Source organism: Salvelinus fontinalis, chromosome 31 (assembly GCF_029448725.1).
Source record: "Salvelinus fontinalis isolate EN_2023a chromosome 31, ASM2944872v1, whole genome shotgun sequence".
NCBI classification, from domain to species: Eukaryota; Metazoa; Chordata; class Actinopteri; order Salmoniformes; family Salmonidae; genus Salvelinus; species Salvelinus fontinalis.
This window is the reverse complement of record NC_074695.1, coordinates 38846834-38990609: the sequence shown is the minus strand read 5'-3', so window position 1 is coordinate 38990609 and position 143776 is coordinate 38846834. Positions and strand designations below refer to the sequence as shown.

The 143776-nt window shown below is 42.2% G+C and overlaps 7 protein-coding genes across 12 annotated transcripts in view; 4 read left to right on the top strand and 3 right to left on the bottom strand.

Moving 5' to 3' along the window:
- The first annotated feature begins 8243 nt into the window (after positions 1 to 8243).
- si:dkeyp-110g5.4 (uncharacterized protein LOC561637 homolog) lies at positions 8244 to 15227 on the top strand. Of its 3 annotated transcripts, none has more exons than XM_055892585.1 (4): positions 8244 to 8378; positions 10110 to 10733; positions 10963 to 11145; positions 11577 to 15227. In XM_055892585.1, exons 2-4 carry the CDS (start codon positions 10137 to 10139, stop codon positions 12204 to 12206), a joined length of 1410 nt encoding a protein of 469 aa, XP_055748560.1. In that variant the 5' UTR covers positions 8244 to 8378; positions 10110 to 10136; the 3' UTR covers positions 12207 to 15227. The 3 variants fall into 3 exon arrangements, with proteins under 3 accessions (XP_055748560.1, XP_055748561.1, XP_055748562.1); XM_055892587.1 differs by having other exon boundaries at positions 8245 to 8290; XM_055892586.1 differs by having other exon boundaries at positions 8244 to 10733.
- Positions 15228 to 16215: 988 nt separating this feature from the next.
- igf3 (insulin-like growth factor 3) lies at positions 16216 to 26655 on the top strand. The gene is made up of 4 exons (XM_055892588.1): positions 16216 to 16435; positions 18010 to 18154; positions 23069 to 23256; positions 24301 to 26655. The coding sequence occupies exons 1-4, from the start codon at positions 16379 to 16381 to the stop codon at positions 24553 to 24555; spliced, it is 645 nt and encodes a 214-aa protein (XP_055748563.1). The 5' UTR covers positions 16216 to 16378; the 3' UTR covers positions 24556 to 26655.
- An 18692-nt stretch (positions 26656 to 45347) lies between these two features.
- Positions 45348 to 78508, top strand: LOC129830206 (DENN domain-containing protein 2D-like). Of its 2 annotated transcripts, XM_055892579.1 has the most exons (17): positions 45348 to 45712; positions 49382 to 49454; positions 49771 to 49857; positions 49987 to 50091; positions 62735 to 62794; positions 63380 to 63478; positions 70250 to 70425; positions 70951 to 71063; positions 71191 to 71260; positions 71365 to 71442; positions 72508 to 72648; positions 74156 to 74304; positions 75279 to 75450; positions 76755 to 76805; positions 76985 to 77066; positions 77723 to 77971; positions 78153 to 78508. In XM_055892579.1, exons 2-17 carry the CDS (start codon positions 49397 to 49399, stop codon positions 78218 to 78220), a joined length of 1758 nt encoding a protein of 585 aa, XP_055748554.1. In that variant the 5' UTR covers positions 45348 to 45712; positions 49382 to 49396; the 3' UTR covers positions 78221 to 78508. The 2 variants fall into 2 exon arrangements, with proteins under 2 accessions (XP_055748554.1, XP_055748555.1); XM_055892580.1 differs by lacking the exons at positions 45348 to 45712; positions 49382 to 49454; positions 49771 to 49857; positions 49987 to 50091 and adding an exon at positions 56261 to 56483.
- Positions 78509 to 78620: 112 nt separating this feature from the next.
- Positions 78621 to 83672, bottom strand: LOC129830208 (DNA damage-regulated autophagy modulator protein 2). Of its 2 annotated transcripts, none has more exons than XM_055892583.1 (8): positions 83111 to 83672; positions 82668 to 82842; positions 82177 to 82244; positions 80958 to 81100; positions 80390 to 80567; positions 79950 to 80032; positions 79465 to 79557; positions 78621 to 79218 (listed from the first exon to the last, which is right to left on the bottom strand). In XM_055892583.1, the coding sequence occupies exons 2-8, from the start codon at positions 82796 to 82798 to the stop codon at positions 79096 to 79098; spliced, it is 819 nt and encodes a 272-aa protein (XP_055748558.1). In that variant the 5' UTR covers positions 82799 to 82842; positions 83111 to 83672; the 3' UTR covers positions 78621 to 79095. The 2 variants fall into 2 exon arrangements, with proteins under 2 accessions (XP_055748558.1, XP_055748557.1); XM_055892582.1 differs by having other exon boundaries at positions 82668 to 82803.
- A 101-nt stretch (positions 83673 to 83773) lies between these two features.
- LOC129830207 (choline/ethanolaminephosphotransferase 1-like) lies at positions 83774 to 109333 on the bottom strand. The gene is made up of 9 exons (XM_055892581.1): positions 109046 to 109333; positions 107902 to 108435; positions 95858 to 96005; positions 95010 to 95151; positions 92979 to 93063; positions 92394 to 92525; positions 91757 to 91915; positions 91215 to 91340; positions 83774 to 86837 (listed from the first exon to the last, which is right to left on the bottom strand). The coding sequence occupies exons 2-9, from the start codon at positions 108319 to 108321 to the stop codon at positions 86661 to 86663; spliced, it is 1389 nt and encodes a 462-aa protein (XP_055748556.1). The 5' UTR covers positions 108322 to 108435; positions 109046 to 109333; the 3' UTR covers positions 83774 to 86660.
- Positions 109334 to 121360: 12027 nt separating this feature from the next.
- On the top strand, positions 121361 to 137480 carry LOC129830203 (serine/threonine-protein kinase 38-like). 2 transcript variants are annotated; one of them, XM_055892573.1, is made up of 13 exons: positions 121361 to 121508; positions 125982 to 126118; positions 127599 to 127650; positions 128969 to 129091; positions 129196 to 129279; positions 129417 to 129540; positions 129890 to 130044; positions 130282 to 130393; positions 132003 to 132064; positions 132213 to 132330; positions 133449 to 133668; positions 134704 to 134798; positions 135134 to 137480. In XM_055892573.1, the coding sequence occupies exons 2-13, from the start codon at positions 125988 to 125990 to the stop codon at positions 135271 to 135273; spliced, it is 1416 nt and encodes a 471-aa protein (XP_055748548.1). In that variant the 5' UTR covers positions 121361 to 121508; positions 125982 to 125987; the 3' UTR covers positions 135274 to 137480. The 2 variants fall into 2 exon arrangements, with proteins under 2 accessions (XP_055748548.1, XP_055748547.1); XM_055892572.1 differs by having other exon boundaries at positions 121430 to 121508; positions 130282 to 130384.
- A 4815-nt stretch (positions 137481 to 142295) lies between these two features.
- Positions 142296 to 143776, bottom strand: part of LOC129830204 (BTB/POZ domain-containing protein KCTD20-like) — a 6541-nt gene continuing 5060 nt past the window's right edge. The window contains exons 5-7 of the mRNA XM_055892574.1: positions 143765 to 143776; positions 143350 to 143460; positions 142296 to 143254 (exon numbers count right to left, since the gene is read on the bottom strand). The exon at positions 143765 to 143776 is cut by the window's right edge and continues 186 nt beyond it. Coding sequence (XP_055748549.1) covers positions 142944 to 143254; positions 143350 to 143460; positions 143765 to 143776 — 434 coding nt within the window. The 3' untranslated portion in view covers positions 142296 to 142943. The remainder of the gene's footprint in view (positions 143255 to 143349; positions 143461 to 143764) is intronic.

Below are 143776 nucleotides of genomic sequence, written 5' to 3'. Positions count from 1 at the left end.
AATAATCCCACTGCAGCCCCCTGTACCCTCCATCCAAGAAAAGCCTTTCATGACCTAAGACTCGCACTCTTACTAATCAAATGTATTTATATAGCCCTTATATCAGCTGATATCTCAAAGTGGTGTACAGAAACTAGCTTTGACTTTGCTGATAGCTATGAGTAAAAATGTACTTACTGTGATTATGTGGTTGTCCCAACTAGCTATTTTAAGATGAATGCACTAATTGTAAGTCGTTTTGGATAAGGGCATCTGCTAAATGACTAAAATGTGTAGGCCTGGACTCAAGGGAACATGGAACAGAAGAATTACTATTTGGAGAATTACTTGGAGAATTACTATTTTATTGAAGTTTTCTACATTTAGACTCAAGGGCTGTTTTGAAAGACTTGAGTATATTGTACAGAACCTGGTGCACATAGATATTCTGAAAATCCTCAGTTTAACATAAAATACTTTTTTGCTTTATATTTGTTTTGTATTAAATAACATGTTTACATGTTATTACAAATGCATTATTTAGTTGAATATATCCAACGATTTTGTGCAATGGGACTTGTATAATGACAACTTAGTATAAAATCTGTGTATTTGGCTTTTTGTAATGACTGCATTTGTAAGAACTTGTGCACTATCAAAATAATGTACAGAGCTTGCTAAAATGAAATAAGTGATACACCCAAGTGTAGGGCTAGAGTAGACTATACCAAATATGTTTTATAACTAACCCAAGATAGACAACAGCCTGTCACAATGGACAAAACAAGCAGAGGTGGGCAGAGCCAAGCACGAGCTAGCGAGAGCCTAACTACAAGTATTTGCATATTTTCGTTAGGGAACGCCTACAATGCAGTAACTCAATACGCCCTTGTACTCCTTCTAAACAATGCTTTTTTGAAACATTGGCAAAGGGTAAAGTCTACAAAACTACGTCCACTCTGTTTATAACAGATTCTAGTTTTGAAAACAAAACTTTATTGAGGTCAAATGTTTCATCGATAAGAAAAGTAGATTCTCGGCCAGAATCCATTTCGCTCCATCACGCCGGCCACGGGGCTTCTCACCTCCATATTTGATAGTGTATGGAAACTCCAACCGGATACTTAGCATTTATTCATCTGGTGAAATATCTGTCTCGTGACTATACTGTACATTTTCACTGGCTCTGAAAACAGCCCTCCTAGTGGACACAGGAAGTTACCGCCACAGTGACTGCAGTGAAAAGTCAGTAATACACCCACACCCTTTAACAATAACCCTTAACCTTTTACATTTCAACCAATTGAAAGGGGGAGGGGGGGGGGGTAGTTAAACAGTGTTTTTCTAAATTTTTACAAATAAATGAAAAGCTGAAATGTCTTGAGTCAATAAGTATTCAACCCCTTTGTTATGGCAAGCCTAAATAAGTTCAGGAGTAAACATTTGCTTAACATAAGTTGCAAGGACTCAGTCTGTGTGAATAATAGTTTTTAACATGATTTTTGAATGACTACCTCATCTCTACCCCACACATAAAATTGTCTGTAAGGTCCCTCAGTCGAACAGTGAATTACAAACACAGATTCAACCACAAAGACCAGGAAAGAAAACGGTGGTTTGATTCATTCTGAAAATTGCCACATTCAGTTCTTTAACCCATGGTAATGTTGGAAGGTTAGTGTACATATAATTATAATAGGGAGAATAGTGTACAATAGTAGGCTACACCCTCGTCTATTGCCTGCACTAACCATGGAACTGTGTGATGACAGCCAAGTATTGCGCCATGCGTCTCTTTAAAACTGTTATGGCTTGGTCTGCTACTCCATAACGATTTAATTAGCCTACATTTTTATATTATCAACAGTTACTAATGATCCTCAGCAACAACCACATGGCCCTGACAGCATTTACAGAGGAAGCAAATAAATGTAAATTAAACAATGTCATTTAATGGAATGATAATGTAGGCTATACCAACCCGAAGGGAATCAACACTAAATTGGCAGTTGAATATGTGTGGTTATTAGGCCTACTGAAGGTCGAAACTGATAGTGGCTAATATTTAACATGATAGAAATAGGAAACAAAGAAAGCCGGGGTAGCCTATAATTAAGTCATTCGAGAGGGCCCATCCCTGCATGTTAAAAGGCTGTACAATTTAATTTCTGCATAATGGCACATTATTTCTTAAACTTTACTGTGGGAAAGTTGATATGTTGATATGCTTCATTTTGCTGCCAAAAGACTGGTTTCACATTTGTCTCCGGCTATTATGAGGTAAAGTACAGTATATCTAGAACAAGAGTCATTTATATTTACAATTTCCTTATCCAAACGGATTACTCATTTACCTAGCTCTTATCAATAGCTCTTATTAAGTTGGAAATTACAGTGCATTGAGAATGGTGTTATTTCTACCGAAAAAAATGAAGTAGGTGCTTTTTCCACTTGGAACCGGTAGGTGCACAAGACCTTATTCATGGTTTCCTGATGTGTAAAGGTGGTGGACTTATTAGGGAATTAAGTCGAGGACAGAATACCATTTGTCTGTAGCAGTGGAGGCTCCTCAGAAGAGGAAAGGGAGAAATATCCTCCTCAGTAAATTTCAGGAAGAAAAAAAAGAGTGAAAAATTAAAAAAGTTATAATTTTTAGATAAAACTATAGTAAATATATTCACGTCACCAAATAATTGATTAAAACACACTGCATCAGATAATTTATATTGTACTGAAAGCATAAGCTACAGCTAGCTAGCACTGCAGTGCATAAAATGTGAGTAGTTGAGAGAGAAAGACAATAGTTGAACGGTTTTGAACAAAGTCAGTTCTTTAAAAATAATGGAGAAGCCAGAGAGATTTTTTTTCTTTACTTGCACTTGCAGCTAGCTAGTTTAGCCTACTCAAACATTCAGCTCAAACAGAGGGATGCTATGTTAGCTAGCTGGCTATGGCTATCCAACACTGGAACTCTTCCAATTCAAGGTAAGCTTAATTTATTGCTACCGTGGCCTGCCAATATAACTGCTAAACTGTTTGCTGACTGTACACTGTACTGTATGATTGTAGCAGGTTTACTAACGTGTTAGTTCTAGTAGCTATGTTGACTAGCTATGATGTTAGTTAATATGGTGACAATGATGTAGTCTGTGTGTAGCGGTTATGATATGAAGGTTTGGCTTGTAAAGGTTTTTTTGCCTGGTCACAGATAGCTCATGTGCTGTGGACTTAAGTCCACACGTGAAGGGAAAAGGTGAGAGGAGAAGAGCGCGTAGATGCGAGAAGGAATTCTACAACAAGTAAAATGATCATGCTGTTTGTATGTGACTGCTATGAAAGTTTATTTTTTATTTAACTAGCCAAGTCAGTTAAGAACAAATTCTTATTTACAATGACGGCCTACCAAAAGGCAAAAGGCCTCCTGCGGGGATGGGGGCTGGGATTCAAATAATAAATATAGGACAAAGCATACATCACGACATGAGAGACAACACTACATAAAGAGAGACCTAAGAAAACAACATAGCATGGCAGCAACACATGACAACACAGCATGGTAGCAACACAACATGACAACTACATGGTAACAACACAACATGGCAGCAGCACAAAACAGGGTACAAACATTATTGGGCACAGAACAGCCCAAAGGGCAAGAAGGTAGAGACAACAATACATCACGTAAAGCAGCCACAACTGTCAGTAAGAGTGTCCATGATTGAGTCTTTGAATGAAGAGATTGAGATAAAATTGTCCAGTTTGAGTGTTTATTGCAGCTCGTTCCAGCTGCTAGCTGCAGCGAACTGAAAAGACTAGCAACCCAGGGATGTGTGTGCTTTGGGGACCTTTAACAGAATGTGACTGGCAGAACAAGTGTTGTATGTGGAGGATGAGGGCTGCAGTAGATATCTCAGATGGGGGGAGTGAGGCCTTAAGAGAGTTTTATAAATAAGCGTCAACCAGTGGGTCTTGCGACGAGTATACAGAGATGACCAGTTTACAGAAGAGTATAGAGTGCAGTGATGTGTCCTATAAGGAGCATTGGTGGCAAATCTGATGGCCGAATGGTAAAGAACATCTAGCCATTCGAGAGCACCCTTACCTAGCAATCTATAAACTACGTCTCCATAATCTACCATGGGTAGGGTGGTCATCTGTATCAGGGTAAGTTTGGCAGCTGGGGTGAAAGGAGTGATTACGATAGAGGAAACCAAGTCTAGATTTAACTTTGGCCTGCAGCTTTGATATGTGCTGAGAGAAGGACAGTTTACCGTCTAGCCATACTCCCAAGTACTTGTATGAGGTGACTACCTCAAGCTGTAAACCCTCAGAGGTAGTAATCACACCTATTGGGGGAGGGGCATTCTTCTTACCAAACCATATTACCTTTGTTTTGGAGGTGTTCAGAACAAGGTTAAGGGCAGAGAAAGCTTGTTGGACACTAAGAAAGCTTTGTTGTAGAGTGGTTAACACAACATCCAGGGAGAGGCCAGCTGAGTATAAGACTGTATCATCTGCATATAAATAGATGAGAGAGCTTCCTACTGCCTGAGCCATGTTTCTGATGTAAAATGAGAAGAGCATGGGGCCTAGGATCAAGCCTTGGGGTACACCCTTGGTGACAGGCAGTGGCTGAGACAGCAGATTTTCTGACTTTATACACTGCACATTTTGAGAGAGGTAGTTAGCAAGCCAGGCTAAAGGCCCCTCAGAGACACAAATAATCCTTAGCAGGCCCACAAGAATGGAATGGTCTACCATATCAAAAGCTTTGGCCAAGTCAATAAAAATAGCAGCACAACATTGCTTGGAATCAAGAGCAACGGTGACATCATTGAGGACCTTTAAGGTTGCAGTGACACATCCATAACCTGAGCAGAAACCAGATAGCATACCAGAGAGAATACTATAGACATCAAGAAAGTCAGACAGTTGATTATTGACAAGTTTTTCCAACACTTTTGATAAATAGGGCAAAATAGAAATAGGCCTATAACAGTTAGGATCAGCTTGATCTCCCCCTTTAAATAACGGACGAACCGTGGCTGCCTTCCAAGTAATGGGAACCTTCCCCAGAGAGGAGAGACAGGTTGAAAAGGTCAGAGATACACTTGGTGATTATAGGGGCAGCAACATTAAAGAAGAAAGGGTCTAAACCATCTGACCGAGATGTTTTTTGGGGGTCAAGTTTAAGGAGCTCCTTTAGCACCTCGGACTCAGTGACCGCCTGCAGGGAGAAACCTTGTAGCGGGACAGGGGAAAAATATGGAGGAGCATCAGGGCTAGTTGCATTAGAAGGGGTGGGAGATGAAAACATATTGGACGGGCAAGGAGGCATGGCTGAGTTAAATAGGAATCCTGACTTAATTTTTGTGGTGATTAAAAAGCTCAGCCATGTGCTTCGTGTCAGTAACAACCACATCATCAACTTTAAGGGACATGGGCAGCTGTGAGGAGGGTTTATTCTCCAGGTCTTTAACCGTTTTCCAGAACTTCTTGGGGTTGCTACAAGTGAAATGTGTTTGCATGTGATCAGGTGTTGGAATTCATTCCGCCGATTCTGTTAAACATTTTCTTAAATGGAACGAAACTGGGATAAAACTACCTGAATTGGTCCAATAGAAACTCTCGTTTTTAACTGGTGGACTAATGATTACACCCTAGATCAGCTAACTGCAGGCAAAAGTGTGCAAGGCAGTATTGAATGTGTCACTGTCACCTTGATTACTGTAATTTTTCCTCGACCTACATTGTAAACTTTAATTTATAGGCTAGGTTGTAGCAACCTCATGATAGGTATCGGGAAAATTTGAGTATCATGTAGTAGCCTAAACCTATCGCAGTTACATTGAGCTGGGTGAATGAATATGGAATATGAACGACAGTTATGCAATATGCTAAAATAGAAATGAGGCCATGCTCATAAAAAAATAATTGGCGTCCCTCATCTTAAACGTCACTGATCAGTGAGTTTTAGGCTTTTCTTTTAGGATATTTACAGAAAAAGAAGTCCTGGATGCTTTGCTAGCAATAGACAACAAGAAATCCACAGGGGCCGACCAATTGCATCCTGGTCTGCTTAAGTGTGCAGCGCCCATCATTGTTGGCTCAATAATTCATATATTTTATTTAACATTGTTATCAGGAAATAATCCAACATTAGGGAAATAGGCTTTTGTGGTGCCACTCCATAAAGGTGGGGATAGTAGTGATCTTATCACCCCATTTCAAGACTTCCTTGTGTAGCTAAGATTCTTGAATCCTTGGTAAATGTACAGCTTTGCTCTTTTTTTATCTGAGAAATGTATTTGGAATATAAATCAATCAGGGTTTAAGCCTGGGCATAGTATTATTACAACAACCACTTTAGTTGTTTATGAGCTTGTCAATGCTTTAGACACTAAAATAAAATGTGCTGCTTTGTTTGAGTACATGTCAAAAGCGTTTGATACTGTTGATCATGCTATTTTATTGAATAAGTTGTCCTCGATAGGCCTGAGCTCTGAGCCTGTTCTTGGTTTCATGATTATCTTAGTAACAGAACTCAGGCTATCGTGATGGATGGAGTTAAATCTGAATTTCTTGAAGTGCATAAAGGTGTACCAATGAGGTCGATTTTGGGACCTGTTCTCGTCCCTATTTATATAACCACCATTGGTCAATCAGTAAAAAATTGTGAACTTCATCTAAATGTGGATGATCCTATTATGTATGCTATTTCCCCGACTGTTGATCTCGCTGTGCCAAAACTACAGTCAAATTTTATAGCTATACTACTGGTAAAAAGTTTTAGTCTTTATTTTCACTATTTTCTACATTGTAGAAAAATGGTGAAGACATCAAAACTATGAAATAACACATATGGAATCATGTAGTAACCAAAAAAGTATTAGACAAATCAAAATATATTTTATATTTGAGATTCTTCAAAGTAGCCACCCTTTGCCTTGATGCCAGCTTTGCACACTCTTGGCATTCTCTCAACCAGCTTCATGAGTAATGCTTTTCCAACAGTCTTGAAGGAGTTCTCACATGTGCTGAGCACTTTTATTAAAAATAAAAAACTGAAATATTACATTTACATAATTATTCAGACCCTTTGCTCAGTACTTTGAAGCACCTTCGGCAGTGATTACAGCCTTGAGTCTTCTTGTGGATGATGCTACAAGCTTGGCACACCTGTATTTGGGGAGTTTCTCCCATTCTTCTCTGCAGATCCTCTCAAGCTCTGGCATGTTGGATGGGGAGCATTGCTGCACGGCTATTTTCGGGCCTCTCAAGAGATGTTCAATCGGGTTCAAGTCCGGGCTCTGGTGGGCCACTCAAGGACATTCAGAGACTTGTCCCGAAGCCACCCCTGCGTTGTCTTGACTGTGTGCACCAGACTGAGGTCCTGAGCGCTCTAGAGCAGGTTTTCATCAAGGATCTCTCTGTAGTTCGCTCCGTTCATCTTTCCCTCGACCCTGACTAGTCTCCCAGTCCCTGCCGCTGAAAAACATCCCCACAGCATGATGCTGCCACCACCATGCTTCACCGTAGGGATGGTGCCAGGGTTCCTTCAGATGTGACGCTTGGCATTCAGGCCAAAGAGTTCAATTTTCATCAGACCAGAGAATCTTGTTACTCGTGGTCTGAGAGTCTTTAGGTGCCTTTTAGCAAACTCCAAGCAAGCTGTCATGTGCTTTTTACTGAGGAGTGGCTTCCGCCCACATGCAGGAATTGCGGGCCACAATTGCACCTTCTCTGCTGGCATCCCTTGTATTTAATGCTATGGACAGCAACAATGTCATACTCTTTTTGACCAGACAGCATCAGATAGATACACCACACATACTGAGACAGAGGGGTGCTGTTTCGCTCGCTTGGATGCTTTCTCCAGTGAGATACATTCAGCCTCTTGCAAATTGAAGAAACATTCTGAAACACAGAGAGACTAAAGCAAACATTTTTTTGGGAAGCCTGGCTTCTTCCCTTGGCATCCATGAATACACACCACTGATAATTAATATACTGTAGGCCTACAGTTTGCCATACAATGTGTGACTATTTTTTTAAGACCTTTAAAAAACGTGACCCGGAAGTGATTCTTTACTGAGCTAGTTTCACACAGGTTTGTTTGTAACGATTTGATTTATACAGTTCGATATACACAATATATCATTCACTGTGCACATTTTTCATAATTTTCGCCGTAATTGTTCATTTACAAAGTACACAGGACGGGACTCTGAAGGAGTGCAAAAATCTGTGACCCGGAAGTACATCGTTACCCTTGCCTGTGTGACAGCGTTAGCTGCTGGAAACATTTTAGGTACCTCTTGTTCGTTTTTTAAAGTTTAGTCAGGCTTCTGCTTAGCTAACCATTTGATTTGTTTTTATCGGGTCCACGCTAAGCTCAGGTAATATGCAAAACAACGATAAACTACTGGCTATTTTATTGTCACCTAGCTAACTACTGTAGTTAGCAGGTGCGTCGCATTATAAATAGTTTGCATAACTAACAGTTAGCTACGTAATGAGTCAACTAGCTACAGCTGAGCTGGCTGTAGTGCATCAACTATCAAGTTGTTTTTTTTCGTGTACATTTATGCCACGTTCACATGCTAGTCTGAACTAGGAAACTCGGAAATGTCCGACTACTAATTAGTGTGAACGCGGCATATTAATTGACGCGCTTTCTCTAAACATTAACACGCATCGCTTATTGTAAGTTTTTGGAAACATACGGAACGTGTCTTTCATATCAGCGAGAAATCATTTTCAAAAAACAAAAGGTTACATTTACTACACCTTTTTATAGGGTTAGTGTTCACACATGGCCATATCTCCATGTTACATCGCATGTTTACATAAAAAAAATAGGCAGCCAACCTGTGCTAATTAGTTATCTGACGTGCCCCTGAACCCCTGTGTGTAAACATAACTGGTGAGAAAGTGTAGTTCGTCAGTTGGAGGCACACAGTATGTAGATCTGTGCAAAACTGCTACAGGAAGTGTAGCTCTCAAACTCTAGGCGGCAATCTGCCTTCTCTCTACAGTTTTCAGTCATTAACTTCGCCCACGATTACTGTGTGAACTACAATCCCGACTCTAATGTTTTATAAAAAGTCAATAATCATCGCTGTGATTCGTCTTTCGAAACATATGGCACTTTCATCAGCGAGAAAGAATCCTTCAAATAAAAAAGTTACTTACTCTAGCAGTTTTACATAGTCGAGGTACAGCTTCATCAATATAACTGGTGCCCCCTGCATACCTACAGAATATGCATACCCTGCATACATACCTATATATAGCCTCGCTGTTGTTATTTTATTGCTGCTCTTTAATTGTTTGTTACTTTTATTTTTCTTTAGGTATTTTTCTTAACGATGTTGTTGGTTAAGGGCTTGTAAGTAAGCATTTCACTGTAAGGTCTACTACACCTGTTGTATTCGGCGCATCTGACAAATTACATTTGATTTGTAGGTGCCTCCATCTGACTAAACTACACTTTCTTTACACTTCCCGAGTTACACTTACATTCAGTTGTTTGGAGCATGCTAATTAGCACAGGTGGACCCCTTGTCTTCCGTAAACAAGTTCTGGAACATGGAGATATGGCCATGTAGGAACACTAACCCTATCAAGGCGTGTATCAATTTAAACTTTTGTTAAAAAATATATTTCTTGCTGATATGAAAGAAAAGGTCCTTATACTTCCCGAAACTGTAGTTTTTGTGTCTTTTACATTTGGTTTTGTACACCAACTTCAAACAGCTGAAAATACAATATTTGTTGTTAATGAGAATATATTTCACAGTGGTTTAATAGTACAATGATTGCTTGTTTTGTCACATATACTGAAATTAGGCAGACTTAGAATTTTAGCGACCATGAAATGGAGGAGCGGTTTCTGTATGTTGCACCTTTAATGGTAAAGTCAATCTCAAGAACTAGCCAGAAATATGCATACCATCAAATAGTGGATCATAAAACATAAACAATGGAGCAAATCCCTTGATTACATTTTCACTTGGCTACTACAGGTTATAATATTTGCACCTATTTCAGTCCAAGTTGAGCACTGCCAATAACTGTATGCAATGTTCTACTATATGCGGCATAAGTGTAAACCATCTTTGCTATAGCTTTCAGCCAGCTGTAGACGTGGAAAGATGCAGGGCATAGACATCCTGGAGAACTTTGAGATCTACATCCCGAAAGAGGCAGAGGTGAAAATCACCTCTATTCAGACTCTGCCAACCTCCATCTTGAGAAGGATGGGGGTGCCCCACTCTCAGGGTGAGAGTGCAAAGAGAGGGTCCTCGCCTTTGGCCATGTGGATCTCGCCAGTGGTCATCCGAGAGAGAGGCTGTTCACCGACCAGCCCCACAGTGGACACTGCCAAGATTAACCTGGCCTCACTGGTGACCACAGAACCCAAGGCAGCTCAGGGTCCCTTCTTGATGCCATTCGTCTCCTCCAGCGGCACGGCCTTCAATGTCCTCAGGGAGTTCTTGCCCTCCAGACAGAACTTCCAGCAGGGTACTGCCACCCAGATTGAACCCATCCCCCATGGCCTGCCCTCTGTCCCCCACCAGGATGCCATCATCATCCACAAGGGGAGGATCTTCCTGTCAATCAAGAAAGCAAAGACTGTCAGAGGAAAGAGGCAGCACAGCCCTGACCTGGATAACTCGTTGTCTTCCGAGGCCCCTCAGACCACACAGCGAAAACTGATGTTCCTCTCACCTGCCAAGAAGAGCCAGAAGGTAAGGCCCTGTCATCTCCTGCTATCCTTACTGTTGCTCCCTCCTGACTGTACCCCATGCTCTTGAGAAATGTCTGTTTATGTATGTTAATATGAGACTAGAAACTGTTTGTGATATCAACATGATCAACTTGCTTGAAACTAGACGTCCTTGTGAGGTGTATATTTTTACAGAAAGCTGAATTCCTGTATTTTGACCTCTTTCCCACCCCCTTGTCTTACCACCTCAGTTCTGCCCCGCATCTCCAAAGCCGTCTCCTAAAAAGCCCCAGGGGAAGTGGGCATTGCTGCAGAGGTTCGGCCTGACCCACCAAGTCCAGGTGAAGTTGTCCAGAATCCCCCAGGGGGACATTGCGCCACAGCAGACTGCCGAACAGGGTCACTCAGCGGAAGAGGATCCTAACACAGAGCAAGTGGGTACTATTGTCTCAGCTGTGCCATAGCATGTCAATACCAGATGTGTATGTGATATGAATCTCCTTGGCACTGCATTATTTATTTTGCTGATCAATTAATAACTTGGCAAATAAATAATTAGAAAATGGACAACCTATTTCCACCTTGTGGTATGTGTGCTGTAGTTAATAAAGGCTAGGTTGAGATGAATATATGCTGATAATAAACCTCAAAGGTAGTCAGTCACTTATCAGCTATTTAGCTATTTTTGTTGTTGCTTTTTTAGCCTGTTAGTAAAGTTTCCAGGGAGCTGTCCTTTAACACACATGTACAATTATACAATTCTCACACCTCTCATAGAGAACAATAAAACTGGTCTAAGTCAAACATCTTAATCCTGTCTCTACCTATTATTATTATTATTAATTTATTTTTTCCCCCACCATAGGATCAAGTCATACGGAAGTTATTGAACGCCAACAGGTTGTTAAAGGAGACACCTGGCAGATGTCCTGAACAGGAGATGGAGTTGGTGACTCAAGAGGAAGACAAGCCTTTGAATGAGGAGACCCAAGAATCATTATCAAAGACAGCAAATCGGCACCCTTGCTCAAGCGAAGGCTTTCAGGGCAGAGGTGGGATTACCAGTGAGACAGATGATGATGCTCAGGAGGAGGAGGAGCCTGAGGAAGAGGGATGTCACAATTTGGGTAGTGTCAAACAACGACGAGTTGAAGACAAAGGTAAGAGTGGGGCAGAGGGCCAAGCCACCAATGGGGATGAGTCTGAGGTGGAAGATCTCTCTGTTACGGCTGTTGCTTTGAGTGACAGCTCACCTCCACCAGAGGCCCTGAATGCAGACCAAAGCAGTGATACGGTTATGCAAGTTGACTTCGCGGGGGACAGTGTTCAGAGTTGGACGGCGGAGTGCCCAATCATACCCGCTCTAGCCCCCACCCCCAAAGAGCACCATGGTTTTGACTTTGAGCATTCGGCCCGTGAGGAGAGGATCAACCGTATCAGGGCCAAACTGAGAGAGAGAGAGGCTGCCCTCAACAACCTACGCTCTCCAAGTTGACTGTCTCCAAAGTGGGAAACAGTTATTTCTAAGGGCCCTCACAGGTGTTGAATGGCATGAACGATTATTCCACACACTTTCATTTAAGCGCTGCTAGAACATCCATTGTGTAACTGGTAAAGTATTATTATTATTTGAATTTTTTTTGGAACCAATAAACTTCTCCACTCCTTATCTTTCAAGACCTGTGATCCATCATCTTATGATGGGCAAAAAAAAATTACGTTAGAAATAACTCAAATCTAAATTCTATAATTTTATTAGAAAATTCAGAAGGACTTTTTACTTTTCGTTTGATTATATCTGATGTGAAAACAGCGTTTGTTTGATCAAACTTGCCCAGATATCGAATTTGAAGATTAGTTATTAGAGTTGCAGTTATTCTTTTAGGGCACGATTCAGACTTTTTTTTACACATTTTGATTTTGCGCACTTCTCAGTTGTTGGTGTTCAGAATTGATGGGCTTTGCAGGTGTGGCTCCCTTGCTCTCACTGAATAAATATAATTAAAATACTGAAAACCCTCCCACTTGCTGGCCAACAGATTTTCTTGTTGAAGATTCATTTAAATACTGTGTACCTTTTTAAAGCTACAATATGTACATTTTTGACCAGACCAAATTCTCATAGAAATTTGTTTTATAGATCTGTCATTCTCATTGAAAGTAAGTCTAAAAAGCAGTTCTATGTGCGCCATTTCTATGCTTCCCGTTCGTAAGTTTAGATTTAGCGTCTTTCGGTTTTGTACACCAGATTCTGACAGCTGGTTTAGATGGTACAATAATTCTCTACACCAAACATTGCTTGTTTTGTCACAATCTGAAATAAGGCAAACTTCGAATTTTAGCAACCAGAAAATGGCAGAGCAGTTTCTGAATATTGCACCTTTAATTCAAATTTTCTCGACATACTCATTAGAATATATTGAGAGAACGAGATCAGAATAGGGATCAATGAAAGACACATACTGCGTTGTCTTGTCTGTGTTTTTTAGGATTGTTGTGCTGTTGGAAGGGGAACCTTTGCCACAGTGTGAGGTCCTGAGCGCTCTTTAGCAGGTTTTCATCAATGTTCTTTCTGTACTTTGCTCTGTTCATCTTTCACTTGATCCTGACTAGTCTCCCAGTTCCTGCCACTGAAAAACATCCCCACATCATGATGCTGCCACCACCATTCTGCACAGTAGGGATGGTGCCAGGTTTCCTCCAGACGTGACGCTTGGCATTCAGACTAAATAGTTCAAGCTTGGTTTCATCAAACCAGAGAATCTTGTTTCTCATGGTTTGAGACTCTTCAGGTGCTTTTTGGCAAACTCCAAGCGGGCTGTCATGTGCTTTTTTTACTGAGGTGTGGCTTCCGTTGGGCCACTCTACCATAAAGGCCTGATTGGTCGAGAGCTGTATAGATGGCTCTCCTTCTGGAAGGCTCTTCCCATCTCCACAGAGGAACTCTGGAGCTCTGTCAGTGACCATCGGGTTCTTGGTCACCAACCTGAGCAAGGCCCTTCTCCCCCGATTGCTCAGTTTGGCCAGGCGACCAACTCTACGAAGAGTCTTGGTGGTTCCAAACTTCTTCCATTTAAGAATGATGGAGGTCCCCTTCAATGTTGCAGACATTTTTTGATATCCTTCCCCAGATCTGTGCCTTGACACGATCCTGTCTCGGAGCTCTACGGAAAATTCCTTTGACTTCATGGCTTGGTTTTTGCTCTGAAATGCACTGTCAACGGTGGGACCTTTATAAAGACAGGTGTGTACCTTTCCAAATCCAACTTACCACAGGTGGACTCCAATCAAGTTATAGAAACATCTCAGGGATGATCAATGAGCACAATTTCAAATCTCATAGCAAAGGGTCTGCAAAGTGATAGTTATGTATGTAGGTATTACTGACAGTGGCTAATATTTAATCCAATAACAATTGTCAAAACAAACAACTGAAAAGTCAGGGCATATAATTGAAACATTCTAGAGTGCATAAATCATCTCGGTAGGTTCGGAGTTACTGTCAATGTGCACAGGTTACCATAGGCTACAGCCTCGGCTTGAATCTCCAAATTTCAGCCCCTCAAATGATGAAGCCATAGTCCTACAATTACAATTCTGAATAACATCACTGCTGTTTATACTTCATTGTGGAAATACCTAACAAGTTGACATGCTTTTCAGTTTGCTGAAATATGACTGGTTTCACATTTTGTCTCCAGTGATCATAAGGTAAAATGTATTTAAGCAATTAAATCATATTTACAGTCCCCTTATCCAAATTGATTACTCATTTCCCTAGCTCTTATCAATGTATAAATGACAGTGCTTGGAGATTGGTGTTATTTTTATTGGGGGGGGGGAATAATTAGCTTTTCCACTTAGAACTGACAGGTTGCTCGACCATCACAGTTTCCTCTTGAGTCAAGGTTGTGGAATTATGAGGGAATTCAGTCAAGTTCAGAATACAGCGTACCTGTAAGTCACACCTCCACCTCACCTTAATTTCTTTGATCTCCACATCAAATGCTTACCTTAGCTGGCACTGGCATTTCCCCTAGCACAAGTTCAAGGTCAGAATACGCATAGAGAGAAGTGCCTAAAAACTGAATAAAGTTCCATTCAAGCGTGTGTAACTCGGGTCTGAATTCTCCCTTTAGAAAAACAATTAGTTATTTTTTATTTTTTTTACATTTTGAACATTGTCACTCACTTGTGTTAAAAGTACAAGTTGTATCCTATTCTCCCCCCAGTTGGAACAGTATTTATACTGCGGGTTGAATATTTTTTGTTTTCAAGATGTTTGTTAGATGATACTACATAAGTTATTACTAGATGCTGAAAATGAGTCCCTCAAGTTGTTACATTTATAAGTGGAGGAATCATTCAGGAAGCACAACACCCAGGTCGCCACCTGTGGCAGCAAAGTCTTACTGTGATCGACTAGTCAATGGGAAGTTTGAGTTCTGCCAAATAACTTTTGTTTTGTGTCGTCTCATAACATCGACCTTGTGCAATAAAGCAACCAATGTTTGTACGAAGGCATTTTGTTATTTTTTTGGTTTTGTGTATCACACACGATCTGCATTTCCTCACCAGTAACATCTCTCCTGAACGCCACGTGCTATGTGTTCACTCTTACTCCCAGACAGTGTGCTGTAATGACGAACATACAGTGTTGTCAGTTTACTATTTGGACGGTTGCCCATAAGGGCTATGGGTCGAAAGTCATGACAGCAGTCAATGGGGTCGTAATTTTTTGGGCTGTTGTGTGACGGAGAATATCCCTGGAACTTCTCAGGAACCACATTTATATGTGACAATCCTCTGAGTTGCACAGTTTGACAGTAAAAAAGAAGACCTGGTTCGACTCAAATGATAGCAGTGGTGAACATACAATGTAATGTAAGTCCATCTCCTTCTCTTGTAACACCAAATTAGGGCCTTGAGGCCAGCCGCTTCTATTGGGCTTTTAATCAGCAAATTTAGACTTGGGATACCAGGGTCATGTTCGGTATGGCCCACTGAATCAAACTATTCTGTCTGGCAATGGGAAAATAGAACTTTAGGTAGTACCTCGTTTTCAAAGCATTTTCTCCTACTGAACATGGCCAGATGTGTGGACTCTGGCCAAGTAACTAATAGAGTAAAATAAGACACGGGCTGGATTCAATCCATATCGCCAAAGATCTGCATTAAAATGTGAAGGTAATTAACGATGTGGCGTGAATGCAGTCTCCGCGACCATGGGAACATTGCCTTTTTAAAAGTGGATAGTGGATCTTCAGCGCTGCAAATTGAATAGAGCCATCCCTTAGTGTCTTATACTTTTCTCTAATCAATCATAGTGTGCAAAGTAAAGGCTTACCTTGGCCTATACAGTGTAACAGTCATTGTAAGTACTGGAGGTCATCCTAGGTTACAGTATTTTACAACCTGCAAAACCTTTTCAATTACCCTGGTCCCAGATTTGATCTGATCTTGTTTGGCATGACAATGAGAGGCAGGAAGTTGGCATGATAGTACTTTTGATTTGTACACGGTCCAATAGATTACAGCCTTTCTCTTTCGGCCAGGGAGGATGCCTAGAATGGAGGGAGGGAGCTACTGGTCCTTCCCCCTCTGCTTGTGAGTATAAGACTGCAGCCCCAAGGCCTTACTGCCTCCACGCCTGGACAGACAGACAAGATGCACTCCTCTGAGCCCTCACTACACTGGTCGTCTGCCAGAGGATGCACACTGAAGGTATGTACGGTCACCCAGGACAACATTGAACTAATTCTGGAACAATGGTTATTGACATTTATTTGTACTGTGAAGTTTTACCAGGTTTCAGGAGGTTGGATTTGGAGATAGTCTATTGAGCATGCTTTAGTCCAGGAATAGATTTATGCTAATCTGTCCGGGAAACCTTCCCAAAGTAGAAGTTGCATCAAGCTATTGGTCCCTAGTGACCCAATTTTCTTTACAGATATTGAGAACAGTTTTTAGTTTACAAACAACAGTGTAATATGCATGCTCTTATGTGGAGTTGTGGCTTTGCAGAAATTGAAATGTGATATTTTCACTGCATAGCATTTAAATATCCACCTACATGGTGGCAAATTTAGGGATGCACAGTTTAGCAAGTTCACATGATGCATCTTTGGCTGTGTGGGATGCAGTGAAATGTTATCTACCCAGTGCTTTTGAGGCTGCAAAGTGTTGTATTTGTCTGAATGTCATGAGCTGGAGGCCCTTCACCTCCAGCTCATGACATTCCTATCGGCAGACTGCACCATAGAAATATAATATATTTATGTTCTGCACTGCAACTCTCATTTGCCCAGTGGGTTCATTCAGTTGTTGTATTGCAATAATATAACCTGCATGGACAATTTTGACATCAGTGCAGCTCAAAATTAGTAGGTGCTTCTTGTCACCCTTAATAATGTACTTTCTATGAGCGTTGTATACACTTCATTATGATGCCATATCTAATCTACATGCATATTTGCTGCTTTTTCTGCAAGGAAGAACTTGGTATTGAAGGAGCAATTATGTCCTCAGTTGTAAAGCATCAGTGGATTGGATACAATGTCTACTTTTGGGTCCTTTAGATGTACATGTGAATGAAGTGTACAGGTGTAATGTAGGCCTCAGTAGAAATGGAGCATTCTCCTTTCTACGGTATCTTTCTAGAGGGGAGGGCAGAGTAGCCTTGCCAGAGTGACAGAAAGAGCGTGGGAGGAGGTGGTTGTATTTTAAGGCTGCTATCATCCATAATTCTATCCTAGCTGAATTATGAATCTTTATTTTGTAACTCGCTGTACTAAAACAAGCATCAAGGTTAATACGGGGTAACCGCTATGTGCTCTTTGCTTGATAAGGATTTTTTGTTGTTGTAATGTTTGTTGCCCTGCGTTGGTTTGTAATAGCTGTTTTGATAGTGTGCATGGAGACTCTCCCCCTACTTTATGTTGGGTTGAATGTCTTTGTCTTGAATATTTATGATGATGAGTTTCCTTGCTTATCAACTAAATAATAGTCTATAATTACTGACTGCCAAGTGTTAAGCTTTATTACAGTGAAACTTATAAACAGCAAATAAATTATTATTTTTAGGTTTTATGCCAACTTTTGTTTGCCACAATTGTTGTGGAAATGTATGATTTAAGCCTTCGCTAAAACATGTTTTATCGTCAACTCAATAGAGCCTAATGTTTTTGTATGTGTTAATGTGCTGGTGTTAATAATGTAGTGGCAGCTTGGACAAGACCGTTGTGCTCAGTCAGATGAGTGGTGCTAGATATTGATGATTAAAGTGTATTCTTTCTTAGGTGCTATGTTGGCGGAGCGTTGGTGTGCTGTACTCCATCTTGTGCCTTGCAGCTCTACCAGACCATGCAGAGTCAAGAGCACGCTGTGGATCTGAACTTGTTGCCCACCTAGAGTTTGTGTGCGGAGACCGTGGATTTTACAGAGGTAAGGTTCCCTGTTGTCACCTTTTGTCCTGCTACTTGCCATTTAATGTCCCGCTGTTTAGATAGATGCTCCCTCTTTCTGTCAGAGAAACACCACATGGTCACTGAATCCCACTGCTGACACCAGTGTTACAACTCAATGTTCAATGCTCAGAAGAAAACGTATACTGGGACATTTCTTACAGGCAAATAGCCATTCATTTGAAGGGGGAAAAAGAATCCCATGCTGAGACTTTAGCAGTATGACCAGACATACTATCCATAAGCCCTCTCACCTAATCACCTTTACCCTTATTCCACCAAGGCCACTTTCACAGCCTGATATCATGTTTCTTTCTCATCCAACAAGATGACAGAGTGCTTAGAAGAACATTTTGCCAACATTAGAGCGATAGCCGTAGCTATAACAATAAATAATACAACTGATTATGTGCAATTTTATGTAAAGGGAGTGTATTAAACAGGGGAAAAAGCATAGAGAACTGCAGTAGGGGAGCGTGGGGTAAGTTGAGCCAAAAGGGTAAGTTGAGCCATGCTGGTTTCTAGGAAACCATACACAAAATGTATCATTTGACCAAATATTTAGGAAGGCGTCATCATTTTATGTAGTCTCTGAAGGAAGAAACCACATGGAAAATGTGGTAAGCAAGTTGGGTCCAAAAAACATATTTTTATCAAGTCAAATTAATTGACTTGCTTGTATCTACACCAAAGTAGATAATTTTAAGATTGTTCTATACATCAAACGGGGTCTCTAAGCTTCAATATGAGGTCCTACACCTAGCAAGAAAGTGCATCATTCTACTGTATACTGAACAAAAATTTCAAAGAGTTTGCCGAGTTAGTTCATAAGGAAATCAGTCAATTTAAAGTCATATGGATTTCACATCACTGGGCAGGGTGCAGCCATGGGTGGGCCTGGGAAGGCATTAGCCCACCACTTGGGAGCCAGGCTCAGCCAGGCCCTGCCAATCAGAATGAGTTTTTCTTTATTGCAGACAGAAATACTCTTCAGCACCCCCCCACTCCCCTCAGACAATCCCGCAGGTGAAGAAGCTGGATGTGGATGTCCTGGGCTGGCATGGTTACACGTGGTCTGTGGTTGTGATGCCGGTTGGACGTACTGCCAAATTTTCTAAAACGATGGAGGCTGCTTATAATAGATGATAAATTAACACTTAATTCTCTGGCAACAGCTCTGGTGGATATTCCTGCAGTCAGCATGCCAATTGTATGCTCCCTCAACTTGAGACATCTGTGGCGTTGTGACAACTGCACATTTTAGTGGCCTATTATTGTCCCCATGTGTAATGATCATGCTGTGATATGCCACACCTGTCAGATGGATAGATTTATCTTGAAAAACGATAAAATGCTCACTAACAGGGATGTAAACAAATTTGTGCTCAACATTTTAGAGAAATAAGCTGTTGGTGCGTACGGAAAATGTCTTATATTTTAGGTCATTTCTTCTATTCATTTTTGTCTCACATGATCTGTTCAGCTTTCCTGTGTCCTGCTCCCAGAGATTAACCGAGTGCTATTTACCAAGCATGGGTTGATTCACTCACATGTGAGGCCCATCCTATTGAAGTTTGAACTAGCCCTGATGTCACTATTTAGACTTTGAGATCAGGGTTGCCAGGTATAGCTGAAATATCTAGTCCAATGACGTCTGAAAACCCGCACACAAGGCCTGAAAACAAGCCCCCAAAAAATGTTTGCAGCAATAGTTGCCACATTTATCCAATAAACCCTTTTTCCATAATGTTATAGAGCGAATTAAGGAATTATGTAATTTTTAACGCCATAGGCTAAGAAAAAAAAAAATGTTCCGATCAAAATAACAATTCTTGCGAGTTTAATGTTGCAAGAAAACATAAATAACCTAATTAAACTCTCCAGATAAATTGACATCCATTGATAGAAAATTAACTTGTTTTGACTGCAATGATTAAGCAATAGGATTTGTAGGACATAACCCTTAGTCGTGGTATATTGGCCATATGCAACAAAGAACAGCCCTTAGCTGTGGTATATTGGCCCCTGAGTTGCCTTATTGCTATTATAAACTGGCTACCAATGTAATTAGAACAGTAACAAGTATGTAATTATAAACTGGGTGGTTCGAGCCTTAAATGCTGATTGGCTGACAGCCGTGGTATATCAGACCGTATACCACGGGTTTGACAAACATTTATTTTTACTGCTTATAAATACAATTACATACAAAAACATACTTTTTACTGTTCTAATTACGTTAGTAACGAGTACATTTTCTTTATGATTTTGTCAAATATATAAAGTATAGATGGCCAAAAAAAACTACTTACAGTTTTTTTTTTTTTATTTTTTTTTTTTTATTTAACCTTTATTTAACCAGGTAGGCAAATTGAGAACACGTTCTCATTTACAATTGCGACCTGGCCAAGATAAAGCAAAGCAGTTCGACACATACAACAACACATAGTTACACATGGAGTAAAAACAAACATATAGTCAATAATACAGTGAAAAAAAAATAAGTCTATATACAATGTGAGCAAGTGAGGTGAGATAAGGGAGGTGAAGGCAAACAGATATATGTATAAATAAATAAAATATAAAAAGGCCATGGAGGCGAAGTGAGTACAACACAGCAAGTAAAATAAAAACTAAAAAACACTGGAATGGTTGGTTTGCATTGGAAGAAAGTGCAAAGTAGAGACAGAAATAATGGGGTGCAAAGGAGCAAAATAAATTAATAAATTAATAAATAAATACAGTTGAAGTCGGAAGATTACATACACCTTAGCCAAATACATTTAAACTATTTTTCACAATTTCTGACATTTAATCCTAGTAAAAAATTCCCTGTCTTAGGTCAGTTAGGATCACCACTTTATTTTAAGAATGTGAAATGTCAGAATAATAGTTGAGAGTGATTTATTTGTCACATTCCCAGTGGGTCAGAAGTTTACATACACTCAATTAGTATTTAGTAGCATTGCCTTTTAAATTGCTTAACTTGGGTCAAACGTTTCGGGTAGCCTTCCACAAGCTTCCCAAAATAAGTTGGGGGAATTTTGGCCCATTCCTCCTGACAGAGCTGGTGTAACTGAGTCAGGTTTGTAGGCCTCCTTGCTCAACACGCATTTTCAGTTCTGCCCACAAATGTTCTATAGGATTGAGGTCAGGGCTTTGTGATGGCCACTGCAATACCTTGACTTTGTTGTCCTTGAGCCATTTTGCCACAACTTTGGAAGTATGCTTGGGGTCATTGTCCATTTGGAAGACCCATTTGCGACCAAGCTTTAACTTCCTGACTGATGTCTTGAGATGTTGCTTCAATATATCCACATCATTTTCCTGCCTCATGATGCCATCTTATTTTGTGAAGTGCACTAGTCCCTCATGCAGCAAAGCACCACCACAACATGATGCTGCCACCCCCGTGCTTCACGGTTGGGATGGTGTTCTTCGGCTTGCAAGCCTCCCCCTTTTTCCTCCAAACATTGCGATGGTTATTATGGCCAAACAGTTCTATTTTTGTTTCATTTCTCCAAAAAGTACGATCTTTGTCCCCATGTGCAGTTGCAAACCGTTGTCTGGCTTTTTTATGTCGGTTTTGGAGCAGTGGTTTCTTCCTTGCTGAGCGGCCTTTCAGGTTATGTCGATATAGGACTCGTTTTACTGTGGATATAGATACTTTTGTACGTGTTTCACCCAGCATCTTCACAAGGTCCTTTGCTGTTGTTCTGGGATTGATTTGCACTTTTCGCACCAAAGTCCGTTCATCTCTAGGAAACAGAACGCATCTCCTTCCTGAGCGGTATAACGGCTGCGTGGTCCCATGATGTTTATTTGTGTACTATTGTTTGTACAGATCAACGTGGTACATTCAGGCGTTTGGAAATTGCTCCCAAGGATGAACTAGACTTGTGGAGGTCTACAATTTTTTTTCTGAGGTCTTGGCTGATTTCTTTTGATTTTCCCATGATGTCAAGCGAAGAGGTGCTGACTTTAAAGGTAGGCCTTGAAATACATCCACAGGTACACCTCCAAATGACTCAAATGATGTCAATTAGCTTATCAGAAGTTTCTAAAGCCATTACATAATAATTTTCTGGAATTTTCTAAGCTGTTTAAAGGCACAGTCAACTTAGTGTATGTAAACTTCTGACCCACTGGAATTGTGATACAGTGAATTATACGTTAAATAATCTGTCAAACAATTGTTGGAAAAATTACTTGTCATGCTCAAAGTAGATGTCCTAACCGACTTGCTAAAACTATAGTTTGTTAAAACAAGAAATTTGTGGAGTGGTTGAAAAACGAGTTTTGATGACTCCAACCCAAGTGTATGTAAACTTCTGACTTCAACTGTAAGCACTTTTAAAAATATTTGTACTGAAGTACTTCATGCTACTGCTATTGGTCAATGGAGTTAGTACTTCATATGATTAAGACCATTCATATTGCATGCTACATATTTCAAGTGCACTCAAACATATATTTATCTTATGTCTTTGGGAGCTAATGTTAGTTCCTCTTAACACACTGACAGCAGATCACGATTTCATGTTAGGCTGTGTTTAAATTTTAGATAGAAGCAGGCCATTGGCTGCCTTCATCACGAGGGGTATATACGGGAGTTCTGATTGGTTCCAAGTTTAGCAGTTTGCACATTTGCCTGAGCAGACAGTTGAAATATACTTTTTCTGGGGAAATTTGCAAGAGTTGAACGTGCCAAAAAACTTAAAGTAATTATTATAATATTTAATTGTCATGTACAAAACAACAGCTGCTCCCTCGACGTATATTGATCAACTTCCTGATTTTTCAGCTTCAGCCCACCACCTGCTAGATGTGTATGCAACTCTTCAAGACAGTGCAGTGTTTCACGATCTGATCCAAATACTTTCTCTTGTTACAGCACCGACCGGACTTCGGTCCACCCGAGGGAATGGTCCTCGCCTCAGAGGGAATGGGACTCGGATGAGAGGGAAGGGAATTGTGGAGCAGTGTTGCTTAAAGGCCTGCGACCTGCAGCATTTGGAGAGCTACTGCGCAAAGCCAAAGCGGAGCCGACGACACGCTCCCCTCACGCCTCAGCAAGTTATGGTAAGAGACCTCACTTGGGTATCAACCAGTGGCGGATTTAGGTATAGGCGGCATCTTGTCCGGGGCAAAAAAGTAGTAATGGTCATTTGCGCGATCGGTTTTCTATCGCTCATTTGCACATCACGCCAATGATATCATGTCACCGTGTGGGACTGTGGGTCAATTAACCTTGTCGGAGTGGGTGCCCTGATTCTAGTTTGTGAGCTAGGCAGGCTACTGCCTGAAAGGTCTCCCACTCAGAAGTACGAGATGGAGAGGGGGGCGGGGGTAGGTTGACCTCAGGTCTCCCCACTGGAAGACCGAGGTAGAGGAAGCGGTGGAATCTATCAAATTGCACAAGTCTTACTTTGTACAGTACTAATGCAATTAGTAAATCAGTCACACTACGAAATGCTACTAAATAAACCACAATTCATTCATAATACTGTGAATATATAGTTTCACATACATATTGTTTACTTTTTTGTTGTTGTGCGAAATCGTTATAAATGAAAAATATAAAACCAGTCTGCACACCACCAAGGTGAATTGGTTTAGTCTTGACTCTTGGTTGACAGTGTTTGGGGGATGGGTATTGTATTGATGCTCCAGTGCCAAATCATCACAAATTTGTTTCTATTTGTCTTTGTTACTACTTTTTGATATTTATGAGTGTTATTTTTGTATCGATTTTTATTTGTGGTGTTCCAAATGTCTGAATAAAAAGGAGTTAGTGCAGAATGGTGCTCTTTTTCTTGGCAGGGTTTGCTGAAGGGGGGGGGGGGTTGCCCAGGGTGCCATACAAGCTAGAACCGCCAATGGTATCATTCCCTTAGAAATGTTAAAAGTCAACCTCATTCTAAAGCTCTTACTTGGAAAGCCTTGGAATTGGTGTTTGAAAAGTTGAACACATCCAACCATCCGTCTAGCACATCCATAAAGTTGAACACATGCACACACATACTAGAGGGGACAGCACATCCACAGGGTGTGGCTACTATTTGAAACCAGTAGCTCCCTCAATCTTGAATGTAAAACAACCTGTATTTACTTTGTCATTTCTAGGAGGAGCAATTTCAGACTGTTTTTCGGAGGAGAATAATGAACCACTGGAAACTTGAGTCAAGTCATCATGAAAAGAGGCAGACCCACAGTGTGCATCATCAAAATACTGTGCATTATGGAAACCGGAGACCTCAAAGGGTTAGTGCTAAGGGGAACACAGCAAAAACACCAGACAAGGATTCCCTCAGACTCAAGAAATCCCTTCAAAGCAGCAGCAACAACAACACGGCCATTGTGATCTTTGACCTTTTTTGAGTCCAGCATTTCAAGAAACTAAGATGAACAGTCTGAACTGGGCACAAAATATCTCAGATCTTTTTATTCTTGGCTGTGAGACTGACAAGTCAATCCAGTACACCCAATGCACTTTAAAACACTAGGCAGAGGAACTGAGAAAAATGATCTAGTTCTGCTTTGTCATGTTATAAATTAAACATTGATATTTTGGATATATAATAAATTATGCGTAAGTTGCAGGACTTGTCCTGGGATTGTTCTGTACCCCTGATATTCTTTAGCAGCATGCCAAATAGTGTACATTTGTTTCAATTCTTCTTGCACTCTAACAATAGCACAATTATGTGAATGCATTATAAGTAAAGGGGAAGAAGTTATAAAAAATAATTTACATTCCATAAGTAGAAGGTATTTACAATAAAATTGTGGTATCATACCTAGAATAATTCAACCCAATCGGTAATTACAGTGTATATAGTTCCTTATAAAAGAAGCAAGTAATTCACAGGTTATTGTAATGACAATTTCACCATGTAAGCCAAATAGCCCCATAACATCAAAGATCCACCACCATATTTGACAGTAGGTATAGGGTTATTTTATGCTCATTGATTCTCATACATGTCAAACCCACCACTGGTGTGTGTGGCCAAATAGCTCTATTTTCACATCATACAACAAATGTAAACGCCTGGAGCATGCTAAACGGCACTTGGATTGGAACCAGTGCTTTGGTCAGATGACATGAAAATAGTGGTGGGTTTATCGTCGAAATGAGAGCACATGAGCAGAAATTTGCCCCATACCTACTGTCAAATATGTTGGTGGATCTTTGATGTTTTGGGGCTATTTTGCTTGCACTGGTCCTGGGGCTCAACGGTATCATGAACTTTACCCAGGACATTTTTGCCAAAAACTTGGTTGCCTCTGCCAGGAGGCTGAAACTTGGCTGCAAATGGATCTTCCAGCAAGACCATGACCCCGAGCACACATCAAAATCCACAGAGAAATGGTTAATTGGCTGCAAAATCAACATTTTACAATGGCCATCTCATTCTCTGGACTTGAAACCAGTTGAAAATGTGTGGTTTGGATTGAAGAGGGTAGTCTATAAGCACAGATGAATATCAAGGATCTGGAAGGATTCTGTATGGAGGAATGGTCCAAGATCCCTCCCAATGTGTTCTCCAATCTCAAACATTTTAGATGAGGCTCAGTGTCGTTATCCTCGCAAGGTGCGGTATTGAAAACGGGTGTCAATTTTTACCCCAAACTTTGAGAAAAATAAGTATTACTTTTTAAACAAAGTCTTTCTCTGAACAATTGTATTATAAAATTATGTAAATGTACAATATACAGTAGCTCAGTATTTAAATTATTTATTTTATACAATAATTTTTGCTCATCTTTTAAGGGTGTCAATCATTTCAGACCCCACTATATATCATAAATTAAAGCACCACCATTATATTTCATATTCATATGACTTATTTTGTATTGATAACTTCACTTAATACTAGTATCACCACAAGCACTGCAAATAGCAGCACTGGGTTCCAATTTAAACAGCATCAGTACACTTGATTTGCATTTTACCTGTATTTTGTCTCACCATGTCTTTCTTTGAATATGAATCGTATGTGCCTTATGTACAGGCCCCTTCTGTGACTTGATGACTTACTATAATTATTTACTGTTGCCATGCCTCAGGCCAGAGCTAATGTTTATGAATGGAGACAATCTTTTTTTAAACTATTTATTACAATGTATCTGCTTTAAAGCCAAAGTGTTTATTGGATGAATGAAGAGAACCATTATGCTGCTATGTATTTGAATGCTTGTTTTTTTTGTTACTTCTTTTACACCCCTTTTTCGCCCCAATTCCGTGGTATCCAATTGGTAGTCAGTCTTGTCTCATCGCTGCAACTCCCGTACGGACTCGGGAGAGGTGAAGGTCGAGAGCCGTGCGTCCTCCGAAACAACCCGTCCAAGTCCCATTTGAGTGCTTCACGTATACAAAAAGTGTAGATTGCAATTTGTTCAACGCTTCTTGTTTTGTACATTGACTACGTTGTAAGTGTTCATAATATTTGATATAATACAATGTATGCCACCATATTTTTGTATTTGTGTCTTGTCATTTAAATCCTATTTGGTATAATTTGCCATAGGCTAGTACAATTCACAAGTTGCCACAATAACTACATTCATTATTAATCTTTCCATTACCTTCCTCCTGTCTGAAGGCTGCGCAGGGCAGCAAACTGTAATTTGCTACAGTCAAGAGCCCGACCCCCAGTAGAACTCCATTGTGCCATAAACAACTCCAAATGATACTTTGAGTCAATTAGAATATAATCTCTGCAAGAAGCATCAATAATGGTGTCGAGTGGAATGTAGAGTAAATGTCCAAAACAGGTTTCTAAGGATCACAGGCCACCACACAGACAAGGTTTAAATGTTTATAGAGTTTTTTACTTAAAATCTCAGAAGTACACAATCACAAACCAAAATCAAAGGTCTGTGCTGCTGGAGGAGTGTCCAGGATGGCCACAGCCAACTCCCGTCGGTTGCTCGTCTGCCGCTGGTTAGTTTCACTGTTGGTAGTTTGGCAGTCGCTCCCTGTCATCTGTTTTCATCAAGCGTCTATGGGACCCAGCTCATGGCCTGGTCCATGGCAGGGGGGAGAGGAAAACATGCATGACAAGGGAGCCATTCTGAACAGATGTATTCGACCACACTCACACGTTTGGTCCCCCTCTGGCTGCAAGGTCATTGGCGGCTGGGTGTGACATGGTCCCAGTGAAGTTTGTGGCGCACCTTTCATACTCTTCGTGTGGTTTTCTGGCCGATCCTCTACTTTTCTCACTGCCTCAACATAAAACACTTTTTGCACTGCTTTCAGCCTGGAAACTTCAACCGGTCTCACTCACACAGGACATTTCTGGTCCCCAGCAGCATGGTCAATTGAAACACTTTCCCCACTGAAACTACACACTCTTTTGTCCCATGCCCTCCTACACACTTCTCACACCTCAGAATCTCCCTCTAACATACTGCTGCAACAAAATCGGAAACTTGGCACCTGAAACACCATGGTGGGTTCGGTTACCACAGGATAACTTGTATTTATTTAACCATTATTTAACTAGGCAAGTCAGTTAAGAACAAATTCTTATTCACAGTGACGACCTACACAACTTCTATACCATAGCATGACTTTATCTGGCAAATACTCTGCATCAAAACTCAGAAAGACAGACCAGGTCAGTCTCAAGGCCCCCACCAGGTCTGCATTGAACCAAACGGCATGCATCAGACACAGAATCCTCAACTTCAGTCAATCCACCTCAGCGCCACCCCAGTTATCACTCCTTTCAGCGGCGCTATGCTCTGGAGAGCAGAACACAGCTCTCATCCCGAGTCACGTAGCGCCTTCTCCCTCTGGGCAGCATACACACAAAAAAGGTAATAAACACAAGTCCACTTCTGGATACTTTGCCCAAATTGACAGAACCAAAATCCTTCTTCACCCAGCCCAATACCACAAATGGATCACCAAAAGACATGGATCCACTTTCTCCACAAATCATACTCCCACTGGGCCAGAGTCATCTCGGGCATTTTCCTGATAATTGGGGTGAGGCTCGGAAGCCTTCACCTCACCTGTTGGCGGAGGTTCTTCTATATCTTCATTTCTGTCAGGTTAAATTTGAGAGTTCACTGTCCGTCAACTGCTCAGGGTTTTCAGGAGCGGAACATGTAATTATCTCTCCTGTACTTGACTCAAAGAAATCGAGAAAATACTCGAGAAAATACTCAGCTTGTATTTCACAGATTAACCTTTGAACCTTGCACCCTTCTTTCTGCCTTGTGTCATCTCACCATTTTGCCCACTGACACCTCCTCCAGCAGCAGCCCCAGAACTGGAAGTTAGTTGATCAGGCCCAGGTGTTGCAGGCCTCCAAGGAGACCAGCCAAGGGGGAGGAGTCTACAATAAATCAATTAGAAAGTTCATAAGGAGGGACTAACACAGCAAACCACTGACACAGCAAACCAAACCAATTCATGCAAATTAGAATAAGGCATGCAAACTATGTTAAATAAAAGGTCACTGCAAACTCAAAATACTGACTGTCCAAACAGTAAGTTACAAGTGACCAAATCGGATGTGTGTGTTCAGACAGCAGTCATTTGCCGACATGTCTACGCTAGTTGTCATAGTAACGACGGGTGTGCACAGTGGTGTTGGCTGATTGGTGGTTGTGTTCCTCAGCAGTTATGTAGCAAGTTAAGGTGACAACATTGCCTGCCATGGTCATTTCCCAGTTGCTTTGAATGTTAAAAATCATAGTATAAGTACACTTTTAAAGCCTCAAAGGATAAGATGATCCAATTTTCAAAAACAAGTCATTTTTGGCTAGCCACATCTAGCTAGGCAACTAGCTAGCTAGGCACTGTAGCTGTTTAACTTTCGAGCACATTCACACAATTGTTCGTAAACAATTAACAAGCTAGTTAGCTACCACAAGTTCTTGTCAAAGCTGTCAACAGAGTAGCTATCAAGCAACAAGATGTGACAAATAGTCTAAAAAACACTTGAGGGCAAATAAATCAGACTGTACCATCTGAAGGGGGTTTGAATGTGGTTTGAAATGTGGCTTAAAATATCTGATTCCAAGTGCTGTTTGGTGTTCAGACTGCAAGAAAAAGAACAGATTCGAATCAGATATGCAAAACATAGGATTTGAGTCACTACGCCAGGGTGAACAAGGCTTTAGCTGCCCTTGAGCTGGGAAGGTTTAGGGTTTACCCTGATAATTTTCCATAAAAAATAGGGTGCTATCTGGGGTTTCACATATGAATAAGCGAATCACTAGGTCCTCTCCCTCCCTCCCTCCCTCCCTCCCTCCCTCCCTCCCTCGCTCCCTCCCTCCCTCCCACAGAAAAATTGGTTGATCACTGGTGGCAAAAAGAGAGCCAGAGGAAGAGGATGCAGAGCGGAATGACACAAATGTGTCACGTAGTGTAACTGTCTCTAAAGGTTTTGGTGCTATCTGCTTCATGGCAGTCCATTGTGGCAAATCTGGTCAAATTTGATGGCAGTGGGAAATTGACCTAAAATGAGGCAGAGATGGTTTAACTTAGATGCTTACAGCAGTCCAAAAGGGATCCATGTACACTTGAATAGATCAAATGTCACAACAATTTTTATTTATTTGACCTTTATTTACCTAGGCAAGTCAGTTAAGAACAAATTCTTATTTTCAATGACGGCCTAGGAACACTGGGTTAACTGCCTTGTTCAGGGGCAGAACGACAGATTTTTACCTTGTCAGCTCGAGGATTCAATCTGGCAACCTTTCGGTTACTAGTCCAACGCTCCAACCACTAGGCTACCTGCCGCCCCACTAAACAATGGCAGGGGCTGTGTCCAATATCGGTCTTGCCTACTACTTACTAAAACTACATACTGTACTAATAGTACTACATACTATTTAGAACATACTATTTAGTAAGAACGTATGCAGTATGCATAGCTACAGGAAGGGGTTGGGAGGTTTTTTATTTTTTGCATGCTCTACAGATGGTTATATCAGTCCCCTAATGCAGGACTAGTAAAGGCCCAGTGCACTACATTTGTGAAGAAAAAATATTTTTAAATTATATTATTTTCTTTTCACAGATTTTTCAAGGGGTGCTGCAACACCCCTACTTCCCGCGAATATGGAAGTATGCAACAAATAACAACATACTACTCATCCATACTGAGAAGGCGTCATCCAATACACAATCCGGCTTGTTCCTCGCCATTCATACATTTTTGTAGAGCTCGTCCCCTATTCTTATTAACAGCTGTTGTCAAACACACGTGAGTGTGACAAGACAATTCTCTTCCTCAATACTGTGCAGCGAATCCTACTGGATGAAAAGCCTAAATCAGAGGATGCATGTCAGCACCAGATATAAACAGGGCTTATAAGACCTCTGCAGCATGCTGGGTAGCATTGCGGCCCTTTCTCCTCAGGAGGTTGTTGGTAATCTCAGTTGTTTCTGAGTTTCGGTTAGGAGTGCAAAGGGCAGTGAAGCTTTTCTCTAAGAATTTATGGTGCTTCTATGAGATGCACCTACTGTGGAGAGTGGATTTTCTGCAGGATATTAGTAGGATTTTATGGGAATATTGTATGGGCTGGAGGGCAACATATTGCACCTTAAAAGGCTGAAAGCAACAGCAGCAGCCTGCAAAATACTTGGTTTATTTCAGAACTGCAGGTGCAGAGCAAGTTGAAATTATATGTTAAACACGTTCAATTCAACAGTGTTTAATTTATTGTTGAGCACCCAAGTATAGCATCCTTCTTTTACATAATTGTGACTACTGCATTTCACACGCTGTCGCCAACGCAAACGTAAACTGTCTGTAGTCTCACATAATATTCACTGAATCCCCCTCTCCTCACGCCGACAAGACACATCAACAAGACTGGTCCAAACCAGACTTCACCCTTTCATTCAGTTTGATACATCCATTTTCCAGCACAAGGAGATGGAACTGGCCTTTTAAATTTAGCGACTGAGTAACAGCTGCTCAGGCACCTGATAACCGCCTAAGTAAGGAGCCTGTTTCCCTGCGCCTGCCTGCGTCATTAGGCTATTCCAGATAGGGCCGTTCACTCCCCTATTTCACTTCGGTCCTCTTCTCTGATAATGCCCACAGTTATATTTGATCTCCATAGCCAGGAATGAACCCAGGTTCCCAGGGCAAAAATAAGAAGGGAAAGTGTGCACTGTCACCGACAGCTACATAGTAATAACTCTCGCTCAGTAACCTGTTGCACAACAGACAGTTGAGTTTTGCCAAGCTCAGCAAATCTAAGATCTGACATTTAGCAGTGAGGCAGAGTTTGTGAGACAGTGGGCTTGTGCAATGGAATAAGTCAGTGCATGTCTTTGATGGTGACATACAGTGCCTTGCAAAAGTATTCATCGTCCTTGGTGTTTTTCCTATTTTGTTGCATTACAACCTGTAATTTAAATTGATTTTTATTTGGATTTCATGTAATGAACATACACAAAATATTCCAAATTGGTGAAGTGAAATGAAAAAAAATTACTTGTTTCAAAAAAAAAAAAACTGAAGTGGTGCGTGCATGTGTATTCAGCCCCTTTGCTATGAAGCCCCTAAATAAGATCTAGTGCAACCAATTACCTTCAGAGGTCACATAATTAGTTAAATAATGTCCACCTGTGTGCAATCTAAGTGTCACATGATCTCAGTATATATACACCTGTTCTGAAAGGCCCCAGAGTCTGCAACACCACTAAGCAAGGGGCATCACCAAGCAAGCGGCACCGTGAAGACCAAGGAGCTCTCCAAACAGGTCAGGGACACAGTTGTGGAGAAGTACAGATCAGGGTTGAGTTATAAATCAATACCCTAAACTTTGAACATCCCACGGAGTACCATTAAATCCATTATTATGGAAAATATGGAAAGAATATGGCACCACAATCAAAACTCACGGACGAGGCAAGGAGGGCATTAATCAGAGAGGTAACAAAGAGACCAAAGATAACCCTGAAGGAGCTGCAAAGCTCCACAGTGGAGCTTGGAGTATCTGTCCATTGGACCACTTTAAGCTGTACACTCCACAGAGCTGAGCTTTATGGAAGAGTGGCCAGAAAAAAATACATTGCTTAAAGAAAAAATAAGCAAACACGTTTGGTGTTCAACAAAGGCATGTGGGAGACTCCCCAAACATATAGGCACTCTGGTCAGATGAGACAAAAATTGAGCTTTGGAAAATGGAAAATGCTATGTCTGACGCAAACACAACACCTCTTATCACCCAGAGAACACCACCCCCACAGTGAAGCATGGTGGTGGCAGCATCATGCTGTGGGGATGTTTTTAGTCGGCATGGACTGGGAAACTGGTCAGAATTGAAGGAATGATGGAGGGCGCTAAATACAGGGAAATTCTTGAGGGAAACCTGTTTCAGTCTTCCAGAGATTTGAGACTGGGACAGAGATTCACCTTCCAGCAGGACAATGACCCTAAGCATACTGCTAAAGCAACACTTGAGTGGTTTAAGGGGAAACATTTAAATGTCTTGGAATGGCCTAGTCAAAGCCCAGACCTCAATCCAATTGAGAATCTATGGTATGACTTAAAGACTGCTGTACACCAGCGGAACCCATCCAACTTGAAGGAGCTGGAGCAGTTTTACCTTGAATGGGCAAAAATCCCAGTGGCTAGATGTGCCAAGCTTATAGAGACATACCCCAAGAGACTTGCAGCTGTAATTACTGCAAAAGGTGGCTCTACAAAGTATTGACTTTACGGAGGTGCATAGTTATGCACGCTCAAGTTGTTTTTTTGTCTTATTTCTTGTATGTTTCACAAAAAATATTTTGCATTTTCAAAGTGGTAGGCATGTTGTGTAAATCAAATGATACAAACCCCCCAAAAATCTATTTTAATTCCAGGTTGTAAGGTAACAAAATAGGAAAAATGCCTAGGAGGGTGAATACTTTAGCAAAGCCACTGTAGCTCAGTTGGGCTGCAAAGAGTCTTTCAATGTGGTTGGACAGAATCATTTGGAAAAATTAAAAACAGAGGCACTGAGGACATGCCGCTCTCCCCTTCCTGCTACAATCTCAGCCTCACCTCAGTTATCAACCTGCAGACCAGCTGCACAGTGCACACACAGTCCGAATGGCCATGGGCCCTGCCAGCCAGTGCTGCCTTCAACAGATAATTTGTTCCTTACCCCTCTCCCTTAGTCGTAACCATTTGATGTTTACATACTTGTGTGTGTGTGTGTGTGTGTGTGTGTGTGTGTGTGTGTGTGTGTATGTATATATAGACTAATATATATATATATATATATATATATATATATATATATATATATATATATACTAGTCTATGTGGACACCCCTTCAAATTAGTGGATTCGGCTATTTCAGCCACACCCGTTTCTGACAGGTGTATAAAATAGAGCACACCGCCATGCAATCTCCATAGACAAACATTGGCAGTAGAATGACCTTACTGAAGAGCTCAGAGACTTTCAACGTGGCACCATCATGGCACCTTTCCAACAAGTCAGTTCATCAAATTTCTGCCCTGCTAGAGCTGCCCCGGTCAACTGTAAGTGCTGTTATTGTGAAGTGGAAACATCTAGGAGCAACAATGGCTCATCCGCGAAGTGGTAGGCCACAACCTCACAGAACATGACCACCGACTGCTGAAGCGCGTACCGCGTAAAAATCGTCTATTCTTAGGTTGCAACACTCACTATCGAGTTCCAAACTGCCTCTGGAAGCCACGTCAGCACAAGAACTGTTCATCTGGAGCTTCAGGAAGTGGGTTTCCATGGCCGAGCAGACGTACACAAGCCTAAGATCACCATGCGCAATGCCAAGGTTCGGCTTTAGTGGTGAAACACCCTTCACCATCTGGCACTCCGAGCGACGAATCTGGGTTTGGTGGCTGCCAGGAGAACACTACCTGCCCAAATGCATAGTGCCAACTGTAAAGTTTGGTGGAGGAGGAATAATGGTTTGGGTCTGTTTTTCATGGTTTGGGCTAGGCCCCTTCCAGTAAAAAGAAATCTCAACGCTACAGCATACAATGACATTCTAGACGATTATTTGCTTCCAACTTAGTGGCTACAGTTTGGGGAAGGCCCTTTCCCGTTTCAGCATGACAATGCCCCCGTTCTTCCACACTGAAACGGTGTGGAAGAACTTGACTGGCCTGCACAGAGCCCTGACCTCAACTCTATCAAACACCTTTGGGAGGAATTGGAACGCCAACTGTGAACCAGGACTAATCGCCCAACATGAGTGCCCATCCTCACTATGCTCATGTGGCTGAATGGAAGCAAGTCCCTACTGTAATGTTCTAATATCTAGTGGACAGCCTTTCCAGAAGAGTGGAGGCTGTTATATCAGCAAAGAGGGGACCAACTCCATATTAATACCCATGATTTTGGCGAGTGTACCCATGATGTTTGACGAGTGGGTGTCCACATACACTACATGACCAAAAGTATCTTTAAGGTGGAAGAAAGATGGTGTAAGCTCCACCACGACACTGATTTTACCCGACTGCTTCGATCTGCCAACATCTAAGGGTTTGAGCCAATGGAAAGGGCTAGGGAGCGATTTGGGACCAGCTGTCAGAATCCTCAAAGTCAATGGGCACGTTTGAGTACAACAAGTCCTGTGTCTGCTGTCTGTGCTGCTCCTGTACGACACATACTTTATCTAAGCCTTTTGTGTTATGTTTTTAACATGTTTTTTTTTCTCAATATAATGAATTATTGTTTTGACATATCGCTGTATTTCACCTATTGTAAGATGTGCACATAAAAGGAACGTCCATTGTATTAGTGATGTATCTGTCAATATGCAAGTTCTGAGATATCAGGATGTAAAGGTAAAAGCATTTTCTTTATCTGGAAATTCCTGCAGAGGACACGTTCAAAAACCCCATTCGCGCGCACATCAAACGCAGTCCCAGAGAATACTGCCCATGCTGCTGGTGGGTCATCAATATGGCCACTGCCACCACTCGACGATCGCTCCGTTGGTTGGTTGGTTCATTCATTCATCAGTAGTCGGTTGCCAGTTGTTACACATCATCATCAAGTGTATACTCAGACCATGAGCCGGTCCCATGCAGGCAAAAGTGATAGGAGAGAAAAACATGCATGAGCAGGGAGTTACTCTGAACACAAGTATTCAACTACACGTTTGGTCCCTGTCTGGCTGCAGGTCATCGGCAGCTGTGGTTCTGCATTGGTGTTATCCCTCCAGCAGCAAACCGACAATAAACTGGAAGCTCCATTTTAAGGAGCACAGGTAGCTCGTTAGTTGATCAATTCTCATCAGGAGTCTACAATAAATCAATTAAGAAAACAATGAAGAGAAACACAGCAAACCAAGGTAAATCCTTGGAAAGTAACAAGGTACTAAATTTCTAAATTAAATGTCACTGCAAACTCTCAATACATATGAAATTCAAACAAAAAAGGTCTGGCCTCCAACTGGGGATACCACTAGGGAGGGATGGGACATATCATTCTACTGACTTCAAGGAAATAGGCTTACATGCTACAAACCATTCTTTTTGCTATAGGATGGTACTATTTCACAGAGGAATTCAATTCTACCCATATGAATAATGCTTACTTGAGTCCACACAGGCACAAAATAACATGAGTCTGAAATTGGATTTGAACAACATGAGTGTGAACACAGCCATGGTCAACTGAAACCCACCTGGTCCTGATATCGCACCTGCAGTGTCACACAGCTGTGCTTGTTGCAATGGGAGTTTTTGTCAACAACTTTCTAATTGAGCCAGGACAGTGGGAAAAGCTGGCCATTCAAAACCACAGACCAAGGGCTCTATTCAATCTGTAAAGTGTTACAGATTCCGCTATATACATTTAAAGGTCATTTCCGATTGAGCCGACATATGCAGCATTTACCGTGAATGCAGTCTCTGCTAAAGCTGAAACATTGCCTTTAAATTCCAATCATGCTGTAAAGCTGAACTTCCACTTTGCGGATTGAGTAGAGCCCCTAATCATCTTTGTATAGAGTGACAGGGCAAAACCACTAAATGTCCTGAATAGGAACATACTGTAGGAATTCTTCAGGGGCATCTGATTTAAACATATTTGTTTGTTTTTCTGTCAGTCTGACAGTTGATATGTTTGTTTAGCATCAAGTCCAAAACAAAACGTCTTGGTTGGTTTACCAGAGAAACATGACGAAACGCTTTAAAGAAGGACAAGGACCATTCGCTGTTGATTAGATGGCGGTGAAATTCCAAGTCTAGACATTGACCTTTTCTGGGGGGAGTGACCAGACTTAGTGGCACTTGCAGAACGCAAAGTGACTGACGTGGTAAATAAATATCTCTGTTATCTCAAACAGGGCCTGAAGGGTAAGAATGGTATGAGTGAAATGATGAGCAAGACCATTGAGATGAATTAAAGGAGAGTGAATGACATGAAGATCCTAAGGACAGGACAGACATGACTGGTCCTATATGTGTTTTCACCAGTCAATCTTGCCTCATTTAGTGAGTTTTAGGCAATCTTGGTGCCACTAGTTTTTGCGGGATGTATGATTAAAGCTTGTTTATGAAGAGCAATCTCGATCTCCTTGAACAAGTAGAAAAGACAAACATGTCTGAGGTATTATCAGACATGGACTAGGTATGTGTGTGTATGAGTGTGTTGATGTTGGATGTTGATGTCATTGTATATCTACATTTCTGATTATTTCAAAACATTCATGCTGCAAAAGATTTACCCTGGGCATCCGAGTGATGCACTTTGAAATTGTTGCATGTTGCGTTTATATTTTTGTTCAGTATATTTCATTTTTACAGAGTGGGGGCTGTTTCCCTTTACATTGGTCTAAGATTTTACTGAGTTACAGTTCATAGAAGCGAATCAGTCAATTGAAATTGATTAATTAGGTCCTAATCTATGGATTTCACATGACTGGGCAGGGGCACAGCCATGGGTGGGCCTGGGAGGGCATAAGCCCACCCACTTGGGAGCCAGGTCCACCCACTTCACATGTTGCATTTATATTTTTGTTCAGGATATATGGAACAGGTAAAGGGTTTATGGATGTTTTTTTTCTCTGTATGGATTTTATGGATATATGCTGTAGTTGAGAAGAAAATGTAATGTTTTAACGTTTCTTTACTTCTAACAGGATGTAAGTTATATTCTATTCTGTTCTAATCTACTGATGAACTAGAATGAAATGAATGGCCTGGTTGCTTAATAATGGCCTGGTTGTTTCAGTTATCAGATGATACCATGAAAGACACATTGATAGGCTAGACTGAGACTATGCATCATTTACTGTAGCTTTTCCCGTTAGAGAACGTGCCACACATGTCCACTAGATGGGGTCCTTGGCCATTAACTCCTGTTCATACTACATCGTCGTTCATGAATTGTGGTCGCATTTGCATCTTTTGCCTTTGCAACCATGAAAAACACTTTAAAATAACAAAAATGTCCATGCTTTTGTTTATATTGAACTGTTTTTCAATGATAAAACAAACAGGTCATTTATACTGCAAAACTTTGTTTATGCATGGTTTAAAGTACTAGTTGTAGAGACATTTAGAGATATCTATTATTTTGAATGCTAGAAAGTGAACAAAATATTTGATAGTTCAACAAAAACAAAGACTATTAAAATAAATAAAAAATACTGGTATGTCACTCATTGAAAACCACTCACTACAAACATATACAACGACCTTGAGCATTTCCTCCAGTGGCAAATCTGGGAAGAGGTCTATATTAAAGAAAATTGTATTATTAGCTAATCACACCTGTCATAAATTTGAGGATTGATAATTTGCTGTTACTCAATTTAAATGAAGAGAAATTATATTGTGAGCAAAATTATAAATCATTGTCACGCCTGCTCCCGCTCTTCTTCCCCTGGCGCTCGGGGACGCTAGGATCCCCAGTATTATGCACTCAAGCCATCATCAGTATGCACACCTGCCTTCGCCCTGTCATGCGCATCAGCGATCATTGGACTCAATTACTTGTGTCATTACCTTCCCTATATCTGTCTGTTCCCAAGCTCTATTCCCTGCTTCAGGATTAATTGTCTCATGTCCGTGTTACCCGTGTCCTGACGCTGTTCCTGTCTTGTTTCCTTGTCTGTTCCCGAATAAATGTCTGACTCCCCGTACCTGCTTCTCCTGTCCGGCGTCGGTCCTTACAATCATATCACTTTAGTAAATAATTTTTAAAGGGTTAATGACCTTAGATTTGAGCATCTGTAACCTCCGTTTAAGAAAATCATCAACAAACTAAAATGTCTCATTAGTGTTACCATCATTGGTGTTACTATTCCTACTGGTGGCACGATGTTTTCATAATGGTAAGAAAGGCGCAATCAATAGTTGCTACAGCCATTTTTGGACTTATAAATTAATGATATGTACCTATTGGTTCTTGAAAAGTATAACTTATAAATGGCTCATGACCTTAGTTGAACTGTCGTACCCCATCAGAACCCAAAATATGTGACCGGTTTCAGGAAACTAGGCCTATGTCGCACGTCACTACCTCACAGGAGAGACATTTGAAGACATTTGAGAATTTAAAAAAAAAATCAAAATGCGTCTTTTGGCAGAAATTCCTTCTGGAACATGTGAACTTTCATGTGCCTTAATAACAAACTTGTATGCTGTCTGTAAATATGAATAAAATAAAAAAGGTCTAAGAAGAATGATGGAGGCCACTATGTTCTTGGAGACCTTCAATGCTGCAGACATTTTTTGGTACCCTTCCCCAGATCTGTGCCTCGACAGAATCCTGTCTCGGATTTCTACAGACAATTCCTTCGACCTCATGGCTTGGTTTTTGCTCTGACACGCACTGTCAGCAGTGGGACCTTATATAGATAAGTGTGTGCCATTCCAAATCATGTCCAATCAATAGAATTTACCACAGGTGGACTCCAATCAAGTTGTAGAAATGGAAACAGGATGCACTTGAGCTAAATTTCGAGTCTCATAGGAAAGGGTCTGAATACTTATTTAAATAAGGTATTTCTGTTTTTTATTTTTTATAAATGTGCAAAAATTAAAAAAAAACTATTTTCGCTTTGTCATTATGGGCTATTGTGTGTAAATTGATGAGGGGGAAAAATTATTTAGAATAAAGCTGTAACGTAGCAAAATGTGTGAAAAGTCAAGGAGTCTGAATACTTTACTAAGGCACTGTAATCCTTTCTACCGCAGCTTTTTTTGAAAGATATCATGAAGAACTGAAAAATGGTTGCAACTGCTCTCAACATTGCTGCGCTGAATTTAACAGGCACTATCGACAAAGATCAGTGGGAAAAAGTTGTGATGGACTACTTTCTGGAGGACGATCTTGCATGAAAATAAATCAGACGATGAGGAAATCCCTGGTTTAGGTCAAAACATTATAATTGAACCAGACATTGTAAAGTCTTCTGTTGACAATGATGGGGAAGAAATGGCAATCAACAGTGTTGTTGTCACAGAAGAAGTTGACTGAGTTTTGAAATCAGTGGAATACCCGGTGGAAGCAGAGATATGATTGCCAAATGTGTAGAGAGTCGAAAAGAGAACAGAAGGCATTTTCATTTGTATTTATATTTAAATGGGTCCCCATTAGCTGCTGCTAAGGCAGCACGTACTCTTCCTGGGGTCCAGCAAAAATGAAGGCAGTAATATACATTATAATAAAACAAATTAACATTAAAATACATTTCCCAACACATTTCCCAATAGATTGTGCCTTCCAGCCACTACTCTACTACAACACACAATCCATGTGTGTATAGTGTGTATGTTGTGTGTTTTTGTACCTGTGTGTGTGAGACTCTTCACAGTCCTAGCTGTTACATACAGTGGTTATTCTTTAAAAGTTTTGAGCTTATGCCGAGACCGTTCGTGTTAGATGGTGGTAGATTGTGGCAAATTGCGCAATTCTGGCAACAATGGCTGACACATGAGTCTCACTAGTGTTGAGTAATGTGCTGTTGTGTAGGTCTTAAGTTGTGTAGGTCATGATGAAATTTCCATTCACAAAGAAAACAGAGTAAGAAAATACAGTATGATCAGCGTAGTAAAGTTCAGGGAATGCTTGTACAGCGTGGCAGGAGTGGTGTCATGATCAAACTGTCATTCAGCTCCTCGAGTACTCTTCTGCCTGAAATCCAGAATAATGTCCGATCCATCGAGAGGGATACAGTTCATGGAATACAGCTAAAATGACACACGCAGGCAAAGGAATTCTGTTTCTCTCCATCTGGAACCCACCCCAGGAAAAAAAACAGGCACCAAACAGTATTGTCTGCAAGACAAAATAATATAATAAATTATACTCTATTGTACAGTTTGAACGACAGTGGAACTGTGCCAGCATAACATCAACATTAGGGTAGAACAATACCTAGCCTAATAGAAAGAAATATGGTGTAACCCTCAACCTTTGCACAGTGACCAGACCGTACAAATGTACCTAGGTACACTACATGACCAAAAGCTTGTTGAACATCTCATTCCAAAATCATGGGCATTAATATGGAATTGGTCACTCCTTTTCAGCGATAACAGCCTCCACTCTTATGGGAAGGCTTTCCACAAGATGTTGGAACATTGCTGAGTGTAGTTGCTTCCATTCAGCCACAAGAGCATTAGTGAGGTTGGGCACTGATGTTAGATGATTAGGCCTGGCTTGAAGTCAGCGTTTCAATACACCCCAAAGGTGGTCGATGGGGTTGAGGTCAAATGTATTAATTTATTTACAAAGCCCTTCAGTCAAGGTAAAGGCTCTGTGCAGGCCAGTCAAGTTCCTCCACACCGATCTTGACAAACCTTTCTGTATGGACCTCGCTTTGTGCATGGGGCAATGTCATGCTGAAACAGGAAAAGGCCTTCCCCAAACTGTTGCCACAAAGTTGGAAGCACAGATTCTTCTAGAATGTCATTGTAGTGTTAAGATTTCCCTTCACTGGAACTAAGGGGCCTTGTCCGAACCATGAATGATCCTCCTATTCCTCCTCCACCAAACTTTACAGTTGCACTATGCATTGGCGCAGGTAGTGTTCTCTTGGCATCTGCCAAACTTAGATTTGTCTGTCGGACTGCCAGATGGTGAAGCATGATTTATCACTCCAGAGAACGCATTTCCACTGCTCCAGAGTCCAATTGCGGTGAGCTTTACACCACTCCAGCCGACGCTTGGCATTGCGCATGGTGATTTTAGGCTTGTGTGCGGCTGCTCAGCCATGGAAACCCATTTCATGAAGCTCCCAACGAACAGTTCTTGTGCTGACATTGCTTCCAGAGGCAGGTTGGAACTTGGTAATGAGTGTTGGAACCTAAGACAGACTATTTTTATGCGCTTTAGCACTCAGCAGTCCTGTTCTGTGAGCTTGTGTGGCCTACCACTTTGTTGCTGAGCCATTGTTGCTCCTATATGTTTCCACTTCACAATAACAGCATTTACAGTTGACCGGTGCAGAAATTTGACAAATTGACTTGTTGGAAAGGTGGCATAGGATGCCATGTTGAAAGTAACTGAGCTCTTCAGTAAGGCCATTCTACTGCCAATGTTTGTCTATGGAGATTGCATGACTGTGTGATTTTATACACCTGTCAGCAACATGTGTGGCTGAAATAGCTGAATCCACTCATTTGAAGGAGTGTCCACATACTTTTGTATATATACTTTAGGTCCATAGAGGTGTGCTCAAGTGTACCGCAAGGTTCTATTTTGGGCCCACTGTTGTTCATTTTGTATATCAACAACATTGGGCATCTTATTGAAACAGCGGATGTTAATTATTATGCTGATGATACTGTTCTTTATTCAAGTGGTAGTAGTTTATCTTCAGCTTTTGAAAATGCCCAAAGAGCATTTAACATCATACAACAGAATCTGTATGATTTAAAGCTGGTTCTAAATTCAGGTAAAACAAAATGCATGGTATTTTTAAATGCCAGGCATGTTACTAATCATGTCATTGCTACATTGGCTGGACATACTACAGAGCAAGTTAGTGTACAAATATTTGGGTGTGTGAGTTGATGATAAGCTGAGCTTCACTGTGCATGTAGAGAACTTGATAAGGAAGCTCAAGCTGATAATAGGTTTTTATTACGTGCATAAGACTTGTTTTTCTTTTAAGGCCAGGAAGGAGCTGGTACGATGTACATTACTGGCGGTTTTACATTTAGTGATGTTATATATATGTAGGCCTCAGCCACTACCCTAAGAGCACTTGATTCAGTGTATCATGCAGCCCTCAAAAACATCTAACACATCATTGGGATCTCTACAGCGCTGTTGGCTGGTCGTCATTGAATCTCTGTTCTTTTTTAGTCAGGTCGGTAAATGAATACCAATTACGGTCCCATTCTCATTTGCTTCTAACAGTACCAAAAATTAGAACAGGTCATGGTAGAAATAGTTTTAGTTACTTAGCTCCGTGGTCCTGGAATTCTCTCCTGAACATTTAAAAATTGAATGATCTAGATTTGTTGGTGAAGTTTAAACACTTGATCGATGTATATATCATAGAAGAGTGTAATTGTCTTTAGGCCAGCTGTATTTAGTCAAGACTTTCGTGTTTTTAACGTAAAATGTTTTTGTGTGTTTATAGTTTTGTTTAATGTTGTGTTAGTGTATGTAAGTTGTTTTGTCTGAAACGTTGTTTCCCATGCTGCTATTGGACCAGGACTCTCTTGGAAAAGAGATGTTATCTCAATGAGAAAAACCTGTATAAATAAAGGTTAAAATGTTTTTTTTTTCTAAAGATAGTGTAACGGTTGTCCTCCTCCTCTTCGGAAGAAGAGGAGGAGTAGGGATTGGACCAAAGCGCAGCGTTGTTATACGACATGATATTTATTAAACAAGACGAAAACTAAACACACTTGAGAATTTACAAAATAATAAACGAAGTCAACAGACCTGAACAAACGAACTTACATATACACGAAGAACGCATGAACAGGTACAGACTAGACTACACAAACGAACGAACAAACGAAACAGTCCCGTGTGGTGCACAGACACAGACACGGAAGACAACCACCCACAAACAAAGTGTGAACAACCTACCTTAATATGGTTCTCAATCAGAGGAAACGTAAAACACCTGTCCCTGATTGAGAACCATATCAGGCTAAATGACAATGAATCTAAACATAGAAACACATAACATAGAATGCCCACCCCAACTCACGCCCTGACCAACTAAACACATACAAAAACAAGAGAAAACAGGTCAGGAACGTGACAGGTAGCCAGATTATCTAGCTACAGCCATGTCTATCAGGCATGCTTAGGCAAATATTTTTATAGTTAAACCAGCTTATCAGTTTCAGATTTACAACAGTAAATTGTTGTATTATTGTTTCTCATCACTGTTACCTAGTAAGCCAATAATTGTTATTTACATCTGTTTGGAATCCTAGCTTGCGTAATGCCTAAAATTATGTGAGATTGAAATGCATTCACGGTCATAATCATAACCAATGTCAACCCTCGTCAATTATGTTACACATTTTCTAACAAGTTACAAACACAAGGTGTGGCGCATAACAAGTTACCCTGGCGGCTGCTAACTAGCTAGCCAACTCCAGTCACGTGCTAATGTTTGCTGGTAAACCTAGCTTTAGATGGCTGGTTGTAATGTTGTAGCTTGCTGTTTAGTAGTCATATCTAAAAATAGAGTTTTTTTAATCAACATTCAATAGATCTCAGATTGTAAAACCTCTTCTATTTTAGTCATAGATATGGCTACCTGTAGTTGTTTAGCTAACTTAGCTACAAGTTAGCTACCTAAGTTGCAAACAGAAAAAAATAATTAGATTTCCCCCCACTGTAACACAGTAGTATGTTAGCCAGCAATACACAATGTGGGGTTCAGTAAATAAACTAAAGTCAGCTAGCTAGCTAGGTGGCTTGCAGGAAAAACAACTTAGCTAGCCACCATATTTTTCATACAGCAAAGGATTGTTATTAGTGTCCGCCTCGCTTTCAAAAACGCCTGCCTTTGGGTAGGGACGGGGCCATAGCACGAAGCACCGCCCCACGCGAGTTGTAGTCTTTCAGAGACTGTAAAAAATGTGTCAGCTTGTATATTTAGAAATTAATCCGCTGATAGGAACATCACTGAAAGACATTCAATGGCTCTATCGAACAACAACAACCATATCGACACGCACAAAAAAATGTGTCGTGCGATCACACACAGCCTTTGCGAAATGCCAGAAAGAAGGACTACATTTCTTTTCAGATCCCACCCCGTCAATACACCAGAAGCAGTCATAGGGTGTATCATTCAGTGCATGAAGCCCAGACCTGCCTACAGTATAGTTATTGCACACACACACACCTGTTTGATACTATATTAGAATTGTCATGTGTCATTCCAACATACAACAGCTGAATGTTAAGAGATGTGCTTAGCTGAGATGCTTAGTCGATGTTGGCACGGGTTATGTAATATGAAGACACTTGGGCGAAAAGGATGCATTGTTTATGCATAGTGAAGCATACTTTGCTTGGAGTACTTCGGGCCAATTTGCACCTGGTCACAGACCAATATTGTAGGGCCGCTCTCCTCCTCCCCACACCCCTTTGGGTTAGATTGGTGCCAGGAAACTGCTTCTTGGGAGTTTGTGGACATTGATCTTGTCATATACAGTAGAAGGAACACAACAACAACATGCAGATGACTGAGATAACAAATCGTAACACACTCTCATATAGAAGAGAACCAGTACGCGGTGCAGTTTAGTTTGTCTACAGCTACTTCCTGTAGCTTACCATTGATATAAATTTTCATGAAGGACATTCTGCATTCATGTTGTAATCCATTTCACATTCATGTTGTTGCCCATTTTTCAAAAATAAAGTAACCCTATTTAGCTGGCCGACATAACGTCCCATACAGTAGAGTGCTATGTGTCAACTGGATAGGCAAAGGTGTGTCAGAAATGATTAGGTTAGAGAAAGGGATAGCAACTTTCAGCACCATTACTTGGTTGTCGACAATATCCTGCGAAGGGAGGATAAGGGGTGAAACTGAGAGATTGGTGATACATGATACACACCTGTCTATGTATTAATGCATACAGATGCATGTGCAATAGTCACAACTAATATCGAAAGAGGAAATTCCCCTGGGCCTGGGTTAAAGTGTAAAGTCTGTTTCTGCCAACTGAGGCGTGCATTGTACACACTGTCAACATGCACACTTCCTCATAGTGTAGTGCACCAGCAACCTTTGGAACTGCTAAACATACAGAGACAAGGAGAGTACGAACAAAAGACTTCAAAGTGAAATAAAAATAAAGGAAATAAAAAATATAGGTTGAAAGTAAAGAGGTAAGGAAGGACAGAATTGAGAGAGTGAGAGAAAGTTATGGGGACAACTTGAGAGAATGGTCCGCTGCCATTTCCTCTAGCAGTGGTGTCTGCCTGGTTAGAGGTGAACTGCTTAGTTATACCTACAAACCGAACCAAGCAGTGGATTGTTCTATCAACCACAATTTGAGGACACGATCAGTGGATTTACCTACAGGTTGATTCTGATTGGGCAAGAGATTGCACCCTGGTGAGTACCGGTATGTTAGTCGGTCTGACCCATTTCAACTGTGTTCTACGTGTGTTGAGTTCAAGGTTGCACTACGCAGCGTTACCTGTGGGATTCTGGCCTAGGCCTATGATTAGAGGCACGGAAATAATGTTGCACCAGGCAAAGTAAAGCTAAATGCATATTGGTAAATACACTGTAAATGTAAGATAAATACCTGATAGAGAAAGAGAACAAAAACCTGAAAAAAAATAAATAATGAAAATAATCACTAAGTGTGTAAACTATTGCACAGTTTGCGGGGGGTTATTAGATCAAGAGAAAGTGTATTGTGTATTCTGTTTTTATCAAACCTAGATCATTTTTGCCATAGCAGATTTCTTTAGAATCATCTCAATAGTTGTGTAAGAGGCACATTTAAAATATTTTGATATCTCACAATTTCCCGTCAATAAACATCACATGATGGTAAGGGGGGAGAAATGTGTGATCTACTTGACAGGATGCTGGTGCTATCAAACAAACACAATTTTACTTTTACTTCCTGTGGTTAGTGGTAACAGCACAACCACTGTGTTTGGTGACTTCCTCTTGTCATAACGAAATCAAGACATCAGACTTGCCATAAATACAGTCTTATTTGAGTACATTTTATCCATATGCTTTATTCAAAAAGGACTATTTGTGCCACAGGTGGTTGTGACTGAAACACAAGGCTGTGCTTGTGTTTCAGTGCCCTCCATAGGTTTGGGTCACACTCTGCAATGCTGATGGGAAAGGGAAAGGGATATACCTAGTCAGTTGTACAACTGAATGCATTCAACTGAAATGTGTCTTCCGCATTTAACCCAATCCCTCTGAATCAGAAAGGTGCGGAGGGCTGCCTTAATCAACTACCACGTCTTCGGCGCAGTGAACAACACTATATACAGCAAAGAGCAATACTGTACTACATTGCAGCCACTGTAAAAGCCCAATATATAGACTTAATTCATTGTTAGCTCAACTGAGTTAGCTTGTTGCATGTAAGCATTTTATGAACACATACGATCAAATAATACAATAAAAAGGTAGGTAATAATAAAATAATACATGACAGAACAATATTATGTTAGATGTGTGTCTTCTTTCCTAGTGTCCTAACATTACACAACCACAAGCTGCAGCATACGGTAAGCGCACAATTTGTCAGGTTTGTTTAGATAAGCTTTCGAACCTAATCTTCAATCAGATTACCAGCAACTACCATTACTTAGGAGATTAGGTAAAAGAGAGAGAGAGAAAGTTAACACCAAGTCAGATATTTTATTTGCCCTAATACACTTCAGTGGGTGAAAAAGCAGGTTACTTAGTAACCTGTTATTGGGATAATGAATGACATCGACACTGGGACTAGTAGGGGCTTGTCAGTTGGTGAACTCTGGTTAACTCTGCTTTTAGAAGGAGGGTAGTGTGTATGAGAACAGGACACAGAATCTGACCAAAGTTAATTTCAGACAATCTGGAATCGACCCAAATATTGAGTCTGGGAATAGGTGCAGTACCTACAGTAGGCTACTGGTTAGATTCAAAGTGAACAGTGGACAGAGAGCCCCAGGGTGGGCGAATGTGTACAGGCCAATCCAGTCACTGACAGTTCAGACACACAATGCCCAGCCCCCGAGTTCCCAGAGGCTTAAAATACCCCTTTAGTGTTTGCTCTTGCGAAGAGGGGTGGTCCTTGTCGTACACACAGTCACATTTCACTGGACAGGGGATCCCAAGAGGACGGCATGACCCAAATCTAGAATGGACTGTTAGGAGCAATTCCCTCTATAACTCAGAAGAACACGGATGCAGATTCCATACTGAACAAAAATGAAAACGCAACATGTAAAGTTTTGGTCCCATGTTTTATGAACTGAAATATGCACAAAAAGCTTATTTCTCTCAAATTGTGTGCACAAATTTGTTTACATCCCTGTTAGTGAGCATTTGTCCTTTGCCAAGCTAATCCATCCATTTGACAGGTGTGACATATCAAGATGCTGATTAAACAGCATGATCATTACACATGTGCACCTTGTGCTGGGGACAATAAAGGCCACTCTAAAATGTGCAGTTTTGTCGCACAACACAATGCCACAGATGTCTCAAGTTGTGAGGGAGCGTTCAATTACCATGCTGACTGCAGGAATGTCCACCAGAGCTGTTGCCAGAAAATTGAATAGAATTTCTCTACCGTAAGCCACCTCCAACATAATGTTTGTGAATTTGGCAGTACGTCCTACCGGCCTCACAAACGCAGACCACGTGTAACCCTGCCAGCCCAGAAACTCCACATCTGGCTTTTCACCTACGGGATCGTCTGAGACCAACCACCCAGACAGCCGATGAAACTGAGGAGCATTTCTGTCTGTAATGAAGCCAGTTTTTGGGGAAAAACTCATTCTGATTGGCCGGGCCTAGCTCCCCAGTAGGTGGGCATATGCCCTCCCAGTCATGTGAAATCCATAGATTAGGGGCTAATTCAAATATTTCAATTGACTGATTTCCTTATATAAACTGTAACTCAGTAAAAAATGTGACCTTTTTGAGTTTATATTTTTGTTCAGTATAGTTATTGTTTTGACTTAGGTGTCAGTAAAAATAGACCTGGATCTATCATTGAAGTGAAGGGTTTGTGTGTTGGCATTCATACTCTATTAGCCTCTGATTTAGCCCTCAATTCAGAATCTTGAAATTATCACATTATGACAAAGATTAGGAAAAGACACTGAAGACTCTGTCCACTTGTTTATGATGTTATATAGGCCTACTGGGCCACTAAACATTCCATTACCATCACAGGCCATACTACACCATGTTCAATGAAAAAAGTGGTAGTGGAACCCAAACTGTCATTCTTAAGCTACAGCACACAACATTCCTACAATGTTTCCACAACCACGCTAGTTTTGGAAATCCCAGACCTTGGACCAACGTAAGCTAGACAATGGCACAAGGTCTTGGGACGATGTCAGATTCTCATTTCAAAAGGAGAAAACATTTTGCAGACAACTCTCAACAAATCACGAGTTTGGTTGAAACGGGTTTAAAACGCGGTGCTCATGTTTAGCTAGGGCAACAAGCGGATACGGCAGTGACGTCACCGGTAACGCACATCACATTTCCGACTCATCCTCTCTGTCCCAACTGACCCCGGAACATAAACAGACATGTAAGCCGGAACATCGGGGGAGGCAACCCGTCTGTAGAGACTACAACCAGGCCATAACGTTAGCGTCCCCTCCCAACACTGTGGGGTTGTATCATCAGGGAGATTTCCCATGGGGCATTCCATGTCCTGTCATTTTGGTCAGCTATAAATAGTCTAGCTAGATGCATTCCCATCCAGACCCATGATGTGCACATACAGCCTGTGTCTCTGGTACATTACGGAAACTGACAGGCAGACGGATGGGAGAGCATGAATACTGGATAGTAGTGACACAGGGATGACCTTCACGAGAATCAGGTGCTTGAGGTCCAGGTGTGATGCTGCTATGACATTCAGGGACGGTATCTCGGACTAAAATCAACAACCAAAAAATTATAAATGCAAACAATCTTAAGTAGTTAAAGTTTGGATGTTGACATTTGAGTCATTCCTTTCAATTAATTTTATTCCTTAAAAAAAAAATCTAAACTATTTCTCCCCCTCTCTTCCAGACAAAGAGAGCTAGGATGGAGGGAGAGAGGCCTCAGAGAAGAAGCTGGAGCTTTTCCTCTTTTTATTCCAAACGTGAGCATCCATGTCATTCTGTTATTCACTGGCCCAGGTGTTCAACAGGCAGATGGCACTTGCCTTGACAAAAAAATGTTTTAACTGTCTTGACGGTGTGTCAGTGTAATCATTTATTAAATAATATTTATTAATTTATTATAATATTATTTTAGCTAAGTTGATACATACAGTACTTGTATGAACATTCATCATTGCTTTCCATTTTTCGAAACTGTGATTAAACATTCCTTCATATACATGTACATCACAGAAGTTTGGTGTAATTCCAAAAGAGGTTGAAGTAAAACTTCTTGATGCTTAATGTCAATCCAAGGTAAACCGCTAACAGATGGCCAAGAGACTGGATTTAGACGGAGAGGGCTGCAGTTCTACTCCTCGGTGCGCGAGGCCTCAAGAAACGGTGAGTGGCCGTCACCTAAACATCTACCATCGCTCTCTCTTTCTCCTTCTCTCTCTGAACATGAACAGTGTTATACCGAACATGCAAGTAAAGGATGAATTGTTGTTGTTGTGGTTCTTCTTCTTCTAGAGAGGGTTCTAGAGGAGAGGGAGGAGGTTGATGCTCCTGTGACGGGCGCCTCAGGAGGACCCACCCATCTGGTCCAGCTGAGGCCAATGGCTGACCGGTTAAAGAGTAAACATACCTTACTATTCACCTAACTATTCTCAACATCATGGATGCTATGATCAAATCAAAGCAAATGTTATCTGTCACATGCTTCATAAACAACAGGTATAGACTGACAGTGAAATGCTTACTTACTGGCCCTTCCCAACAATGCAGAGAGAGAAAAAAAGAAATAATAGAAAAACATAATAACACAAGGAATAAATACACCATGAGTAATGATAACTTGGCTATATACACAGGGCACCAGTACCGAGTTGATCTGTAGGGATACGAGGTAATTGATGTAGATATGGACATATAGGTAGGGATAAAGTGATAGGCAACCGGACAGATAACAAACGGTAACAGCAGAGTATGTGATGAGTCAAAAGAGTTAGTGCTTAAAGGGTCAATGCAAATAGTTAAATAGTTTACCAATAGCTACGGGGGCAAACTATTTTAGCAGTCTTATGGCTTGGGGGTAGAAGCTGGTCAGGGTCCTGTTGGTTCCAGACTGCATCAGTACCGCTTGCTGTGCAGTAGCTGAGGGAACAGTCTATGACTTGGGTGGCTGGAGTCTTTGACCATTTTTAAGGCCTTCGTCTGACACTGCCTGGTAAAGAGGTTATGAATTGCAGGGAGCACGGCCCTAGTGATGTACTGGGCCGTACGCACTACCCTCTGTAGCACTTTGCGGTCTGATGCTAAGCAGTTGCCATACCAAGCGGTGATGTAACCAGTCAAGATGCTCTCAATGGTGCAGCTGTAGAATGTTTTGAGGATCTGAGGACCCATGACAAATCTTTGCAGCCTCCTGATGGGGAAGAGGCAGTGTTGTGCCTTGTCCACGACTGTGTTGGTGTGTGTGGACCATGATCATTCCTTAGTGATGTGGACACAGAGGAACAAAGCTCCTGACCCACTCCACTACAGCCCTGTAGATGTGGATGGGGCGTGCTCGGCCTTCCATTTCCTGTAGTCCATGATCAACTCCTTTGTCTTGCTAACATTGATGGAGAGGTTGTTGTCCTGGCACCACACTGCCAGGTCACTGACATCCTCCCTATAGGCTGTCTCATCATCGTTGGTGATCAGGCTAACCACCGTTGTGTCGCCAGCAAGCTTAATGATGGTGTTGGAGTTGTGTGTGGCCACGCAGTCGTGGGTGAACAGGGAGTTCAGGAGGCGACTAAGCACGCACCCCTGAGGGTCCCCCGTGTTAAGGGTCAGCGTGGCGGATGTGTTGTTGCCTACCCTCACCACCTGGGGCGGCCTGTCAGGAAGTCCAGGATGATGCTTCACTGTATGTGTTGGATAATGTCACATCACTAATCTGTATAGAATAAGTGTATAGGACATGTGTATAGGATAGCTTGTGCATGTAGGATCTTGCGTTAAAAAGAGGAGATGGAGAGAGGGCAATTCATGGTGAGTACCATCATTATGGAACTATTCGTTGGCATTTGATCATGTAGGCTGCTACCAAAATACAAGCTACTACCAAAATAAAAGTTCAAAATACAAGTTGGTAACATCTAAGAATGAGTTTGGAGACCTCATGTTGGTGTGTTCTTCAACTTCCTCTCACTTGCAATTCAGTCATAATTCACTGTTTTTATGTGCACTAGTAGGCCTACATAACTGTACTGAAAACAAGAAGTGTCACTTTATTTATGGCTGTGAACCAGTAATATTAGGCTATTCAAGGAAGAAAACTTAAAGAATAGGGATGAAATATGTTTTGTCTACTTTTCTTTAAAAGAAAACAACAGTGTAATTTCTTGAATTATGAATAATTCGCAATTAATGTCATATGCTTGATGATTAATCATTGTTTACCTGAGTAGGAGAAGCACACCTGTAAATGCATAGAGGGGATTTGATTAAACTGGCCCGGGTTGCACTGGGTTTTGGCCCATCACATGACTGGGGCCAAACCGATGAGGGAGGTGCGCCCTGCTCAAATCGAACAGTAATGTCTTTTCCATAAAATATATGTTCGAATTTTCAAAATAGTGAATCCCCTCATAAAAAGGCATGTGCAAGACAAACAGCTAACATGATGAGGGTCACGTTCCCCTATTCAGACGTTGCATGCATCAACCAATGCCACGTCATCGACTGTGCCATCGAGCACCAGATTGCTATAACATATGGGTCGTGCTCCCCTGCTCAGACTTTGCTGACTCATACCATATCTTACAACGTCTGGATAAGTATTTTACTTAACAGCTAACCACATATGTTATAGCAATCTGGTGCCCAACGTCAACCATTGGTTGATGCATTCCACATCTAAGCAGGGGAACGTGACCAACATGTGGTTAGCTGATATGTAAAATACCTATCCAGGCATTGTAAGATTTGGCATGTTTCAGCAACGCCTGGAAAGAGAAACGCGCCCGAAATCTTAGATAACATCCCAGCATGAGGCTCCACACATATACCCATTTTATTAGGGCTTCACATGAAACCTATTTTTATTCTTAGAACATTTTTTTTCTTGACAATGTCAACTAACTCATTCCGCTACCCAAGAATAGTAAAGCCCCCTTTACTGGCTCAAATAGCCGACTAGTCATCCTGTTAACAACCCTTAGTAAACTTCTGGAAAAAATTGTGTTTGACCAGATACAATGCTATTTACAGTAAACAAATTGACAACAGAATTTCAGCATGCTTATAGGGAAGGACACTCAACAAGCACAGCACTTACCCAAATGACTGATGATTGGCTGAGAGAAATTGATGATAAAATGATTGTGGGGGCTGTCTTTTTAGACTTCAGTGCACCTTTTCACATTATTGATCATGGTCTACTGCTGGAAAACCGTATGTGTTATGGCTTTACACCCCCTGCTATAATGTGGATAAAGAGTTACTTGTCTAACAAAACACAGAGGGTGTTCTTTAATGGAACCCTGTCAAATATAATCCAGTTAGAATCGGGAATTCCCCAGGTTAGCTGTTTAGGCCCATTGCTTTTTCAATTTTTACTAACGACATGCCACTGACTGAGTAAAGCCAGAGTTTCTATGTATGCGAATGACTCAACACTATACACGTCAGCTACTACAGCGACTGAAATGACTGCAACACTCAACAAAGAGCTGCAGTTAGTTTCAGAGTGGGTGGCAAGGAATAAGTTAGCCCTAAATATTTCTAAAACTACAAGCATTGTATTTGGAACAAAACCCTAAACCTCAACTAAATCTTGTAATAAATAATGTGGAAATTAAGCAAGTTGAGGTGACAACACTGCTTGGAGTAACACTAGATTGTAAACTGTCATGGTCAAAATATATTGATGCAGTAGTAGCTAAGATGGACAGAGAAGTCTGTCTATAATAAAGCGATGTTCTGCCTTCTTAACAACATTATCAACAAGGCAGGTCCTGCAGGCCCTAGTTTTGTTGCACCTGGACTACTGTTCAGTCGTGTGATCAGGTGCAACAAAAAAGGACTTAGGAAAATTGCAATTGGCTCAGAACAGGGCAGCACGGCTGGCCCTTGGATGTACACAGAGAGCTAATATTAATAATATGCATGTCAATCTCTCCTGGCTGAAAGTGGAGGAGAGATTGACTTCATCACTACTTTTATTTATGAGAGGTATTGACATATTGAATGCACCGAGCTGTCTGTTTGAACTACTGGCACACAGCTCGGACACCCATGCATTCCCCACAATACATGCCACAAGAGGTATCTTCACAGTCCCCAAGTCCAGAACAGACTATGGGAGGCACACAGTACTACATAGAGCCATGACTATAGGACTGATCGTCCTATAGGTGGCGCTGTTATAAGCAGTCTCACTTAAACCCTCATATCCGCGCCCCGTTTGACCTAGAGACTCAAACTATGTTTGTAGATATCTTTCCTCATGCTGGCCAAATTTGCCTTAATGGGACTTAATAAGGTCTGTCAGGATAGATTTTCGTCTGTATTGATTTTCGTCTGTATTTAACTTTTTGAAAAACGTCTTCTCATGAACCATATGTCCAAATATCTCCAAGTGGATTGGTTAAGAGATGGCTGAGTTACTTATAAATCAGGAAATCAGATTTTACGTGTCCATGTAAGTCTTTTGTAATTCCACTGCATAATGGCCTATCAATTTCAAACTGTTTAGGGTCATCAAAGACATTACCATGATGAACCATGTTAGGTTTGGCATTTGATGTCTTATAAAATAAGGAAACTATTAACAATTCACTTTTTGGATTATGTAATGCTAATGCTTAAAATAATCATAAAAAATATTATTCTCATGGACTAAAAGTCAGATTCAGTCCAAATGTTGTATCATCACAATAGTCCCTAAAGAGTTTGAGAAAATAGTGTTACTGCATTCAAAGATGGCCACACTATATCAGTAGATTCATATTAGCACATATACTAATATGAAGAAAAAAAATACTTAAAAAATCTTCTTCTCATGAACCATGAACCATGAGACCAAATTACAGCATGGTACATGTCTTAAAAACTTTTTATGGATCAAATCCCGTTAGCAGGATCGATTCGACAACATTTGGTGAAATGGCAGAGCGCCAAATTCAAATAAAATTATTAGAAATATTTAACTTTCATAAAATCACAAGTACAATACACCAAAATGAAGCTTAACTTCTTGTTAATCCAGTCAGCGTGTCAGATTTCAAAAAGGCTTTACGGCGAAAGCAAACCATGCGATTATCTGGACAGCGACCCATCATACAAATGCATGACAAACATTTTTCAACCAGCTAGGCGCGACACAAAACTCAGAAATAACGATATAATTCATGCCTTTCCTTTCAAGATCTTCTTCTGTTGGAACTCCAGTATGTCCCAGAAACATCACAAATGGTCCTTTTGTTCGATTAATTCCTTCGTTATATCCACAAAATGTCTATTTATTTGGCGCGTTTGATTCAGAAAAACACCGGTTCCAACTCGCCCAACATGAATACAAATGATCTAATAAGTTACCTGTAAACTTTGTCCAAACATTTCAAACAACTTTCCTAATCCAACTTTAGGTATTTTAAAACGTAAATAATCGATAAAATTTAAGACAGATTATACTGCGTTCAATAGCGGATAAAATGAAAGTGGAGCGAGTTCCAGGTCGCGCACCCCAAAAAAAACAGTCCACTAGGCTTGACACCCAGAAAGGAAAGGGCTACTTCTTAATTTCTCAAAGGAAAAACATCAACCAATTTCTAAAGACTGTTGACATCTAGTGGAAGCCATAGGAACTGCAAACAGAGGCCTCATAAATCTAGTATCCCATAGAAAACCAATTGAAAACACAGTCATCTCTAAAAATCAATTCCTGGATGGTTTGTCCTCGGGTTTCGCCTGCCAAATACGTTCTGTTATACTCACAGACATGATTTTAACAGTTTTAGAAACTTTAGAGTGTTTTCTATCTAAATCTACCAATAATATGTATATCCTAGCTTCTGCGCCTGAGAAACAGGCAATTTACTTTGGGCACGCTTTTCATTCGGACGTGAAAATACCGCCCCCCTATCCCAAATAAGTTTTAACTTAGTTTGTGTTGGCTGAGTTATTGACAAATCCAAAGTCTGATTTTATGTGTCCATTTAAACCACTGTAAATCCACTCCAGAGTGGCCTATCAACTTGAAACTTGTCATCGCTATCATGGATGTCCTTAAGGTACATTTGGTATTGTGTCAAAAAACAAGGAAACTATAAATAACTCATTCTTCATCTGCAATCATCTTCTCCTCTTGAACCATAAGTCAGATTCACTTCAGAATTTGTATTTAGACTCATTACATCGTCTTTCATGGTTTTGAGAAAAGATTGTTGCAGCATTCAAATATGGCGACACTGTACATATGCTAATGCTAAAAATACTTTAATATTCTAATAATGCCATCACTGATTGTGCATAATGTAAGATAGTTCTTACATGATAGAGTGCTTGCTTTGTTATCCAACTGATCTTGTGTTCTTCCTGTCATCCTGTGAACCCCGTTCATTGCTGCTCGCATCTATATTTTTACTATTGTCTTCTTGACTCACGAGATGCAATGACCTGTAATTCTACAGTTACTATCAAATGAATAGTTATACACATTGGTAGCGCGTAATTGTATCCGATGAAGCACATCCACGTGAAGGGAAAAGGGTGACAATTGCTAAAACATAGGCGCGCGCATGCGCACAGTTACAGTGCAGCTCGACTTCCAGCGAAGCCAACCCGTGAACAGCATGCGTTGTGTACTCTCCTTACGCTACAAACGGAATGAGGTCGATAAAACAAATAGTCTGAGGAAACGATCCAGGGAAATAAGATAACATTGAGTGTTAAGCCTGTGAGAGCTATGAGTGGAGATGCGGTGAAGAGGAGGATTCGAAAAACACATGGACTAAAACATATGAAGCAGAGATGGAGTGAGTAGACTATCATTACATCAACCTAATGTATAGTCTTAAAAATGTAAGTAGTTTACATCAACTGTAAAAGCTGTTTCAATGAAGTCACAACTCGCGGTCCGACTCCGCCGGTGCCAACAAGTGATAGGCTAACGCAACATTGTAGCTGTGTCATTTTCGGCCTAAAAGTTTATTTGCCGTGGGAAAATGCTTTTCAATGACAATACTCTTGTTAAGCGAGGCAAATAACCTGAACAGCTTTTCTGTTGACTTAACATGGTGTGGCCACTACGCATGAAGCTGGGCTGAGTAGCCTATAATGCCGCGTTCAAAACAACTGGGACCTCGGAAATCTTCGACTTCAGTGCGTTCAAGATAACTGGGAACTTGGGAAAAACGAGCACTGACTGGGAAAATCGCTTTGAACGGTCATCCAACTATGAATTTCAAGTCGGGAACTCGGGCATCTTTCTAGAGTTTCGACTTTCCAACCTGAACATCACTGACGTCATGATTTGACATCTTTTTTTCCTTAGCCGAGTTCCCAAATGGATTGAAAGCACCATTATTGCACCTTCCCACATGATCAGGACACTGCAAGATCTGGCATGAGAAGGCCTTGGGAAATGTACCTCTATCCATCGATGTGTGAGGGGCCTGTACTCCTCTAATTATACCATTATCCAAAATTCTACAAGGAGAAGATTGAAATACTGCACATTTTTAATTAAACTGCTGTTTTTGTCATTAGGCTAGATATTGTTAAAGCAACCCATTGGATTCAACAATACTTCTTGTAGCTACTCACCCCAACATTAGGCGTCGCTTGGAATCAAATGGGCTGTAATAGCATTAGCTAGCCTAGCATGCTGATGGAAACGTCCAGTTTAATAAAAAAAAACTATCAGTATTCCAATCATCTCGATTTACCATATATAATTTCGGAATAATTAGGAGTACAGCGACATATTCCATCCCTGGATTAAGGCATGTTTTCCCAGCCATATACCTCGCCAGGCTCTGGCTGTCCACATTTTGGTATAGCCTAAAACTGTTCAGACTAGAGTGAAGAAATACATTTACGGGGTTCTTCTTTCTAACATTGTAAATCACTTCCTTGTTGAAACATGCATTCCATATGTTTCCACTTCACTTGTGATATGTCTCAACTATATTGTTCTATTTGTAGCCCTGCTAGTTTTTTGCCTTGATTTAGTAACCCATTCTCAGTGGTGTAAAGTACTTAAGTAAAAATACTTGAAAGTACTAATTAGGTTGATTTTTGGGGTATCTGCACTTTACAGTTTATATTTGACAACTTTTACTCCACTACATTCCTAAAGAAAATAAGGTACTTTTTACCCCATACATTTTCCCTGATACCAAAAAGTACTCGTTACATTTCGATTGCATAGCAGGACAGGAAAATGGTCCAATTCACACACTTATCAAGAGAACATCCCTGCTCATCCGTACTGCCTGATCTGACTGACTCACTAAACACAAATGCTTCGTTTGTAAATTATGTTGGAGTGTGCCCCTGGCTATCTATACATTTAAAAAACAAGAAAATGGTGCCATCTGGTTTGCTTAATATAAGGAATGTGAAAGAATATACTTTTTCTTTTGATACTTGAGTATGTTTTAGCAATTACATTTACTTTTGATACTTAAGTATATTTAAAACCAAATACTTTTAGACTTTTACTCAAGTAGTATGTTACTGGGTGACAATTGGGTACTTTTTCCACCACTGCCCATGCTACAGATGATCCCTCCCTTTGAAGGCCATTGCACCTTTCAAATAAATTGCAGTTGGTCGACTAGTATGGCATTACGGGGACCTTTAACAGCTGATTGCACACATTAGGGACTGGAATGTGGCTGTTGACACACAACTAAATTAGAGACGAGAAGACTGTTTTGGTGTACATTTTTGAAGCCGCAGGACCAAAACCATGAAGCATGGACTTTAGCGAACTATTTTGGTCATATGTCAAGTGCAATAATACTTTAATAGATTACATTCAGGTAAAGGTTTAGGGAAGCAGAGAGTAAGTTTGAGAGAAAGAGGGAGTGAGAGTCATGCCAGAATAAAGTTACCTATCCCTCTTTGGATGGAGTTGAGGCTTGCTGGCTGTCAGAGATGTTGTTGTAACATGTTATATAGCCTGAGGGGCAGGCAGCACGCCCTGTGATGGAGAATGGCTGTTACACCTACGCACGATGTAAGCCTTGCTGTTCATATATTCTTCTAATGCAGTGTTTCCCAAGCCTCTTTTCAAGTAACCCAGCCAGTTCCACTTATTTTATGAATTCCTGAACTAGCCCATCTGATTCAAATACTGAAGGGCTTAGTGATTAGTTGACTAATGGAGTTTGGTGTGCAATTTTAGTTTTTTTTAAACTACGGTCAGTATTTGTTGAGTGTTTAGGTCTGAATGAAAAACCTCCTTGGAGGTCCAAGTGTGTTTCCTGTAGTGAACTTTGAAATTGGTGGTAAATAAATATGTAGGAAAAGGTGGTTGGACCACATCCAATTGCTGGACAGAAAAAAACAAATATAGGTAAAAAGTAATTTGCCAACTGTCATGTTTCCCAGCAATTTTTATTTAGATCCACACAGAGTTTATCATACTGTGTCAGGTCCAAATGATGTGCCTAGTAAATGTTTCTGCAGTGCAGCTAGCAAGAGAGCCATTTGAATAACTGTGAGAAGAGGTGTAAATTGGCGAGAAACGGTCGGTGTTCTGGTAAAAATCTGTTGAGTAGGTATGTGGTAATGATTAGGTAATGTTAGGTAACACTCTTTCTGCGTGTTAAAACATTTGTGATCATACTGAGACTGTTGAACTTAGATCAGTAAGGATAAACATAGGAGCTGTGGTAGGTTTAGGAATTAGAGCACGAGCCTCTAAAAGACCACGTTTGTTGACATCTTTCTTTTGGCAGCTCAGGAACTAGGAAAGATAGTTACGGTATTCATTTGGTGGTTGGAAAAGCAGTGGCATGTATTTGTGAATGTCAAGGGAAGCCAGGCTTCCCCCAAAAAATGACCAGGGAAAAAGACATGCAAAATAACTTATCTTTCATCTCTGTGTTTCATAAATGTCCTTCAATAGGCTGAATGTATCTCACCAGAGAAAGCATCCAAGCAAACAAAACAGCACCCCTCTGTCTTTGTGTAGCCCATCTATGCTGTCTGGTCAAAAAGTGTATGCCATTGCTGTTGCCCGTAGCATTGAATTCAAAGGAAGCCAGCGAGCATTTGGCCTCCCTTGTTAAAAAAAAATCTAAAATAATAGCTCAACTGATTGAGCTCAGCTGTGAATGGTCCTTGCGTACCAAAAAAAGTGTCACGGGAAGGCAGTTCGTATTTGGCTTCACACCAATCACATCACATTTGAAGCCAAACGTAATTTACAGAATTTTAATTGTTACATCTCATTGTGTCATTGTCTCCTGTGGTTAGCTAGCTAAAATCGACCTTTTCCTAAATTTGCCATGGATGGAGATAGGGATTTGGACTTGTGTTTTTACTTCTCCGTACTGGCCAATAATTATAATGGCTATTCTGATCCAACCACCCTGAAGAAGGCACAGTGATGCCAAAATGTTGGTGTTTTACCCAATAAATTACGGGAAGTTTATTTATATGGCCTGAGAGGATAAAAGTTCAACATGTAGCTAGATGTAGTAGGCTATTGTTAACTAGCTGGCCTGGCGCATTGTTGCCACTGAAAGGAAGTTAGGCTAGCGATCAAGCATTTTAGCCAGGTAGCCTAGGACAACAAACATTTAAAGCATATATAACAGAGTCATAAACCGTTTAGGCAACATGAAAGAGGAGGCTGACATTGGCATTTCTCTACAAATAGGGTGAGTCAACATGTTTTTTCTACTTGCGCACACACACACACACACACACACACACACACACAGTTAAATCAGTACCATGGACAGCCACATCATATTTAGCTTACGCTAAATTGACTAAATCGTTTTTGGTATCTTTTAGTTGTCACTGTATTAGACTAAGAATAGGTGATTAGATGATGAAATGGTGCTGGAATAGTGGAGGCAGAGGCTATTTTCTTTGACTTGTGGTAACTCGTGGTTCTAAATCGATAGTCCGAAAAATGTTTTGCTTGACCAAATTAACTTGCTTGACTGTTTGTTACATGCAATATGTTTTATGGACTTCGCCGGACAGGTGTTGCTCTCCGGTTTTGTGATGAAACAAAGATGTGGTTGAATTTATTCTTCCACTGTGTCTTATATAGACCTAAGGCTGAGACATCAGTCATATGAACAGGTTATAGAGAAAACAACGTAATTATCACAACACATAGGTTGTAATACAGTGCCTTTGGTAAGTATTCAGACCCCTTGACTTTTTCCACATTTTTGTTAGGTTACAGGTTATTCTAAAATAGATTTTTAAAAATCCTCATCAATCTACACACAATACCCCATAATGACAAAGCAAAAACAGGTTTTTAGAAAATGTTGCTAATTTATATAAACCAGAAATAATCACATTTTACATAATAATTCAGACCCCTTACTCAGTACTTTGTTGAAGCACCCTGGGCAGCAATTACAGCCTCGAGTCTTCGTCGGTATGACACGACAAGATAGTCACACTTGTGTTTGGGGAGTTTCTCCCATTCTGCTCTGAAGATCTTCTCATGCTTTGTCAGGTTGGATGGGGAGCGTTTTTCAGGTCTCTCCGGAGATGTTCGATCGGGTTCAAGTCCAGGCTCTGGCTAAGCCGCTCATGGACATTCAGGGACTTGTCCCGAAGCCACTCCTGCGTTGTCTTGGCTGTGTGCTTAGGGTCGTTGTCATGTTGGAAGGTGAACCTTCAACCCAGTCTGAGGTCCTAAGCGCTCTGGAGCAGGTTTTCATGAAGGATCTCTCTGTACTTTGCTCTGTGCATCTTTACCTCGATCCTGACTAGTCTCCCAGTCCCAGCCACTGAAAAACATCACCACAGCATGATGCTGCCACCACCATACTTCACCGTAGGGATTGTACAAGTTTCCTCCACACGTGACCCTTGGCATTCAGGCCAAAGAGTTCAATCTTGGTTTCATCACACCAAAGAATCTTGTTTCTCATGGTCTGAGTCCTTTTGGTGCCCTTTAGCAAACTCGAAGCTGGCTGTCATGTGCCTTTTACTGAGGAGTGGCTTCCGTCTGGCCACTCTACCATAAAGGCCTGAATTGGGGGAGTGCTGCAGAGATGGGAGAACCTTCCAGAAGGACAACCATCTCCACAGAGGAGCTCTGTCAGAGTGATTATCAGGCTCTTGATCGCCTTCCTGACCGAGGCCCTTCTCCCCCAATTTCTCAGTTTGACCAGGCGGTCAGCTCTAGGAAGAGTCTTGGTGGTTCCAAGACTTTTGCTCTGCATGCACTGTCAACTGTAGGACCTTATATAGACAGGTGTGTGCCTTTCCAAATCATGTCCAATCAAATTAATTTACCACAAGTGGACTCCAATCAAGTTGTAGAAACATCTCAATGATGATCAATGGAAACAGGATGCACCTGAGCTCAATTTTGAGTCTCATGGCAAAGGGTCTGAATACTTATTGTAAAATAAGGTTTTTCTGTTTAATTTGTAGTAAAATTGCAAAAATGTAGAAAAACCTGTTCAGTTTTTCATTATGGGGTATTGTGTGTAGATTACTTAGGATTTTTTAAATACATTTTAGAATAAGGCTGTAAAGTGAAAAAAGTCAATGGGTATGGCTTCTTTCCTGGCTTGGCTTCCCCAGTGATTTTACCCAAGCACCACTACTGTGGAAAAGTAGCCCAAGTCGCTGACGAGAGCAAATGCATAACTGAAAGCTACTTAGCTACTTGTTATTTAGCTGAGGTGTGCATGTATTTGACCTTGTGTTTCCACAGTGCTGATCTGCGACCCATAATGATGAGCAAGCATGGAAGTGAAATGTGGCACTTGTTCAGTCAGTTGGCTGGCTGTGGCACTAGTGTCCATTACTGGTTCACACATATACACTAGTTAATGCCTATTGTGTGACGAGACACATGAAATGGCAAACCATACGGTAATTTTGGCAGTAAGCCAACGTCTATTTCTTCCGAAGGTAGTGGTGTTGGATCAGTATCTATGATCCGTATTGAAATAACGTAGAACATCTGATGTTGTGGAAACATTATGACAACCCAGTTTCACAGCATTCACAGAACTACCTGCTTGAGTTGTGTTTTGACCTGTGTGTCTTTTCTCCTGTCCAGGTGAGCAACCTCAAAGCGCCGCCAATGGGAAAGAGAAAGACGCCCTGTCATTTGACCTCAGTGAGTAGCCCCATTGGGCACGGTACACCTTTTTAATTGTGACTTTACCTATATCCCTAGCAGTGTGTTCAAAAGTGGGACGTCAGGGCAAAATACACACATTAGAGATGACGTAATGATAACTCTGGAGGAACCCGTGGAGAGAAGCATCTAGCTGCAGATTATGCGGGTTTCTACCGGCTGGTCTGTGAATCTCAAAGTGGATGTTCGTGGGTCTCAGATGGTATCTTTGCATTTCATATGGTATGTGGGCGTGCAGCCTGAACTCAACATACCAGTCTGTGCCCTAGCTCTGGTCCAGGGCATTATTTTAGTGTGTTATTATTGTAGTGAACGAAGTTGGGAGAGTTAGTGTTCAGGATAAATTTAGTTTTGCACATTTTTGGATGCAATGTTAATGCCAAATCACTGGGCTCAGACCCTATTGTCCATGAGGAGTTTTGCTATTTGAGCCTAGATTAGTTAGCTGATGACTAAGCTATTAGGTCAGAGGAGCACAGTCCATATCGTTCCATTTGCTGCCTAATGAACGGGATCCTTGTGTAGGAGGTACTAATGATCTGTTGGTCCTGTGGTCCCTTCTAGGTAACGTCCGACCCAGCGAGGATGAGAAGAGTGAGAGAGGTGCCATCAAGAGGCTAAGCACCATGTGGTCCTCATTCCGGGGCAAACATGACAAAGACCGTGAGTATAAGGCTAGGGATGAAAAAATGTGTTACATTTTGCTGCCGACTAATCGAGCCTTATTAAATGGTCAACAAATAGCAAAAACAAAATCTACAGTCAAATGACCTGCCTAACAGAAAATACTATACAAGGAATTGACATTTTTCATTAGGAGCTTAATGGAAACGTGCAACAATAGCAAGCCCATAGAACAACATTTTAAATTTAGGGAAGCTATCTTTTCACTGAAAACATCACCTTTAGCCAATGAGCATTGGATGCATCTATCATCACATTTGCAGACTAATGTAAAAAAATATATATATTCCTAAAGTGATAAATATATTGCATAATCAGAAATTAGGATTGGCCCATGAGCATTGGATGCATCTATCATCACATTTGCAGACTAATGTAAAACAACTAATATTCCTAACGTGATAACTAGATTGGATAGTCATAAATTAGGATTAGCCTATAATATAACTCAATCACTGTTCGCAAAAAATGTGTTCTGAACAATGCGTTTTTCCCCCTTTGCACAGCCCCAGGTAGAGGACCATATTTTAGGAAGATCTGCCTTAAAAAAAAAAACACATTTCATGCAATTCTACGACACTTTACATGACAAGGTAGCCTACTCTGCTGACAATGACAAACTGACATCAATAAAAACGACCTTGTCTTGAATGCAACCATCTAATCTAGGCCCACGAAAAGGTGAGATACACATTGTTCAATATGACGTCCAAATTATATTGTCCTAAAATAACTTTCCAGTGGCGTTGACTCACCCAATGATAAAGACAGTGAGTATGCGTACTCACCATGGATATATATGCGTAATGCTCTCCGATAGTGCCAATAACATAGGCAATAGGCCGCTATTGTTCACTTTGGGAGTTGAGAATTTTGATAACTAAATACATATTAGAGTTGTTCCTTTGTCTTTTCTCGTATGTGTTTTTCCAGCGATTGTATTTTGAAATATTTCGATAGGCCTAGCAGTGGCGGTTCTGGGCGGGGCAGTGCCCCTGTGACAATTTTGGACCCCCTTGTGGCCCCCCTAAATGTGGAGTATGAAATAATTTTTACATAACACATTTTTGCTATCGTTCTTTTTTTACATCCGTTATTAGACAGTGGCAACGATGATGATTACAAACATGGTCTTTTGCCTGCTAATGCCTGCAATGCAGTGAAGAAAACGATGACAACAATAACGTCTAATGTAACTGGCCCCTCTAACAGTACAACTGGCCCCTCTAACAGTACAACTGGCCCCAGCTTGGCCACCCCCAGTTGAAATGGTCTAGAACCGCCACTGAGGCCTAGCACTATTTTAGATCCGTTTCACTGCCTGCCGCAACAATCCGCTCTGATATTTTCTGCTTCCAATATTGCGCACTTCCCAACTGAAGTCTATGGGCTTGTGATTTAAAACAAACCACAGCTATTTCTTAAAAGAAGCTAATGATCCTCTATGCCTAAATGATGTGGTGTAATTAATTTGAATGATTTCATTTATTTCTGTATAGACGGGAGTAGCTTAATTATATAATTTTGGCAAATTCTATTTACTTTTGGGCCCCTAGACAATTGGACGTGCCACATATTAGCAATCTTATTATTGAAAATAAAACTCCTGTAACGAAGCAGCTAATGAAACGTCATTTTCAAACATTTGCCAAAATACAATTCGCGGGGAAACACTGTTCTAAACAGCGCACCTAATACGAGCGGATTCCGATGTGACCGAGAAGAAACATCTCTGAAATGTAGAAAGAGGGGGGATCATATAGCAACAACTAGGAAGGGTTGCTAATATGACTAGGACTGTGCCTTTGGCTTCTAGACAACGAAAAAGTTGATATGAAAACCAATATAACAATCGAGAAATGCTGCTTAGTGGCATGAGGAAGTTAATTGAAAATAATTGCCACCATGTTTCTATGGTTGGATTTTGGCTAGGCTACTTTGAAGCGAGGTAAGACATGCTTCATTATTTGATGGAAGGTAAAAGGTTCAAGTTTCAGACAATTATACTGCCTAAAACTCACATTGTAAAGTGGTGGGTGACGCGCGGATCGCCTGCCTACGGTTGACTATAGCCTATGCACTCGAATGGCGAATGGGAGGCACGCTTTAATTACGAGTTGAGATTGAGAAATAAAAATAGTAGCACTTTTTAATCATGGCCATCAAAACAGTTTAACACACAATTGCATTTAGGTTATTTGTTGTGCAATGTCTAGGTTTACAAAAGCACGATTCACTACAGTACTATCTTTTTGAGGAACTGCTCTCACACTGTCTGACAGGTGGTAGCATATTCCGCTCCTCAAACTAGGCTGTGTATGCTGTGCGAGTCTGATAAATAAAATCCATGAGGACTAATGACTAATACACACGCGCCAATTTAATTCCACAAAATTATGCAAATGAACCTATAGACTGATAAGCATGACTGGTCAAATGTATTTTCAGTAACCAATTCATGGTTAACCATTAACATCCCTATATAAGGCTCCACAGAAACGCTTTGTTACTTAGAAACACTTCTTGTTTTTTTTATTAAGTACCTATTTCACACACAATACTTCCTAATTTACCAAGGCCCCGTCCAGAAATAACCCCTACCCACCTAGGGCATAGGCATTTGTGTACAGTAGATCTGAAATGATTGGATGAATGTAGTATTAGCAGAGGTAATGGCCTCACCTTACACTCTGTCTAGCTAGGTGTCATTTTTTTAGACAGGACCAACAGGTTTGCCTAACTCCAAAGTAAATTAGATCTTTGACAAGTGTGACACTGAATGATAATGGATAGGCTGGTGCAAGTCAATGGTGTTGACCGCAATCAAATTCCGCTTGACCGCAGTCAAATTCCGTTTGACCGTTTAATTACGGTAACTAGGATTTTCCAAGCTCTGATGCTACTGATGGTCATTAGTAGCCCACCAAACGTGCTTAATTACCTTGTACTCTATTGTCCCTCTGATCACTCTGACATCAATGCAAATGTTTTGGAAAATCAAATCAAACACTTCATGAGAACCTAAATTAAAAAGGAGGATCCCATCAATTTTCTATAGGCTAGGCCTACCAGGCTAGGCCTACTATCAACTTTCCTAATAATAAGTACATTGCTTCGCTTTACAACAGGAGTATAGCCTACCTGGCTGGCATGAAAATGAACCATGGGAAAAGTGTCCTCCATTCGCTATTTAAGTGCATAGATTTTTTTCCCAATGCCCCTGTTCCTAGACAGGTGCATGATAATGGTCCATTCTTAATCAAACTAATTTCACACATATATTATTTAGTACATGTAAATACATTCAATTTAAGAGTAGTCTGATGGGTGACAATATTAGCCTATCACTTGTGATACAAACACGCTGGGCATCATTCACAACTAAAGTGTCCAAATAACTTCTTAAAATAAGCATATTAATCCGCTTTACAACCAGTGTAGAGCCTAATTGGCATACATAGGCAGCACATGAGTTTTAAGTTTGGGCAAGATAAAAAAAAAAAGGCACCTTTTTATAATAAAGCATTACATGCGTAATCGCATTTGCGGTCCCTTTTGAGAACAGTGTATTCCCTCTAATTGATTCCATTTTGGAACATTTGCGCATATAGCTTATAGTGCACTGCTGCACTTATAATGTGAAGAAATAGGCTAATAGTTTATCAACATTTTAAGCTAAACGTTCTAATCTTGTACATCAGCCCCATTGCTTTAAAAAATGTTTTTGGTGTGAGTGGTTGTATTAATTTGGGATTTATCGCATCCCACAACTGTCCCAGAGTAGGTTTGGAATATATATTTATTGCACAGAAGGACAAGTTGACCAATAGAATAGGTAAACCTTTTAACTATGAGGGGTAGTAGATTGACACAGACTAGTGCTTTTGCTGTTCGTTAGGCCCACTCATCTTGTTGGCTGACAAAAAGTAGGCTAAATGTGGACAGTCCATCTAACATCTTCAATATGCACCTCGGAATTTGATAAGAGGGATGCACGCAGTTGCGTCCCCGATGTCTTTGTCTTCACTTGTAGCCTACTTCTTAGCTGAGATGCCTGTGAGAAGGACCTGGTCACGTGACAGGCATTGGCTATAAAGAATTGAGATATCTGAGAGAGCCATGTGAGTGAGAGGTTCTTCGGTGCATGGCAGCCAGGAGAAGGGAATTATAATTATTATAAATAGCCCAAGGGCACAACGGCCACTTTGGCCACAAAAGTCATGGATTCTTTTGGGGGCATTACGACCACACAAGGGGGATGCCGATGGGAAATTCGAGGGCTGGTGAGAATATTATCAAGTGCTTGTCAAATTGTGAATGAGAGACTGATGAAGTGTGTGCAGCCTGCACAAGAAACAAATCAGAGTTCATGCCTTTCATGCACATTTTTTCAAATCATCATTAGTCGCATCATGCAGACTGTATTAAAAATCAACTAAAGTTACATAAATAACTCTAAATGAAGCATATAGGAGAACCTGTTTCTTTGTTAACTGCTCAACACAGAGTAGCCACGTGCACTACCTTGGAAATCGTTTGGAGAAAATATCCTTTCAATTTTATTCAGCTATGTTCAATTGTATTCTTTATACTCTAAAATAATTAAAATAATGCCACAGAATTTTAAGCAAATCTTGTCTGCTAAATGAACTAATGTAGCCCACAGCCAAATGGTATAACCATATCAGGCCTAAGATAAGGACAACTCAGAGTATGTTCTTCTGAAATAGACTACATTTTCTTCACATCATGTTTCTTTAGACCTGTCTAAAATAATGGGTTCATTGTGGTGATGTAGGCTACAGTATATTCAATGAATTTGTTAAACTTTTTAAGGTCTGCGTCAGTGGCGAGTAGACTATGCGTGGAGGCCAAGAGATGCTAAATGTGTTTGTTAATTAACGATCAGTTACCATGAGACTGGCAGTTATTTGCTTGACAATCACCGGCTGACAATTTCATAACTGCCACAGCCCTAGTTATGATTGATTTTGTTTTCCAGTTGTGCCAATTACCTGTAAGTTATAGCAGACCCAGTAATGCATTTGTTTAGCTTAGCTTTATCACTTGACTGCAGAGTGAAGGAAAAGCAGCCAACAAGTGCTCAGCATATGTGGGAACTTCTTCAAGACTGTTGGAAAAGCATTCCTCATGAAGCTGATTGAGAGAATGCCAAGAATGCACAAAGCTGTCATCAAGGCAAAGGGTGACTACTTTGAAAAATGTAAAATATATTTTGATTTGTTTAATACTTTTTTGGTTACTATATGATTCTATATGTGTATTTCATAGTTTGGATGGCTTCACTATTATTCTACAATGTAGAAAATAGTAAAAATAAAGAGAAACCCTTGAATGAGTAGGTGTCAACTTTTGACTGGTACTGTACATTAAATGTGGAGTGTAATGGGTTTGTCATGCCTTACACAGGGACTGTTGCCATGGTAAAAGCAGTTGGAGGTAAAAACCTGTCACAGTAGGCTGAGTCACGGAACGATTCTTTTGTGTGTGTGTGTGTGTCCGTGCGAGAGAGAGACTGAGTGTGTGCGGCAGTGCAGCATAAAGAACCTGTCTGGGCAGCCCGGCTCTACTACTATTTCTAAGGAGCAATGGAAAAAAAGCAAGAGACATTTTCATTAAACCCTGAGGAGAGAAAAGATTAGCCAATATTTATCTTTGGTGTTTGCTGTTCAGCAGGTCCTCTCTCAAACTGCTACAGGGTTTACCCAACTGTAAACACACCATGTGGCAGAGGTTGGTGGGGGGATGGGCTTGTCCTTAGTTTCTAGACATGAATAAGTAGATTAAGAACTAAATGCGTCATCATTTCACATCTCAGAAACCACTTGATAAGAATCTTTTAAAACAGGCTGGTGCTCATATACTTAGAAACCTCGCAAAACATTTTTTATTTTTATTTTAGCATGGTGTCTGTTGCGCCTGTTTTCACTTTGCTGGTATGTGGTTGTTCTCATTAATAATACTTATAATACATGTGTGTTATTTATGCATCTCAGAATAATAAGTGTCTTCTGGCTAGTAATGATAAGTATTTTCAATTCATAGTGGTAATACATGTAATATACATTTTTAATATAATTGTATACGTTGTTGGAAAAACATACACCTATCATAGCTGTTGTTATATTCACACAAATCCTTATGGCTGGAATCACATTGTATGGTGCACATTGTATGGTGCAACAGCAGCACAGGTATTTGTCAGTCGACCTGTAGTGAGTTTTGCAAATCTCAGCCATTGTGTTTTTTGATTTGAGGTTGTCAGCACCAGCACATGAGTTGAGTTCCATTCAATATTCCGTGTTGGAAAAGTAACAAACAAACCAGATAGCATTCTTATTGGCCACATTCCTGGGATTCTCCCTCAGGCAATGAGCAGCAATACTTTTTCTATTGTAACTGATACTGTATATCTGCTGCTGCCTAAGGAAGCACAGTGGAAGAGATAGAAAGCAAGAGGGGAAAGGGAGAGATATTCAAATGGATTGTTTGTTTTCACCCTCAAGTGGATATTGTATTTTCAAATATTTCTTTCAACAGAGATTTATTGAAAAGTACTCAAATCAAATGATCAGTAAGATGTAATGTGTCCGGTACGGTGGATAGAACCTGCTGCCTTGTCGCTGCTGGCACCATGGTCTAATCAGCTAAGCTACCCAGACCATAAGCCTTTGATTTTACTATATGTTATTAGGAAGCCTCTGCCTCAACACTCTGCTGTCCCGACAGGGGTGATGAAGGAGCCACCCCTTCAGGAGTCTTTGGAGCCCGCGCCGGTGGACACCCCGGCCAGGGAGCAGCGCTACATGAGTGGGCAGTACTTCTTTGAGTACTTGGTTGTGGTCAGCCTCAAGAAATCCAAAGAGGGGGCCTACGAGCCACAGATCACCTACCAGTTCCCCAAAGTGAGTCCGCTAGTTAGTAGAAACTCTGCATGTCTCCCAAAAGGGATAAAGAAGAAAAATGTGGATAAGAAATGAAAAGCGCAAGGGAAGTCATTGAATAGTCAGAGGGAGGTAGGAGAGAAGAATTTAGGTAGGCCTTCAGCACGGAAGATTATTAAGCTTTTTTTAAATTCCAGGCTTTATTCCATTAGATACACTGACGTTTCAACATCACATGATGTCTTCCTGTAAAGGGAGAGATCTTTGTCAGAGGGATGTAATTGGGCTCTATTTAAATGTGTCTTTACGCGATTCCTCGCCTCCTCCTCAACTGTATTGGAGGAGAAGGTCTAAGGTCTCACCCCTGGGACCTTCTTGCTTTTTGAGGCAAGGAGAGAGGAATTGAATAAAGATTAATTGAGAAAGAGCCCAGGTTACATCCATCTGACAAATATATTGGTCTTTCTCTCCATTTCTCTGTTGCCCTCTCTTTCCCTCTCTCCCTCTGTTAATCTCTCTCTCTTGCTTTCTCGCATTCTTTCTCAGAGGGATGGGATGGTGAGATTCCAAAGAGAGGAGGAGGAAAAGACCCTGAAGGCCATCACACTCTTTTGTTTCCCTGAGGGCATCAACTGGGCCCCCCTAACAGAGTACCACAGGTAACACTGCATCTAATATGAAGGATCACCATCAATTTGGAAAGATGGGTGTATTGTTGAGTCATTCCAATGTTGATGTCTTAAAGCTACCAATAGACTTACTTTCTCTCTCACTCGCTCCCTCTAGTGAGACATTCTCATTTGTCTTGACTGAGATCGACGGCAGCAGAAGGAACGGATACTGTAGGAGGCTACTGGTATGTTTCACTTTGGGTTTTCACTTCAGATTATTTATAGTGCGGTGAATGCCATGCCCATGATCTGTCTCTCTCTCTCTTGTTTCTCCATTGTTCTCGTCTAGCCCCACGGCAACGGCGCTCGCCCTCCTGAGGCCTACTGCATCATTAGCAGGTTGGCTTGTTTCGGACTGTTCTCCAAGGTAACACGCCTCGAAGGTCATTGGCTTTCGGCTGTCCGAAATAAGTGTTTTACCCAGAGACGTAAGCCTGGATGAGTTGAACTGGGAGGATCCCTGGCTGTAACGATGCTTCATACTTCTGAGTAAATCTCTCCCTGGGCCTTCAGTTAGGAATCATGCTGACAACATTGTGCACGTGGTAAAAAAGGAATTAAGCCAACATTGGATAACACCGCACGTGCTCAGATTTTAAAGGGATACAAGCCATTTCCACTAGCATTGCTACATGCTTCAAAAATGCTAGCCAGGATCTTCTGGCCATTCTTAATTAACCAGCTAATAAACTTAAAAACATTCTAGATGAAATGGCAACTCTTGTCTTTCATGAAGTGTACTTTCTCTTTAAAGAGAAAAGGTAGTCCTCACTTATCCCAGTTCTCCCTTGAAAATGTCAACAGCACATAACTTCTCTACAATCTCCCCTATCGGAAAAAAACGACAAGAAGAAGACACTCCTCCACTAACGTTGAACTGAAAGCGATGGGGACCTCTTGTAAATCTGACAGCCGTTCATAACGCTAATCGGTGTGAAATTGGATTGAATTTCTCGTAACTACTGTGTTTATGTAACAGTGTGTTATGGTACTAGCAAATTACTCTGCATCGAGTATGAGCCTCTTAGACTGGTCTTTGGGTTTTGAAATGCCCTATTTGCCGCACAGCTCATACCTTCTCTCCCTTAGTGGCCCTTTATCATTAGCCCGTCTGTGATCCAAGTCACTATTTGTTTTGTTCATCATTTGCTGCCTTTCAGTGGTGCCCCAAGTCTTGTGAAGTGAATATTGACACACATCATCACCACCACCACCAAACTGTTCGTTAGGCTACTGGAAATACTAAGCCCCACAGTTCATCAAATACTTATTACTATATACTTATTACTGCCACACCATTTATTGTGGTTTGTCAGTCTCTGTCTTGAAAAAGGTCACCCAGGATATTGTGTAGGCTAATTATTTTATTCCAGTGGTGCAAAATCACATGATGATATCAGAGTTGGATTATTCCTGTCTTTCTCTAACGCAGATCTTTGACGAGGTGGAGAAGCGGCGCCAGATCTCCATGGCGATGATCTACCCGTTCATGCAAAGCCTGAGGGAGGCGGCGTTCCCCGCCCCAGGCAACACAGTCAAGATCAAGAGCTTCATCCCCGACAAAGGCACTGAGGTTAGCATCCTGATGTGTCCGATGTAGCCACATGGCTAAGTTGGCATAGCACAATGACATGCCTTGAGACCTGGGTCATATTCATTTGGGAACACTGTAGCAAAATGTTAGATTGGAATAATTGGTTGTAATTAGATGTCATGAAAACCAGCACACACAGTTCCAAGAGTTGAGAAACATCCACATTGGTAGCGGTCGGTTTCATTTAAGATGAGGGAGGGGGGGGGGGGGGGGAAGCAACTTGACAGGTGAAAAGCACTATGGTGGAAACCAACCCAGGCCCTGTCACTAATGTGATCATCCAGGCCAGGAGAAGAGAAGGGCTGGGTGTATTCAGTAGGAACCAAACGGAACGGGAAGGATCGTACCAAAAATTGTTTTTGTTGCAAAAAGTAAAAGGTTTTGCTATGGTGTGTGACTAATGAATACACCCCTGGGTGAAGGGTACTCACCTTCCAAGCTACAGAAAGTAACGATAAGCACACCGCTAGAGAGGGAGGAGACAACACTAACAAGATGCACAAAGCTAGTTGGACACAGAGCAAGACAAGGAACACACACAGCTAGTGAAAAAGAAGACAATGTCATCAGTTGAAGATGTATTTACTAAAATGAATAGGAAACATCCTATTTTCCTGGAATAATGCTGGTGACACACACACAGCAAACATGAAAGAGGAACATCAATGTTAAGCCGGGAAGACAAGCGTCTTCATAGAGCAGGGTTCCCCCAACTTTGGGTTTTCACTTGAGATTATTTATAGTGTGGTGAATGCCATGCCCACTATGTCTCCCTCCTCTCGCTCTCTGTTCATGTTGCAAGAGCTCTGATAGGTTGAAGGACCTCCTCCGGAAGTTGTCATAATCACACACACACACACACACACACACACTGCATTGAAATAGGAGAGGTATTACTGAGGTGAGATGTTCCAATTCTATCCTGCAACATTCCATTTTTCAGGCCCTTTTTTCCCCAGCTAACCCCCACACACACTATTTGTTTAGTGGTTGCTGTATATTATCTGTATGTTTAGGTCTGATTACTTTAGTTAAACTGATATATATTTTAGCAAGCACACTCATTTTGAAAAATATAGGCTGAAAAATAAACTGTCTCAAACTCAGCCGGGACATACTTTCAATGGTGCTATCCCACTTCTGATACCGTTGTAGTTAATTAGGGTGCAATGCCGACCGGGACTCAAACCCTGGTCCCTGTGTCTGCCATTCCAAAACCTTAGCCATTACACCAAGAGTTAAGCCAACATTATTAAGAGGCTAAAATCTCCATGTGGTCAATTATTTCCCCTGCTCGCTTGCCTCAATTTTCATGAAATTAATTCCGTTAATAAATCAACTTTGTATTGCTTTAGTGTATATAACAAGTTGGTGACGGTGGTAACATTTACTGTACATAACATGTTCTTGACATGTTGGTGACATGTACATAACATCTTGGTAACAATGGTGACGTGTAGATAAGAATTGCCTCTCTCCCATCCAGATCATCAGTCTGACGCGGCCGTTGGACTCGTGGCTAGAGCATGTGGACTTCCGCACACTCTTTCGCTGCTTGACCGACGAGGAGGTTCTGCTCGTGTTTGCTGCCGCCGTTATGGAGCGACGCATCGTCTTCATAGCGGAGGAGCTCAGGTACTGCACGCACAGACACACGCTATTACTTAGTAGTCAAATCAACATAGTCGTCTGAGATGAATGCATCAACTCTGTCAATGGGAGCCTATTATAAAAACGTCATTGCATATGAATATAAAACGAGATGCTCCTTACACGTTGACGGCCACTCAGAAATAAAAACCTAAAATCACAATGAGAAGCTTCAAAGGGGTATCAGAAGTTCACATTGTTCACACAGTGGCACACATACCAGGGGTTGGAACCAAAACTATTTTTCAATCGTTTCATTTTGAACAGAACCTCTATTTTTGTCGTTCCGATCATCGAAATAAAGTAGTGAACCGGTTAAAACCCTCAAAGTACTGGTTTATATCGTTCCTCTTTTAACCTGTGATAAAGTTTTTTTAATTTACATTTAGCTCATTAAATTACTTAACCAATCAGTGAATTATACCTAGGAGGAGCAGCTTTTATGGAGGAACTTTGAATGTCCTTTGAGCTAGCTAGCTAACAAGCGTGCTTGTCTTACCTTTTTTTTAGTTCCCAACGTGAAACGCGATATCGAGGCCTATGCTATCCTTAACTAGCTTTTGAAAAAGTTAATCCATTAATCTCAAGCTAATCAAAAAATCTATCTTCTGAATCACGCTCGTAACGTCAGTATAGTAGCCTATGCTTTGGATGGGGAGGGGCAGGTAGCCTAAGCATACACTATCAAAGATTTTCAGCTGGCAGGCAGACACTGGAATACATTTCTGAGTGACAGAGGGAGGGCTTTGCATAGGTGCTTTGTTGTGTTTTTTTTGTGGGACTGGAAAAAATGCTTAGAACTTTAAAATAACGTTGTTAACCGGTTCTCATGCTTTTAAAATAACAGTTCTGTACTGAAACAGTATGGGTCCCTTTTGTTTTCTGTTCTGTTCTTTGAACTGGTTCCCCTTACACATACACACACGCACTGAATAAGTCTAACTTCTGTCTCTCCTCAGCACCCTGTCCCAGGTGATCCACGCCGTGGTCGCCCTGCTCTACCCCTTCACCTGGCAGCACACCTTCATCTCCATCGTCCCCGAGATCCTCATTGACGTGGTCATGGCCCCCACCCCCTACCTGCTGGGAGTGCAGAAGCGGCTCCTGGAACAGGTCACGGACCAGAGCGACGTGAGTCACCCCCACCTGTGATAATGTTACAGAAATGTTGGCTTCGACACACCAGCTTCGCTCACGTTCGTTACAAAAGCCTGGGGAAGTTGTCGGCAGGAAAACACAAAAAGGGGTGGAATATGGTAGAATCTAGATGAACTCTAATGATGAATTCCCACTTCTCAAACCAATCACATATTTTTGCATTGGTCAAACTCCAAACAGAGGTGGTTTGACTGACTTGCAACAAGATGCCTAACATAAGATACAAAAAACCCAAAGCAACAGTAAACATGTCGTCCCCCACGGATGATGCAGCCCCAACCCCCCCCCCCCCCCCATTTAGGCCAATTGAGTTATGTGACTAACACATTTCAGTTCATTACCAAAGCCCCTACCCTAGGCCAATCCGTGTCATTTTGTTAATGCTGGATCTCTATGGCATCATTCACCAAAGTTTCGTTAAAATCGTCCCAGTGCTGTCTAGAGATATCGCGTGTGACTAAGATACGAACGGACGGAGACAGATTCACAGTCCCCTCCCCCATTTCATCGTGGGGGACAATAACACTGCATAGGCTACTAAAACTTTTGCCCAAGATGGTAGGAAAAGAGGCGCGGACAAAACAATAAAAGTGAAATGCTTCTACTGAGGTTATATGGCATGTCCTCTCAGAGCCAATCAAATCAAAACACAAAAATCCAATAGTGACTTCTAATAGTAGCGTCAACGAGACGAGATTTGGAAGGATGGCCCTGTGATTATTTTTGATTTGATTTAGTTCATTTCTTAAGAGTTAAATGCATACTTAACAATCATAACAAAATACGACTTTCACCTTGTCACACTACACAAACAATACAATTCTTCTCCCCCAGACTTTGAAAATAAATAGTGAGACTACAACAAAGTTAGCACATTACCAGTTAAATGTCAAACGTAGAACTAATGACATGGGCCCTGTCCAGAAACAACACCTAAACCCCATGTATATATCTGAAAAGACTGGATAGAAGTCTGCTATCCTATTTGACTGAAAGCACAGGAAGGGGTAGGGGCAGAGGGGTTGTTCCTGGATCAGACCATGGCGCTATCTTAATTTATTTCCTTGATTCCTTGCCTCCTTCACAATGTATTGGAGGAGATGGCCCAAGGTCCCTAGCCTCAGACCTCCAATGCATTTTGAGGAGGAGGTGAGGAATCAAGGAAAGATTGAGAAAAAGCACCTGAATGACTGGATGGGAAGTTTGGGAGTCTTGGTAGTAATAGTGATGGATTGGTGTTGGAATAATGATTGTAGGCTCTGTTTTCCCCAACACAGCTGCTTGTTGTGGACTTGTCAGAGGATAAGGGGGACACTTTCCTAGTTCAAGTAAGTGTGTAGTCTCGAGAGTGGAGCAATGGCCTAAATGTGCGTTTAAAAAAAACAACACACATTTATGCTCTTTTGAATTAATTCAGTTTATTATTTGTACTGTTTTGCACTTAATACTATGAGGGAAACTGGAGTTTTGCTTTGTCATACCATTGAATATTGTAACTGTTTTATAGAGCGGAGATGAGAAGTCTATTCTGCCCCCTAAGCTCCAAGATGAAATACTGCAGGCACTAAGAAATAGGAAAGAAAAAGCCAGTGAGTATATTTTGATATCAGCCTTTGAAACAAATGCCGGAACAAATGTGAAAGGGAAAACAGCTTTATAAGATGTAGTGCATTTTAGTTTTGTTTTCACAATTGGAAAATAGGTTTTCCATCAGATGTTTTTGCAAGAGGAAAAAATAGCTGTTTTTTTTATATTACCTTTATTTAACCAGGTAGGCTAGTTGAGAACAAGTTCTCATTTGCAACTGCGACTTGGCCAAGATAAAGCATAGCAGTGTGAACAGACAACAACACAGAGTTACTCATGGAGTAAACAATAAACAAGTCAATAACATAGTAGGAAAAAAAAGAAAAAAAGAGAAACTATATACAATGTGTGCAAAAGGGGTATTTTATTTATTCTAGAGATTGCATTGCTCTTTTTCACCTACAGTACCACATCAGCTGTGCAGATGGCCATACTGATGAATTAACTGTAACCTTTGAATATAGATTGTTTTATGCTCTCTTTGATCCTTTCAAAGTAATGTGAGGTTTAGGAAAATTAGCATGTCATCATAAGAGACTGGTTGTTCGCACACAAGGTGAAAGGTCGACGTTATGGCTCTCGAGCACGGCCAAATAACACACTTTGTTTGAAACCACCTGGACTGTGGCTAAACGTGTGTGTACCATTTCCCACGCAGCTGTGGAGGAGCTGAACAAGGTGGTCTCGGAAGCCTTCCTGCCCTTCTTCGTGAAGACTGTCGGCCATTTTGCCTCATACGTGACGCGGAAAGGAAGCGGGCAGCCAGGGGTGTTTCAGAGCAGGGCCTTCTACAAGGCCATCGAGTCCAAGACCACGCGGCACTTTGTCAAGAAGTTCCTCCAGACCCAGATGTTTGACCTGTTTATCCAAGAGTTGGAGCAGCAGCAGCCAGCAAGCCCCCAGCAAGGTGAGGAGAAGGCCCACTCACCTCTAGGCGAGAGAGCTTTAATACATACTTGCATAACATGTTAGAAAACATATCTAAAGTTTAAGATGATAATGAAGCCGGGTTGTTCTTGGGGGATAACATGCCTCTTGTTCGCTTGTCATTCATTTACTCATTTATCATCACCCCCTCATCTTTTCAGGGATTTTCCACAAAAAGATTGTTGAATACCAGGAAAAGAAGAAAAGAGAGAAGGCAAAGAAGAGATAGTATCTTGTGAATACACTGTAAACGAGGCTACGATTGTGTATATAAGGGATTTACTCTAGATGTGATAATAAAATAGATTTGAGATGTAAATATTGGAAGTGAATAATTTGTATTTATAGTTTGTGTTGGGGTAACAGTGGGTATTTTATGTGTTGCTACTGTATATGATAGACGGTTGACAAGACCACTGGTTAGAATGAGTGTTGGGTTCAAAAATCTGTCACCGTCTGAACCTGCTATGATTAAGCAGAAAAACATTCTAATAAAGACTTTGAATCTTTATGTGAACCTTTATGCCAACTTTCCTGTTTTTTTCAGTCAGGTTCAAGAATGATGTTGCCAAATAAGCACGTGTGTGCATACATGCACAAGAGGTCAGACAGGGAAATTGACTTGGGAATTGAAGTCACTAAAAACAGATTTATTTGTAGAAAAGTAAAATACCAGAAATGTTTTCAGCAAACTGTACAATACAGATATAGAAAAAGCTAACTCATGGACCGTAAGTTAAAGCTGATGCATCACACTTTTAACTAACATTTTGACCCACTAAATATCTTTACTCGCGTTCATTACGCACCAAACTGAAGCAGGGAGGGACTGCCTGGACTGGTCCAATAAGGAAACAAATGTTCCATTGAGTGACCTAATGAACACAACACAGTTGTTCGGTCAATGAAGTGCTGAGTCTCCAATGGCAACCTCTTGCCTCCTTTCCTTAAATCACAGACCCCAAATCACGTGGGCAAATGCATTATTCTTCCAATCTATTCAAACCTTCCATTTAACAAGAGATGAAGGGAAGTAACTACAGGGCACAGAGATGCTTTTCCTGGGGTGGGACTGCAGTGTGGACACAGAAGCAGGCAGTGTAGTCAGATGCTCCCAGCCAGCAGTGGCGAGTGCTCTCCATGGTGGGCATGCTCTCTCACGCCGTAATGGGCGTAGTCGTACAGGTGATTACTCTGCATCACAACTTGTACCCGCAACTGGATTTTCTGGGGAGCAAAGAACATGAATACACCTGAGACTTCTATGGTGAGAGGCCATTCAACCCATCTTCCTTAGTTGATGAAACAACTGAGAATGAGCTGTAACATTAAATGTATCACATTCAGCTCTACTCATACGAATGTAATTTGTTCTACAAAACAGATCTGAGAATGAAGTCTGCAATGGTAGTGTTTATTTTGCTTTGCCATTGGTTGTGAGCAGAGAGAGAAGGGATAGCAGGAAGACCATACCTGGAAATCTCGGATGTAAGTGAGGAAGAAGCAGATAAAGGAGAAGGCCAGACACCACTCAGCCACAGCACTGACCAGATGGGCTGTGTAACCCTGAAATGTATGGTACCATTGACCCCAGAGGAAACCATTAAACAAACTCAAACAGTTGACATAAAGGTAATATGAGAGACTATGATTTAAGTTCAATTAGTAAAATACCAACCAATATAGTAGCGTTATGGAAATGATATGGGACAAAGGGATATTATGGTCTCTTGCTGAGTCATATTAGCCAATATATTAACAAGCAAAGGATCTCCATGTTCTAGTATTTTAGTAGGAAGTAGCATTCCTATGTGCTTCATATGTATTTGTACATACTTCACATTGTTGTCCAGCAGCATCCAAGTACAATCTCTACATAGAACAAACTAGTAGCCACTATTTCCAATCGTATAATATTTAGTAGGATCACAGTGTAGAGGACCCTGATGTTTGCCCACCGTTTCTTCTGATCTCCAGTGTATTTTTCTGTCCACGTCCACGCCTGGTAGGTCATCATACAGAATGGCTGACGACACAAACGCTGAGAGAGGGCAAAAGGGTCAAGGGCTAGAACTGCAGCAGTGGAAGATGTAGTCATATTATTGAGGGACCGACATAACACTTCAATACAGTATCAGATTTTAAACTAGGACTGAGTCGGTTTCCCCAAACCAATGAGCATGCTTTTTAGTCCAGGAGTAGACTTAATTTGAGCCCAGGAAACTGGTCCTACAGGTAGTCCAAGTGTCCCCAAAATGCAATGCTTTCTCACGGTTGTTTTCAACGGAAATCCATTCAGTTCTCCACTGTTGTATCCCCTTCTAATGTGTCAATGTCTGCAACTTTACTTTGTAGCTCTGTGTGTGCTCTAGAGTCAGACTAGTATGGTGAAGGATACAGATGATGACGCTGGCCATTGTCCACAGCGCCACGGCAGTGCGAGCCCACAGGATGTCTCGGCCGTGGAAGCGAGGCTGCATGTGGTATGACACCCCCGTCTGAACCAGGATGTAGAGCGCCCCACAGCCAAAGGTCAGCCCCGCCCCCAGCAGGTGCACTGACATGATGGTAGTTTTCTGCAAAAGGGCAGAGGTGGTAATGGATTTCAAACCCGACCCAAGCTTTCACACTTTCCAGAAGGAAGAAAATCCAGTGTCTTTGACTCAAGAGGTGAGAAAGAAAGAGGGGGAGGGCAAAGGTGATATGCCCATCATCATTCGGAGAACAGTGAAGAGTTGAGAACACTGAAATGTGTGTGTGTTCCTTCTCAACACTGACAGCTGGATCTTTCGTCCAATTCCAAATCGACCCAGTCCTTACCCCCTATGCTAGATCTGAGAGGGTTTGATAGGTGTAAGCAATATGGCAAAATTATTGCTTATAGGGGTAGGGGTTGATTTGGAATTGGGTATTTATATAAGAATATAGTTATAATGGAAAAGTGGGGTAGGCAATGCTGTATGTACCTGGAAGTTGGCGACGACGCACATGCCCACTGAGCTCATGATACCCAGGACCATGCCAGCACAGTTAAGTCGATGCAGTTTAAGCTCGCCCCCTAGTGCCAGAGCCTGGACCTGCTTGTATCGCACATAGACAGTGGCTACACCTGCAGGGTCAACCACATATAGAGGGATGGACACAAGAGTAATGGGAAGTGTGTTTTAAAGTAACTGTCCAGTGTTTCCAGATTGATAAAATATTACCAATTACAATGAGTGAAAGTTTTCCTTCCCAAAAATGGCAATTAAAGCTGAAATAAGTAACTTTTTTGGGTGACCTGACAAATTCACGTGTTATAGATCTCATTAATTGAAAGCAAGTCTAAGAAGCAATAGATATGTTGTGTGCGCTATTTCTATGCTTCCCGTTCTTAAGTTTCGTTTTTGCGTAATTTACTTTTGGCTTTGTACACCAGCGTTTTAGATGGTACAATGATTTCTACACTACTTGCTTGCTTTGTCACAAACTACATTTTTTGCAACCAGGAAATAACGGAGCGATTTCAACACCGTCATCTAAGTATGTTCAAAAGCAGATTTTGTGTTGGAATGGTGTGGGCGTATAAGAGTCATGAATAAAATGTATGCGAGTAGTCCACTGATTGGCCAGCTCATGAGGAAATGGCAAGCGTTTTTTTAAACTGTCTGTTTGAGGTGGAGTTTTATTTTTTTTACAATTTAATTTTGACCACAATTACGACCAGAGGATGATTCAACATTATTTTGGTAGGAGTTAACAGAATATGAACTTAAGTGATTCTTACTTGGTCTTTCATGTGTGAACCACTGACAAAAATCCCCACTTAACAACGAAGCCACATAGATCACACTAATTTGTCCACAATCCCCTGCTAGGTCTGACAGGGCCAACACATACTTTATGCTTCACAAATAACATCCATGAAACTAGATTTGTATGTAGCAGTCATTTGATTGGCTGACATTCAAAGGCACACTTTCTCCACCATGACAATTCCCCGGAAATGTTGAACCTGGAATACAATCAAGTCAGTGTTTGTGCGGCGTGTTGAACTAGGTCACAAAGGAGACGTATTCGTCCTGCAAACTGTCACCCACTTAATATTTTCAGCCACTAAATTCTAGTGAAAGGAGTTTGCATTCCCCTTTGATTTTGGGACCACTTAACTATTATACCTGATATGGTGTGTCCATTTTGTTTTACCTAAAAAGGAAGAGATGCTCAGCATGAACCCAAAGACACAGCGTTCGGGAACCACAGCACTGGCATCACTGTAAGGAAACACACCACAATCATCTCTGTTATACACAGGACCAAAAGGGCATTTTTTTTATTTAAAAAAAACAACATTTTAGTCATTTAGCAGAGGCTCTTATCCAGAGCGATTTACTGGAGCAACTAGAGTCAAGTGCCTTGTTCAAGAGCACATTGTCAGAATTATCACTTAGGTCGGCTCGGGGATTAGAACCAGCAACCTTTCCGTTACTGGGCAAACTTTTTTTGCGTTCTTCAAACCTTTTGGTATTGAAAGCTATTGGAATCCTGTAATTATTTATAGCACAAACCAGAAGTTGTCTCGACTGTGGTGCACTGTCCAAAAGCACCTCAACTTCAATTGACATCAATGCATGACTAAGTGGAAGTTAGGATTTGCCCTACACACACACACAGGTTGGCAGACCCTGGTCCATTACCTGATGTAGGGGACTAGTAGGTCGACGTGGCCCAGCAGCACAGCGGTGACATAGCTGACGACAAAGGTGACCAAGGACCAGGTGACCAGGGCTGCAGGGAGTACACATACCCCCCTCTGGAACCACCACATACTCCCTGGGACAGGGGGAGGAAAGGGTCCTGTCAGAGCAGTCCCTAACACATACACAGATCACATAATCATGTGCAAACTCCAAATTCCACTATCACTAAGTTAACGTCCTGTTCAAAATGCCACACACAAACAATCACAACCGCTATACAAATCACATTGTCTTAAAAACCCACGCTTTCTCAACCAAACAGATTTCTACATCCTACTACACGCACTAACCCATTACTGACACCATACAACCATTCACAATCTTAGTCCCACTGTTTTCATACAATCACAGCACATAATCTCAATGGTGGTATCACTCACAGTAGTAGGCAGAGCGAAAGACTCAGGACGCCATTCGACGCAGCAAGAGCAGTACAGCTCTAGATAGACACGGGTTTCAAACGTGAGAAAAGTTGGTCGGTCTCTGAAACCCTGCTTTTATTAGTCAGTTGGGAAACTGCTTTGATGGGAGATGAAGAGAACAGAACTGTGTGTGTGAGAGAATGTGTGTTTGTCTGTTCCATACAGACAGTCTAAGAACTCAGACACACCCCTCCCCTCAAACAGGACTTGTGACTAGTCTGCTGTTCTTTGCGCAGCCTAAAACCAGCTGACTTTCATTTAACTTAGTGCTGGCTGACCCCACACGCACGCATGTGCCAAAGAGGCATACACATTATAACAATTATCCCTAATAAGAGTTCAAATATTGGGGTAGTTTCCCAGAACCAGATTAAGCGTAGCATCTCATTTAAAGTGCTTTTTAGTCCAGGACTTGGCTTAATCTGTGTAAGCTACACATCAAACCCCAAGTCTGTTTCCAATTTTGCGGAGTCTGACAAAAAGGTAAAAGGACTGCTTAAGATCATTAGCCACTTTGTCCCATCTTCATCACACTAATACATTTGTACTGGAGAACAATATTGCAGAATACTAAAAGAAGAGGTCACGATAGACACAAAAGGCTGCTAGCAATAGACATGATCCCCTGTTATAAATATAGCAATCTTTATTTTACATAAGCTTGTTTATTCAAAAATGAATGATTTTCTTTAACAGAAAAGTAACAATTTTGACCAAACAACAAATTAAAAACCATTGAACATCATTAAACACTAAAAAGCATATTTTTTTTTTTACACCGACCAATGATGCACCCTTTGCAAGTCATCTTAAACCTCTGCAGTGCACAGAAAAGAAACAATCCAAGGAAAAATGAGTTACGCTTGAGACGGTGTTTCAATTGGTTGAACACTACTATCAGTTACATATATCCATGTGGCTATTGACTGACCATTACAGTGGGTTGTAATGCCCATCCCATGCATTGGATACAAACATTGACAAGCTCTTCTCTTGTTATGAAGAGACATTAAACGGTAGACATTTTAATACTCTGTGCATCACTGTTTGATATTAGCTAAATTGGTAGGGTAGACATTCCTTAATTTTTGCTTTAAAAAAACCCATTCCTTATGTTTGACCAGGGATGGTACTGCGTCCCTACGGATATAGTTATACTTGGTTAATGATACATACAAAATGGGTGGATTGAACTGTTCCACACAGAGAGATAACTGATGGGCTGTGTAACAGACCAAAGTTCACTAACTATGAACAGAGAGAAACCTAAATGGGGATGCAGCTGCCATGACACCAGTGTTGTTGTGGGGGAGTTGGAGTGGCTGTAGGGTTAACATCAGGGAGTGAAGTGGATGAGAACATCTAAACATACCCTTCATTGTATTCATCAGTTACTAATCAAGCATTTATAGCACAACACTTAGTTCTTACACAAGCCTTTTCAAGCCATCATTTTGAAACCTTCCCATTTAAGGCAACTGCTGCATACCGACTGTATTGCATTTTTCACATACATCCCCATGTGGAGTAACTGAGTGTAACACTGGTGCCAGCCTGACCGACTCCTATTTCAACAACGCTACAGTATAACCAAAGCTCAACTAAAAAGCAAAACAGTTTAATGATTTAAAAAATATATATATATATAAAATAAAATACATTTTAAAGAGAAAAACAGATGAATATTGTAAAAGGAGTGTGAGGAAGTTGGAGTAACACCTATCACTAAAACATTCCAAACATATTTTTTTGTCATCCATGGTGACAAAAATGACTTGCGGTGGACAGAACACATACTCATAACTGTTGCTTGAATATCATAATGATGATTACTAACTGTTAGACTCTTAACAGCTAGATTCCTAACTGTTAAGAGTCTGAACGCATGTAACAGATAACGAGAAGTGCTCCATTGACTTGCATCACATATGGCACAAGTTAACTGGAAGCATACAGCAGGAACTGTGTTCCATCTCTCAGAAACAGTAGTATAATCCAGGTCCATTTGTACTGCAATCACATGGGACAAAATGAAGTACATGTAAACATGATGAGACAATGGTCCCCTTGTTTGGGGCTTATTGAACATAATACAATTCAGTGTCATAGATCATGCAGGCCCCTCAAACTTAACCCTGGACCTTGCAGCCAGTTCCACTGCTTTTTTTCCATTGTTCCCCTCTAAATCAGGGACTAATTTAGACCTGGGACACCAGGGCTGTGCAATTCATTATCGGGTAGAACAGAAAACCAGCAGGCTCTAGACCTCACAGGGTAAGAGTTGAATAACCCTGATGTAGGCTATACATAGGATCAATAACAGAAATGCAAGGCAGTCTTCCCTCATGACCATGTGTTCTTCCACTGAATGCAATCCGCAATCTCTGATGACAGCTTTTCAGATGGTTCAAACAGAATGCAGAAATACTATAAAGAAATACTCTGCGCTATACGTTAAACAGAGAACTAGCATTTTTCTCTGGAGTGGAATACAGGTGGGAATTGTATGTAGATGTGCTGAACAAGTACCATTACTGAAACAGACAGTATAAGTATAAGAATATAAGTAATTCATATTGCTCGGACAGAAACACGTGAATACACTGTAGGCGTTTTTCTCATAGCTAAGTATATCATTTGGTTAGGTATAACCTGCTCCTTCCTATGGATAACATTTTATTTTCAGTGCATTTGGATAGTGGTAGCATGGTTATAGTAAGCAACATTAACCCCGATCTATAACCTTTGGTTAGATAACTTCTAAATCTCAAATAGTTTGTTACCAAATAACCAGGTTCTTCTTTTATGACAACTAAACCTCAACAGAAAACGTATTCCTCATTCTCCTCTTCGGCTAGGAACCTTTTACACCACACATCTGCAAAAACGAATCACTATTGCACACCAGACTGAAATAAATTATCTTCATTAAAAAAATCTAATTTTCCCCACCCTCAATGTATTCATAATTTAATTGGCTAATACTGCGTTCATAACCAAGTGGGAAGGTAATAATTATCAGTTGGGTGTATTCACGTTTTGAACTGGGAAATATTATCAAACATGGAGGTCATTAGAAGGCTTGTGATTGTTTCGCTATTTTTTGCCCATTAAAAGTATATCCAGACCTCCTTTCACTTTCTAAATCTAAAGGAAGATTAACAGAATCAATTTTGTATTAACAATTTGTATTTTGTTCTTACCATAAACAACTGCTGAAAATACCGCCAAGCTTGCTGTCTTGTTTGTTGACAAATGACGTCAGAGAGGTGCAAGTGGGAAACTGAGCACAGGGCTGATAGTTTCCCACTAGTAATTACCAGTTAGATGGGCGTTCAAGTGGATTTTTCCCAGTTGTATGCTGGTATTTTTGAAATGACGAGATGTTGTGAACGCAGCATTATACATTCATAGAAAGACTACCTCCAATTCGTCTCATCCAATGGGAACCCTGTGGAGACAAGGGGGAGGCGGTTGAGGTAATTCCACCAGCTCCAGCCGGACGGTGTCACCACCTGTCAGTAGTGTCACCAGACCAGTTACACCAAACGTCTTTGCCTGACCGGGAGGCAGAGGCGGACCGCAGGTTGGGGGGTTTGATCTTGAACACGAAGATGTGCAGGTGAGAGGCGATCTGGTTGCAGACGCTAACGCAGTAGCGCACTAGATCAAAGATGGACAGGAACTGGAGATAAAACAAGACAGACGGGATGGATGTCAAATAAAGTACATTTAAGGCTCTTTATTTACAGAATTTGTTGCGTTTTTTGTTTTATGTCAATCATCTTTTGCCCCTGAAAAGAATTGCATGAATATACGCTAGGCAATCTACATTGCACTGCAAAATACACAACAGTGATGGATTTTGGTATACTACTTTACCACTCAACTAAGGGATTTTGACATCTTACGTTGGCTAGAATCAGTCTGTGAAGTCAAATGTTTATCTGCAATATGACAATTTCCTTGTCACGTTCATAAAATTCCATATGAAATTCTATTGTGTGGTATGACCGATAGGGGGCAATGAAGTTCTCTCACAGTCCTACAGTAGGCTTATGCTTCTGGAATCTGCTTTGAACCTGCCAACCAATCACAGTGTGATTGCGGGGCGTTCCTGCATGTGGATATTCCTGAATCTGCAGGAACGCACCCCTGATTGTCTATGCAATTTAAAATGTGGGTCAAAAGGGAAATAAAAGCATTATCAGAGTTTTTCAGGGGCGAAGGACACAGTCTACCGGTGTCACTCCCGCCTCCCCTGCTATGTACCGGAGTCTTCCTAGCTACTGAACAAAAATATAAACGCACCATGTAAAGTATTGGTCCCATGTTTCATGAGCTGAAATAAAAGATCCCAGAAATGTTCCATACGCACAACAAGCTTTCTCTTGTTTATCTCTGTTAGTGAGCATTTCTCCTTTGCCAAGATAATAAATCCACCTGACAGGTGTGGCATATCAAGAAGCTGATTAAACAGCATTATCATTACACAGGTGCACCTTGTGTTGGGGACAATAAAAGGCCACTAAAATGTGCAGTTGTGTCACCCAACACAATGCCACAGATGTCTCTAGTTGATGGAGCATGCAATTGAAATACGGACCACAGGAATGTCCATCAAAGTTGTTTCCAGAGAAGTGAAAGTCTAAAGAAATTAGCCCTGGAACATTTAATAGTGCTATAGAGCAAGACAAAACTAAAATAAGTTTGGAGATTTGCATAACATATTTGAATAATGAAATATTATACTAAGCTAATATTATACTAATTTTAAGATGTTCATACCATGGATCATTTAGTTATTTGATTTTTAGGACCCCTGTAGGTATTCCCCCCCAAACATGTTTTATATTATTTGATCAAATATTTAATTTGGCCTTTACTACTATAGCCCATAGAAACACATTGAATAACACATTCATGAATGGTGAAACAGACAGTCAAAAATAAATAATAAGGAATAAGGTTGATGTGTCTGTACCTATATCTACACTAAACAAAAATATGAACACAACATGCAACAATTTAAATGATTTTGCGGAGTTAAAGTTCATATAAGAAAATCAGTCAATTGACAGAAATTCATTAGGCCCTAATCTATGGATTTCACATGGCCGGGAATACAAATTTGTATCTTTAGATACCTTAAAAAAAAAAAAAGTAGGGGCGTGGATCAGGAAACCTGTCAGTATCTGGTGTGACAACTATTTGCCTCATGCAGTACGACATCTCCTTCACATAGAGTTGATCAGGCTGTTGATTGTGGCCTGTGGAATGTTGTTCCACTCCTCTTCAATGGCTGTGCGAAGTTGCTGGATATTGGCGGGAACTGGAACACCCTGTCGTACACATCAATCCAGAGCATCCCAAACGCGCTCAATGGGTGACATGTCTGGTGACTATGCAGGCCATGGAAGAACTGGGAAATGTTCAGCTTCCAGAAATTGTGTATAGATCTTTGCGACATGTGGCCATGACAACCGTTTATCATGTTGAAACATGAGGTGATGGCGTCGGATGAATGGCATGACAATCGGTATCTCTGTGCATTCAAATTTCCATCGATAAAAGGCAATTGTGTTCATTGTCCATAGCTTATGTTTTCCCATACCATAACCCCACCATTGGGCACTCTGTTCATAACTTTGACATCAGCAAACCACTCGCACACACAACGCCATAAACGATGTCTGCCATCTGCCCTGTACAGTTGAAACCGGAATTAATCCGTGAAGAGCACACTTCTTTAAGATGCCAGTGGCCATCGAAGAGCATTTGCACACTGAAGTCTGTTACGATGCCAAACTGCAAGGTCAAGACCCTGGTGAGGACAACGAGCACACAGATGAGCTCCTCTAAGACGGTTTCGGACAGTTTGTGCAGAAATTCTTCAGTTGTGCAAACCCATAGTTTCATCAGCTGTCAGGGTGGCTGGTCTCCCACAGGTGAAAAAGCTAGATGTGGAGGTCCTGGGCTTATGGTAGAGAAATTAACATAAAATTCTCTGGCAGCAGCTCTGGTGGACATTCCTGCAGCCAGCATGTCAATTGCACTGTCTCTCAAAACTTGAGACATCTGTGGCATTGTGTTGTGTGACAAAAAAAATCTAAATAAACATAAATGCTCACTAACAGGGATGTAAAAAATATGTGCACAAAACTTGAGAAAAAAAGCATTTTGTGCATATGGAAAGTTTCTGGGATCTTTTATTTCAGCTCATAAAACATAAGACCAACACTTTACATGTTGCGAGTCTCATCTTTCCATAGAGTGGTCATACTAGTTAGTAAGACAAATATTAGTAAGACAAATATTTGTGGGGAAAAAGTTGCGATTGTCCCGTCTTTCAAGAATCTCTGAGCTCTAAAAACAGCAACATTTTCACTCAGCCTCATCGCAAAATATGTAAAATAGCTAGCTACCTATCCCACCCACTGTGTACTGGAGTCCTAGCTTGCTAACTAGCTAGCACCCAGTGTATTAAACGCATGCCTTACAACTGCCCTCGTTAACAGAACTGTGGGAAAACAGTACCCGACTGTTGTCCTAGCAAGCTAGCTACCGTTGTCACCCCTGCCTCTTCTTCTGTCGGTTGACATACAACGTTATGGTGCTTTATCGCCACCTACTGTACAGGAGCACCCCTGCCTCCCGCCTGTGTACCAGCTTAAAAATGGACCAATAAAAGTATGAAGAAGGGCTCCTGCAGATGCAGGAATACCAACATGCAGGAACGCGCCAAATTATGGGCCACAATTGCACCCGTCCTCCAAGCAGGTGAAATTTTGTCCCGAAGACAAGTGTTTAATTCACTTTGACTCTCGTGTTCTTTCCATTTGTTATGTACATTAGCGACTCACAAAAAAAAAAATCAACCTAGCCAAGTTATCACAGTTCTTTTTCTTTCTCTCCGTTACGCGTTTCTCACCTCAATTCCGCTCCCTCTACACTCACACTCTACACTCCCATTAGGCCTATAGAAATTAGTGCCTATAAAAACATACCCAACTGATGGGCTACACAACCAACACTGTAGACAAGCTACATTCCTTGCTAAATCATGACAGCCTCATCACAAATTAAAAACGGACTGGTTGATTAAAGTAGGGAAACGTGTTCCAACTATGAGCTACAGTTTAGGAATAATATATGTCTCGTTTATTTTCTGTTTTTTTTTGCGAACTGCTATAGTGTCCCATTTAGAAAATGGAGTAAATGGTGAACAGTGATATTGACGAGAATGACGCAACATGTTCAGTAGCGCGAGTCGCGGCTCAAATGGCACTTGCAGTCTTTCATTTAGGAAATGACCTCACAACTCAAGTAGGCCATTGACAATGACTGCATATCAACTGCAGCAATTTCTGTATTTTGTGTTTTCTATACCCTAACTGTTAACAACGATGACGTGCGGAGCACTTCATATCCGTGACAAATAATTTGAAAGATGCATATCCCCCTTAATAAAGTTACAGCATTGATGCGTTAGGTAGGCCTATTTGTTACATTTTTCCCTTGATGATGATCGGGAACTGTTAGTGTTAGTTTTGTGATAACTGCACTGTGATTTAAATTCTGTGGCGAAAACAGTTTTATGGTTAGAGTTTTTTTCTTTAACATTAACAATAAAATGTTGTTTAAACGTTTAAACATTCACACCTCTACTTGGAACGTACAGTGCCAGTCAAAAGTTTGGACACGCCTACTCATTCAAGGGTTTTTCTTTATTTTTTACTATTTTCTACATTGTAGAATAATAGTGAAGACATAAAAACTATGAAATTACACATATGGAATCATGTAGTAACCAAAAAAAGTTAAACAAATCAACATATATTTTATATATTTGAGATTCTTCAAAGCAGCCACCCTTTGCCTTGATGACAGCTTTGCACACTCTTGGCATTCTCTCAACCAGCTTCACGTGGTAGTCTTCACTATTATTCTACAATGTAGAAAATAGTACAAATAAAATAAAAAAACAGTCAAAGGAGTCCAAACCTTTGACTGGTACTATACATGCACATGGATGAAGCTATGAAGGGCTATGGTGACTTACCAGTGCCACCCAGAGGACCAAGTACTCGTCTATGAAGCTGTTAAAATACTGGTCCAAGAAGAGCAGCCCTGGCCCCAGGTAAGCCAAGTCATGGAGATACATCTCACTTTTTGTCATATGAGCTACCTGTAAAACAATCAAACAAAAAACAAGAGGTTCGGCAACGTATAATAGAGTAAATAGAGTAAAAACCAAATAACTATATTGAGTCTAATTAAAAACTTGGACTAGGGCTGAAATTCAATGCAAGGTACGTTATAGCGCCTGGCACTATAACAGACTTAAAAGTAATTTACCCTTGAGCCGACAGTTATACCAAAACTAGTGGCGGGTGTGGATATTGGAATGTAGACTGGCTTTTTCAGCATTTCATGTTTCACGGTCATGTTCAGTAGGCACAGAATGGAAGAAATCTATGCGAAACAGAGGTACTATCTGAACTTGTCCAATCAAAAAATGCGTTCCGTGTTTGTGTTCCGTTACACAAACACTTCGCTACAGTGTGCCCTAACGGACACGATCCAGGTCACCTGGTTCCTCACCACTAGCTTGTTGGTGATCTTGGCCGACACAAACCCAAAGGCCAGGACATAGAGACAGGGGTGCTTCTCAAACAGCTGGGACGCAGACTTCTTGTAGATCATGACGGCCAGAATGATGACCGACCCTATGTGGAAGAACGGCGACAGGACACTCGTTCCCTGAGGAAGAAGGGACATGGCTGTCACAATCACTGTACAGCTGAAAATTCCACTATCCTTATCCGTCTCTAAAGTGATAAATAAACCGCAAGGTAAAGTTCTGACTAGTAGCTTGGCTGATATCAATGAAAAGGGCATGATAGTCATCCATGTCACTATTTTATGGAGGCCTAGAAATGAAGCATGCCAAGTGTTGTGGTATTTAAGCATTAGAAAAGACTGGCTACTTCACCCAAAACAAATTCTGTTGACATTTTTAAATTAAGCTTGATACACTCTATCATAGCTATATATAGTAATTGTAATATGGATCATATTACTACCAAAGTTGAAATAACCAATGCAACGAGCCGCAGTAAATCGTACGGTTTGCGACAAATTCCAACACACTGTATACTTCCACACACCAAGTCATCTTTTGTCAGCCATACAATTCAATTGGATCCTTGTTAGCCAGGACGGATCACGTCATCCTTACCGCTATGGTGGATCCGTTCTTTCCCACTCCTCCCGTGAATATGACCCGGAAGTAGTTGGTGCAGGAGAAGATGGCTCCCGCCACAGTGAGGATGGCTGGAATGAGCTTAATCTGGATGTTCACCACAGGGATCTGTGTGTTTGGGGGATTAGTAATAGCAGAGCCCTGTTTCAATATTTTAGAAACACATCCATCTTTCCTACCTTCCTTAAAGTAAACACAGATCTGAATTGGTTGGATTGGTGGAAGTAATAGGGCGGCAACTGGGCTTTCACCTATCCAATACCTTATAGATCTGTGCTTACCTCCAGGAAACAAGGAAAGGATGCACTCAGCAAAATCGCCAACATGCCATAACTTCCCTACATTACTTTCATAAGTCTTGACATTCTTGAGGCTATAAATGTTTAATTGCATGTATTACAGTGTATTACACTAGATTCAATACAAGGACAAAAAAGAATAGAAAATGCATCAAACTACAACTACAATGCATGTAACAATTAGCATTAAGGTAATTTCTTTCATTTCCAAGCAGTAGGAACAGGCCATAATTTGCTGAATCAAATGGGTTAAATGAATTACCAAGAACTGCCAAAAAGCTGGTCCTCCGATGGCAGCCAGCAAATACATGATTATAATGAAGAATTGCACTTCAGTCACATCAATGCTGCACAGGCAGAGAGACAGAGGAATCATATGCAAACGGTTAAGTGACTTCACATTTCACACAGTATTATCAAAATCAACATGCACATAGCACCCCCTAGCAGGTCCTGCACAAACGCCATCCATTCCTCTGGGTTGTGGGTTAGTTGTGAGTGTGTGGGGGGGATGTAGAGAACATGTCCCTCGAAAGGCTGAGAGCAACATGATCTGATAAGGTTACATTTTTTCTGGCGGACAACCTATTTAACTCTTACTTACTCTGTCAAGGGCTTACATCATATCAAATCATATTGATAAATCAAATCAACCATACTCCCAGGACATTCGTCCCTTGTCCTTGTTGTGGCTGTTCCCGAAAGCCAAACAGATAAGCAAATGTTGATACACTACCGGTCAAAAGTTTTAGAACACCTACTCATTCAAGGGTTTTTCTTTATTTTTTTACATTGTAGAATAATTGTGAAGACATCAAAACAAAATGTAGTAACCCCCAAAACTATATATATTTCATTTGAGACTCTTCAAAAGTAGCCACCCTTTGCCTTGATGACAGCTTTGCACACTCATGGAATTCTCTCAACCAGCTTCATGAGGTAGTCATCTGGAATGCATTTCAATTAACAGGTGTGCCTTGTTAAAAGTTAATTTGTGGAATTTATTTCCTTCTTAATGCGTTTGAGCCAATCAGTTGTTGTGACAAGGTAGGGGTGATATACAGAAGATAGCCCTATTTGGTAAAAGACCAAGTCCATATTATAACAAGAACAGCTCAAATAAGCAAAGAGAAATGACAGTCCATCCTTACTTTAAGACATGAAGGTCAGTCAATCGAGAAAATGTCAAGAACTTGTCTTGAAAGTTTCTTCAAGTGCAGTCGCAAAAACCATCAAGCGCTATGACAAAACAGGCTCTCATGATGACCGCCACAGGAAAGGAAGACCCAGAGTTACCTCTGCTGCAGAGGATACGTTTATTAGTTACCAGCCTCAGAAATTGCAGCTCAAATAAATTCTTCACATAGTTCAAGCAACAGACATCTCAACATCAACTGTTCAGAGGAGACTGCGTGAATCAGGCCTTCATGGTTGAATTGCTGCAAAGAAACCCCTACTAAAGGACACAAATTATAAGAAAAGACTTGCTTGGGCCAAGAAACACAAGCAATGGACATTAGACCGGGGGAAATCTGTCCTTTGGTCTGATGACTCCAAATGTGAGATTTTTGGTTCCAACCGGCATGTCTATGTGAGATGCAGAACAGGTGAACGGATGGATGATCTCTGCATGTGTGGTTCCCACCGTGAAGCATGGAGGAGGAGTGATGGTGTGGGGGGTGCTTTGCTGGTGACACGGTCTGATTTATTTATAATTCAAGGCACACTTAACCAGCACTCTGCAGCGATATGCAATCCCATCTGGTTTGCGCTTAGTGGGACTATCATTTGTTTTTCAACAGGACAATGACCTCCAGGCTGTGTAAGGGTTATTTGACCAAGAAGGAGAGTGATGAAGTGCTGCATCAGATGACCTGGCCTCCACAATCACCCGACCTCAACCCAATTGAGATGGAATGGGATGAGTTGAACCACAGAGTGAAGGAAAGGCAGCCAACAAGTGCTCAGCATATGTGGGAAGTTCTTCAAGACTGTTGGAAAATCATTCCAGGTGAAGCCGGTTGAGAGAATACCAAGAGTGTGCAAAGCTGTCATCAAGGCAAAGGCCTACTTTGAAGAATCTAAAATATATTTTGACTTGTTAAAAACAAAATTGGTTACTACATGATTCCATATGTGTTATTTCATAGTTTTGATGTCTTCACTATTATTCTACAATGTAGAAAAAAGTTTTTGAAAAATAAAGAAAAACCCTTGAATGAATAGGTGTGTCCAAACTCTTGACTAGACTGTAGTTTAAAGGAAACCTCAGACGGGGTGCCCACCCACTCACATGCCAAAGCGCAGGGTTCCTGACACGTAGGTCTGCCAGTGAGCACAGTAGAACATGAACATGCCGGCGAAGCAGCAGAAGAACATCCAGTCTGGGTTAGTTCCAAGTTGGACGGCGATACAGGTCCCCAAGACCACAAACACTAAGAGAGGGGAGAGAAAGTAGTCAGAGACAGAGAATGAGAGAGAGATAGAGAGAGATAGAGAGCAAGGGTGGGTGATAGAAAGTAAGAGTCAAAGAGGCAGGTATATTCTGATTCCTCACTTTGTCTTAATTGTGTGTGGAAATTACTATTATTTGACCATGCTGGTCATTTATGAACATCTTGGCCATGTTCTGTTATAATCTCCACCCGGAACAGCCAGAAGAGGACTGGCCACCCCTCATAGCCTGGTTCCTCTAGATTTCTTCCTAGGTTTTGGCCTTTCTAGGGAGTTTTTCCTAGCCACCGCGCTTCTACACCTGCATTGCTTGCTGTTTGGGGTTTTAGGCTGGGTTTCTGTACAGCACTTTGATATATCAGCTGATGTAAGAAGGGCTATATAAATAAATACATTTAAATAAATACATTTGAAATGAAAAAAATATTAGTACCAGTGACATCAATGCATGCAGAGAGAGGGAGAGAGGGCGACAGAGAGTGATAGAGAGAATTACACAACATGATGTTTCTCAGTCTTAAATCATTATGTTGTTTACATCTGTAAGTGTGTTGTGTACATTTATGGGTATATTGTGTCTGTCTTTAAGTGCATATTTGTTGTGTCCATCTTCCATGTCATTTGTAGTCTGTGAGTGTGTTGTTAATGGTAGTTTGAGACGGTATACACAGGCTCCAGCACACACACCTGTTGAAAGGGAGTCACAGCCATGGTCAAAGAGCTCTCCCAGTGGGGTGCTGCTATTGGTGCGCCGTGCCTGTTTCCCATCGATGGCGTCCAGTGATTGGTAGATGAAGAGGCCCACTGCACAAGACAGATACACCCACAGCGGTGCCTGAAAGGTAAAGGGAACAAACATTCAACATTTACAATAGACGGTCTACTAGTGCTCCTTGACTTCCACAGAAAAGTATGAGTTTCAGCCTTTATGAACACAATTTCTATGTTTGAGTTATAGGATGTTATGTCCAATCCATAGGTCAAATTGGGATTGGGAAGTCCCTACTAGTTCATAGCCGCACCCGGGGGGGGGGTGGACCTTTTCATTTTTGGGAGAAAGACAGGTCAGTTCAGGTGACTTTTTAAAAAGGACATTCTACTCCAAAATGAATAAAAATTAAATTATACTGACATCTAAAATATAATTTCCCCCTCAAGAAATAAGTCCCATGGGGCTCCGCTCCACTCATAGAACTGGAGTTACAACTCTGGTAACTATCGTTCTATATCGTGGAATTCCGCCCCAAAGGGGAGCTCCGCTCCTAGTGGTTTATGGCAGAGCCCAATGCTCCGAAAAGTACTCCCTGCCGAGCCTAACACTTCCCACTTAATGAAAAGGTCGGGCTCAGCCATGGCTGCGACAAAGTCCTGCAGTACTGTAACACACTGTCACAATATACTGCTGGGCAGATAAAACACAATATGAGCCATACTAATCTGTACAAGCAGATAGATGATACTTCAATATTCTGTCAATATTAAACAATTGGTCTAATAGTACTGCAATACCAGTTACAGAAACTATATCCCTCATCCTTCCGCCCAAACACAGTCATAGACTTGTGGGCAGGTTAGAATACATGACTCTACTGTACTACACCTTCAGCCAGGAGTCATACTATGTAGTCATTCTAACAGGAAAAAGCAGACCTGATGGAACCCCATCCATTGGTCTTCTCCCTTTAGTTCTAGTCCTCCCATCAGCAATGCTGAGTGCAGAAGACATACTCGCTGATTCCTCAGTATAACCCGCCACACTCAATCCATTAGCCAAAGCCAATGATTCGTGGGCAGATAACAGAATATGGGCCATACTAACCTGGCTCAGCAGATAGATGATACCTCAATATTCCATAAACATTTTGTGACCGGTCTAATAGTTATGTACTACCAGTTACAGAACTCTTTCCCAGAACTCATCACCCCACCCTAATCAAATCAAATTGTATTTGTCACATACACATGGTTAGCAGATGTTAATGCGAAACACAGTGATACACTGGTGGGCAGTCAAAGGACATGTTCTCTACTGTACTAACAATATCAGACAGGAGTCATATCACACGTCTCTCTCTTGGAAAAAGAGTGGACCTAATGGGAACCAAGCCCAACAGTCCTACACCTCTTTCCCTTTAACTCAAGTTCTCCCATCAGCCACGCTGAGTACAGAATGAGCTAGAGTTAGAAGACATGTCTAGAAGGTAGAACCGGATAAAAGGAGACTGACGACCACGACGCCGCTGCACAAATATCCTCTACCACTGTTCCTCTGAGAAGGGCCGTAGACGCCACTACTCCACGAGTGGAGTGGGCTCTTACACCCAGAGGCAGTGGCCTCCCTGCTGCCTCATCATCAATGCCGTCACAAAGCCAGTGAGACAGCCGCTGCTTATATAGTGGTCTACCAAGTGTACTAGCACAGTGATCACAATCAACTGACCTAATCATCGCCGTGCGCTCCAAGTAGCACGCCAAAGCGCGCACCGGGCACAGGCGATGAAGCCTCTCCGCATGGGAAGGGGGGAGAAGGCCCACAGCTCAATGGTCTGTGACCTATATGAGCTCTTAATAACCTTTGGCATAAATGCCAGGTTAGGACGTAACACCGCCCTGCTCAGATCGCCATTAATGGCCAGGCAGTCGGGTCTCGTCAAAAGAGCACTCAAATCACTGACACACTTAGCCGTAGTCAAAGCGAGCAACATTGCCATCTTCAGAGATATCATCTTGAGGGGTATTGATTCAATGGTTCGAACGGCGTCTTGCAGAGTGCCTCGAGTACCAAGGCCAAATCCCACCGAGGAAGCGTGGCTCTAGGCATCTGCCTAAGCCGCCTGACTTGCCTAGTTAAAAAAAGATTCATTTAAATGTAATTTAAGCCGCCGCGTTCCCAATAGGAACCGTTTCATCAGAGGATGGCTGAAGACTGTCTCTGCCAAACCCCTCATGACAAGCGGAGATCGCTGCCGCAAACACCTTGATGGTGGCGGGTGAGCGCTGCTTATCAAACATGAATTGTAGGAATGAAAGCATACTCTCAACCTGACAGCACACAGGGTCCACATTGTCTGTGGCACACCATTGTGAAAACACATTCCATCTGCTGACATACGTCCTGGATGTGGAACTGGCACGTGAGCCTTGTATGATTCTGATTACTGAATCAGATAACCCATGGCGCTCTAACCTGTCCCTTTCAGGAGCCAGACCATCAGTGGTTGGCCGATTAAAAAGGCAATTGCCTTATCATGCCTCCCGCCTGAGACATTGCGTCCTCTCGATGTGGAACGGGCCAGGGTGGCGCAACCAGCATCTGAGTTATCCCCGCGAACCATGAAGCCCCTGGGCGATCAGGGGTTATCAATATGATTGACAGACCTCCTGTTCTCACGCGGGCTAACAGTGAGAGAATGCAGAACAGCGGTGGAAATGCGTACAGGAGACATCCGGCCATGACTGGTGTGCAAAAGTGTCTATCCCTAGTGGCAGTTCGTCCTGGGCTCGTAGAGAGAACCATAGGGTACACACTGTGCGTTCATACGCGACGCGAACAGGTCTACCTCGGCTCTCCCAAACCGTTCCCATATTTGGAGAACAATGTCGGGGTGCAGATGCCACTCGTTGTCTTGGGGACCCCCTCGAGACATGAGGTCTGCTCCAACGTTCTGATAGTCTGGAATGTGTGCTGCTGTCAACGAGCGAAGGTGCTCGTGAGCCCACAGCCACAATTCCTCTGCTAGCCGGTGGAATGCAGGAGACCTAACTCCTCCTTGGTGATTTAAGTAGGCTACTGTGGTTCGGTTGTTTTACCAGACCAACACGTTGCGACCCCGTAGGGTAGACAAAGTGGGTCAGAACCAGTAGAACTGTCTCCAATTCCAGGAGGTTGATGTGGTGTCCCGAGGGAGGTCACACACCTCCGATCGCTTGAGCCTGACATTTCCCTCCCCATCCAGTCAGACAAGCGTAAACACTGGAATATAGGAGGACACTGCCTATTGGGACACCTTGCTTCTGAATGCACGGGCCTCTCCAATAGTTCAAGTCCGCTCTGAGCGAGAGGGGAACCACCAACAACCGTTTACGATGCCGCACTGGGTCTAGTCGTAGTTGGGCCATCGCTGTGTTCTGCGCATGTGCAGCGGAACCACAGAGTGGGCAGACGACATGAGACCCAAGAGTGTCATGAAGGAATGCGCCGTCAACGTGTAATTCGGATTAAACCTTCGTAGGGCTAGCAACAGGGCAGCCCGTCGAGGATCCGAAATTCAAGCCTTCATAGTCAGTGTATAGCTGCAGTCCCAGGTAGACAATCCGATGACTGGGCCAGGGTCCGCTCTTTTCCCTATTCACAGAAGCCTGAGATTAATCACTGTCTGTGTTGTGTGTGCGATTGCCAGCTCTGCTTACGGGGCGAGAACCAGTAGGTCGTCTAGGTAGGCCAAGACCCTTATCCCTTGACGACGCAACGGTTCCATTGCCGCCTCCACGCATTTGGAAAAGGTGCGAGGTGCCAGGGTGTACCCGAATGGTATTCTCGCATACTCGTACGCCACCCCTTGGAAGGCAAAATGCAGAGACTTCCTGTGACGCGGATGAACCGGCACATGGAAGAACGCGTCCTTTAGGTCTTTGCTTATACAAAAGTCTTTGTCGTGGACACATTCCACATTCGTAAGCATTCGAAAGGGCCGTTTGGCTACGCTCTCGTTGAGAATGTGTAGATCCAATAATGGCCTCATACACCCCGTCTTTTTTGGCACTAGTTAGGGCAAATATAGCCTGCTGTTCCGTTGCTCTCGGGGAAATACTGTGACCGCATCTTTCGCCAAAAGTTCCGTAATCTCTTTCACAAGAGCAGCTACTTTCTCTGGCGATTTCATCACCTTTTCTACCACGGACGAAAACGGGGGAGGAGTCCGGTAACCCTTCTCCAGCGTCCGGCTTAGCCAGTGGGAGAGGGTGCAACTTCACTGCCACTCCCAATAATGCTCTGAGAGCGGGAGAGTGTGAAGTTGTGGTGCATTCAGTAGGAAGGACCTGTATTCCTCTATGGCCCGCTGTCGTCCGACATAGAAGTGGTGGCACAGCCCAGGGTGGGCCCCCCTCGAAAGGGGGAGGAAATATTAGCACGTTCTGTGAGAAACGGGGGCGACAACACAGTCATACTCGTAACCTGAACGCAGCACGGGTCTGAACTGCACTGAGGCTATTGCCTGAGTTAGTGCGCTGAGTTAGTGCGCAGTCTCCCAACAGCGATTGCGTCATCGACCCAACATGGGGTTGTGTACGCAGGCTGTTCTTTAAACCCTGAGCCACATTACTCCTAGGAGTCTGGGGTGTAGGGTGTTTATGAGGTATAGCATGGCGGCTCATCAAAAGCGTCCGCTTTGCTGCCCTCTTATCATTGCCATATATAGCATCCTCATGTGTGTGCTCAGCTACAGAGAGAACCTGAACGATCTCTAGTTTGTTATGGAAAAGAGGTTCTCATGACAAATACAATTGGAATCCAGTCTTTATTCAACAAACATCATGTTGGCTCCCCCATCTCTTTGTAGGGGAGCGGGGGGAATAGTAGGCACTGTTGCACAGGGCGTTGCACTCTTCCTTCTCCTCTCCTCCTCGTCCTGTCATGGTCGCTTCTGGCTGCCCTTAGGTTGTCGCCAGGGTGACGTCATGACCACCTCTCTCGCCGGTGGAGTGGCTGCTCTCTCTGGCACTGCGGGAGTGAGCTGGATGCTGCCGTTCCTCGGGCTATCCGTCTGGCCGTAGACCCGGGTCTACTGGAGACAGTGAAACTGGGTGGCTCTTGAAAGCGATCTAGATCCTCCTGCCAATGGCAGGTGTCTAGATAGTTGTTTCCTCCCCTCCTCCAGCTTTTTGAAACGCGCCGTTGCCTCTTTGACGGCAACTTCAAAGAGGCCGCTGGCAGATGGGGGCGTTCAACAGGGTGGCTTTGTCGGATTCCTTCATGGCCGTCAGAGACATCCAAAAATGTCGTTCCACGACCTCCCCGCACACAGCCGACTCCTGGGCCGGAAATTCGACGCCTCTTCTATCGACTCTCACGACAGTTCAGTCTTGCCCGTGGTGAGACGGGATAGAGGCTGCCAGGATATTGTTGGCAATATTGTTCACTGCTGCTACAGCCTGGACACCTAATGCAAAGGACTTCTCTACCAGCTGAGCTGTGAGCCTGTTCTTTGTCATAGGTAGAGTGGGCCTTTTGGGTGACTGCCAGGAGCTCAAACCTGGATGAGGTACGCAGCCATGGCATGCTCGAGCCTGGGGATCCCCTGGGGCCGTCTGCAGTCCCTCTGGTGAATGGGGTGTAAGCTTTTACCGGCACTCTCACACTCAAAGGTGACCCCCATGAACCTTCCACATATTTTCAGAGCGAGGGCATGGCTGGTGCCAGTGGCACCGCCGCCCTTCTTGGTCGAGAGTAGGGGCCGCCCTCCATCATGTCCACTTCCGGGTTGGAGGCAATGGGGGGCAGCATGATCTCAAGCTGACTCGCAGCCCGCTCAACAAGCCCTGGAAAATCAGAGTGCAAAGAGGCGGTTGCATAGGAGGGGGCTGCTGAAAATTCAGAGCCCGTCTCATCCTTGCACTCTCCATAGGGAGTTTTTAATAAAAATAAAAAAATCGGTCAGTGGGTTAAGACTGTTCCGGAGAAACATCCACACGCTTCCCAATATCCTCGTCTTCTCTAGAGGCGGCATCATCATATGATGCCTCAGAACCTGAGGCTAGCACAGACATGGCGTCCTCAAGGGATATCCTCCCTAAAGAACGCCCATCACCGTTTACTCTCCTTTAAAGATAGGAGGGCGCAGCTTGGGCATTCCGGGGGTCTGTGAGGCCGCCCCTAGAGTGCTGTGATCCTAGACACATGAAACAAGTCGTGTGAGTCCACAGCCGCCATGGTGGAGCAGCGACACTGAGCTCTTAAGAGCTTTTGAGTTAGGTGGAAAACCTGGAGTGCTCATTCCATAGGGACGATGTCGAGACTTGGATATCAACAGCAGGTTCGTCCTGAGACTTATCTTCCCTTCTCGGCTTCTTCAGTCTAGTCCAAGTCGCTGAAAATAATGGGAGGCTGACTGAGGGGACGCATCCCCTTATATAGGGACACCTGTACTCCCATTGGCTGCAGGTGTGTGCATAGTTCTCTCAGGCTATTCGCTGCCTAGGCAGTGGGGTAAACCACTAGGAGCAGAGCTCCCCTATGGGGCGAAGCTCCACGATATATAACATAAATACAAATCATTTTTAGACTGCAAATTGAATGCAAGAAGCCAAAACACTGAGGTAAATCTTCAGTGAAAATATTTGACTAAGCGCAATGTTGTGAATAAATTCCACGATCTGGTCATGAGCGAGTACTCTGTTTGGACTCAATACTGTGTGCACCCATACGCGCACTGAAATCTAAGCCCACCGTGATGTATAGTACCTCCAACCAGGTGAAATGCTGTGAAAAGTGTGTCCCGGTCTGTTTGAGTTGGGGGTTTTTGTGTGTTTTTTCTCCAATGTATGCTTTGGCCACAAATACAAGTATAGGATGAGTTGACAACATTACCTGGGTAGGAGTTAACAGAATGACATTTTTCCTGGACAGTTACTTTAATGTAGGCCTACCCATTGCACCTGACTCGTGTTACATTTAGCCCCGGTCTACACTACGCGCTAAAATGACATTGGCAAGCGCTGACGCTGTTAAAACTCTAGTTCTGAAAAGCTGCAGTTCACAAATGTTGGGGATTTGATAAAATAAAAGTGTAGTAACACTAGAAAGCTCTCAGGTCCTACAGTGGCCATCAAAACTGCTATCAGAAGGTGTGTTCTCTTATGACTGCATTAACAATGTTGTGCAATGACTGGGCATGCATGTTTCTCCCTATGCGCTGTGCAGCACTCACTGTTTGAAGCACCGGAGAGAAACTTCTCGCATAGAATGTGACAAGCTGGCCAATTGAATAGGTAAACTATTCTAACATGGGGTCGTCTGATTTTGCTGTTGCATATTTGTGTTGGCTGAGGAAAATTAAATGACAACAATTTCTAAGCCGCCAGGCTTTCATTTGACCCGGCCCAATTTAACCCCTGGCAACAACAGATTATATTTCAACTGATTGGGTTGAAAGTAACCGAAACCTTCCCATGTGTCAGCATACAGTATTGATCTAAAGTGCGTTTAATATCAGATTAAGAGGGCCAGTTTGTTTGAACAGCTTCCCCTTAAACTAGCCGTGGGAGGAGGAATACATGGTGGGATCTAGTTACCGTTGTGCAAGCTTCCCTGATAACAAACTGTAGCTGATAATATTTGAACGCAACATACAGTAGACTAAGAAATGTAACACTATGGAAGGGAGGTTGGGTCAATTGCAGATTAAACAATATCCTCAAGTGATCTCATTTTCAGACAAGATAACTTAACAACCTTGCCTATATTACAGTCAAGCCTCCAGCTCCAAAGCTTTAGACGATCAAAACAAACCCATGAACTTGATTTCTCCACTGATCCTGTGTGGCTCAGTCAGTAGAGAAAGTGTTTTGGGTTCGATTCCCAATGGGGCCATCCATTTGAAAAATGTCCACTCATGACTAAGTCGCTTTGGATGAAAGTGTCTGATAAATGGCATACAGTGCCTTCTGAAAGTATTCAGACCCCTTGACTTTTCCCCACATTTTGTTACAGCTCTATTCTAAAAAAAAATAAAATAATGTATCCTCAGCAATCTACACACAATAGCCCATAATGACAAAGCAAAAACAGGTTTTTAGAAATGTTTCACATTAATAAAAAACAAATACCTTATTTATGTAAGTATTCAGACCCTTTGCTATGAGACTCAAAATTGAGCTCAGGTGCATCCTGTTTCCATTGATCATCCTTGACATGTTTCTACAACTTGGAGTCCACCTGCAGTAAATTCAATTGATTGGACATGATTTGGAAAGGCACATACCGGTCTATATAAATGGTCCCACAGTTGACAGTGTGTGTCAGAACTAAAACCAAGCCATGAAGTCGAAGGAATTGACCGTAGAGCGCCGAGACAGGATTGTGTTGAGGCACAGATCTGGGGAAGGGTACCAAAATATTTCTGCAACGTTGAAGGTCCCCAAGAACACAATGGCCTCCATCCTTCTTAAATGGAAGAAGTTTAGAACCACCAAGACTCTTCCTAGAGCTGGCCGCCCAGCCAAACAGCAATTGGGGGAGAAGGGCCTTGGTCAGGAAAGTGGTCAAGAACCCGATGGTCACTGACAGAGCTCTAGAGTTCCTCTGTGGAGAATCTTCCAGAAGGACAACCATCTCTGCAGCAATCAACCAATCAGGCCTTTATGGTAGAGTGGCTAGACGGAAGCCACTCCTCAGTAAAGAGCACATGGCAGCCCGCTTGGTGTTTGCCTTACAGTACCTAGACTCTCAGACCATGAGAAACAATATTCTCTGGTCTGATGAAACCAAGATTGAACTCTTTGGCCTGAATGCTAAGCGTCACGTCGGACGTGGCACTATCTCTACGGTGAAGCATGGTGGTGCTAGCATCATGCTGAGGGGATGTTTTTCAGTGGCAGGGACTGGGAGACTAGTCAGGATCGAGGCAAAGATGAATGGAGCAAAGTACAGAGATCTTTGATGAAAACCTGCTCCAGAGCGGGACTGAGGAAGGTTCAACGACCCTAAGCACACAGCCAAGACAACGCAGGAGTGACTTCGGGACAAGTGTCTGAATGTCCTTGAGTGGCCCAGCCAGAGCCTGGACTTGAACCTGATCTAACATCTCTGGAGAGACCTGAAAATAGCTGTGCAGCAACGCTCACCATCCAACATAACAGAGCTTGAGAGGATCTGCAGAGAAGAATGGGAGAAACTCCCAAAATACACGTGCCAAGCTTGTAGCATCATACCCGAGAAGACTCGAGGCTATAATCACTGCCAAAGGTGCTTCAACAAATTACTGAGTAAAGGGTCTGAATACTTACGTAAAATGTGATATTTCAGTTTATTATAAATTAGCAAAAATGTATTTTAACCTGTTTTTGCTTTGTCATTATGGGGTATTGTGTGTAGATTGAATCAATTTTAGAATAAGGCTGTAATGTAACATAATGTGGAAAAGGTCAAGGGCTCTGAATAATTTCTGAATGTACTATATGCATGTATATGACTCATACTTAAGAGGACTCAAATACTAAAACCCATGCGACTGTGTAGCTAAAAATACATAACCCACATCCGATTCTAATCGATTCACAATTAAGCCAGCTTGAATAAGTAGTCTGAGGGAGACCATTCTAAATGCCTATTCCTACCCTCTACGGCTCGGGATGTGGGAGAAGGGGCCTGAGGATAGATGTGTAACCTGAGAGGACGGGGACATGGGGTGCCTGTCCCCAAGAGCCCTGTAAGGCATCCCCCACGCACCTCAGCAAAATAAGCACACATGACATGGAGCATTGCGCAAGCCTGGCCCCAGTGACCAAGAGAAAGGAAAAGCAAAACGTGTCTAATGTTAAATATTGATAAACTAACGATAATTGGTCAACCTTTTTCCATTCACAAAGTCATAGCCTAGTCATATCTACTTTGTTAAAATTGACAGCCTTAAAATGCCCTTGATCGTTTTTATTCTATAATGTTGCTTAAATAATTTTTAGGCACAACACTTTTGTGGTGACACACACATCGTGCTGTATCACATCTTCTAAGCAAAAGCATTAAGGCAAGCTAACTGGTTTCGCATTGACAGGCAACATTCCTAAACAGGATGGAAAACAAGCAAACTGCTGCTAGTTTCAATATGTCTAGATTGTGTTTTTTTAATCCTAATTGAATATTGTATGTATATTACTGTAAATATTGATCACATTCCTTGTGTATGATACATTGAATGTTAATATTGTGACTTGTTATACATTTGTTATGTTATACAAAAATGTTATACATTTTTTACCTCCTGTTTCAGGAAGAGATGTCACGGAGTACTGCCCCTATATATAGGACCTTCCACTGCCACCTGGGATATGGATGCCTGATGAAGACCTTAGGGTCTTCATCAGGTCCGTAGTCATAAATAAATATCACCTGGGAGCATGAGCAGCAGTGTTCGGCGCTTTCCTTTCTGTTTTCCTTGAGTTTGCCTACAACTCCAGCATCTACGGAAAGTACCTGAATGTGTGCCTGTTTTTCAGCTTTTGTACATTGTACATTCATAAAACACACATCCTTTCATGAACCGGTTGATAATCTACAAATCACTTGTAGTTGAAATGTCAATCTTTAGACATTCATGACAACAACATGTTACGTAGGGGCAATTCCGCAGTAACAGAGTGATGCTGAAACTCAGATTTTATACTTGAAAATGTCAAACAAAAACCAATGATTGGCAAGCTAAACAAACCATAACTCTATGCACAATGACTAATTTTAACAATAACCACAGAAATTTTACAAAAACACATTTATTGAAGAACAGTGCAAATGCTAAGTTTGGTAACAGAATGACAGTTTGTGCTGTTGGTGCCATCATTCTGTTACCAACACTTGCCTCTGCACTGTTCAAGTACATGAGTTTGAGAAAAAAAAATGAAGTGAAAAATCATAGCCTTAGCATCACTCTAATACCGTGCAATGGCCCGTATTACAACGTGCAAAACCCCAGAAAAAGAGTCATATCTCTTCGACAGGTCAGATTCCAAAAACATGTCACCAGTACCAACTCACACACTTTCGTCTTAGTTATACAACATGGGTACTGTTGACATTAGACCTCCACATGGAAGGTCACAGGTAAAAGACTGTATGGTGGCCAAAACACCTACAACTGCTCTGTGTCTGAAAACCTTAGCTGCTGTCAAATCCTTGTATCCTGGTTTCCTCAATTCCTCTCAAAGCGCATTTAGAGGAGGGGATCCAGGGTCCCTCCTGTCGACCTCCTCCAATGAGCTTTGAGAGGAATTGCGGAAACTAGGATGGAGGGAGGGAAGATTTGACAGCAGGTAACATTTTCAGACAGCCAAGGAAGTGACATTCAAATTCAGTGAGTTGGTCCTGTGTAGCTCAGTTGGAGCATGGCGCTTGCAATGCCAGGGTTGTTGTTTCAATTCCCACAGGGGGCCAGTAAGAAAATGTATGCACTCACTACTGTAAGTCAATCTGGATAAGAGCATCTGCTAAATTACTAAACTGTAAATGTAAAAAGTCACTGTTTGTGGCATTCTGGTGTTTTACCATAACACCATGTTCATCAAATACTGTTACTGTAAGATGGTTTAGAATAGCTTGATTCTCACAGAGACAACAAGGACAGTAGGTATAGTGTAGCATTCTTACCTACAACAAATTGCATCCAACATTGACAAAACAGAGACAGAAATTTTGATAAACCTTCACTTGGAAAGGGTAGGCTATATATGACAATTACCCAATCAATACTTTTCAATCAAGAAATTCTGAAAGAAATACTGACGGCCTCATCTTCTCTCTATGTCCTGTCAGTAGTGTATATTATTACAGCCGTTAAAACATAAACATTGACCTAATAATCCATGGTTATTACTTAGTAGGAATACCTGCTGATTAATTCATTTAAATATGCATACTCAGTGGGAGGGAGGGCCATATGAGTGACAGTGTGTGAAAGGGATCCAACATCAAATTCTTTCCAGGGCCTAGAATTCCCAGTGATGCCCCTGCATGGACCTACCTGTTCAGTGGCAGTGGGGCAGTAGTACACCAGCACCAATGTGGTGAGAATGTTGATGGCCAGGCCCACAATAGTGATGAGGTTGGGGGCTATCCATGCCGGCACACATGCCACTAGCCACTCCCAATAGTGCTGCATGAAGGGCTCCAGAAGTGAGCGGCCTGCACTGCTGTATCTGTGCTCCTCTAACTTCTTCAGCTGGTGGCGCGACAGCGGCGGAGCCGGCAGTTGGATTAGCTTACTCAGGACACAGGAACTCCCCCCACCACTGCAGGCTGTAGTTGGACCTGCAGTGGTAGTAGGCCTGTATGAAGGGTCCACACTCTGGTCCTGAGGGGTCCATGTCGTTGTCCCCCCTGCCCCCTGGCCTGCCTTCGCCGCCCGGGTCCGTGGTGCTCTCTGACCGGTGCTGCTACTCATAGGGGAAGTCGAAACCGCACTTCACGTGGCGCCTGCTCTGCCTACGACTGCCTCCGCCCCGGTCCAATTCAGGGAATCCACAGTGGGGCCACAACCGTTTTACTTGGTTGAAGCCTAATGAGGAGAAAGAAAGATTTATATTTTATTTGACCGTAATGTTAAGCATAATTTGACTGTGGCAGTACACTGAGCACAAGCTGCAGCGGGAGGGCTGGTAAAACAGGAACTCTTCAACCATACATGCTTATCATATGTTTCCTGATACATTCTGCTAATACTGCAAACAGCAATCAGTGAGACAATATAAATAAATAAATGCAAGACTTGCATTGTTAAAGCATTGAATTACAAGGGTATATACGTTGGGTAGACATTTGTATACCTACCCATAGTGAATAATAACCAAATCATGTCTACGAAAAATACATTTAAAAAACAATGTTGAATAATTAGTTAGAAGGTTCATGTCATGTTGCCCTACAGTACTTGTTAGGTAACGTCGTTAGCTAGCTACCAACAAAATCAACTGGCTAAGCTAGCTAACGTTACCTTGCTAAGCTAGCTATCTATCAATATCAGCTGTAGCTAACTAAAGGTAACCGTCACAACATATCTTTTTTTCATATTACCATACGTATAAAATGTAAAATAGGTTCTCAACACAATAATGTCATGATTATGAAGAGCTGAGTTGACATGCAGTTGTCCTTCGGAAATCTCTTACCTAGCTTGATTCCGTTATACGGAAGCGGTGGCCTCTATCGTTGTCTGGCTAACAGCTAGTGCTTACTACACTACGGCCTCTTCTGTCAGCTTATATGTAGCTAACAAGCAAACAAGTGCATCGAGCAGCGACAGCAGTCTGGTTCCCAACGAGTTAGAACCGTTTTCGGGAATACTAGAATCAACTGCTGCAGGTGAATATCGCGAAACTCGACCGCGGCTTTGAGAAAGAGCGGAAAGATTTTTGACAGGCAGGCGTAGGGATTTCCCACTTCCGTCGCACAATTTAAAAAGACCGGCTCCTTGACTGCTTTCAATAGCTTTTTATGATAATTTAGTATGACATACAATATATTAAAATAATATATTAATAAACCAGTGCGTTAGTTTAATATCAAAATAACTTAAATGAACTGTAAATGGAATGAACAGTGGTATGTCAAATGAAGGCCTTGTGGTAATATGGACTCTTATTTTGAAATACCCAAAGTCAACTACTTTGTACCATAATCTAAATTGCTTTTGGATTGAGACACAACATCTTTGTGTAGATACACTACACGACCAAAAGTATGTGGACACCTGCTTGTCGAACATCTCATTCCAAAACCATGGTTATTAATATGGAGTTGGTCCCACCTTTACTGCTATAACAGCCTCCACTCTTCTGGGAAGGCTTTCCACTAGATAATTTGTAAATCGCTCTGGATAAGAGCGTCTGCTAAATGACTTAAATGTAAAATGTAAATGTAGATGTTGGAACATTGCTGCGGGGACTTACTTCCATTCAGCCACAAAAGCATTAGTGAGGTCGGGCACTGATGTTGGGGGATTAGGCCTGGCTATCAGTCGCCGTTCCAATTAATCCCAAAGGTGTTCGATGGGGTTGAGGTCAGGGCTCTGTGCAGGCCAGTCAAGTTCTTCCACACCGATCTTGACAAATAATTTCTGTATGGACCTCGCTTGCTGCACGGGTGCATTGTCATGCTAAAACAGGAAAGGGCCTTCCCCAAACTGTTACCACAAATTTGGAAGCACAGAATCGTCTAGAATGTAATTTTATGCTATAGCGTTAAGATTTCCCTTCATAGGGGCCTACCCCTTCTTTGGACACTGTGCTAACAAACATCCAAACAAACTTCAACGCCATACAACACTCCTTCCGTGACCTCCAACTGCTTTTAAATGGTAGTAAAACGAAATGCATGCTCTTCAACCGATTGCTTCCCGCACCCTCGCGCCCAACAAGCATCACTACTCTGGATAGTTCTGACTTAGAATATGTGGACAACTAAAAAAGCCTAGGTGTCTGAGTAGAATGTAAACTCTCCTTCCAGACTCACATTAAGCATCTCCAATCCCAAATTAAATCTAGAATCAGCTTCCTATTTCGCAACAAAGCCTCCTTCACTCATGCTGCCAAACATACCCTCGTAAAACGGACTATTCTACCAATCCCTGACTTTGGCGATGTCATTTACAAAATAGCCTCCAACACTCTACTCAGCAAACTGGATGTAGTCTATCACAGTGCCATCCGTTTTGTCACCAAAGCCCCATATACTACCCACCACTGCGACCTGTATGCTCTCGTTGGCTGGCCCTCACTACATATTTGTCGCCAAACCCACTTGCTCCAGGTCATCTATAAGTCTTTGCTAGGTAAAGCCCTGCCTTATCTCAGCTCACTGGTCACCATAGAAACACCCACCCGTAGCACACGCTCCAGCATTTCACTGGTCATCCCCAAAGCCAACACTTCCTTTGGCTGCCTTTCCTTACAGTTCTCTGCTGCCAATGACTGAAACGAATTCCAAAAATCACTGGAGCAGGAGTCTTATATCTCCCTCTCTAAATTTAAGTATCAGCTGTCAAAGCAGCTTACTGATCACTGTACACAGACAATTTGTAAATAGCACACCCAACTACCTCATCCCCATATTATTACTTACCCTCTAGCTCTTTTGCACCCCAGTATCTCTACATCATCTGCACATCCAGTGTTAATACTAAATAGTAATTATGCATTGGTGCAGGTAGTGTTCTCCTGTCATCCGCCAAACCCAGATTCGTCAGTTGGACTGACAGATGGTGAAGCGTGATTCATCACTCCAGAGAACGCGTTTCCACTGCTCCAGAGTCCAATGGCAGCGAGCATTACACCACTCCAGCCGATACTTGGCATTGTGCATAGTGATCTTAGGCTTGTGTGCTGCTGCTCGGCCATGGAAACCCATTTCATGAAGCTTCCAATGAAACGTTATTTTGCTGACGTTGCTTCCAGAGGCAGTTTGGAACTCGTAGTGAGTGTTGCAACCGAGGACAGACAATTTTTACGTGCTACGTGCTTCAGCACCTGGTGGTCCTTTTCTGTGAGCTTGTGTGGCCTACTACTTTGCGGCTAAGCCTTTGTTGCTCTTAGACATTTCCACTTCACAATAACACCACTTACAGTTGACCAGGGCAGCTCTTACAGGGCAGTAATTTGCAGTATATTTAGATCAATGATTATTTAAAAAAAAGGGGAGAATGCATCCATGAATATATTGTAATGAAACATTCAAACAGCGCCTCGTATTATCTGATTTGCGCATGACGGAGTGGTCGTTGAGTTGCCTCTCCTCCCACAGACACATGCGTAAAACCCCTGCTTAATTGTTATTTTATCCCGCAGCCGTTGGATAGGCCTATAATTTACTTTCACTTTCCCACTGTAATTTACGATTAGCCTACAGGTTAAGGTACTGAATCTAGTGGGCCACTATAATTTTATAATGCGCTGCAAAATAGTGGTGTTGTAGCGAATTTGGAGAGCAGCTTGACATGGAACATACACACGTTTTCCAGGATCGTGTTTTATTTGGTGTGCTCACGTAGCCTACTAGCCTATAGTTGCTAGAAGGATAGTTTCCATAAGGGGGAAATACTAATGTCAGTAAAGCACCATGGACAAGATCGTTAATAGTTGCCATTATGCAAGGTGTTTACCTAGGCTACACAGCAGAACGTTGTAGCGAATTCGGAGGGCAGACTGACAGGGACCGAACCTCAGTTTTCTTAGCATTCAGTGACAGTTCCAAGAACGTTTTTTGTTTGTTCTCTTAACGCACCATGAAGGTTAGAATAGTGTATGTGTAACAGTACTCTTCTTGCGTTGTGTACAATCAATCCTCGACACGAATTCCAACATGTAGCACCCGTCATGGAGATTTATTCTTTAACAATGTACCTGGTAGGAACAGCACAAAATTGCACGTCATGCAATGCACGGCTCACCATCCAACTCTGCACTCACGCACGCTGGTTTGGTGCTTGTTCACTGGGCCATGTAGTTACCATAATAATACAATTACAATATACAAAATAATATCTTTAACAATGTACCTGGTAGGAACAGCACAAAATTGCACGTCATGCAATGCACGGCTCACCATCCAACTCTGCACTCACGCACTGTACAAAATATATGAACCCCCCCCACCAGACACAGTAAGTTGCTAGCTAGTACTGGCGGGAATTCTTTACAACCAAAATGCACAACCAATATTCTCCAAAAAACATTGCATCTTATGTGTGATGTTCGAATAACATTTACAAACAAATGTATATAAATTGTACACTTAAATCATCACTTGGGAGTATAAAAATCACTTTTGATGTACAGTGCTTTGCAACCAACAACTTACCGCTGGTTTGGTGCTTGTTCACTGGGACGATTCTAATGAAACATCCTCCCTCGTAAGCAAGCTACGCAAACCAGCCAATAAGATGCCATGTTGAGTAGGTGACGGCAAGACAAAACTAAAACCAAAAACCCATTGGCTTAACAATAAAGTGGCAAGGGGAATCACCAATAAAACCCTGTTACACTCCCCCCTACTGAATTCCACTTGCAAAGAAAAATAAAAAAAAAATACAAAACGGCACTGTGCAAACATACCAGATACAGAGACACTCAACATATGTACAGAATAACTCAGAGGAAAAAAAAAAATTGATATATTTTTATACTACCTAATAGAGAAACTAAAAGGTAAAGCTGTGTATATCAAGGATGCAGACCCTGCTTTAAATCAGTCACTAAATATTCCAGTCATTAGACTATTCTCCTTGAGAATTAGAGTGAAAAGCGGTTGATCAATCCCCTTAGCCCTCATAGGTAAACATGCCTGTTACATGTTAAGTACACTCAGTGACTTTAAAACATCCAAGTAATAAAATAAACTACCATAAGAGAGTTGATCATATCCGTCACATTACCATCTTGCAACCTCTAATCATGGTCACAATGATGTAAAAGCAAAACAAATAAAAGATGCCAATACCATTGACCCTCTATTCACATATTAAACCTTCAAGAGCTAACTGTCTGCTGATTCATAATCTCAATCAGTCTTGACACTGGTTTAAATAGTCTTCCTGCCCTTGACCTAATACGACCCTGACTACCTTCAACTGCATAAGGGGTAACAGTGTTGTGTACTGTTGCAATAGTGGGACTGTCAACACAGTCCGTCTGTAACTGATCAGGTAAGGAATGGTCCGAGTTTGGTAGGTCAGTACGGATATCGTAAATAGACTGGTCAATTAGCTCACTCACTACACTGTTACGGTCTCGGTCAGATTCTTGAAGACTCTCTGACCGAGGCAGAACTTCCAGCTGCAGTATATCTTCCACAGAATCCAAAGGTGGAATATCCTGAGCATCCAAGGATCGCACATCACCCTCCAGGCTTGTGTCACCTGTTCCTTCAGAAGGCAATTCTGACACCCACACTCTCGTTCTGTACTCAGCATCATCATCCACTGCAGTGTCCATGGCAGCTGAGACCATAAGGCTGTCATTCATGCCCTCAGACTCTGTTAAACCAGACATGTCTGTTCCCTCATCAACGGCAGCATGGGGAAGAGGAAGGAAGTTGACTGGCATTATCAGGTTGCGATGTACCGTCTTCTCCCGTCCAGTGGAGCTGTTCTGAATCTTAAAAGTGTGGCTGTCAGCATTCAACCCAGTGACAAGGTAGACAGTATCCTCCCAACGGTCAGCGAGCTTCCGCTTTCCCCGCTCCACCTTGTTAGCCAGCAACACTCGATCACCAATCTCCACTGGTGCTCCTCTGACTCTTCTGTCATAAAGGTCAGCATGCCTCTTCAACTGCTTCGCTGCAGATGCCTGTGCTGTATTCATGGCTTCTTTCAGATCTCTCCTCAAAGACTGAACAAACTGGTCATAGTCGACAACTTCTGGGTTCTCTATGACAGAGCCAAAGACTATGTCAACAGGCAGTCTTGGCGTCCTCCCAAACATTAGCAGGAAAGGGGCAAAACCTGTGGTCTCGTGGATTGTACAATTGTACGCAAACGTGAGGGACTTCAGCGCCTGAGGCCATCTGTGCTTTGCTCTCGTTGGCAGGGCCCGGATCATGTTTCCCAACGTCCTATTCATCCTTTCGCAGGACCCGTTCCCCATCGGATGGTACGGCGTGGTGTGAGACTTCTGAACACCTGCAACACTCAACAGTTCGGCTATTAAAGCGCTCTCGAAGTTGGCTCCCTGGTCTGAGTGTATACGGCGAGGCATCCCGTAGACACAGAAATAGTTGTTCCACAACTGATGAGCTACTGACTTAGCAGACTGGTTTGGACACAAGAAGGCATGAGCCAATTTGGTAAAGTGGTCAGTAACAACGAGCACATCCAAGGACTTGTTTGAAGAATCTTCTGCAGACCAGAAGTCTATGCACACTAGTTCAAGAGGCTCAGTTGTTATTATGCTCTCAAGAGGAGCTCTTGCTTCCGGTTCAGGAGTCTTGCTCACGACGCATCTCCTGCAGCACTTCACATATGCTTTTACCTCCCTCTCCAGGCCATGCCAGAAGAACCTCTGTCTTGTCAGGTAGACTGTTCTCTGTTGGCCCTGGTGACCAGCTTCATCATGGACACCCTTCAACACCATTGCTTTCATGGAGGCTGGAACCACATACAGATACGTTTTCCTCTTTGTAACCACATTCCTTGAAACTCGATACAGTACACCCATCTTCATGGTCAACTTGTCCCAACTTCTGAGAAGACACAAAACCTCAACAGTCTCATGGGAACGCTCTCTCCGGGATGGCCTTCTCCCCCTCTCCACAAAGAAGATCACTCTGCTGATCACGTTGTCATCACGCTGCTTACTCATCAGTCGGTCGTGTGGCAGAACATCGACATCGGTCTGCTCTGATGGCATAACAGCCTGTGGAAGCTGTGGCAACAGCAGTGCATGTGAGCCCACTTCATCCCCCCAGCACCTGTGTGAATGAAGAACAGCTGCAACTTCATGTCTTGATAAAGCACCAGATGGGGGGTCAACAGTAGCCTGACAGCTAATGACCACTTCGTTGGAGTCAGAGGATTTGTCAAAGGGGTGGCTGGACCAGCGAAACACATCTTGCACTCTGTCTGTGCGCACAGCGTCGGCTTCAGCTAGTAAGGTCTCGTACGGGACCCTTGTCAGGCGATGGAGTGCACTGGGTCGTACGAAGGGCTCTCTGCTCAAAGCATCTGCAACAACATTTATTTTTCCAGGGATGTACTTGATGTCAAACTCGTACGGTGCCAGCTTGGCGACCCATCTCTGTTCACAAGCATCAAGCTTTGCTTTGGTCAGAATGTATGTCAAGGGATTATTATCCGTCCATACCGTGAACTGCTGTCCCCGTAGCCAGTGGTGGAACTTGTCACAGATAGCCCATTTCATGGCAAAGAACTCGAGCCTGTGCGCAGGATACCTCGACTGCGCATAACTGAGGGACTTGCTCGCGAAGGCTATAGGTCTCGCTGTAGCTCCCTGTTCCTGCACCTGGGACAGCACAGCACCTAAGCCATTGCTGGACGCATCCACCGAGAGTAGAAAGGGTTTTTCGAAGTTGGGGTGGGCCAACAAAACCTGGTCCAGTAAGGCTTGCTTTAGCTGGAATAAGGCCTGTCTGCATTCTGTTGTCCAGTCGGCAGCCGTCAACTTCCTGACAGGTGAGCGTCGCTTCTTTTTCCAGCGTGGAGCCTTGTGTCCAGTAGTCAATCCAAAGAGAGGCTTTGCAATGGTCGAGCAACCTTCAATGAACTGTTGATAATACACCACCATCCCAAGGAATGACCTCAATTTCTTCTGAGATGGAATGTCAGTGCCATCTTCCATTAGATCAGCTTCTGTTACTCCTGTAATGGCCCTCACCTTCTCAGGGTCTGTAGCTACACCATCCGCACTAATGATATGCCCCAGAAACTTCACAGACCTCTGCAGAAAGTTACACTTTTTTGGCGCCAACTTCAGGTTGTGAGCCTTGAGACGCTCAAAAACCATTTCCAGGCGCTGTAAAGCCAGATCTTCAGTGGGCGCATAGACCAAGACATCGTCAAGGTAACACAGCAGGCTAAGAAAGTTCTGATCTCCAAAGATGTTTAGCATCATCCTCATAAAGGTTGCAGGACTATTACATAACCCCTGTGGCATACGATTGTATTCGTACAATCCAAATGGCGACGTAAAAGCTGTGAATCTTCGGTCATCCTCATGCACTTCCACATTGTAGTAGCCAGAGGTAAGGTCCATTGTCGAGAAAAAGGCATTTCCACCTAAAGCAGCCAGTGCGTCAGCCTGGTGAGGGAGTGGGTGGGCGTCTTTGATGGTGCGAGCATTGAGCAAACGAAAATCAGTACAGAGTCTCAGGTCTCCAGACTTCTTCCATACAAGGACAAGGGGAGAGGCGAACTCACTACTAGACTTCCTTATGATTTCACGTTCTTCCATCTCATTCAATGCTTGTTTGAGTTTCTCATAATGATTTGGTGAAAGGCGTCGGTAGGGCATCCGAAAGGGTTTCTCATCACTCAGTTGAATGCGGTGAAGACATCCGGAAGCTTTTCCACAATCCAACTTGTGCCTGGAAAAAATAGACTGGTACTCAGCTATGAGCTGGATGAGTTTCTTCTTACCAGCAGGAGACGCTTGACAGGAGTCGACATCAATATCAGTCAAACCTAAGTCACGTAAGACCTCAGGATCGCTTGAACTGTCAGGTCCGTCAGTATCGTGAAGTTGGCTGGAACCGTCATCAGTCAGTGTCAAGTCATCTTGGCAGTCAGTGAGTATATCAGCCGTTCTCTGCACTTGCTGCTGCAAAGCTGCTGATGAATCATCATTCACACACGAACAGTCAAAGTCCTCTAGAGCCATGCAAGGAAAGACATCGGCTAGAGTGGCGTTTCGTCTCAAAGTCACTGTCTTCTGAGAAGGGTTTATCACTCTAACAGGGAGCCACCCATCCCCCCGCAATAGAGCTACTGTCCTCCCTACCAGTATTGACCTTGGTGTTGACCTTGAACTGCTGGGCTCAATGAGAACAGCACTGCCCGCTGATAGATTCTGAGTGTTTCGTAGTCTGCCCCAGACTAAGTGCTCCTGCATAGGCTCTAGAGTCACCGCCCCTTTTAGTCTCACAGTTCCAACTTTGTCAGGTACTTCACTGTCTCTCCATCTCTCCACATTAGCCATCATATTGATTAGCTTGCTCTCCTCACCCCCGTCACACACAGGAGTATAAACCCTCTTCCAGAGATCTCCATCCGTCTTCAGGTGGCGAATCAAGTGCTTTAGGAGATTGCTGCCCAAGATGAGGTCATCACTCTGGCCTTCAACCACCAGTGTAGGCACGGCAACTCTACATCCGTACACCTCCATCTCCAGCTCACATACTCCCAAAGGCCTCGTCTTCAACCCACCACAACCAACCAAGACTACCTTTGTAGGACTCAATGATGGACTTTTCAACACTCCTGCACGCAACAGTTCAGGTAAGACCCTAGAGCTCAAGGTACAAGCCATGGATCCACTGTCAAGCATAGCTCTCACTTCCACTTCTCCTCCTATTAACACCTTGGCATAAAATAAATCATCATGTGCGGAAAGCCTCTGTGTGTTCTGCATTATGATACTCTTCTCAGTCTCCATTTCGTCACAAACACTTTTATATACAGACTCCAAATCAACAGCTCTCACCGATGGGGACTCTACAAAAGGCCCAACACTCTCCCCTTCTACATGCAGGCCTACTAGTTTTCCGGGAGCTGACCAGTGGTTACTGTAGGGACTCCACCAGCTGTGCTCAGAGCTGCGGCCTTGGGGCACTGAGAGCGTGCGTGGCCAGCTACATGACAAAGAAAGCAGAGGTGATTGGCCCTGCAGTGAAAGTAAGTATCATGTCCAGCATCCCCGCACACGTTACATGGCCCATTAGACTTCACTTTGCTCCTATTCCCTTTCTGAAACCTATGGTCAGACTGTTGTGGTCTCTGCTCCAGCACACGCTCCAGCATTGCAAGGATACGTTCCATCGGCTCAGCTGAGCCCTGAATAGTCTGGGCTGGGTAAGGCAACGTATTGGGTACTTCCATGATGGGCCTCACAGCAGGCATGGTGATCGGCATGACAGCACCAACTTCCTGCTTCATTGTTGTGATGGCTGGGATCACCTTAGATAAGTGAGAGTACCTCTGCTCCCTCCTGTATTCATCCAGCCTCTCATGAACATCTGCAGCAGTCCACTGCTGTAATGGCTTGCACTTAAAGATAAGGGACAGTTCAGCGTTAGGGCAATGTCTGATGAACATGACTGTGAGCTCACGAGATGGGTCTTCAACCCTTTTTTTCTGTCTCTTTAGACAATCTTCAGCAACCTCCATAGCCCTGTTCAGTCTGAGCCAATATTCAAATGGTTGTTCATCAGTCAGAGGTAATGTGGCATAAAAGTCAGCGAGGGGCATGCTTGAAAAAGCAGTGTCACTAAAATGTTGTTTCAGTATGTCAAAGATGGGACTCGGGCCTTTAGATAAATCAACGGAGGGATTGCTGCGTATGCCCACTTTAACAACATCACGGGCCCTTCCCATAAGCCTACCCATAACCTCAACAGCTTGGTCCATCACAGATACGCCCCTCTTACGCATGTAAACCATGACCATATCCTCCCACTCATGCACTGTGCACTTTTCAGAGCCATCCCCCCGAAAGTACACTGGTTCCCTGATATCAGACTTCAATACCAGGTTCAGGCCTGACACATCCAAACCCCTAGAGCTGCATGCATTCCCCATAACATTGTCCCCAACATGTCCAACAATTGCCTTTGACTCCAAACAGGAGGCAATGTTCTCCCCAATGGAATGACCAATCTGCTGTACTATGTCTGCTATGAAATCCATGGAGACCTCCCCACTCCCTGTATTTGGCAAAACTCTGTCATACACATCCTTGGGCGTTTCCATGGGTACACTATCATCAAAACTCCCAAAACCCTCCAGTTTAGGCATAGGTGTAGAAGCAACTGGAATTTTGCCTGAACCCCTACCAACAGATGGTGACAGATTAAATGACAGGAAACCCCTACCCCTCCCAACACCTTCCATTTTAACAATGGGAAATCAACACACTAATAAAAATGTAACTAGCAAAAAAAATGCATATATATATTTCTTTCTTTAACCTCACGTCAAAATCTAACCTATATCTAGTACACAGGTAAAACTCACCCTACTCATATCAGATATACATTAGAATTTCAAATAAACAAGTAACACAAAAGTTATATCGTTTATCTGTTAAGTGTCTCAGCCAGAGAAATCATCAATTTCGATAATAAAACGTTGATGGCGCCCTCTTGTGGCGAAATGCGATATCGCACTATACTGCACCAGCAACGTCTTATCTGGTTCTTCAAAGGCAACCACGGCGAAGTTCTGAGATGGAAATCCAGCGAAGGATGATCCGATCCAGAAGAACGGTCACGGCACCACTGTAACAGTACTCTTCTTGCGTTGTGTACAATCAATCCTCGACACGAATTCCAACATGTAGCACCCGTCATGGAGATTTATTCTTTAACAATGTACCTGGTAGGAACAGCACAAAATTGCACGTCATGCAATGCACGGCTCACCATCCAACTCTGCACTCACGCACGCTGGTTTGGTGCTTGTTCACTGGGCCATGTAGTTACCATAATAATACAATTACAATATACAAAATAATATCTTTAACAATGTACCTGGTAGGAACAGCACAAAATTGCACGTCATGCAATGCACGGCTCACCATCCAACTCTGCACTCACGCACTGTACAAAATATATGAACCCCCCCCACCAGACACAGTAAGTTGCTAGCTAGTACTGGCGGGAATTCTTTACAACCAAAATGCACAACCAATATTCTCCAAAAAACATTGCATCTTATGTGTGATGTTCGAATAACATTTACAAACAAATGTATATAAATTGTACACTTAAATCATCACTTGGGAGTATAAAAATCACTTTTGATGTACAGTGCTTTGCAACCAACAACTTACCGCTGGTTTGGTGCTTGTTCACTGGGACGATTCTAATGAAACATCCTCCCTCGTAAGCAAGCTACGCAAACCAGCCAATAAGATGCCATGTTGAGTAGGTGACGGCAAGACAAAACTAAAACCAAAAACCCATTGGCTTAACAATAAAGTGGCAAGGGGAATCACCAATAAAACCCTGTTACATATGCGTATAGTCTGAAATTGCCAGTTATTAGATTATTCGATTGATAAACGTGAGTGCGCAGTAACGCCTGTTTGAACGAGTGTATTAGATCAGTATATTGATGGGAAATACTTGCTCTTTTAGAACATAAAAACCATATTATTAAAAAGTAGGGGCAAAACAATAATATGGTTATTAGTACCGAGTTTCCTTCTTAATAAAGAAAATTCTAAATGATATTTTCACCAGGTCATCTAACTCAGGCATTTCAACGTTGACGCACACAGCAACAGTTTAACAGATTCCCGTTGTCTGTGACAGTCGCTGTTTTGTGCGACGCAGATTAGTTGGAGTGCTTGGGGAAACGAAGATGTCTGTTCTGTTTAGTTTTGATGTAGAGTGTTTGTCATATAAGGTTAAGTAGGTGTGTAAGTTATCCCTTGAGAGCGTTTGTTCCTAAAATACTTCAGCGTTGTAGGTGTCAAGTTTATCGGCATGTTTGCAGCAGTATGTACACGGGGAAGAGTCCAAGATGTGAGCATGATACGAAGGAATGTGTAATTTCGGTGGAGAAAGTTGTGTCTTAGTTGTGGGGTTGCCCATGGGGCTGGAGATCAGAGGTGTCCGGTGAAAGAAAGGCATGTTGAGGTTGCTAGGGTCGGGTAGTACAGAAAGTGTCGTATGCTGAAGCAGTGTAGAGAGAGGTAGAGGAAGATGGGTACAGGGTGAGGATTCACTGTGAGTAGGCAGAGACTAAAAGAGAGAGTGACCGGAAGAAGAAGTGGTGTGGCAAATCTCAAATCGTTGCGCTTCGCCTTGTTGGCCACCAAGCGTCATGATGAGTTTAAAGCGAAAGGGAAACACAGGGTTGAGCCACACACAGCCGAGCAGAGAGAGAGAGTCGTTCCTGCGAAGGTAAGATAACAGAAGACAAACTTGCTGAGAACCCGATTATAATTTTTATACGATAACACGTCTACTAGTTTTGTGACATGAAATGTTATGGTCAATATGCCCCCTCCCGTCTTCTAGTTGTCTCTTGGGCTAGTTACGTTACAGTAGTGCCAGGGCATCAATGACTAACTATCAGTAGTAGTGTAGCCATTTAGCTAAGTGATATTTTCCCACTTTTAAGCTAACTGTGCTATTTTTAGCTAGCTATCTACCTTTGTTGAAGCTATACAATCTAACCATAGCTAGATTAAGCTAGCTACCTGGCTGTGGTTAGACAGTTTTGAAATGCATATACAATGTACTTTGTTGTTGAATTTAGTACGTTTGCTTGCTAGCTAACATTACTAGGTATGTTACGTTCTGATTGGGTTTGCGGAACTAGTTAACTTTACCTGGCAGCAGTAAACAGCGAGGCTAGTTAGCAAGCTGTCTTTAATGCCACAACAACACTAGGTGTTATATACCGCTAACTATCCAAGTGTGTTCCCTCAACTCCACGGTGTAGATGGCTACATCACATCAATAGACATACAAACGTGTGCAAAGTCAAATATATGGGATTTGATGGCTTGGTCAAAGATACTGATAGCTAGCCGGATGGACTGGTTGTAGGCTGGTCTCTTAGCTAGCTACCTAGCTAGACACGCTTGCCTTGTTGTGACAAGTTTGATAGTGTTGGTTAACTTGGATGGTATTTTACTTTAGCTATTTAGCCAATTGTCATTCATATATGATGAAGCTCTCCACTTTGTACTTGTCATTGAGCTAGCCAATAACTCTAAGCGGCTTGCTGTTACCTAGCAAGCTATTTACATGCAGCTGAAGTTAACGAATGCATCTATTCAGCGCAGACAGTCAACCTAAACCAGACTGAATGTGCTAGCTAGCTATAGCTATTTCTGGCTTAGCTAACTACATGACAGATTTGCAGCTAGCTAGCCTATTTTATTTGTATATATTAAGTAGCTATTTGTGAGTAAGGCATGCTTGTGTTGTAGGGGTTTCTAAACAGCTTGGACAGACAAGGTGACGTATCCTTTCTGCACAGTTTACACTCCACGATTGTGCACACAGCCTACCCCTCTATGATTCACAGTAATGCGCACCAGAATTGGGTGCACGAAGTTGATTTACACACCATCATTTTAACTGCTGTCACAATATTAGTGACCAGGCTTTATTGTAGGACTATACACATGGCGACTTTAATTCTCGTTTTATAGGACACCAGTCATTCCTTTTAATCCTTTTAATGACCTTATTCAGTGCCAACAGAATGTCTGACAGATAATTGAATTACTCTGACCTTCTAGCATCGGCAAGACACAAATCAAGGGCTTTGTATATGCTTGGAGCTCATAGGCAAATGGCAGACTCTTTCCACGTGCCCATCCTCATGCTACCTCAACCTCAAGGGTACAGTGTTCCTGTTGCACAGCCATGTAGAACGCGCTGAGTGGACATTGAGTTACAGTACAATGACTGAAAGAGACCAATTGTCTTTAACTCTTTTTGGCACCTTGTTTTAGAAAGAGCTGATCTCAGCACTTTGAAAATGTTGTAGTGAAAGTTTAAAAGCAAAGTTATGACCCAGTGACAGTGTTTGCAAGAGTATGCCTATAGGCTGGTGTGTGTGAATGAAAACCAGCACAATTACAAGGACTATGAAGAATACAACTTCCTTTGGACTTGAAGTTAATCATGCCAGTGTACGCCTATTTGCAGTTCTTTCTGTCTATCATGGTTGGCAACAGGTGGCTGACGGGCTAAAACTGGCCTGCGAGTGAGCCTTATTGGTTAAAAAACACTGTAAAATCACCAGGAATTCAGCAAAAATGACTAATTTAGCATTTCTTTCACCAAATATTATCACAAATAAAATAGTGTCTCAATGTAAAATGTAATCAAAAAAAGACATCAGGATATTATTTTTTAAGATATATAGTTTTGACAAGATCACAGTATTTTTTTTGCGTTAGTTGACTGTACCTGCACTAAAACTTCAGTCTTTTTTTCTTCTTCATGGCTTGTTCTCAATCTTTTTTTAAGTAGGGAGCCAATTTGTTTTCAGCACTTATTTCCCTGACTGATCAAAATTCATTTTCTCATGTTCTCTCATACTTCTGCAGCAGACATATGGTGATCAATATGTTTGGAATATCGAATTGCAATAAAATCACAGTATCAAATCGCAATAGATATACACTGCTCAAAAAAATAAAGGGAACACTTAAACAACACAATGTAACTCCAAGTCAATCACACTTCTGTGAAATCAAACTGTCCACTTAAGAAGCAACACTGATTGACAATAAATTTCACATGCTGTTGTGCAAATGGAATAGACAAAAGGTGGAAATTATAGGCAATTAGCAAGACACCCCCCAAAACAGGAGTGATTCTGCAGGTGGTGACCACAGACCACTTCTCAGTTCCTATGCTTCCTGGCTGATGTTTTGGTCACTTTTGAATGCTGGCGGTGCTCTCACTCTAGTGGTAGCATGAGACGGAGTCTACAACCCACACAAGTGGCTCAGGTAGTGCAGTTCATCCAGGATGGCACATCAATGCGAACTGTGGCAAAAAGGTTTGCTGTTTCTGTCAGCGTAGTGTCCAGAGCATGCAGGCGCTACCAGGAGACAGGCCAGTACATCAGGAGACGTGGAGGAGGCCGTAGGAGGGCAACAACCCAGCAGCAGGACCGCTACCTCCGCCTTTGTGCAAGGAGGTGCACTGCCAGCGCCCTGCAAAATGACCTCCAGCAGGCCACAAATGTGCATGTGTCTGCTCAAACGGTCAGAAACAGACTCCATGAGGGTGGTATGAGGGCCCGACGTCCACAGGTGGGGGTTGTGCTTACAGCCCAACACCGTGCAGGACGTTTGGCATTTGCCAGAGAACACCAAGATTGGCAAATTCGCCACTGGCGCCCTGTGCTCTTCACAGATGAAAGCAGGTTCACACTGAGCACATGTGACAGACGTGACAGACGTGACAGAGTCTGGAGACGCCGTGGAGAACGTTATGCTGCCTGCAACATCCTCCAGCATGACCGGTTTGGCGGTGGGTCAGTCATGGTGTGGGGTGGCATTTCTTTGTGGGGCCGCACAGCCCTCCATGTGCTCGCCAGAGGTAGCCTGACTGCCATTAGGTACCGAGATGAGACCCTCAGACCCCTTGTGAGACCATATGCTGACACATGCACATTTGTGGCCTGCTGGAGGTCATTTTGCAGGGCTCTGGCAGTGCACCTCCTTGCACAAAGGCGGAGGTACCGGTCCTGCTGCTGGGTTGTTGCCCTCCTACGGCCTCCTCCACGTCTCCTGATGTACTGGCCTGTCTCCTGGTAGCGCCTGCATGCTCTGGACACTACGCTGACAGACACAGGAAACCTTTTTGCCACAGTTCGCATTGATGTGCCATCCTGGATGAACTGCACTACCTGAGCCACTTGTGTGGGTTGTAGACTCCGTCTCATGCTACCACTAGAGTGAGAGCACCGCCAGCATTCAAAAGTGACCAAAACATCAGCCAGGAAGCATAGGAACTGAGAAGTGGTCTGTGGTCACCACCTGCAGAATCACTCCTGTTTTGGGGGGTGTCTTGCTAATTGCCTATAATTTCCACCTTTTGTCTATTCCATTTGCACAACAGCATGTGAAATTTATTGTCAATCAGTGTTGCTTCCTAAGTGGACAGTTTGATTTCACAGAAGTGTGATTGACTTGGAGTTACATTGTGTTGTTTAAGTGTTCCCTTTATTTTTTTGAGCAGTGTAGAATCGCGATACATTTAGTATTGGCACCTAAGTATTGTGACAATATCGTATCGTGAGGTACCTGGCAATTCCCAACCCTATCAAATACAGTCTCTTTTTTAAGCTCTTTTAGGTCAATTTGCAATGTACTTATAATTATGTTTTGGCCCCCTGACCATCCCCTTCGACAAAAATAGGCCCGTGGCTGAATCCTAATTGCCTACTCCTGGTCTAGAATAGTGGTTCTCAATCCTGGTCCTGGGAACCAGTTTTTGCCTTTGCACTAAAATCATCAAAGCTTGACGAGGAGTTGATCATTTGAATCAACTGTGTAGTGTTAACGCAAAAACAAACATTTGCACCCCTTTGGGGCTCTAGGACCAGGATTGAGAACAAGTGGTCTAAAGGCTGCTTAATTGCAAAACAAATCAAGTTATGTCACATGCGCCGAATACAACAGGTGTAAACGTTACCGTGAAATGGTTACTTACAAGCCCTTAACCAACAATGCAGCTAAAAAAAATATTGACTAAATAAACTAAAGTAAAAAATAAGAGCAACAATACAATAACGAGGCTATACACAAGGGGTACCGAGTCAATGTGCGGGGGTACAGGTTAGTTGAGGTAATATATGTGGGTAGGGGTAAAGTCCCCCCTTTCCTGTGCATCCCTTAGGTAACCATGGCAATGATGGGCCAGAGTTCCTGCTCCTCGATGAGTAACCACACCAAGGAGCGCGTGACCATGGCCAAAGTAACCCTGGAGAACTTCTACAGCAACCTTATCGCCCAACACGAGGAGAGAGAGATGAGGTAGGCCTCCGACTGCACACGCATGCACCCGTCTGGGCTGAGCCAATGGGCAGCGTTCTACCAATGCTTTCCACCGACAGTCATCTTTTCCAATTTCTCTATTGCTACATTCTTCGTATGCGTTATGACATTCAAGGTGGCGGTTGCTAACTTTGGTATTTGTGCTTTATGAATGTGTTAGCTGACGATCTAGACAAAAAAATGGTGGCCACTGCATTATTTCTGTAGAAGATATTCACATTTTAACAGTAGCTTTTCCCTCCCGTTTTTCTTTTTATATTGGGCTGATGACACTTCTGTCTTGCTTGGTAGGCCTCTATGCTCTTTCTAAATGCAAATTGTCTGCGGTCTTTCATGTTACCTCCCTGGCTCTCTGATGGAAACCACACCCTGTCTGTGTGCGCTCTAGCACACTGAGATCATTTCAGTTTCGAGATAAAAACAACTGATGTGTGAAGAATGTGTGTGGCACTGACTGGGGGCTTTTTTTAAACTTGTGATCTTGGAAAAAGTAAGCAGAGGTTGAGTGCAATAAACCAGAATGTTTCACAAATTCTTGACATGATTTCAAAGTATATGTGTATGTATATGTATATGTATATGTGTATATATATATATATATATATATGTGTATATATATATATGTATATGTATATATATATATACACACACACATATATACTTTGAAATCATGTCAAGTATGTGTATATATATAATTAGTAAATGACCATTTCTGTTCAAACACTGTTACCTGAGTAATGATCAAACAAGCAGCTGATGGTGAAGACATGGCAGTTGGCTATTGTCAAGTAGCGGTCTCAGTCGGTTTCGCCCTCATGGCCACAGGAGGACCTTGTTTGTGTCGACTTCAAGAGGAAACTGATAAACAGTGAACATGACACACAGTGGCACCAATCCAACCCCTACTAGCAGATAGCCCTATTAATATCACTGGCAACCAAAGGTTACTCGGCGGTCTCTTATCTCAGCGGCTTCAGAGCAGAGAAGGAAATGACACTACTAATATGTAAGTCCCTGGGTCGCATTCATTAGTGCACACTGTAGCAAATCATTTTGCAACGGAACACGAAAAACAAGCAATTCTTATGTTCTGTGTTGTTCCTAGTGAATATGACCCTGATGTTGTGATGGGGTTGATCCATAGAAAGCATGTGGGCATAAGGACCGAACGACACCGGTCTGTGTTTTTCTGGAAGGATACTGCTCAATGACGCAATAAAACTCTTAGTCCCTTACACATTTTGCTCGATAAGCCAGTGAAGGTTACTCTTTCTCTCAAGGTAGAGATGTGTGGCTGTGTTTATATAGTGTACTTAATTGGTGTTAAAGGAGAATACATATGTGGCTTAGCTGGAACCATTCGCCACTCAAAGCAGTGTCTGTTCTTGAACAAAGTATCAACCCAACACCATACACATTAGTTGAATGAAAGTTAATTATTTTTGCATTTCTGTTCCAGGCAGCAGAAGTTGGAAAAGGTGATGGACCAAGAGGGCTTGGTTGATGAAGAGGTGAGGTTGTGTACTCGGGCACACACCCGGGTTTCCATAATGAAAATGTTTCGCTGGAGATTTGACCGGCAACATTTTAAAATTTACTGTACATTTTAAAAATTTCCTGGACCCTTATGCATTGAGTGCATCATTTTATTATGGCGTCCACCCACAGTGCCCTGAATGACAAATCATATTTAGCATGTGGGAATTCATATTAACAGAACATGCAAGTCTAGATTGGAACGGTGTGCTGTCCTTACTGAATTCTGATGTGCACTTTGAACATGTTACATGTTAGAATTTACTTTTCCTCAGCCAACAAGATGAGTAACTGACATTGGCTAGCGATTTTGCTGTTAATCTACTATAGTAGAAAAGTTTAAGCTACCTATTGTATTGGTCAGCTTATCGAGAAATGGTTTATTCCAATCACACTGGGACGATGGATCCTAAATTCATACAACAAGTAGACCTAGGCTACATAAAAAATAAATAACTCAAAAAGCTATGAGTCTGATGCAACAGATCAGAACATTTAGCTTAATGTTGAATAACTATTTCTTCACATAAGCGCAGCAATGTGGACAAGGCAGTAGACTCCAGTCTAATTGTAGTTCCATAATGCAATTAGCAGGAAAACAATGAAGTATATGTTTTCAAAATGCGTACTGCCTCCAGCTCATTGCAAAGTGGTGTGTGACATGCTGATGAAACCTGCCTTCCATTGCCATTTGATGCTGTGTTCAAAACAACTCAAATCTCAGGCTTCAGTGCATTCAAGACAACTGGGAATAAAACACGTTCCGACTGGGGTGGAAATCGTTATGAATAGTCTTCAACTCGTAATTCCAACTCTGGAATCGGGCCTCTTTCTAGCGCTCAGATTTTCCGACCTGAAGATCACTGACAACATGATTTGACCACGTGTTTTTGAGTTCCCAGTTGTCTTGAAAGCACCACAAGATGCTGTGCTTACGCTGTCTGACAGATTTCCCACTCAAAGGCTCTCTATGCTGTACGCATGTGATAAGGTAACGAATATGCTGTACACGCGCCAGTTTAATTCCACTAAATTATGCAAATAACCTATAGACTTTTAAGCATCACCAGTCAAATATATTTCCATCAATGAATAGGCTAAAAAGCATTATTTCACAATGGGATTTCTTTTCCTTCTCCTGGGCAATTGGCCGGTGCCAATTTTATTTATCTGCTTTTCAATATATTTTTCTGACAAAAGCCAGCTATTACCGGCTAACGGAAACCCTGACACAGACACACACACACACTTTTGACACGTTCACACTAACCATTTCCCCCTCTACCTGTGCAGAAGTGTATCCGGCGTTCTCAGCACGCCAGGAAAGAGACAGACTTCCTGCGTCTCAAACGAACCCGCCTGGGCCTGGAGGACTTTGAGTCCCTCAAGGTGATTGGCCGAGGAGCTTTTGGAGAGGTAGGCATCATCCCTTTAGTATAAACGTCTTTTATGTAGCCTTGCAGAGTTTCAGCTTATTATTCAATACATTATTCGCACGTTCCGGTCCTCTTTGTCCCCAGGTGCGTCTGGTGCAGAAAAAGGACACAGGCCATGTGTACGCTATGAAGATCCTCCGTAAGGCTGACATGCTGGAGAAGGAACAGGTGAGGAGGAAGGAGTAGGGGAGGTATACATTGATGGCCAGTAATTTCTCTCAAATGTCCAAAGCAGTGTCTTTGATACAAACATGAGTGCCTGTCATGCAATTGAGAAAAAAAATGTATGGTGCGTGTGTTCTTAGGTGGGTCACATCCGTGCCGAGCGAGACATTCTGGTGGAGGCAGACAGCCTGTGGGTGGTCAAGATGTTCTATAGCTTCCAGGACAAGATGAACCTCTACCTCATCATGGAGTTCCTGCCTGGCGGTACGACCCCCCCCTCGCCCCCCCCCCATGCGAGTCTTGCATGTGTATTTAGACCTTGGGGCTTGTATTCATAGTGTTTCAGAGTAGGAGTGCCTACTCGACTCAGCCAAAACTGATCCAAACTCGGCACTCCTAATCTGAGACACTTTGTGAATACGATCCCAGTAATGAGAAGCAATGTTGCAGAAAAACCCGTTTTGTATAGAACAAGCAACCTGCCATCGTCCAAAACAAACAATTCTGTGCAGCACATTTATCTGTAATTCCACTAAAACAAACTGCCTCACTGAATACGCCTCAAAGTCCAGTTGCATTGTGGTCATTTTTAACATGCCGCTGCCCCCTACAGGTGACATGATGACCCTGCTCATGAAGAAGGATACTCTGACTGAGGAGGCCACTCAGTTCTACATCGCTGAGACAGTGATAGCCATCGACTCCATCCACCAACTAGGCTTCATCCACAGAGACATCAAACCTGACAACCTGCTACTAGACTCCAGGGTGAGTTTGAGCACGGACTTGGAGACACATAAATATGAGCTCAGATTGGTGGTTTGGTTAAAGTGCACAACTGGGTCGAATTCACAAGGGAACAAACTGAAGAAAACGGACTAAACTTGTCCAATAAGAAATGCTTGTTTTCATTTTGTGGTGCAGAAGGTTTTGCTTTGGTGTGCAGTAATGAATATGATCCTGTACTGAAGGTGCCTTGATTATTGTGCTTTTTGATTGTTCCAGGGCCATGTGAAGCTGTCTGACTTTGGTTTATGCACGGGTCTGAAGAGGGCCCATCGTACGGAGTTCTACAAGAACCTCAACCACAGCCTCCCCAGTGACTTCAGTAAGCAAAGTCAGGCATCTCCAATCAATCCATTACTTTACATACTAACATCCTGTATCAATGTTAAAGCCACAATCTGGAGTTTGTGTCTGAGCCCTTATAGTTGTTGAGATTGACATGATATTTGAAGCATATTTTGGAGCTACACTTTGTTTGCAAACATTCAAATGACAATGACGTAAAATTTGGGTTATGATAGAGTAAAACGGATGCACTAAGCTCAAAAGGAATTTATAAATTCTATTAATTGGAAATGTATTTGAACAGTAGGAAATGTCCCAGATTGAGCCTTTTTAATGTTTCTCTACAAACCTGGTTCTGATTTCAAATGTGCTTTTTTTTTTTTTTAAGGTAAGAACTTAGATTTGTTTTTAGGTATGTTTTATATTATATAAAGGTGTTTTACCAGTGTTTACATATTTTTGTTGTTGCATGTTACAATCCTTACTAACAAATTCATTGAATATATCCTGACTGTAAATCACTGGATTAGAGCTGATAAATGACAAGGCAAAAACAGGTTTTTAGAAATGTTTGCAAATGTATAAAAAAATCTTAAATATCACATTTTATGTAAGTATTCAGACCCTTTACTCAGTATTTTGTTGAAGCACCTTTTGCAGTGATTACAACCTCGAGACTTTGGAGTTGCGCTACAAGCTTGGCACCTGTATTTAGGGAGTTTCTCCCATTCTTCTCTGCAGAGCCTCTCAAGCTCTTTCAGGTTGGATGGGGAGTGTTAATGCACAGCTATTTTCAGGTCTCTCCAGAGATGTTCAAGTCCGGTCTCTGGCTGGGCCACTCAAGGCCATTCAGAGACTTGTCCCGAAGCCACTCCTACTTTGTCTTGGCTGTGCTTCGGGTTGTCGTCCTGTTGGAAGGTGACCCTTCACCCCAGTCTAAGGTCCTGAGCGCTCTGAAGTAGGTTTTCATCATGGATCGCTCTGTACTTTGCTCCGTTCATCTTTGCTTTGATCCTGACTAGTCTCCCAGTCCCTGCCGCTGAAAAATATCCCCTCAGCATGATGCTAGCACCAGGTTTCCTCCAGACATGACACCTGGCATTCAAGCCAAAGAGTTCAATCTTGGTTTCATCAGACCAGAGAATCTTGTTTTTCATGGTCTGAGAATCCTTTTGGTGCTTTTGGCAAACTCCAAGCGGGCTGTCATGGCTACCGTTTGGCCACTCTACCACAGACAAACTCTGGAGCTCGGTCAGTGACCATTGGGTTCTTGGTCACCTCCCTGACTAATGACCTTCTTCCTTGATTGCTCAGTTTTGGATGATCAATGGAAACAGGATGCACCTGAGCTTAATTTCGAGTCTCATAGAAAAGGGTCTGAATACTTATTAACATAAGGTATTTCTGTTGTGAATTTTTTTATACATAAAAAGAACTGTTCGCTGTGTCATTATGGGGTATTGTGTAGATTGAGAATGTTTATTAAAAAAAAAAAATTATCCATTTTAGAAAAAGACTAACGTAACGAAATGCGTAAAGTGTAGGCGTCTGAATACTTTCCGTATGCACTGTATCTTAACCTGCAGGTGAGTTAAACCGGTTTAACCAGTATGTAAGTTGCATCATTTTATAGAACTGTTCATTCTTCTTTACAGCATTCAATAACATGAACTCAAAGAGGAAAGCAGAGACATGGAAGAGGAACAGGAGACAGCTGGTGAGAAAATAAAGCTAGATAGGAAGGCAGCATATTCTACACACTCACACTTGTATTGGCGTGGTCTTGTAGTCACATTTATACAATACTATGAAGCCTTGAATCAAGTAAAATAAAAATTGATACTGTCTTTGCCTTCTCCCTTTAGGCCTTCTCTACTGTGGGCACCCCTGACTACATCGCCCCAGAAGTCTTCATGCAGAACGGATACAACAAGCTCTGTGATTGGTGGAGCCTGGGAGTCATCATGTATGAGATGCTGATAGGTGAGATCTCATTGACATGTTCTACTTGGAGCCTCCTCAAAGCCATTGATGGTAGTTTTTGGAAATTATCTTTCAAACATACACTACATGACCAAAAATCTGTGTACACCTGCTCGTCGAACATCTCATTCCAAAATCATGGGCATTCATATGGAGTCGGTCCCCCCCCCCCCTTTGCTGCTATAATTTCTATATGGACCTCGCTTGCTGCACGGTTGCATTGTCATGCTGTAACAGGAAAAGGCCTTCCCCAAACTGTTGCCACAAATTTGGAAGCACAGAATGTAATTGTAGCATTAAGATTTCCCTTCACTGAATCTAAGGGGCCTAGCCTGAACCATGAAAAACCGCTCCAGACCATTATTCCTCCTCCACCAAACTTTACAGTTGGCACTCTCCATTGTGGCAGGTAGCGTTCTCCTCACATCCGCCAAACCCCGATTCGTCCGTCAGACTGCCAGATGGTGAAGTATGATTCATCACTCCTGAACATGTGTTTTCACTGCTCCAGAGTCCAGTGGCGGCGAGCTTTACACTACTCCAGCTGCCGCTTGGCATTGCGCATGATGAGCTTAGGCTTGTGTTCGGCTACTCGGCCATGGAAAGCCACTTCATGATGCTCCAGACGAACACTTATTGTGCTGACGTTGCTTCGAGGCAGTTTGGAACTCAGTAGTGAGTGTTGCAACCGAGGACAGGCTATTTTCGCACGCTTCAGCACTTGGCGGTCCCGTTCTGTGGGCTTGTGTGGCCTACCACTTTGCGGCTGAGCTGTTGTTGCTCCTTGATGCTTCTACTTCACAATAACAGCACTTACAGTTGACCGGGGCAGCTCTAGCACAGCAGAAATTTGACCAACTGACTTGTTGGAAAGGTGGCATCTTATGACGATGCCACGTTGAAAGTCACTGAGCACTTCAGTAATTCCATTCTACTGCCAATGATTGTCTATGGAGATTGCATGGCTGTGTGCTTGATTTTATACACCTGTCAGCAACAGGTGTGGCCGAAACAGCCGAAGGGGTGTCTAATATAGTGCCATCACAAAACGATGCCATTCCTATGCATTTGGCCATGCCTGGCTTATGTGTTGATTCCTTGTGTGTATTATGCTCCAGGCTATCCCCCGTTCTGCTCGGAGACCCCCCAGGAGACCTACAGGAAGGTGATGAACTGGCGAGAAACGCTGACCTTTCCCCCGGAAGTGCCCATCTCCGAGAAGGCCAAGGACCTCATCCTCAGGTTTTGCTGCGAAGAGGAGCACAGGATTGGAGCGACGGGGGTGGAGGACATCAAGGGCAACGCCTTCTTTGAAGGTGTGGACTACGACCACATCAGGTAGGAGGGCTTAAAAGAATAGTTCACTACTTTTTTTTTTTTTTGTTGGTGTGTGCAGATCTGCCAAAGTGCATGCATTTTGTATACCATGCATGCAATTTGAGGTCAAAGTACTCTGGTACGAAAAACTACCCTATATTATGTAACAATTGGCATGTTGTGTGTGACTCAACCGTCTGAAGTTGGAGTGGAGTCAGGACTTGGGCGAGAACATGGAGATCTGAAACAAGCTCATATAGGCCTAGTTCAGTTGTTTCATATTCCAAATAGCCTACTGTAAACTAGACTACTACATTGCATCCAGTAATTGAATTATTCAAAAATGTCTCTCCAAACAAAATTAGACAGTTTACATTTTTCTAGAGGCGAACCACAAAGACACCTATTTAATTAGAATAATCATTACCCCTAAATGTTACCTAGAAAAATATGAAAGTGTCATTAAGACCACCTCAATTTTCATTTAGGATCAAACCCAAAACTTCTGTGTTGGCTACAGTTTTTGATATCATTTAAGACTGTATGTTTCAGGAAGTGGCAGTTACATGTTTTTCAAATGCAAAATTCTCCAACTTTAAGTTGACTGCCCCCCTCCGGACCTCCCCCATATCCCGTCAAAAAAAGCCCTGATCGTACATAAAAATGTAAAAAAGTATATCTAGCTAGCTACTGAAGAGCAACCAAGTACCCATAAGTCTATCTGTATAGCCTACTATTCCTATGGAGACAGTCTTCTGCCAACATCATTATTAGTCAAAACATGAATTAGCCTGCTCCTATTATTTGAGCATTGTAGTTGCGTGTGCTGTGAAGTGGTACTCGTAAAAATGATTCAAGGTTGGCAGGTCTGTATTTATCCAAACCATTTATAAAATTTTAAAAAAATAGTTTATTAGCTGGTTATTTACCAACCTCCATAATCTCCTGGCTAGCATTTTCTGACAATGTAGCGGTGCATTTAAAAAAAATAATAACTTAAAAAAACGGGTGAGAACAGTCCCGTTGTAAAACCAGAGTCCCGTGTTGTCCCTACAGAGAGAGGCCCGCTGCCATTCCCATCCAGATCAAAAGCATCGACGACACGTCCAACTTTGACGAGTTCCCAGACTCCGATATCCTCCAGCCAACAGGTACGTTGCTTATTGTCACAACACCAGTGGCTGTCAGTAGTCATAGATCGACAGTATCATGTTCATTAGGCCCCTCCCCGTTTTTTTGGTTCCTTCTGTTCTGTTTGGTTCCTAGAGTAAACGGTAAACATTTTCCCTTGCAATAGTCTGCGACTAATGAATACACCCCTGGTAGTCCCTCCCAGTTTGTCAGTTTTCTTTCATTTGGTACCTAATAAACACAGCCCTGGTCAACCACCTTGAAACAAGGCTGTCTTTTTTTTAAAGAATTTTTTTAATCCTTTGTTTTCCTAAATTGCCCTGTGTGAAATAATCCCTTTACTTTTCCTCCTCAGCTGCCCCTGTGGTGTCTAACCATTCTGAGGCAGACCTGAAGAACAAGGACTGGGTCTTCATCAACTACACCTACAAGCGCTTCGAGGGCCTCACAGCCCGAGGGACCATCCCCTCCTACATGAAGACAGGGAAGAGATGAATAATTTCTTTGTTCACTCACTCTACCTGTCCCTCAGACTGGCATTCAAAAGGAATACACCATGGAGCCCAGCGACCACTCCTCTAGCTCCAAACTCCAAAAGAAACTAAAATGAGCCTTGTTTTGGGCCCTTCCTGCTGAAGGGACGTTCCTCCTTCCCTTGCATGGGACTTGTTGAAGGGCTCTGTGTAGAGAAGTGTGGCCTGCTCCAACTCTAGTCTGTCGATCTAAAAAAAAAAAAAAAAAAAAAGCCAGTATAGTGCTGGAAGATATGGATGGTGTTCCCATTGCACTGTCTGCAAGCTCAATTCTTCATGGAATAATTGTTTTTCTACATGGAAACTCACATGCTGTTCCACCCCAGTATTTAATTTCCCATAGCTTTCTTAAAAATGGGATCCACCGAAGAGCAGTCTTGGAGATGTTATTGCCTTAGTTTGGGGAACATCTCTCATAGATCTCCACTAGCATCGGTCCAACTCGGCCAAGACTGATTCTCTATGCTTCATTATTCCACAGGAACGAACCAAGATACCAGCATAACCGGTCACCCTAGGGGCCAGAGCCCGTTGTCACACCAGCGGACCACACTCAACCGGCTATACCCGCATTCCTTCACCCCCCCCCCCCCCCATAAACGGGCTTTGAAGTCTTAGCGGAGCGGCCAATTATCAAGGGACTGGGATCCAATATGTCTCGCTTTTCTGTCAAAGGGCTAGCTTTACTCTTCAGTCCTTTTTCAACGAGAGAAAAATGTTGCTCCACACACAATTGAATTCTCCATCTTTAGAAATGAGTTCCCCCTATTAAAATCATTAGAAATGGAGTGTCATTTGATGGGAACTACTGAGTTTTTAGTGAGCTCTCTGAAGCATATTGGGTGCTTGTGCTTCCGACATGTTGCCTGTTGCAACAAGACAACTCTTAACCAAAGACGCTGAGATTATTATTTTAGGGTTTCAATGTAATTGCTTTGTCCCCATGTAATTGTCACTTCAATACCATCAATGGTAGAGCTGTTTTTATACATGGATTTATGCAAGTGTTTATAGCAATAGAATCACCTCTGGAATATGATTCCATTTGAAATGGAACTACACCTCCCAGAAGCCCACTTGTTTAGATTCATTCTTGATTTGACAATCATCCACTTTTGAAGGGTAGCATTCATGCTGTCCTGAGTTTATTCACCAATAATCTGTTAGAGCTATAACTTTTTCTGGATATGCATGTCCTTTAGCTAGAGCGCACAGTCAAATGCAAAAATTTGCGCCTACCGACCATTTCTTTGGTTTACTTTTCAATGGACCTTTTGTGGTAGGGGAGCTAGAAGTAAGGCCAAGACATCAATCTTCTGTTTGTTCTCTCTTTAATTATTATTTTTTTACTTCCTGACCATTGGTCTGTAGGGGCTTGGTAGGTGAGGTGGCAGGCAGTGCAAGTTGGTTCAGTGGAGCTGGAAGGAACGGGGAATAGAAAAGGAGCACCTTTTTAGATTGAGTGACACTCAGGGTCTGTGTACTCTGACCCCAGGTTCGGATCATTCACTTCACTTCCTGTCTTGTCTATAGTTTCCTCTTGCTGTCGCTTGTTTTTTTTTCTTAGCAACTGAGCTTTGAGTAACATTTTAAACATTGCATTTGTCTGAAGTTTTGTCAAGGATATGTCACCTGGAAGTTCCTTACTTTGAGAGGTGAGGGAGAAACTCTGACCTTAACTCTACCCAGGGCTATATGTGACTGTCCTTAAAACAAAATCCCAAATGCTGTGTCACTTGAATTGAATGTAATCCCAAGGTGTAGTGGCAGATTAATTTCATGCCATGTTAATTCCAAAATGCTGAATGGAATGTAGCCAAAGCCACCATTAGTGGTAGGTTTCTGTCACACAGGGAAGATGTCATCTGGTCTTTTCTTAAATCCCTGTATGGTGTCCTGGGTGGTTTAGAGTACTTGCTGAAATTGAATAGCCAGATTATAATTTATTTTTTACAACTGAGCGACAGCTGGTTTGAGACTGGTCTCTAACATTTTACTGATGCTTGATGTCCAAATGATTCTGTAATGCCGGGTTTAAAAACTATTTGGGCGGATGAGGTGGGAGTTTTAAATAATTGTATTAATTTATGCTGCTTGGTGTGCGTGTGATTTGCTTGTCTTCAGAGGAATGGTTGATATGCTCAGTAAAAATGATGTTTGATTAACCCACACTGATAACCTCAAGTTATTTTGTAGATGTCACCCAACGGTGTGTATGCTGTTCTTTTTCTCAAAGGCATACATTGTGTGTGCATGCCAGTCAAAAGGTTGGACACAACTACTCATTCAAGGGTTTCTTTATTTTTTACAATTTTCTACATTGTAGAATAGTAGTGACGGCATCAAAACTATGAAATAACACATGGAATTATGTAGTAACCAAAAAATATATTTGAGATTCTTAAAAGTAGACATTCTTTGCCTTGACGACAGCTTTGCAGTCTTGGCATGCTCAACCAGCTTCAACTGTAATGCTTTTCCAACAGTCTTGAAGGAGTTCCCACATGCTGAGCTGCTTTTCCTTCACTCTGCGTTCCAACTCATCCCAAACCATCTCAATTGGGTTGAATTCAGCTGATTGTGGAGGCCAGGTCATCTGACGCAGCACTCATCACACTCCTTGGTCAAATAGCCCTTACACAGCCTGGAGGTCCATTGTCCTGTTGAAAAAAAACAATTATAGTTCCACTAAGCCCAAACCAGATGGGATGGTGTATTGCTGCAGAATGCTGTGGTAGCCATGCTGGTTAAGTGTGCCTTGAATTCTAAATAAATTAGTATCACCAGCAAAGCACCATCACACCTCCATGCTTCACGGTGGGAACCACACGTGGAGATCATCCGTTCACCTACTCTGCGTCTCACAAAGACACTGCGGTTGGAACCAAAAATCTCACATTTGGACTCAGACTGAAGGACAGACTTCCACCGGTCTATTGCTCGTGTTTCTTGTCCCAAGAAAGTCTTCTTTTTGGTGTCCTTTTAGTAGTGGTTTCTTTACAGCAATTTGACCATGAAGGCCTGATTTCACGCAGTTGACGTTGAGATGTCTGTTACTTAACCTGAAGCATTTATTTGGGCTGCAATCAGTGAGTGGTGAAGCTGGGAACTCTAATGAACGTATCCTCTGCAGCAGGGGTAACTCTGGGTCTTCCTTTCCTGTGGCGGACCTCATGAGAGCCAGTTTCATCACAGCGCTTGTTTTGTTTTTTCTCAGCTGCACTTGAAGAAACTTTCAAAGTTCTTGGTGTTCCGTATTCACTGACTTTCATGTCTTAAAGTAATTATGGACTGTTTCTCCTTGCTTTGAGCTGTTCTTGCCATAATATGGACTTGGTAAAAGACCAAATAGGTTTATCTTATCTATACCTCCCCTACCTTGTCACAACAACTGATTCCACAAATGAACTTAAGGCACACCTGTTAATTGAAAAGCATTCCTGGTGAAGCTGTTTGAGAGAATGCCAAGAGTGTGCAAAGCTGTCATCAAGGCAAAGGGTGGCTACTTTTTAAGGATCTAAAATATTTTGATTTGTTACCACTTTCTTTGGTTACTACATGATTCCATATGTGTTATTTCATAGTTTTGATGTCTTCACTATTATGCTACAATGTAGAAAATAGTAAAAGTAAACTCTTGAATGAGGTGTCAACTTTTGGTGTGTGTGTGACCATTTAATCAAAAGTAGGGGGTTGTATTTAATGTGTGTGTATATTTGACAATGAATAACTAACCCTGCACTTAATGTCTGTCTGATTTGTACAGCAAAGAAATGGGCACCTCTTAAATCTTCCGTCTTTAGAATTTTGTAGTGAGCATTTCTACAGTGTTTGTTTTGATGGACCAGTGGAATTAATGCCATTTCACTGGTTGAACAAGCAAGCTAGCCATGTGCAGGACTTATACATTTTCTTCTGGAAATTGTTTTGACTACAAAATAACCACAACTTAAATTGGCACTTTTCTGTAGTTCTATGAGGTGGAATAATGGAAATGCTGTGAACAAAACGCTTGAATATGAATTATTCCTAATTTGGATTTCACATTTTGCTTCTCAATCGATTCAGACTCTTAAGTGGAAGCATTTTTATTTTATTTTTATCCCCATCCAAACAGAAGGGTGAGGTTATCCATTTTTTGGCTTTTGTGCAAGGCTAACCTCCACAACCAAAGGAGGCTAGGGGGAAAGTTAGCAGGACCAACCAGTTTCTCAAGCCCCATCATGAAGTCACCCAGTCATTGCTCTGTCATCACTCAATATTGTGAAGAATTTCTTTCAGGGCTGAGTTGTCATGTATGCCAGTTTAAACAGCAGAAACTAGTCTTGTAATAGAACTTACCTTCCAGCTGTGGAAACTGTAGTCCTCAATTCCACCCCGGTTTTCAGAGAACTCCTTACCAATGTTCCACAAAGACACTAGGCAGTATCCCTAAGCTAGTAATAGCCTACTTGTACCATAGAGGCTGAGGAACCGACAACGCTACATGTTCGAGATGTGCAGGGTGTTCTGTTCATTTGATTCACACACCATGCATCCTTTTGAACATGGTAGCCACTTAACATTGATCATACAGCAACTTTTAACCCCATCTGACGTCTGCATTGGCCGTGCAGAATTTACGGGGATATGGTCTCTGCAGAAGTCAGGGAATTCATACTTCGCCGAGCAATGCAAAGCTTTTGTTAAGGAAGTGAGTTTGTTTATACAGAACCTCCCGCCCTCACCTACCGTCAACCAATCATGTAAATGTGGCGCTATACGGAGCCCTCTGCATTGTTACAAAATTTGGGAGGCGCAAGGCGATGCAGTACGGCGCTCAATTTGGCCTCTGCATGCCTCCGGAGGCTCCGCAATTGCGTCACACCATCCATACCGCGCCTCCGACCACGTTTTCGAATCAGGCTTAAATTGGCTTTTAGTTGTATTGTTTCTCCCTTCAAAGAGCATATTTAGCCAGTCAATGGCAGTCCGCTTGTTTCACTGATGGTAACAATACTGACCTGCACTATGGTGGTAGATTTGAACAGCATTAAATAAAACCTATGTTGAACTTATTTTTTTTCATTCCTTGTCTTTAGGGGTACAGTTGGCTTAGGTTTAGATTAGTGAAGAAATGTCAGTTTTAGGGTTTCCCCCTAGATTGCAGTTTTGTAACTGCAGTTGACTGGTATTTGATGCAGTAATTGCAGAATAACTGCAGTGTAAAGAGATTCCTCCTTTCCTCGCGAAGGATGATTATAGCCTCGAGTCTTCTTGGGTAAGAAGCTACAAGCTTGGCACACCTGTATTAGGGAAGTTTCTCCCATTCCTCTCTGCAGATCCTCTCAAGCTCTGTCAGGTTGGATGGGGTGCATTGCTGGCACAACTATTTTTCAGGTTTCTCCAGAGATGTTCGATCGGGTTCAAGTCTAGGCTCTGGCTGGTCCACTCAAGGACATTCAGAGACTTGTTCCGAAACCACTCCTGCGTTGTCTTGGCTGTGTGCTTAGGGTCATTGTCCTGTTGGAAGGTGAACATTCGCCACAGTCTGAGGTCCTGAGTGCTCTGGAGCAGGTTTTCATCAAGGATCTCTCTGTACTTTACACCGTTCATCTTTCCCTCGATCCTGACTAGTCTCCCAGTCCCTGCCGCTGAAAAACATCCCCACAGCATGATGCTACTGCCACCATGCTTCACCGTAGGGATGGTGCAAGGTTTCCTCCAGACTTGGCATTCAGGCCCAAGAGTTCAATCTTAGTTTCATCAGACCAGAGAATATTGTTTCTCATGGTTTGAGAGTCTTCAGGTGCCTTTTGGCAAACTCCAAGCGGGCTGTTATGTTTATTTTACTGAGGAGTGTCTTCCGTCTGGCCACTCTACCATAAAGGCCTGATTGGTGGAGTGCTGTAGAGATGGTTGACCTTCTGGAAGTTTCTTCACATAGGAGCTCTGTCAGAGTGACCATCGGGTTCTTGGTCACCTCTCTGACCCAGGCCCTTCTCCCCCGATTGCTCAGTTTGGCTGGGTGGCCAGCTCTGGAACCACCAAGACTCTTCCTAAACTTCTTCCATTTAAGAATGATTGAGGCCACTGTGTTCTTGGTGGCCTTCAATGCTGTAGACCATTTTTTTTGGTACCCTTGCCCAGATCTGTGCCTCGACAAAATCCTGTCTCTGAGCTCTACGGACAATTCCTTCTACCTCATGGCTTGGTTTTTGCTCTGACATGCACTGTCAACTGCGGGACCTTACACACACCTGTGTGTGTGTGTGTGCCTTTCCAAATCATATCTAATCAATTGAATTTACCACAGGTGGACTCCAAGTCGTAGAAACATCTCAAGGATGATCAATGGAAACAGGATGCACCTGAGCTCAATTTTGAGTCTCATAGCAAAGGTTCTGAATACTTATGTAAATAAGGTTTTATACATTTGCAAAAACATCTAAACTTGTATTCACTTTGTCCATTATGGGGTAGTTTGTGTGTAATGCTGAGGATTTAGTTTTATTTAATCTGTTTTAGAATACAGCTGTAACAACAAAATGTGGAAAAAGTCAAGGGGTTTGAATTCTTTCCGAAGACGCTGTGTGTATATAAAGCTGTTCAGTCAGTCCGTCATTTAGAAAGCCAATATTCTAATCTACTGACAAAAGTTAGAAAATAAAAGCTGCATTGGGATTTGAACTAGCGACCTCACAACACACTTTTTAACACCCTTCATCCATCTCCAACCTACCTCCCTGCGAGCCAATTTCATTATTTTACTCTCACTTGGAAACTCCACCCACTAACCTGTCACTAAGCTTTCATGCAACCAAACAATTAATCCCAGACTACCTCTGGTGATGGTCATGAAGATCTGATCACATTCAGATCTACACCACCTGTTTAAACATGTGGACAAGATCAGAACACATGTTAGCACCAGGTATAAAAGGGGCTAAAGAAAGAACTGCAGCATAGCTACTTCCCATGTCACATCACGTTTGTCATGAAAAATATGTATAATGCTCTTTAATTACTCAAGGCACACATTCATCTAGCCTACAACTGATTATAGGATCTACAGGCTCAGGGAGACAGTGTAACATGGCAGACGCATCAACATGTTGAACGTGGCACATATTCATAAGGTCATGTTGCCATGGGAACATGTCATTTGGAATGGAATGTAAAACAAATTGGCTTCATTCAAAGGCCTACATCTCATTTGCATGCCTACAACAGTGACTAAAACAGCAGGTATTTTAAATGCATACCATCACAGACGACACATAACGTCATAAAATGTGCATATATTGCACATGTATGTGTATAAAAGCTATCTCTGAAATAGTCTGACATTCAAAGCTATCCACCAAAATGACGATTTCGCATTCCAAACAATAAAAGTGCCTAGTTAGAACAGTAACATAGCCCTCTGTATGGGAGGACAGTCTTGCAGTTATCAGAGGTGCAATATATCCAACATAGCCAACAATACCTTAACTTTTAATGTGCACCCTGTTGAAGACAAGCACTGTGCTCTTGCCAATATGCTTGCTTCCAAGGGAATAACGACTTCCACTGGTTTGAAGGAAATAGTCCAAGAGCCTCGGGATGAGATGGGTAGCAGCAGATTTGAGGTGGGGGTGTGGTTCGAGAGTCTCAGCTTTCATTGGTTGCAGTCTGGGAGAGTTGGGGGAGTTGAGAGAACGCTGGCCCGTTGAGCCTGTCCAGCTCATCCACCTGCGGGGAGGGCATGGTGCCCCCCCAGGCCGCCCCACCTCCGCCGCCCTCCCCTGGCACTGCAAGGTTGGGCACGCTCTTGCTGCGGACGCACTGGAAGTCCACGTGGCGGCTCTTCCCTTCCTCCTTCTCCCAGGACAGCTGAATGAAGGGCCGCTGCACGTAGTTGTAGATGACCTCTGACCTTCCTCCCGGGCGCCGCTTCACTTTCTCCTTATAGGTTGGGTACCCTGGGACACAGTAACAGATCAGTGGAAATCCATGTGTAATGTATATCAATTCAAATTTTACCGGGGGTAGCTTGGGTAGAACAAGCCCAACTCACCCTCAATGCCTATCCGGATGTTCTTCAAACCTCTCTCCTTCAGCAGGGTTTTGGCAACGTCTCTGTTCTCGATGTACTTGAAGAAGCGGTAGAGTTTGGAGCTGTACAAAACTGGACAGAAGAGAGAGAAACATATTCATTCACTCAACATTGAAGTTGTTCCGGCGCACAGTTAGGCGAGATGGTTAGCTAGCTACCTAAAGTTAAAAGTTAATAAGCAACCACTCCTACATACACTCTTGATAGAAACCCCAACACTGCTGCGTCAAAAACATGCTTCCAAAAATGACGAGGTGTCTCCTGTTGCGTAACCTTTTACATGTGACCAATTTTGAATTGGCATGGATTTTGGAAGTTGGTAATTTTTCAGAGTACTTTAGGATTTGTGATGTGTGTGTTGTGACTGGTGCCTTACTTTGGGAATACT

What these genes read in the sequence shown, in the direction of transcription:
- LOC129830207 (XM_055892581.1), bottom strand. Translation starts at nt 108,321, where the DNA reads ATGAGTAGCAGCACCGGTCAGAGAGCACCACGGACCCGGGCGGCGAAG. An exon ending in GCCCCACTGCCACTGAACAG is followed by an intron (nt 96,006 to 107,901) that starts GTAGGTCCATGC and finishes TTTACCTTTCAG; the next exon opens with GCACCGCTGTGGGTGTATCT. An exon ending in CTGTGACTCCCTTTCAACAG is followed by an intron (nt 95,152 to 95,857) that starts GTGTGTGTGCTG and finishes CCCCTCTCTTAG; the next exon opens with TGTTTGTGGTCTTGGGGACC.
- si:dkeyp-110g5.4 (XM_055892585.1), top strand. Translation starts at nt 10,137, where the DNA reads ATGCAGGGCATAGACATCCTGGAGAACTTTGAGATCTACATCCCGAAA. An exon ending in CTGCCAAGAAGAGCCAGAAG is followed by an intron (nt 10,734 to 10,962) that starts GTAAGGCCCTGT and finishes TTACCACCTCAG; the next exon opens with TTCTGCCCCGCATCTCCAAA. An exon ending in AGGATCCTAACACAGAGCAA is followed by an intron (nt 11,146 to 11,576) that starts GTGGGTACTATT and finishes CCCCCACCATAG; the next exon opens with GATCAAGTCATACGGAAGTT.
- LOC129830203 (XM_055892573.1), top strand. Translation starts at nt 125,988, where the DNA reads ATGGCAATGATGGGCCAGAGTTCCTGCTCCTCGATGAGTAACCACACC. An exon ending in CACGAGGAGAGAGAGATGAG is followed by an intron (nt 126,119 to 127,598) that starts GTAGGCCTCCGA and finishes TTTCTGTTCCAG; the next exon opens with GCAGCAGAAGTTGGAAAAGG. An exon ending in ACCTGCTACTAGACTCCAGG is followed by an intron (nt 130,045 to 130,281) that starts GTGAGTTTGAGC and finishes TGATTGTTCCAG; the next exon opens with GGCCATGTGAAGCTGTCTGA.
- LOC129830208 (XM_055892583.1), bottom strand. Translation starts at nt 82,798, where the DNA reads ATGTGGTGGTTCCAGAGGGGGGTATGTGTACTCCCTGCAGCCCTGGTC. An exon ending in CTACTAGTCCCCTACATCAG is followed by an intron (nt 82,245 to 82,667) that starts GTAATGGACCAG and finishes GTTTCCTTACAG; the next exon opens with TGATGCCAGTGCTGTGGTTC. An exon ending in ACTGGAGATCAGAAGAAACG is followed by an intron (nt 79,558 to 79,949) that starts GTGGGCAAACAT and finishes CATACATTTCAG; the next exon opens with GGTTACACAGCCCATCTGGT.
- LOC129830206 (XM_055892579.1), top strand. Translation starts at nt 49,397, where the DNA reads ATGGAGGGAGAGAGGCCTCAGAGAAGAAGCTGGAGCTTTTCCTCTTTT. An exon ending in TTCCTCTTTTTATTCCAAAC is followed by an intron (nt 49,455 to 49,770) that starts GTGAGCATCCAT and finishes TGTCAATCCAAG; the next exon opens with GTAAACCGCTAACAGATGGC. An exon ending in GCCAGCAAGCCCCCAGCAAG is followed by an intron (nt 77,972 to 78,152) that starts GTGAGGAGAAGG and finishes TCATCTTTTCAG; the next exon opens with GGATTTTCCACAAAAAGATT.
- igf3 (XM_055892588.1), top strand. Translation starts at nt 16,379, where the DNA reads ATGCACTCCTCTGAGCCCTCACTACACTGGTCGTCTGCCAGAGGATGC. An exon ending in CCAGAGGATGCACACTGAAG is followed by an intron (nt 16,436 to 18,009) that starts GTATGTACGGTC and finishes ATTCTTTCTTAG; the next exon opens with GTGCTATGTTGGCGGAGCGT. An exon ending in TCACGCCTCAGCAAGTTATG is followed by an intron (nt 23,257 to 24,300) that starts GTAAGAGACCTC and finishes TGTCATTTCTAG; the next exon opens with GAGGAGCAATTTCAGACTGT.